Source organism: Gasterosteus aculeatus, chromosome 15, assembly GCF_964276395.1.
Source record: "Gasterosteus aculeatus chromosome 15, fGasAcu3.hap1.1, whole genome shotgun sequence".
NCBI lineage: Eukaryota > Metazoa > Chordata > Actinopteri > Perciformes > Gasterosteidae > Gasterosteus > Gasterosteus aculeatus.
The window spans coordinates 11,039,238-11,177,117 of record NC_135703.1 but is presented as its reverse complement, the minus strand read 5'-3'; the positions used below and the strand labels follow the sequence as shown (position 1 = coordinate 11,177,117).

General features: G+C 45.1%; 13 protein-coding genes, 1 long non-coding RNA gene and 1 gene segment (V, D, J or C); 6 read left to right on the top strand and 9 right to left on the bottom strand.

Annotated features, from left to right (window-relative positions):
- The first annotated feature begins 408 nt into the window (after positions 1-408).
- Positions 409-4,797, top strand: nceh1a (neutral cholesterol ester hydrolase 1a). The gene is made up of 5 exons (XM_040200047.2): positions 409-656; positions 1,800-2,055; positions 2,414-2,483; positions 2,707-2,878; positions 2,951-4,797. Exons 1-5 carry the CDS (start codon positions 516-518, stop codon positions 3,569-3,571), a joined length of 1,260 nt encoding a protein of 419 aa, XP_040055981.1. The 5' UTR covers positions 409-515; the 3' UTR covers positions 3,572-4,797.
- A 3,093-nt stretch (positions 4,798-7,890) lies between these two features.
- LOC120832843 (tumor necrosis factor ligand superfamily member 10) lies at positions 7,891-12,320 on the top strand. Its single transcript, XM_040199472.2, has 6 exons — positions 7,891-8,208; positions 9,040-9,180; positions 9,899-9,944; positions 10,055-10,171; positions 11,002-11,225; positions 11,479-12,320. Exons 1-6 carry the CDS (start codon positions 8,095-8,097, stop codon positions 11,686-11,688), a joined length of 852 nt encoding a protein of 283 aa, XP_040055406.2. The 5' UTR covers positions 7,891-8,094; the 3' UTR covers positions 11,689-12,320.
- Positions 12,321-12,369: 49 nt separating this feature from the next.
- On the bottom strand, positions 12,370-18,138 carry msl2a (MSL complex subunit 2a). Of its 2 annotated transcripts, XM_040199468.2 has the most exons (4): positions 17,303-17,888; positions 16,797-16,983; positions 14,567-15,978; positions 12,370-14,287 (listed from the first exon to the last, which is right to left on the bottom strand). In XM_040199468.2, the coding sequence occupies exons 2-4, from the start codon at positions 16,936-16,938 to the stop codon at positions 14,003-14,005; spliced, it is 1,839 nt and encodes a 612-aa protein (XP_040055402.2). In that variant the 5' UTR covers positions 16,939-16,983; positions 17,303-17,888; the 3' UTR covers positions 12,370-14,002. The 2 variants fall into 2 exon arrangements, with proteins under 2 accessions (XP_040055402.2, XP_077945759.1); XM_078089633.1 differs by having other exon boundaries at positions 16,797-18,138.
- A 127-nt stretch (positions 18,139-18,265) lies between these two features.
- Positions 18,266-23,732, top strand: pccb (propionyl-CoA carboxylase subunit beta). Its single transcript, XM_040199471.2, has 15 exons — positions 18,266-19,681; positions 20,229-20,348; positions 20,449-20,517; positions 20,633-20,689; positions 20,786-20,899; positions 21,002-21,112; positions 21,240-21,348; positions 21,465-21,585; positions 21,659-21,740; positions 21,830-21,953; positions 22,083-22,190; positions 22,438-22,538; positions 22,744-22,842; positions 22,983-23,082; positions 23,167-23,732. Exons 1-15 carry the CDS (start codon positions 19,451-19,453, stop codon positions 23,286-23,288), a joined length of 1,668 nt encoding a protein of 555 aa, XP_040055405.1. The 5' UTR covers positions 18,266-19,450; the 3' UTR covers positions 23,289-23,732.
- A 350-nt stretch (positions 23,733-24,082) lies between these two features.
- Positions 24,083-52,466, bottom strand: stag1a (STAG1 cohesin complex component a). Of its 2 annotated transcripts, none has more exons than XM_040198789.2 (32): positions 52,256-52,466; positions 36,516-36,726; positions 36,228-36,348; positions 35,976-36,131; positions 35,747-35,843; positions 35,586-35,662; positions 34,643-34,847; positions 34,294-34,445; positions 33,828-33,901; positions 33,493-33,616; positions 33,244-33,342; positions 33,062-33,141; positions 32,823-32,930; positions 32,506-32,620; positions 32,158-32,275; positions 31,800-31,903; positions 31,249-31,341; positions 30,753-31,046; positions 30,529-30,599; positions 30,138-30,306; positions 29,660-29,752; positions 29,235-29,409; positions 28,972-29,111; positions 28,368-28,469; positions 28,009-28,157; positions 27,571-27,699; positions 27,286-27,488; positions 27,030-27,201; positions 26,287-26,403; positions 26,073-26,187; positions 25,707-25,787; positions 24,083-25,541 (listed from the first exon to the last, which is right to left on the bottom strand). In XM_040198789.2, the coding sequence occupies exons 2-32, from the start codon at positions 36,542-36,544 to the stop codon at positions 25,518-25,520; spliced, it is 3,786 nt and encodes a 1,261-aa protein (XP_040054723.1). In that variant the 5' UTR covers positions 36,545-36,726; positions 52,256-52,466; the 3' UTR covers positions 24,083-25,517. The 2 variants fall into 2 exon arrangements, with proteins under 2 accessions (XP_040054723.1, XP_077945758.1); XM_078089632.1 differs by having other exon boundaries at positions 27,030-27,198.
- A 6,193-nt stretch (positions 52,467-58,659) lies between these two features.
- On the top strand, positions 58,660-63,044 carry slc35g2a (solute carrier family 35 member G2a). Its single transcript, XM_040198792.2, has 2 exons — positions 58,660-59,082; positions 61,443-63,044. Exon 2 carries the CDS (start codon positions 61,469-61,471, stop codon positions 62,828-62,830), a length of 1,362 nt encoding a protein of 453 aa, XP_040054726.1. The 5' UTR covers positions 58,660-59,082; positions 61,443-61,468; the 3' UTR covers positions 62,831-63,044.
- Positions 63,045-64,454: 1,410 nt separating this feature from the next.
- Positions 64,455-66,273, bottom strand: LOC120832498 (pentraxin-related protein PTX3-like). The gene is made up of 2 exons (XM_040198793.2): positions 65,995-66,273; positions 64,455-65,212 (listed from the first exon to the last, which is right to left on the bottom strand). The coding sequence occupies exons 1-2, from the start codon at positions 66,119-66,121 to the stop codon at positions 64,596-64,598; spliced, it is 744 nt and encodes a 247-aa protein (XP_040054727.2). The 5' UTR covers positions 66,122-66,273; the 3' UTR covers positions 64,455-64,595.
- Positions 66,274-68,239: 1,966 nt separating this feature from the next.
- Positions 68,240-73,300, bottom strand: LOC120832496 (endophilin-B1). Its single transcript, XM_040198791.2, has 11 exons — positions 73,063-73,300; positions 72,379-72,499; positions 72,114-72,255; positions 71,059-71,187; positions 70,832-70,965; positions 70,600-70,692; positions 70,425-70,508; positions 70,296-70,319; positions 69,801-69,890; positions 69,501-69,601; positions 68,240-69,233 (listed from the first exon to the last, which is right to left on the bottom strand). Exons 2-11 carry the CDS (start codon positions 72,433-72,435, stop codon positions 68,651-68,653), a joined length of 1,437 nt encoding a protein of 478 aa, XP_040054725.2. The 5' UTR covers positions 72,436-72,499; positions 73,063-73,300; the 3' UTR covers positions 68,240-68,650.
- A 1,405-nt stretch (positions 73,301-74,705) lies between these two features.
- atr (ATR checkpoint kinase) lies at positions 74,706-92,361 on the bottom strand. The gene is made up of 48 exons (XM_040198788.2): positions 92,091-92,361; positions 91,836-91,927; positions 91,192-91,344; positions 90,187-91,094; positions 89,964-90,106; positions 89,612-89,782; positions 89,315-89,478; positions 88,985-89,137; positions 88,632-88,830; positions 88,252-88,508; positions 87,918-88,114; positions 87,589-87,689; positions 87,273-87,444; positions 87,012-87,167; positions 86,668-86,862; positions 86,262-86,357; positions 86,072-86,161; positions 85,697-85,792; positions 85,368-85,498; positions 85,089-85,232; positions 84,743-84,836; positions 84,486-84,611; positions 84,143-84,349; positions 83,923-84,036; positions 83,609-83,724; positions 83,360-83,480; positions 83,080-83,217; positions 82,835-83,006; positions 82,334-82,500; positions 81,650-81,814; positions 81,123-81,214; positions 80,863-80,954; positions 80,571-80,748; positions 80,304-80,489; positions 79,775-79,934; positions 79,410-79,589; positions 79,006-79,148; positions 78,785-78,882; positions 78,326-78,555; positions 77,952-78,086; positions 77,510-77,710; positions 77,240-77,383; positions 76,493-76,643; positions 76,236-76,392; positions 75,857-76,010; positions 75,538-75,689; positions 75,243-75,348; positions 74,706-75,133 (listed from the first exon to the last, which is right to left on the bottom strand). The coding sequence occupies exons 1-48, from the start codon at positions 92,141-92,143 to the stop codon at positions 74,960-74,962; spliced, it is 7,824 nt and encodes a 2,607-aa protein (XP_040054722.2). The 5' UTR covers positions 92,144-92,361; the 3' UTR covers positions 74,706-74,959.
- An 809-nt stretch (positions 92,362-93,170) lies between these two features.
- pls1 (plastin 1 (I isoform)) lies at positions 93,171-100,170 on the bottom strand. Its single transcript, XM_040199617.2, has 17 exons — positions 99,828-100,170; positions 99,064-99,271; positions 98,621-98,712; positions 97,611-97,771; positions 97,394-97,523; positions 97,141-97,273; positions 96,969-97,050; positions 96,314-96,476; positions 96,093-96,235; positions 95,911-96,006; positions 95,543-95,738; positions 95,115-95,193; positions 94,475-94,589; positions 94,260-94,393; positions 94,047-94,173; positions 93,819-93,952; positions 93,171-93,716 (listed from the first exon to the last, which is right to left on the bottom strand). The coding sequence occupies exons 3-17, from the start codon at positions 98,688-98,690 to the stop codon at positions 93,578-93,580; spliced, it is 1,902 nt and encodes a 633-aa protein (XP_040055551.1). The 5' UTR covers positions 98,691-98,712; positions 99,064-99,271; positions 99,828-100,170; the 3' UTR covers positions 93,171-93,577.
- Positions 100,171-101,139: 969 nt separating this feature from the next.
- On the top strand, positions 101,140-108,217 carry gyg1a (glycogenin 1a). 2 transcript variants are annotated; one of them, XM_040199625.2, is made up of 7 exons: positions 101,140-101,380; positions 103,437-103,572; positions 103,693-103,867; positions 103,940-104,102; positions 104,486-104,612; positions 105,201-105,438; positions 106,584-108,217. In XM_040199625.2, the coding sequence occupies exons 1-7, from the start codon at positions 101,251-101,253 to the stop codon at positions 106,752-106,754; spliced, it is 1,140 nt and encodes a 379-aa protein (XP_040055559.2). In that variant the 5' UTR covers positions 101,140-101,250; the 3' UTR covers positions 106,755-108,217. The 2 variants fall into 2 exon arrangements, with proteins under 2 accessions (XP_040055559.2, XP_040055558.2); XM_040199624.2 differs by having other exon boundaries at positions 103,434-103,572.
- A 3-nt stretch (positions 108,218-108,220) lies between these two features.
- hltf (helicase-like transcription factor) lies at positions 108,221-116,997 on the bottom strand. Of its 4 annotated transcripts, none has more exons than XM_078089624.1 (25): positions 116,863-116,997; positions 116,281-116,492; positions 115,993-116,159; positions 115,756-115,898; positions 115,549-115,625; positions 115,268-115,339; positions 114,752-114,943; positions 114,375-114,449; positions 114,222-114,282; positions 114,065-114,131; positions 113,634-113,692; positions 113,461-113,508; positions 113,154-113,252; positions 112,960-113,057; positions 112,283-112,426; positions 111,970-112,102; positions 111,578-111,713; positions 111,168-111,347; positions 110,594-110,709; positions 110,263-110,444; positions 110,005-110,127; positions 109,742-109,854; positions 109,395-109,575; positions 109,126-109,206; positions 108,221-108,840 (listed from the first exon to the last, which is right to left on the bottom strand). In XM_078089624.1, the coding sequence occupies exons 2-25, from the start codon at positions 116,476-116,478 to the stop codon at positions 108,697-108,699; spliced, it is 2,889 nt and encodes a 962-aa protein (XP_077945750.1). In that variant the 5' UTR covers positions 116,479-116,492; positions 116,863-116,997; the 3' UTR covers positions 108,221-108,696. The 4 variants fall into 4 exon arrangements, with proteins under 4 accessions (XP_077945750.1, XP_040055550.2, XP_077945749.1 ...); XM_040199616.2 differs by having other exon boundaries at positions 116,698-116,990; XM_078089623.1 differs by having other exon boundaries at positions 114,363-114,449; positions 116,863-116,990.
- A 256-nt stretch (positions 116,998-117,253) lies between these two features.
- LOC120832922 (serine/threonine-protein kinase PAK 2) lies at positions 117,254-128,218 on the top strand. Of its 5 annotated transcripts, none has more exons than XM_078089625.1 (15): positions 117,254-117,415; positions 121,851-122,044; positions 122,123-122,229; positions 122,561-122,708; positions 122,799-122,815; positions 122,928-123,041; positions 123,233-123,356; positions 123,472-123,535; positions 123,649-123,697; positions 124,282-124,394; positions 124,478-124,595; positions 124,794-124,893; positions 124,979-125,175; positions 125,676-125,813; positions 126,422-128,218. In XM_078089625.1, exons 2-15 carry the CDS (start codon positions 121,867-121,869, stop codon positions 126,506-126,508), a joined length of 1,554 nt encoding a protein of 517 aa, XP_077945751.1. In that variant the 5' UTR covers positions 117,254-117,415; positions 121,851-121,866; the 3' UTR covers positions 126,509-128,218. The 5 variants fall into 5 exon arrangements, with proteins under 5 accessions (XP_077945751.1, XP_077945752.1, XP_077945756.1 ...); XM_078089626.1 differs by having other exon boundaries at positions 117,254-117,580; XM_078089630.1 differs by lacking the exon at positions 117,254-117,415 and adding an exon at positions 119,866-120,143.
- A 2,797-nt stretch (positions 128,219-131,015) lies between these two features.
- Positions 131,016-132,370, bottom strand: LOC120833200 (uncharacterized). Its single transcript, XR_013452785.1, has 3 exons — positions 132,230-132,370; positions 131,795-131,899; positions 131,016-131,051 (listed from the first exon to the last, which is right to left on the bottom strand). It is a non-coding gene; the product is annotated as an uncharacterized LOC120833200 (long non-coding RNA).
- Positions 132,371-136,201: 3,831 nt separating this feature from the next.
- LOC120813959 (immunoglobulin lambda constant 1-like) lies at positions 136,202-136,916 on the bottom strand. The segment is given in 2 exon segments: positions 136,202-136,524; positions 136,886-136,916. Coding segments are annotated over 2 exon segments (354 nt in total).
- Between the last annotated feature and the right edge of the window lie 964 nt (positions 136,917-137,880).

Here is a 137,880-nt window from a genome sequence, read left to right as displayed (position 1 = left end):
TATTATGTATACATGTAGTATATGTGTAGTACTATTTATGCTATTCACATATATATGTGTATATATATATGTATATATATATACATATATATATATAGACATATATATGTGAATAGCATAAATAGGCAGGATGTAGCAAATTTTAGCAAATCTAGCAAATTGTATATATATATATATATATATATATATATATATATATATATATATATATATATATATATATATATATAAAGTTATATATAATAACTGTAATATAACTGTAACTGTAACGTTATTGAATCCGAACGTGTCGAAATGTATCGAGTGATTTAGTCTCCTGCCATCATGCTCAGCGTAGATGTCAATAAAGGTTTTATTTTAAAGACTTCCAGCGGAAGCAGTCTGAACGCATTTGCCTCCCTCCCGCCCCTCCTCCCTCCCCCACTTCACCCCCCACAACCCCAGAGAGACCCGGTGCAGCCCGCAGAGCCCGTGCGATCGCTGTCCGCTCCCCCTGCCAGTCGGAGAGGCACGAGATGAGGCTGCTTCCCGCTGCTGTCACGCTGTCACTGGCGGTGGCCCTCGCGTACTACGTGTACGTCCCGATGCCCGATGCCATCCAGGAGCCCTGGAAGCTCATGCTGATGGATGCAGGATTCCGAGCCACGATGCAACTGGTGAGAGGGCAGATGTTTTAGTCACTGGGGGTGTGTGCGTGGTGGTAGGATGTGCTGCAGGTGGAAGGGTGCAGGTGCACAAGCAGAGGCTAATATGTGCAGGGGACTTGTTTTCCACATGAAAAGGGGCAGGTGGCAGGTACTGCATGCCAAAGTAATACCCGATGTAATAGTGGGAAGGACACAACACTGTGACACAAAGGTTGGACTTTGATCCTACACACCTAAGCCATGTTTTGAATAATCTACATCATGCTATGACATGATTAACACTGTGTTCTGTTACGGATGAGAGTGTCTACAGTGCTTCTCTTTATTGGAAGCCGTTTTCTAACAGCAGACTGAAATGTAGAAACTTTGTGAACAGCTTTATTGTGAAACCGCCATGCCGTTTTCTCACAGATTTAACCGGACTAATCTGTTGCAATGTAGCCACCATGGCGTTGGGTTGTGGGTTGGTGCAAGGACAACCACGTCCTCCCCCTCACCTTTGCTCTATTTTGAACTTGGCACTGCAGGTGAAGGGAAGTGATACGGGTTGTTGCTGTCCGGGTGAGAGATTGCACATGAATGTTCTACTTGTCTTTCCTTTCGAAATATGAAGTGAAGAAACCCCATTGCGAGAAGACTAAATAAACTCTTACCGGTTGTCATTTTTATTTGTGTTCTTTTATAAGATTTACTGTGTGAAGAAGAAGCTCAAATTGTTTTACACTACACTGTAATAAAAAAGTATTTTCCTGCCTCTCGCGCTGTGACGTTTTTTAGAGAAATGTTTGTTGGTCCCGACCTGAGGTGAACTTTTCAATTCAGACTTCTATCCGAAAAACCAACATTTCAGCCTTAGAAATTGATTGCAGCAATGATGTTGTGGAACGTTGTGGAGGTCGTGACTTGGTGTAGCTGACCGGTGCTGAAACTCCCCCCCCTCCCCCCCCTTGTCAGGCCAGCTGTGTCTGCTGGCCTCGGTTGAACCAGACTCTTGAGACAGTCTGGGAGGTTAGTGGGGAGGAGGGCAGACATCCTGAGACACAGTAGGATACAGTGCAGAAGGACAGAGGGGACTAGGCGAGACGAAGGGTTTCACAAGTTTGCTTCCACTCTTCGCCCTAAATGTGTCTCCGATGTCTCCTCTGTCTGCAGGCCTCCGTGAAGGCTTGGCTGGGCATCGACCATTACATCGGCTCAATCCGCCGGTCCACGGCGGGTTTTGAAGGCATGATGGAGGGGCTGCTGGGTCCCGAGCAAGGCGGCGGCGTCATGCCCGGGGTCAAAGTCAGCGACATCACTTTCGCCGGCGTCCCGGTCCGCGTGTACGAGCCGCCAGCCGGAGGGGAGGGTCACCTGAGGAGAGGGCTGATGTTTATCCACGGCGGAGGCTGGGCCCTCGGCACTGGAAGTGCGTACGGACGTTGCTGCTGTTTTTAAATGCAAATAGAAGGAATTAAGTCTTGAAATGAACGCAAAGTAAATGGTCAAAAATTGAGAACATATAGAAGCATTTGTCACATAAGTGTTTTTCACTAGAGGAGCAAACAGTTTGCAGATAAGTGTCGACATTATTTCTCTCTATATTCAACGCTTGCTCGTAGCCCTGTATTCATTTGGAAGCTTTGTTAACCGGCTCTTCATTTTGTATTCTAAAAGTACAACTAAAAACGGAACATCAAGACCTTAAATCTGTCCTTTTGAAATGGGCTGAAAATTGCGAAATATTTCATGTTAACTTTTCCACGCTCCACCTCTCACTTCCTCAGAAAGGGGGTCGTATGATACGATCGGCCGGATGCTGTCCGACGAGCTCAACACTGTCGTGGTCTCTGTTGAGTAAGTTTCCCCGCGCCAACTAACTACTGCTACGTGGATCTGCACGTGGAGACAAAAACACACTATCGACAGCTTTCTTCAGAGCCTCAGATGATTCATACGAGTTTTTTTCATTTGTTCTTCTGCAGAAAAGCAAATTCATCTTCATGCGTCAACTGCTTACAGTCACGTTCTCCAAAGTGGTCTTGATTCTGCGCTGAATGTTCATCTGATGTCTGTGTAGGTACCGCCTGTATCCAGAGGTGCACTTTCCAGTGCCGTATTTAGACTGCCTCGCTGCTGCCAAGCACTTCCTGTCCCCGGAGGTCCGGGCCAGGTACGCCATCGACCCCGAGCGCGTGGCTGTGTCAGGTGACAGTGCTGGAGGAAACCTGGCCGCTGCCGTTGCTCAAGAGGTAAATACCCACCAGTCTCCCCGTGGGATCAGAAGATGAAGGGCTCACGTGTCTTATTTTTTATTTCGCCAGATTTCCACAGATGAGACCATGAGTGCGAAATTCAGCGTTCAGGCGTTGATCTACCCGGTGCTCCAGGCTCTGGACTTCAACACGCCCTCCTACCTGCAGAACCAAAACATACCCATCCTCCACCGGCCGCTCATGGTGCACTTCTGGCTGCAGTACCTCGGCGCTGACCTCTCCCTCCTGTCCCAGGCGCTGGCCAACAACCACAGCGCCTTGGAAAACTCCAACATCACCCCGGAGCTCAGGGCGCGTCTAGACTGGACCGCCCTCCTGCCCCCGAAACACAAGCGGGACCACAAGCCTCTGATTCCGAAGAAGGGTTTCCAGGGGACGTGGAAGGAGGTGCCGGGGCTGCTGGACGTGAGGGCGTCGCCTCTGTTAGCGGGCCCAGAGGTTTTGGCGAAGTGCCCCCGAGCGTACGTGCTGACGTGCGAGCACGACGTGCTGAGGGACGAGGGCCTGATGTACGCACGGCGCCTACAGGACGCGGGCGTCTCGGTGACCAGCGACCACTACGAGGACGGCTTCCACGGATGCTTGAGCTTCATAACCTGGCCGCTGGAATTTGATGTGGGGAAGAGAGCACTGAGGGGTTACCTCGACTGGCTGCAGGACAACTTGTAGGAGCGTGTGGGAGTGAGCGAGCGGGCGGAAGGGTCTTTGTGGTTGCATGCATTGTGTTTGTTTCACTGCTTTATCAAACAGAGACTTGTTAAGGGCTACATGTCATCTTTGTTTAAAAAGAAAAGCTCAGGGCCCTCATGTTCTTGCAGATAGACACACACACACACACGTGACATATGAAGGTCTGCTAGCCGTGAAACATCTGCCTGCAGTGCAGAGGGGCAAAACGTAACATGGCTTACATTGTGACCAGCTTATAAAAATACCTTTAAAAAATGTCACAAGCTTTGCACTAGTGTAATGGATGAATAATTAATCTGCTTCCACTGCGGAAACACGTACGTTCACTGATTTTTATTCCCACAAACACATCAGCAATATTTTTCACATGTAATTGCTTTTATACTTAACTTTTAGAACGAAGCCAACAAAAATAAAAGCCAGCAGTTAACTGTCTGTTGCACTTAGGAAAAATATGTGAAAAGGTTTGGTCTGAAATGTCAACATTGGATTTATTGTCGTGTTTTCAGTCCTAATGACAGGGGTGACCTCCCCAACTGAATTTTGTGATTTTCAGTTAAATATTTTTGTAACTATCACATTGGCTATATATTCACGTGTAATTACCTTTTTCATCCATTAACTTTGAAATATCTTGTCGGAATTGCAATTTTCTTACTCAGAAAAACACCTGCTCATATCAGCCTTTGCAGTACTTTTCGCCAATTATTAAATGTGAGCATGGTGAAAAGTATCTGCTTAGCAGCAGCACAATTGCTGTCATTGAGGGCATGTTAGCATGCTAGCATTAGCATTGAGCTCAGCAGCCACGCTGCTTGCTGCCTGTAGACTCGTGTTGTAGTGAGGAAGAACAAAGTCCACTTGACACAGATAACGTGTGTAAATGAAATATTCTTCAGGAGGACGTTCACTCCGCTTCTTGTGGGCTTTTTTGTGTGTTCAACCAGTTGTGGTACACAGCCATGCTTGATAATCACTATAGTGTTAATCACGTTGTGTTCTATTTAATGGATGTTGTATGTACCTAATAATGTCCATGTTTTGCCCTAAACTGATTTAAAGTAACATGCAGGTGCAAAATGAATTCTAATTGCAATTGTCACATCTTTTAAACATTTCATGCGGGACACAAGTACTTCCCGTTTCTGCTGCTTGCTGTTGTGCTTTTTGAACAAACTGATGAATAAAAGAGTCATTCTTACAAATTGTTATCTGCTTGTTATTTTCTCCTTCAGGTACGTTATGCAATTTATTATTAAATTTGAACGTGGAGTTGAAGTAGACAAATAACATTTCTTTCAGGGCATATTGATTAATCACACTGATATGATGTGCCAACTATAGCCTATTATGTTAATTGCTATTTCCAAACAGGCCGATTCTAATCAGTAAAAAGCCAACAAAGGAAAGTTCCCTCCCTGTCTGACCTAAACACACACACACACACACACTAAAAAAAACAGACATTTCTTTACAGCAAAGGGTGGTTCTTTTACCAGCTCTCTATGTTCAAGATAAGACATATTGTTTCTTTTATACTGTTTTCTGTTGTCCTCCTTTTCTGTTTTTTATATTTTCTTGTTCATTTGTAAACCCGTGCCAGAGTTAAAGCTGATTCTAATTTACCTAGGTGCATTTTGGGGGTCACTAAAACCAGCAGGAGGTATAATCAGTGCAACACCCCACTCTACTGGACTGACACGAACATGCACCTTCCACGCTCTCAATCCGACACACTCGGTAATCACAGGTTCTGAGTGAGGCGCCTAAAGCTCTTTGCCTTTTGTCTGTATATTTTCTATTGGCTGTATAGTTGTAAAAAGAAAATTCTGTCTGGTTTTGTGTTGTAGCTTTGTTGCCACTTTCAAACTCATCGAGTACTTTCTCTACACAGCCTTTTAACTACTGTATTTACTTGCTCTATTTATTGAATTGCTGGTTTGTTCAGCTGTCTTCATTCATTCGATCATGTGGAACGGCTGCATGTGGGCCACGTTCACGTCCTACCGGGGACACGGCCTTCCACTGAGGCAATGGTGTGCGTGCATTGTGCCGCTGTGGCATTTTTTTGGCACGTTGGTCTGTGTTTTACAAACGAGACAATGAGCAGCTGTAGTGCTAAATGTGGAATTTAGGGAGATTCCATGACTTTACCGAGAGGAACGTGGGGAGGAGAATCCTCAGGGGAGGGAAAGGGAGTGGAGAACAGAGGAGGGTGGATGGTGTGTGTGTGTGTGTGTGTGTGTTCTGTCCTTTAAATCCATTACACCGTAAGCCTAAATATGTCTTCTGGGTCTTACTCAAGCTTTTTTTTTCTTCAGGGGGAAACTGCTTTCTTTTCCAGAGACGCAGCTACTTACTTCATGCTTTCCTGTTTCCAATTGTTTTTGTAACCGATTTCTGATTTAGGGTTTGGAAACTGGTTTCACTGGAGTCACAGAGTTCAACGTCTTGCTGATTCCTCACAGAGAGACGGCGGCTTTTGAGGATGTTGGTGACGACCAACAATTTTTCCAGCTTTTTTTTTTCCAGGGCAGCAATTGCTATGCAATGCGTTTACGTTTTATAATTAGCGTTGGTGTAGTTGTCATTGCAGTGATTGATTTGAACCCCCGGAGGGATTCACGGGAAAGAATGCAGCGTTACTTTTTGGTAATCTCATCTCATTGAGATTATCTGGACTGAAGCCTGTCAGGAACAGCTGAGGTGACTGAGGTCAAAGGCAGATCGGATCCAAGAGGAAGAAATAACAATGACGTGATAAAAAAAAAAAAATGTTTGCCACAGTTTTCACGGAGTGTACATGTGTGCCTCTGTGTCTCTCTTTGTCTGTTTGGCCATGTGACGGCAGACAGGCATGTCTCTCAGGGTGTCGTCTTCCCCGCCCGGGGGCCAGGCGGTCTTCAGGTAACACTCATCTCCGCTACTTCGCTCTGACAAGCCTGGGAATTGACGCACCCAAGGCGACACAGGAACCTCTTATCGCGTCTCTTCAAGTTTTTCAAATCAGTAGAGGAAACAAACTAAGATATTGAATCCTTCTCCATCACCGTTGTCCTCGCTTTACACGCCCCCACCCTCCATTTCCTGTGCAGTCTGGTGGAGCTCCACCTTCCTGGATCCATGCTACGCCGGCATGTGTGGAGGTGTGAAGGTGTCACGCGTGCTCCAACGCAGGTCCGTTTGATTGTCGGCGGGGGCGGTGCACATCCAGGAGCCCAGAATTCCTCCGGCTCCACTCTCGCTTCCCCCACACGGACAATGGGGCGGGGGTGAGAGGTGGAGGAATGAAAGTAAAGGAACCCGCGTGAATCACTGAAGGTTAAGCTCTGCAGATTGAATGACTCCCCTGGGACAAGTGCTACTTGGGCCTGCACATAGGAATACACAATGGCAGGTCATCTGGCGCTGTAATCGAATGGCATTCACTGAGCTCGCTACACAATTGCAGGAAAGAGAGGGGGGGAAAAAAATGCCTTTTTTTTTTCTCTTCTCACTGTTCAGATGCTGATTATGTGCTTTCTACACTCGAGTGCTGGAGGCCAAATGACAACATGCCATTGGTTCGTTTTTTTTAGGAGCAGCCACTCATAAGGGCAAAATTGTTAGGAATAAAAACGTTAAAGGAACCAGCCACAACACGCCAAGTATCTTCATAAAAACACAAACATTCTTAGCACTGATTGCTTCCAGAGCTTCCCGGCTCGCAGCGAAACGCCTCAGTCAACAGAGACGGTTAAAGCCAGTCTTCAGTGGTCTTCAGTGGCTCAGCAGTCTTGAAGTCGTAAAAAGAATTAGCACTGCATTGATGTCCTTTTCGGCGGAAAGTAATCCAATATAGTATTAATGAGCCTCGTTACAAATTGGAAAAGATGTTGGGATTGAAGTGGAATGAAGAAACTTTCAAGCAGAGAAGAGTAAACGTTGTTCAATAGTGTCTCGTTTAACGAGCATCTGCTGCACACAACTGGGCCTGCAGGATCCTACACGCCATCAGAAAAAGAACACAAATCGCCTTATTCTCTACTCCAACATCAGTCACATGTATTATTCAGATTTGATCAATTATTAGAGACTTGTTATTTCAAAGAGTACTTAGAATGAACTTTAAACCTCAACTATTGAACAAACATTAACATGTATATATAAATCTATATTTTGTCACGATACAAGATACTTTTTAAACCTCTAAGTAACATACTTTAACTATATCAATACTATCAAAAATTCGTTCAGGTTAGAAATTAGCACCGAACTCAAAAGGTGTCCGCATTTCCGACGGCACCTGAAAGCCTCACGGAGTTGCACTTGCAACAGTGCGCTCGCGGCTCACTTCACTGTAACAGCGGCGACGTCTCGAGGCTGTTCATTCATCCTCCCTCCCCCCCCCTCCCACCCGTGCGGAGCAGGGCTGCAGCGGAGCTTGATCCGACTTGTCCTCCCCGCTGGAAGCGTCTCTCGCTCCTCGGAACTTTCTTTTGGGCGCCGCGCTGTGAAATGAAATGGCCGTTTCTCTGTCCCTCCAGAGTCTGGGGCTCGTCTTGCTCGCAGCGATCCTGCTGCAGACCATCGCGGTGGCCGTCAGCTTCGTGTACTTCAACCGGGTCCTGAGCACGGTAAAGCACGAGTTAACGGGTTGAAGCATTACGGTGGACGGCTGTTTTAGAGGAGAAAGGGGATAATGGGCAAAGTTGCAATGGTGACAAGTTAACCTTAGTAACTGCACAGCTGTATGCTGATGTGAGGTTAGACGGATACACAGCAGTACGAGTAAAAAGTTGAAATTATGAACTAGGCTGTCGCTGTGTGACGTTCAGTGACGTTGGCAGGCTCGTTGTAGTCTTGTTCAGTTTAATCGGAAATTGTCATGAAGTGTTCGTTGTCAAATAATCTGCTGGAGAGGAGACATTTTGGAGAGCACATAACTTAAAACAACGGCAGGGATTCGTTTTTTTTGTTTTTGTGACACCTAAAGGCAACATATTCCAGCTCTGACACTACGAGAAGGTGGCTGCTCCGGTGCTGAGCTCTGATTGGCTCAGTCACAGCAAAACGCCCACCTCAACCAGCACGCACACCTTTGACCACTTTGAGTTAATTGCGTGCACCAATTGGCATCCACCTGTATCACTGCTGTGCATTCTGCTTAATAACTAAGCGACTTTATTAATATGCATTGGAAATGTGCGTTTACACTAGAAGGATTTGGCCGCCATCACATTGATCTTTGTACAGATGCACAAAAACTTTACTGCAGGTGTGATACTATGCAAACAATAAATCAATTAACAATTGAATTGGTTGCTTAATGTTTGCATATGCTGTTTTGACGTCCCAAATGTAAATAGTAGAAAAACTATTTCTGGATTTAATCCAGGAAATAATGAATATGTAAAAATAATGGCAGATTTTGAAATGTGTGTCTTGCCTACTTAATGTGTTGACAGATGCAGGAGACTTTCTCCCGCAGCAGCGTGTCCTGTCTAATAAACGCAAATCTGCGCTCTGACGTTGAAAATTCATTGGAGGAAAAGAAGGGCGATCCCTGCTGGCAAGTTACGCAGCAGCTCCACCACCACCTGGAAAAGGTTTTTTTGATTTCATACATTTTTTGGTCTCATTTGTTTTGTTTTGATTTGTGATCCCTGATTGCAATATTGTATGTGCAAATTTATTTTGTCATAATTAAAGGTGCGGTGTGTGTGTATAATTTGGTGGCATCTATAACTTCAAGCGAGGCAAAAACACATTTTCTGATGATTATACACCAATGAAATACCTACTTATTGATATTATATCCCATGCTGACAGTAGATCCCTCTTCAATCCTTTCACTCTGTTCCTTTTCAAGACACCAGTGGCCATTCTGCATAGGAAAGTCCACACTACATATTAAATTCCTGTCTAAATCACGTGTACGGTGATCTCTTCTAAATAGCGTTGACCGATCTGATTGAAGCACGTGACGACCTGCTCGGAGCCCAGTTCTCCTCGAGGTTCCCTCCCCTCAGATACCTTTCCAGCTGCTCTTTATGAGAAGTGTCTGCTGTGATTTGGCGCTTTATAAATAAAATCTGACATGACTCACCCAAAAGGGAACATTGTTATTACAGGTCAACAGATGACGTATTTGTTAGAACGGAGGGAGGACTGCATGAGTAATGGGGCTGACAAGACCTCTGCTGAATGTTTATGATCTAAAGATACCGAAAAATGCATTCAAATGGAAGAGGTCAAGATACACTGACCTCCATTCACTCTTTTTCCCTGCTTTCTTTTTCTTTCTGATTCTTGTTTTTCTTTCAGACGATGGCTGACAGATTCCAGAAGGAGATATCTACTGCTATGAGAAGTAAGAACAATGCCTCCACTGATTATCAGTTACTTCTAATCTGGTAACCCTCCGGCTTTTTACAGCAAAAATCCCCCATTTGTGTTGCTTATCTGCCGGTGGTTTCACAGATGAAATGACAGGAGCGGAGCCTTCCCGGACGTCCGGGGTCCGAGGGGTCCCTCTTCCTAAAGTTGCCGCCCATGTGACCGGCGTCGTCTCGTCCACTGAGCCTCCGACTGCGGACGGTAATGATCCTTTAATCTAGGTGGGGGGGGTGGTGGTAACATCCAGTGCGTGCACCTGCCGGAGTCCTGGACAGCAGAGGACTGGGTTTTTGTGTGTCCTCCTCAGCCTGAGAAGACTGTGTTGCTTCGCCAAAAACTTTCACAGGCCAGAGGTTAGGAATGTGATTCAAGGCTTCTCCCAGATTCAGCAACGTCTTTTTGTTTGTCAGGACCTGCAGATGTGCAGCTGCCTGTGCCTTCCACAATGCCCCGTGGTTACTGTCCAAGGTCTCAATTATCGCTGGGTCCGGATGTTGCGGGTGCGGTATCTTCAGAATAGTATTGGCCCGTCCCAAATACAATTAGCGAGCATTGGTGTTTTAGTACAACTACTTGGGGACCCAACAGTCAGTCTCTTTTCAGCTCTACACGTTTTGACAGTGAACTGACAAGTTTCTTCATTATAATAAAAATGGCATAGTGGTTTATTTTTGCAGTCTTTCCTACGTACGATGTTCACGTGAATTCTGATTGGAGAACCAAATGTGTATTAATTGCACTTGATCAAAGGACCTGGACGGTAAAACAAATTTCTTTTTAGCAAAAACTAGTCTGAAATTGGTTCAAAATGTCAAATAAATTAAAAGACCGTCCAACACATTGTTGGTTTTGTTATTTTAATGGCATTTGTAGACAATAAGAAAAGACTGGTCAACTTTCTATGTTTTTTTTCTTCTTTTCTTTGAATGTCAGTGATATGATACTGCATCATCGTGAATGGCCTTAATAGCTGGGAAATGATTTATATATTGTACAGTTGTGACTCTGGGTGTGTGTCCTTGCTGTTGCAGTCCCGCGCAGCAGCAGGGGCTACCTGGGGGAGCGAATCCGGGAGTGGGAGGGCCACAGAGGTCTGTCCTTCCTGGAGAACATGGAGCTGCGGGGAGGAGAACTGCTGGTGCCCCGAGCAGGCCTCTACTACATCTACGGCCAGACCTACTTCAGACTGCCCTCCTCGGGGGAGGCGGAGGGGGGGGAAGAAGAAGCCCAGCTTGTCCAGTACATCTACAAGAAGGTTCGGCTGTGTGCATCTACTACCACTTCTGTGCCAACTGAAGGACAAACGTACCACAAAATATGCCTAGAAAATAGTTTATATTTGAGTATAAGATATCAGTTTGGACAACATAAATGTCGGAGTGACCTTGACTGCGCCAGAAAGATGTAGCCGGTGTGACTCCTCTCTCTGCCAGTACAGTGAGTACAGAGTTAATGTGATAATATGTTTAGGAACGTTCTGATGTTGTTTTTGTGGTCATGACCCACAGATGAGTTCCTACACGGTGCCCATCCTGCTGATGAAATCCTCCCGGAGCGCCTGCTGGCCTCGGGGTCCGGAGCCCGGCCTCTTCTCCCTGCATCAGGCCGGTACCGCCTTCCTGCAGCCGGCGGACCGCCTCTTCGTCACCGTCAGCAACGTCAGCGCCATGGAGATGGACGGCAGGGCGAGCTACTTTGGGGCCTTCCTTGTGGGCTAAAGGGAGAAAACCCTGCCGGGTAAAAAATGTCCTGGACTAGGATGGCTCGATACAGAAGTGACTGAAAACGTCTGCTCGGTCATCCGAGCGGCTGTTTGGAACGGGATTGGCGAGGGAGACTTCTTTTTCAGGGACTGTAAGGATGTGATGAAATGACTCATCCACAAAATGGCAAGGAAGAAGAGCCATTCACTGTGTATTTACGCCAGCTGACGCAGGATTTACATTCTGTTTAATAGGATTACGCGATGCATTCAGATGACTCTGCTTTTGGTCGAGGACACGTTCTGCATCGTGGACTGTAGATGCAGATCAAATGCTGTACTCTCTTGTGTTAAGGACTTCTAACCGATTGCGTTGTCTTCAACGTGAAATGTTGTCGGACGTGTGACAATTCATTTATTTCAAAATTCCACAAGATGCTGAATGTTCAGTGGTATAAGTGAGGCTGCCCTCTGGCTACTTTTGAATTTCTTCTTGGAACTATGTGGTGACGTAGCTCGTGTTGTCCTGTGGCTTCAAAGAGTGCGAATGGACTGACGCGTTTACACTGCTATATCCAATGGATACCTTCAAAGTGGGATAAATATTTTATAATTATTCAGATTAATAAATCTACTTTTTCAATGTGATTGGTTAATGTGGAGAGTTAAACATGTCCTACACACAAAGACGCAAAACTGAAAAAGTAAAAAACTATCATTTAATCCATGTTGTAATACATTTCCATATTATGGCAGTGAATGTTTCAGCAATAAGAGTCACTCCTCAAACAAGAGTTTTGTACATAAGGGAAAAAAAACAATACTCAAAACTAACTAGGGTTCAAGTAATGCCCAAAAACAAAACAACATACACACACAGGAAGATGGATCATATTTGCTGCTGATCACACTGTAATCCCCCCGGCTACTTCCTGGTCTATGAGCTGAGAACCACGGTGTGTGTTTGGTCGGCCTGAGTCCTCCCAATCTCTCCTTCAGTCTCTTTTTGGTCACCACGACTGGACTGACAAACATGTTGTAGTTACAGTAAACACAAACAGGGACAATACGCAGCCTCTCAAGTTATAGGAGGGCTTCAAGGTGCTTCAAATAAAACAACAAAAAGACAGTGGTACCAAATCTCAAACACCTGGTATCAAAAATAGTCTCTCAGTCTCTAATCATCCGGGACACTACAACTCGGTGGGGAAAATGCACACACAGAAGATATTTTGTCTCGTCAATGACAATCTATGGCTTCGGTTTATCTAAACACTCAAGTCATGAACAATCCCATAAAGGTGTGATATTTTAGAAGACAGTTGTTATAGTCCGTATACATGGCAATACTGTAAACAACTGTGTGTGTGTGTGTGTGCGCACGAGAGCTGGGAGGCTCCTTGTTGGTGCTCCTATTGCTATGGTAACCAAGAATGGTTTTAGTTGTGATTTCAAGAAGTGCTTGCAACCCAACATCCAACTCCCCGCTGAATTTCAGCAAAGCTCAGCGGGCCCATTTACACGCACTCAAACACACCCACACGCACGCATGCACAGAAACTGTGGAGCCAGCCAAGTGCTTCGACATTATCTTGCTGCCTGTACAACGCCTGCATCAGTCCAAGTTCATTAAGACAAATTCGTTACCAGCCCGACAGTACTCTGATTGAGTGAGTTAATGAGATAGAAAAGGCATAGAGTCTTGTGTGGGACATAACTTCTCCATAGATTAGTCACAAGATTCATTCACAATTAAGGTGTGAACACATACAGGCTTAAGGGTTAGTAAGGGCCGTCCTGATACCAATTATGCATTTCTTGAATACACATGGAGTAATACTCGAACACGGAAAATGCTGTGTCCCGTGACGAGATATCATGATGCTGTTTTTTTTATCATTACGAACCAACAAAAAATAAAAAAAAATCGCATATGCGCACACTGAAATCTAAGATGGTGCGCACACACCAACAAACACAAAATCTGGTCTGGTTCCTATTGCCTCTAACAGTATGTCTGTGGACTATAAACAAAAAAAGCACCTGTGGAATACAGAACAGCCTTGGAACCGAGTATAAGTGTTTAACTACAGACAGGTAACAACACACACACAGGCACAAAACAGGAGGCTTTGGCACACCCATGCTAGTCTGACTAGTCAGCATTTTCCAACACAGAAGGAGAGCGGGTTACAGAACAGGACAGACCCATAGCTGCCTCGTGGCCTCCCCTCTGGTCATGGGGAGGTACAGGTTGTCTGACAGATACAATAATCAGCCGTCACATTCAATGAGCATGGAGCGGTCTGTTTTTTTGGAGTCCCAGCCTCTCATCCAATCAGCAGCTCCAGGCTGTCCTCGTAGCTGGGCTCTCGCGGGGGGCTGGGGGACAGAAAGCTTGCAGACACGGGGCTCCCAGTCGCCGTGGCGACGTTGAGGAGGGTGTTAGTGCGGATGCTGGTGGTTGCCGGGTTGCGGATGCTGGTGAGGTTGATGCCGAGGGTGAGCCGCGTCTGCTCCAAGGCTTTCTCTGGCACGGCGAAGGCCTCCAGCTTCTTCTCCCCGTTGGCCATGTAGGAGTTCTGGCAACCTCGACAGATACAATCCAAGCACGCCTGAGGGTGAAGACCAAGTTCATTAGTTCATTGAAATGATTAAACCGTATTTTTACATCTCATAAAACACAGGTGCTAGTTTTTGTTTCCCGATCGTGGCCATCAAGAAATCCAAATAACTTTTTTTCAGCAAAATAACAAACTATGGGCTACTAATTTGAATTCCCATTAGCTATGCTCTTGAACCAATCACACAATAGTGCTAGTGCAGTTCTGATGAAATAGACAAATGTAGCTTGCAGTTAGTGAAATCCAATGAAAATGTATTTTTAAAAATACCTTTCGGTTTGAATAGCAGGGACAGCGTTGGCCCCTGCATGTCAGTACAGATGGATTCTGGGTGGCCCTGCCACACTTGCAGCCCTTCTTCTCCGCAGGCTTCTTGTATGGGGGCCGAACAGGAGCCGGTGGCACGATGCAGCCCGCCATCAACCGCTGGTCCTTACTTCCGTCCTTGGTCTTGGGGCCTCCGCTGCTGCGTGCCTTCGCATGGGGCTTCTTAAGGGCCGCGTCAACATGCTTCCTGCCGCCTTTATTGTGGTTGGCCGCAGGCCGACTGAGCTTCGGGGGCACCCCGTTAGGAAGGGACGAATATGTGTGTGCTGGTACAGTTAAGGAGGGTGTAGGCGGTTGCATGTACAGTGTCTGGGAAGGGTTTGGAGTGTGTGAATGTGAGGAAGGGCCCTGTAGGATGGAGGCGATAGGCAGGGGTTTTACCTTTTCCCTATCGCTCTCTGAACGGGAACGTTTCCGTTTAAGGCGGACTGGCGGGGGCTTGGAGGTTGGAGGGGGATCCAAAGAAGACGCGTGGATGTGAGCACCGTGGTTCCCCACCGTGTTAGTCCTGTCTGTTTGGATATGTGTGTAGGTGTGAGCTCCGTCTAGCTGTATGTACATGGGAGCGTGTGCTCGGTCCGCGGCTATGTGTGCGTGAGTGTGCATGCGTTCCGGCTGCGTATAAGGAGAATCGCGACCAGGTTGAAGGGGATCCAAAGTCTGTAACACCTCCTCCACACTGAGAAGCAACACCTCCCCCTCTTCCAGCTCCCTGCTTCCAGATTCCCCATCCCTGAGTGAGCACACAGTGCCTGGAGTTGGGGTTAAAGGTCCAGTGGTCAGACTCACTTCCAGACCACCGCAGCCAGTACTGGACACAGACAGGTCGACCTGTGGCTGCTCCTCTACCAGCTCGCATACTTCCAGCTCCGGAGAAGAAGGATCGAGGTCCTCCAGCGCTTCCCCGTTGCATTCCTGTGGTCCGTTGGGACGAGGAGGGTCCGAGGAGGAGCTCTGGGGTACAGCTGACAGCTCTGCGGGAGCAGGTGGCGCCTCTGTCGGGGTGAGGGACTTCGGGGCCGATGGATTCACATTTTCTTGTGCTACGCTTGGGTCTTCTGTCTCCATTTCATCTTCATGTGACATTAGCACCTCCTCTAGCAGCGCCATAACCTCTGGGGAACCCCCCACGTGGCTGCTGATCGATTGCAGCAGCGGCGAATGGGTTACGTAGAGACAGAGCTTCCTGTAGCATTGCACGAGCAAAGAGAGTCGTTGGTTCTCCTGGAAGCAGGAAAAATCCTTACAGCGGCTACATGGCGGCCTTATCTGCATCTTCTGGCCTTTACAGCCCAAGCAGACGTAATGCTGACACTCTGCATGTGATGGGGAGATGGGATCCTGGAGCAGTTTGCCTGAGACAAAAACAAGAGTGAGCCGTCAGTCCTTACGCTTACCAATTGAATAAGCCATTGTTAACCTAAATTGTTTCAGTACCGACTCATGCATTCCAAGCAGATCAAGGAAATCACTGAGTTTGATAACAATACGTGACTAATCTGGGATTTAAATATATCTTATCTATATTTTACCTATACATCTTAAATGTCGGTGTTCCGTTTTTAGTGAAATAAACTCACAATGCTCACATGAATTATTTGTTCTGCTTACACCACCAAATTTATAGTTTGTATTAAATATTGAATGAATGCACCAATTACCATAACAAAAACACCGTTATGTAATAATCAAAGGCCAGTCACTTTTTGTCATTCTGTCAATCACCATTGCCTATTTCCCCCTGCAAGCTGCGATGGGATTTATGTTAAACTAGCAAAGCGAAGGGAGTAAATAGAGCATGAATAGGAAACACATGGCTCTGCAGCAGACACAACAACGGAGTAGTCATCTGTCTCCCAGGAGGAGATGACTGGGGCTCAGCCTCGGTTGCTAAGGAGACCATCGAGAGCACGACGAATCCTGTCGACTAATGCGAACGCACGCACGCACGCACGCGCAGACACAGACACACACACACCTCCGTCAATATGAATAGTGAGGTGAACACTCATTCATTTGAGCAAAATTAAAAGTATTTAGCAAAAAAAAGATCACAGTGCCGCCTGGTTAGACAAAAACAACGTTTTCCGCGACCCGGGATGTGCATTGCCATTATACTGTCATATATATATATATACATATATAAAGTGTGATATAGTAATAGAATGCTTACCACAGACGAGGCATGCAATGGACTGTCGGAAGAAGGGCAGTAGCTTGTACATCTCTGCGAAGGTGTGAGGCTGCCGCGGGTCACACTGCAGCACGGCCCGGCTGGCGGACACGTACAGAGCGGTTGCATTTACGGGGTTCATAGCAATGTCCTCCGCAGACTCGGGGAAGGAAAATCCAGCCAGTCACTGCAACGGAGGCCAAAGATAGCCACGTCTCGGGGTGAACAGAGGGAAATATAAGGTGGCCTGGTGGTGCAACAATCGGCCACTCCGGTGCGTCAGTGCAGGCACATGAATATTTTATAAAACAGAAACAGACAACGAATATGCTCAAGCGGTTCTCAATAAACGCGCTCAACGTTAGCTAGCTCTGCGGGAGGCTAACGTGAGCTAATGTTAGCTTCACCGGTTCGTGGTGGTTACTATTCACGAACCAGATCTTTCAGATCACAGTTGAGGTTCCTGTTAATTAGGACCAATGAGACCCTTGGTTAGAATTACTCACATTCTCCCCAACGACGTCTACCGGCTAACAGTGAATCAAATGACCACACCGTCCATAATCAAAGGGTTAGCATTATGCAGCTAGCATTAGCTTACGACATCAGCCACACCAATTAAACGAGAGATTCTCAATGTTAGCCATAGAGACCGTTTACTATCTATCACGGTCTCCTGGTCGATGCCTAACGAAACGAAACGCTGCTCCTAAGATCACACATTTGTTTGGTTAGCAGTAAGCTATCATATCCCAAGCGCGCACTTGATGTAAACAAAGCTAACCAGTTCGCGTTAGCATAGCAAGCGAAATTAGCTAGAGGAAATTAAACCGAATCATTAACCCCTATGTCCGCTTTATGCCTCACGTGTCTGTGGGAAATGCAAGCTATGAATCGAAATCCTACGATTCTGATACGTTGTACTATAATACTTGGCGAGCAGCGACCGAAACATAGCTAGCTAGCCGCTTTGCAAATGTAGCAATCATTCGATTTTCCACTTTTCCTCGCATCAACCCCTCTCGACAGCCATGATCATCGCGCGAGAGTTCTCCCCGTTACCCTGGTAACCGCAGTGATCTTCTATGAATGTAGATTGTCTTTATTATGCAAACAAAATGCAATTGCAAATTTATTGCATTGCAAAAAAAGAAAATATGTGAGTAAAAATATTATGTACTGAAAAAACAACAAAATGAATATGAACTGAGAAAAAAATATTTGTTAGTTTTTGCTTGTTAAACTAGAATTTTTCGCTGCTAAACAAAAACTTTTGCTCTCAAAAAAATAAACTTTTGCTCTCAAAAAAAAGATTTGATCTAAAAAAAAAAAAAAATCTCTGTTCTTGGAAGAAAAAATGTTGCGATCCGAGTTTGCACGTAGTGGGCGGCGCTTACGCCGCTGAATGAACCATGAGTTTTTATTGGTGGATCGACTGGGGCTCGACGTCTGCTTCCACCACTGACGATAGGCCACTGTCACGAGTGATATTTGCAGAACCCAGAATTCCTGCGGTCTCAGACGGTAGTGCACCGGGTTGAGGGGACCGAGGCTGTTTGAAATGTTACTACACAGGTTTTGTATAGTAACGATTCACCGCAGTGGCTGAGCGTCTTTGTATTATTTTTCCCACTTTCTAGCGACAACCAATGTCAAGCTAGTGGTTGTTTTTTAATTATAAATTCGGTTTTGCTATCTTAACTTAAAAATCTGCAATTCCTATTTATTTGCATAGCCGTCTCTCGATGTTTGCTTTGTCTCTTTGTCCTTACTCTCTCTTCAATGACTGTATTCCTGTTGTATGTATCGTTAATGAAGTAAGGTTGAGCATCATGACATGCAGATCTCCATCAGACTTTCTCACTAAACAAAAAGGTTAAAGTTCAAGATCAGAAGTTTAGTTGATAATAAATACAGAGGTTTGAGTCAATATTAAAATATAATACCAGGTGAGAACAAATATCAACGGTCTGTTCTGCAAAAGAATAACAGAAACCCTTCACAAAATATAGAGTTGCTTCTCTTAAATGAAAAGTGTGACATTTTCAGAAATATACTAATTGGTTTTCAAAGGCGGCCGGTGGAAAATCGTTAATGTTTAATGGTGAAAAATATGTTGCACGTTTTCGCACGACCAGGTTCTTTACTGAGATCCATTTGTAATTGCATCTCACTTAGAAACACATTAAGTGAAGATTGTTTGCTTTGCTTTGTGAATTGCAAAACAACAAACTGCGTCTCCCTCTGAAAAACAGAGTTTCAATTAAGGACTCAATGTAGAACGAATTTGATCGAGGATGTAACATATTAGCATCTAATGGTGACTTACCCAAAGGGTCCAATGTCTCCCAACGTCACCTCGTAAATAGTTGAGTGTGAGAGTTTGTAATGGCTCGAAGTGTTGTAAATGTCAATATCAAAATATGATTTACAATTGCAGGTATTTATTTTTAATCTCTGATTTGAACGTCTACGGCGGATGTAGCGGGAGCGGGCGAGTGTTCAAAGATTCTTATTGGCTGAAACAGTTCGTCCCACCACCGACGCCCCCTTGCTGCTGCCGCCTGCTCTCCACCAATCCCTGACGGCGTAGAGCGTAGTCCCGCCCCCCGAGATCTCACTCACTCACACACACACACACATGTCAGGCAAAGATGGCGGCCTTCACTGTGGCCCGCAGAAGCGGCGGGCTGTTGAGCGGGTTAAGGACGTCTTTCAGGAGTCTGGCGCCCGTGAAATATGCCGCGCTGCAGCCGACGAACCAGCCGGGGGCCCGCCGCTGGAGCTCCGCCGGGGCCCTGAGCGTTAAGCAGCGGATTGACGAGAAACGGAAGATGGCGCTGTGCGGGGGAGGTCAGAACAGAATAGACGCACAACACAAAAAGGTAATGAGTGTGTGCTGTTCGTTCTGGCCGACGTCTAACGTCGAGAAAGCGTGTTTGCGCCTCGCGAGTCGAAGTGTCAGAACCGCACAGGAGCGAGTTGTTGACGCGTTAAACGGCTCAAAGTCACTGCTCGTCGCTCGAGTTCCTTCCCTCCTCAAACACATACATGACCTTTAAAAATAAACCTTCTTCCCTTGCTTTGGTTAACTGTTGCATTAGCTGCTCTGCGGTGTCCTATCTGTGCTACGTGAGGACAGACAATGATGATAATAATAATACCAATTGATCGCGATCAATCGATGGCGTCCGTCAATGTAATAGTCCTAAAGATGGCGCTCCGTTTTACTCGCATGTACAAGGAACTGTTTATGTATAGAACATATTATTATGATTATTTATAAAAAACAATTCAGCTGATAATTGTATTTGACCAATCAGAGTGGTAAGATCCCATTCCATACAGGCCTCTGAATGAAAAGCGGCAGTGTCAAGCCCCTTCTGTACAGGGTCCTGGTGTTTGTTGTAACCTGCACGCTGTGTGCTGCAGGGCAAGTTGACGGCCAGGGAGCGAGTGGAGCTGCTGCTGGACCCCGAGTCCTTCGTGGAGTCGGACATGTTCGTGGAGCATCGCTGCTCCGACTTCGGCATGGAGCAGGACGGGAACAAGGTGCCGGCCCTCGCCGACGTCTCGCTTCGCCCGCCTGAAAACTCAAGATACACCTCGAGATGTGGAACGTCGTAATGTCTTATGTCTCTTTCTGTCATAGTTCCCGGGAGACAGCGTGGTGACCGGCCGGGGCCGGATCAATGGGAGGCTGGTTTATGTGTTCAGTCAGGTGTGTGACCTTTACTTCTACTCAAGGGATCATTTATTGAAGCACAACAGTGTTCAATTTAATAACAAATGTGACAAACTTTAATATTCTTCCCACACTTTCGGTTTTCCCTCAGGACTTCACGGTGTTCGGAGGAAGTCTGTCCGGAGCTCATGCACAGAAGATTTGTAAGGTAACGGCAACGACGGGGGGGGAATTTGCTTCAGAGAACAACTCCCTGTGAAATATCAGAGTGTGCATGAACAACATTTAAATGTCCTGCGCTCAGATTATGGACCAGGCCATGACGGTCGGAGCCCCCGTCATCGGGTTGAACGATTCCGGAGGAGCTCGCATCCAGGAGGGAGTGGAGTCTCTGGCTGGATATGCAGATATATTCCTGGTGTGGTCACTCGTTTTGTGTCTCACTACTCGTTGACTCAAATCACACAATGACGCTTGCAACGGGTTATAGATGGAAAAACAAGACTCTCTCCCTTTCCAGAGGAATGTGTTGGCTTCAGGAGTCGTACCTCAGATCTCCCTCATCATGGGTCCCTGTGCCGGAGGAGCCGTCTACTCGCCGGCCCTGACGGATTTTACCTTCATGGTTAAGGTAGAGAGAACACGCAGCCGTCCACAATCAAGTATTTTAGCGTTGTGCTCCTTTTTAAGCTAGTTGTAGCAGTATGTTGCTACATAATGAATCATGTAGTTGTGTGTGTGTGTGTGTGTGTGTGTAGGACACATCATACCTGTTCATCACAGGACCCGATGTCGTGAAGTCGGTCACCAACGAAGATGTGACTCAAGAGGAGCTCGGTGGAGCCAAGACACACACCACCGTGTCCGGTTAGTCTGCTTCTTCTTTTTTTTTTTTTTTTTGAATCACCAGTTGCGAATATTTCAACCCAAGTTGTATTCGCGGGCCTCTGGGGTCTAAAAAGCGCCCGGTGTCTCGTTCTCAGGAGTGGCGCACCATGCTTTCGAAGACGACGTCGAAGCCTTGCTCAACGTGCGGGAGTTCTTCAACTTCCTGCCGCTGAGCAACCAGGACCCGGCTCCCATCCGAGAGTGCCACGACAGCAGGTGACCGTCCAGCCGGCAGCTGTCCTCCTTTTTGTCCCTTACGCTCGTGTTTGACGTGTCTCCCCTTCGCCAGCGACCGCCCGGTACACTCTTTGGACACCATCGTGCCGTTGGAGACGACTAAAGCCTACGACATGTTGGACATCGTTCGAGCCGTTAGTGCCACGCGCTGCAACACGTGCTTCCACCTGCTGTCGAATGCCTGCGAGTGACCATGGTTTCCTCTCTCCGTGCGTCTGTTCAGATAGTAGATGAGAGCGACTTCTTCGAGATCATGCCCAACTACGCCAAGAACATCGTGGTGGGCTTCGCCCGCATGAACGGACGCACCGTAGGCATTGTGGGTAACCAGCCCAAAGTGGCTTCTGGTGAGTAAAAGGGTTGAGGGGCCAAAAGTAAGAGGCGATCAGAAGGGATAGACCCGTTCTGTCGGTATGTCCCTCTAAATAAAAGTCCTTTTTACTTAACAAATGGCGTGTTTCTGTCTTGTTCACCAGGTTGTTTGGACATCAACTCCTCAGTGAAGGGAGCCCGCTTTGTGCGCTTCTGTGACGCTTTCAATATTCCCATCATCACCTTTGTGGACGTGCCAGGCTTCCTGCCAGGTATTCTTTGAGAATCTCCGTGCTTGTGCAGGACACATGTTCAAGAGCTTGCTGCAAGCTGGAGGAGAGTTACACATGTAGTCGTAGTAAATGCACGCAGCGGTGACACGGCCAGGTATCCGTCTCGCAAATAAGGAACCGCGCCGTGTCACATTTGATAAACTCAAGCCAGAAGCGGTCTTCCTCGACCCCTCATTGAGATGTAGCCAGCGTCACCTAATAAAACTGCTGCGATGGTCGTCCACAGGTACCGCTCAGGAGTACGGAGGCATCATCAGACACGGAGCCAAGCTGCTCTACGCCTTCGCAGAGGCCACGGTCCCCAAAATAACCGTCATCACCAGAAAGGTGTGTGATGAGGAAGACTCATCATAAGCCCCTGTAGCTCTTTACCGGAGCAATGAAAAATAAACTTTCTCCAATGACTGGCACTTCCTGCAGACGGCACACAGTAAAATACATTACAAATCTCTTGACTGGAAGACCGTGCAGATGCTGTACTAAGCTTGGCGGTCAGTCTTGATGTCTCTGTCTCTGTGTGCGTGTGTCACAGGCCTACGGAGGAGCCTATGACGTGATGAGCTCCAAACACTTGAGAGGAGATGTGAACTACGCCTGGCCCACCGCCGAGGTCGCGGTCATGGGCGCCAAGGTAACGGCACACTAGTTCTCTCTGCGTCTCTCTTAATAGGAAGGACTGTCTTAAAACGGAGCGGCGGGTTTACGCGAGGGCGACGCGCTTTGAGTGATTGCTAACGCTAACGCGCGGCCCGTCTCTTGTCTTTCTCTCAGGGGGCCGTGCAGATCATTTTCAGAGGGAAGGAGAACCAGGCGGAAGCAGAGGCCGAATACGTGGAGAAGTTCGCCAACCCTTTCCCGGCTGCTCTCAGAGGTGGCCGCCTCCTTCGTGGCATTAAAAAACAAAAGTGATGCGCACCGCGCCTCTTTTTCTGACAGGCCAACTTGTGTGTTTCAGGGTTTGTGGATGACATCATCGAGCCTTCGACCACCCGCAAGAGGATCTGCAGAGACCTGGAGGTGCTGGCAAGCAAGAAGCAGCTGAATCCCTGGAAGAAACACGCCAACATTCCGCTGTGAAACACACCACCACCTACACCCGCAGTGGGGTCTTTTTCAGACAAATGAACTGCAGAGTAATGACAACTTGGGTCCCCAGGTGTCCCTTCCAGCTCTGATGTGTTTTGAACTATAAACTTTGTTAAAAAAAAACAGCACATTTCTCTGTACAACTGGTATGCAAACATTTTACAGTTCATGAGGTGGAGACACACATTGAAGGTCATGTCAGTTGTGGCCATATTGGTCACTTTGAGAATAAGGTTGAATCTCAAAGGGTAGATTACCGTGTTAGTGGAAATGCAAACATGTTGTACACGTGTAGGGTTTCTAAAGTTGTATGCAGTGTATTTAGTCCAGGTTTCTGCTGTGTACATTAGTGACCACTTTCAGGTGAACTCCCCGTAATCAATGTCATCCGGACACTGTGCCTTTCCTCTTGTAAAATAAATCATGGACTCCAAACCAGGTGTTGGCTCACTTCCTAATGAAATGCTACCAATGCCACACTTAGTTTTTTTTTTTCTACTTCCCATACGTTCGAATGAAAGTTTTGTTGCAAATTTGCAGACCTTAATGTCTTCACAGTAGCTGAATGCATTTTTACCATTTAAACGAAGATGAGCTCGGTGACATGAGGAACAATCCGAGTCAACAGTTCAAAACACTTTCATCCAATTGAGACAACCATCTGCGGGGGAGGATCACGTGAGGACACCAGCAGCTGCAGAACATGTGGACCTGGAGTTCAACTTTTAACACTGTAAAAGGTTTAAAATTACCTTTCAAGTGCAACACAAACACAGGTCCATCAATCGATTACAGATTTTATTTTATTAAAAAGACTTTGTGGTTCAAGGGAGAAAAAAAAAAAAAAACAGGCCTTTAGAGCATTTTAGGGCAACTGATGTCAACTGCACTGCAGAAAAGATCTAATTGTCTCTTGATATTTACAGGATCACTGGAAAGGGAAGTGATTGATCCACCGACGGAGGGTGAACAACAACATGGCGGGAAACATTCAAAACACATTCAAACAAATCTGTCAGACATAAAAATCCACCACTGCACTGGATTTGAACAATAACAACAAATCTTAAACTTCTTGGATGAGTTAACACTGAAGGCAGGTGTAAGAATCCCACTTGGTTTGACCTGCAGAGAGAAGAAACCTAAAATATTCTGCTGTAATACTGAACTGTGTGACCATTACAATCAGACCTGACAGCGCTTTAAAAAAACCTGGTATCCCACAGCAACAATCTGAGCGCGGTAACCATTAGATACGAGTTACAGGTGTGAGGGCCGGGCTGGGATATACTCTAAGTATGTAGGCCACAATTTGGCAACAAACAAGATACATATTCAAGAAAAAGCTGTACAAACATCAGACAAACAAAAACACTTGATTTAAAACTTTAGTACTAAAGCTACAGAATTAAAAATATGTTTTTTAAATGTTTCAACTTCAAAACTTACTCAATGGGACGTTGGTGTGTGTGCAGAACGATTTGTGAGGGAGGGGGCGGGGGGGCGGGGGGGGGGCTTGAGGATGCGACTTTGGTGTCCAATGATGACACTCGCCTTTACTTTGACACGCACACACACACACGCACTCACTCACATACACGCACTCACTCACACACACTAGCACCACATACGAGGACTCAGATGGAGAGAGAGAGGGGGGAGGAGTCAGTGTTGATAAGAGCAAAGATATAGAACACTTAGTATTGAGATCCTGTATGTTGGATTTAACAAGACGGATCAAAGTGCGACACCCAAAGAGGGGGGAAAGTGGGGGGACGTGGGGGAGGAGGACTGGGGGGGCTGTACAGAGTGTTACGTTGCTCTGTGCTGCTGAACTGTACATCTGTGTGACGGCGAACCGTAAAAACTGCGCATACTCGTCGGCCGGCAGCAGGAGTCCTTCGCCAGAGCGCCATCAGAGCCGCCGCTAACAAGAGCCTCACCAACAGGCCGGAGAGGAGCAGGAGGAAGAAGATTTAGAGCAACAAGAAGCTCTTCTAGATTCTGGAGAACATACTGGAGCCTCGTTTCACGCTTCCCGGTGAGTTCCAGCCGATGCGGGATGCACCCACTCCTCCTTCCATCCCGTCTTGGAAAGAGAAAAGTACTTCAACAACCTTTTTTCTTCTTCTTCGTAAGAGTTTAATTCGCAGGTTCCTCTGGGTCAGGCGTCCCAAAGCCTCCTTCTGTGCACTCCTGGTCGTGATGTATGAGCCCAGATTAGAACATGGGCATGCTGAATCCCTGGAGAAGAGAGCGACTGTCAGGCAACGATGGACAGGAAATAGCATCGCTTCAAAAAGAAAGTATGTTTTTTAGAGACTGAAAATAATAATAATATCTCATTTAGTCTAGACTGGCTCATCATTTGATCGAATAATAGTTTCAGAAGTAAAACGGTTTACATACCGACTCGTCCTCAATCATCGCCGCAGAGTCAAAGAAGTCTGGTCTTAATTCTGCTCTTTCCCGTCTGTTTCTCGATGGTGGCTGCGACGGACAGAAGCACAAATTAAGAAGCGTAATTAAAGGTGTAAGTGCTTTATAAATACTGGGAAAGTATCCAAATGGAGAAATGGACAGACACACACACACATTTCCAGTTCCAGTTAGTGAAAGACATCAAGAAGTAAACAAAGAACTAGACATTTTGTTGAAAAACAAAGTAGAATAAGTCAATTCAAGAGAAATAAAGCTGTTTCGTGCATTAAAATTCTTATTATCCTTTGTAATTGAGAATTTTAAAAATCAATGACAGAAATGGGCATCACTTACCAAGTCGATGACCATTGTGTCTTCAAACTCCTCATTCATGTCCTCTAATTGGCCCCGCGATGACATCATCACGTCCTCGAAGATGGGCTCTGCGTCGTCCTCCATCAACCCTCGCCTGATGGAAAAGCGTCATTATGAGAATGATCAGGTATATACTCATGAAACATGCTGGAGGCCCGAAGCCGAGCTGCTTTAAAAATGTAAACACACTTACACAGTCTGCCGGACGCCCTGGTTGCTGCGTGCTTTGATGTAGTTCAAGCCCGTCCGGTCCTTCCTGTTCACCTCCTCCATCTTCTGCTGCCCGAGCCACGACATCTGCATCTGAGGACTGAAGACAGAAATGAGCCTGTTTTCAAAGAAAGATTCACATGAAGGTGGTTGCTGTGTCTGCCCTCGAAATGAAAAACCCATCGCTGTCATGGTTTTATTGTTTCCTGGGGAAAAGAGTTATTAGCAATCTAGAACAAAAATATACACATCATTATGCATAGACTTAAAACAAAAAAAGTACATTAAATAATAAATAAAGAAAATCAAATTCAATATTCTTCATTTATCACAGAGCAGTATGTATGCTGGTGTTGTCATTCAACGAGACAATACGACATATACGGTCACTAGTTTGGGTGCAGAAGAGCACATCTGCACACTGACCGAGCAGTCATTTTTTTTTTTTTTTTAAACATGAAAGCAGGATTAAGAAGTGTGTGTGTGTGTGTGTGTGTGTGTGTGTGTGTGTGTGTGTGTGTGTGTGTGTGTACGCTTTATAACTAGTAACTAGAGTGCACAAGGCCCCGTCATAATACCTCTTTGGTCAACATACAGGGTATAAAATACTTCAGTAATGAACAGCTTTACTTAAAATAGAATACTAATAATCTTTCACATCGTTAAATGATGAAGAAAAACCATCTGAAGGAAATACATTTCATCAAACATTTATTTCATACTCACTTGTGCACGAAGTCGTTCTCCGACCCGGGCTCTGAGTCCGGGTCGGGCATGTGTTGGTCTGCTGGTCTGTTCTCTCGGAGGACGGTGGAGGTCAGCTGAGGAGTCTGCAGAGCTCCCGGCGTCTGAAGAGTGTCGTTACGCAACATCCACGAGCTCTCAACGCTGCTCTCTTCTGAAAGTGAACACACACACGCCGTCGGTCACACGACCATCTGCACCCACCCCCGTTCTGCGCTCCGCCCTCGCGCTGCCTCACCTTCGATGCGCTTCTTGTGGACCGGCGGTCGGCCTTTCTTGCTGCGGACCGAGCCGGCCTTGCTGCTGGAGCCCGACGTGACTGACATGTGGTCCTCGTCTCCTCCCGTCAGCAGGCTGTTCCTGTAGGAGATCAGCGGCAGCCACACGTCCTCCCGGCGCTCCGACATCGACTCCGACATGAACTTCTCCAGGTACGAGTGGCTAAAGACACGCGCGGCGTTTTAGCGGCGTCCACAAGCATTTGCTTCGCGCTAGGACAAAAGGAGAGCGGGAGAGTACTTACACCGTTTTCTTGTCTTGGCGGATTAGTTTGGAAGAAAACTCGCTCAGAACCTCGAGGAAGGCCAGGTTGATGGGAGGAAGCTCTGGTCCTCGAGGATTCTGGTACTTGAATGCAAACTCGATTCCATCCCTGATACACGAGAGAGAGAAAAACGAAAGACAGTAAAAAAGAAGGAAGAGCGACACTAAATGAGATTCAGAGACACCAAAGGGGACATAAAACAAATAACTATTATTTCCTAAATGTTCCCACATTTCCGGAGTGAGCGACAGAATCTCACAAAGCCAACAGCTGGTCTCAAGTCACCAAGGCGCAGTGCATTGTGGGGGAGCTGTGCTGGGAGCTGTGCAGTGAGTCTCACGCATTTCTCATGCATGCAAAATCTACACGCACAACTTCCTGGCGGAACAGCGCGACAACACACAGCCGTAGTCTTACTTGTGCAGTGTGGCCACCGCCTCCCGGGTCTTGATCTGATCCAGGCCAAAGGTGAGGGCGAAGCGGCGGGCCAGCTCCTTGATGCCGCTGACGTGGGAAGACGTGCGGTCCAGGTTGGGCCCCTGGTCCTGCAGCAGCTCGTTGAACAGCTGCAACACACACACACACACACACACACACACACACACACACACACACACACACACACACACACACACACACACACACACACACACACACACACACACACACACACACACACGAGTTGACGATTTGTTTGTGGGTGCAAACTCCACCGGCTCCACAGATCGGATCGCTTCATTGGAGGCGGGGAGCAGCGTGTTTAGTTTGCGTCTCACCTGCTGCAGACTGAGGATGAGCGTCTTGGCACAAAGAATCTTGTCCGTCTGTCTGGTTTTACTCAGAGTCTCCTTGATGATGTCGCCGTAATCATTGTAATACTGAAGCAGAAAGGCAACACAGTTTTATTCACACTGTGCTGACATGATCGACTTTTTGTCAGCAGTCAGAATTTACGTGGAGCAATTTTGACATCACAACTACTACTACATTTTAATAGAAAAAAGCCCCTTGTTACTTTTAAATTTCCATTTTCATGTTTCCATTTCTGCACTTATTTACATCTGTGCTTCATCTCGCAGCAAAATGATTACCAAAATAAATCTTATACATATTACTGCAGTCGCGTTCCCATGTAAGACCACAAACTTGAAAACACTCCATTAATAGAGATTGCTATAAAATCTGTTCTGCAATCTAGACTCAAGCATAGGGAGCGTCAACATTTAAATCACCTCTTTAGATACACTATTAGTTACAGTCTGAATTTAATGTGTTTTCTCATCTTCTTCTTTGACATCTAATCTGCATCAGTTTCATGTTGTCTCTTAATTTCACGTTTCAATAAGCCAACGTTGTCCACAAGTAAAGGCAAACGGTCACCTTCATGTAGTGTTTGAAGATGTCGGCAGCAGCGGGCATGTCTACGATGTCGTAAATGATGAGCTTGCAGAAAGCCGCAAGCAGGTTTCTCCTTTTGTGGAGGGCCTCAATCTTGTTGGCCTCGTCTTCTTCGTCTCCCTCTGCACGTGGACGGAAGGAGGAATGAGGAGAAGGAGGAGGGGGAAAAAGTGGAAAGGTTAAATATCAAATGAACGGGGGGCATTTGGTTTTCAATCCTGAAACTACACGTAGGGAGTTCTCACCCATGCTCTGATTCTCGTCGTCCTGGTCGATGAAGACGTGGTCCAGGACAAAGTTGAGCAGCTCGTTCTGCAGAGTGCTCTCTGGGTTGAAGACGAGGGGCTGGAGGCCCTCTCTGCCGCCGGAGACCAGCTGGTGACTGAAGATCATCAGCAGGTCGCAGAGAAGCATGAACGCCTGCACAACGGGCACAGGTGACGAGTTATGACCAGCTGAAAAGGTTTTGTCTGTTCATCGACGACCACAAAAGAAGACTGACTGACCTCAAACCTGCTTGTTTTCTTAAAATAAATATACTTTTCTTTATAGGTCAACAAAAGACATTTCAACCTATATGTCTAACGTCTCTCCTCGGACTAAACAGCATTTAATGACTTTAGATCTTAAGCTGTGGCGTGTGAAGGTGTGAGCAGGTGTGTGTCCTTACCTGTTCTTTGACAGGTGTGTTGACGTTTGACAGGCACTGCTGGCACACAGCCAAGAAAGACTTCACCACTCTCCTGAGAGCCACCAGGTCATCCTACGCACACACACGCGCGCAGACACACCATTAGTGTCACAAATTATGAACACTTTCAGAAATCGATATTAAAAGGCACTGACAGTCAGGCTACATTATCTTCATAACGCACCAGTGAAGTCATCAAACCTGAATGATTTCATTGAATCATCGGGGCGGAGAGAAATCTATACACTATGTGGCAACACATCTTAGAGAGCACTAAAGATAATCGCCTATTTTATACCAAATTTCTACTTTTATTTTTGGAGAAATGTAATTATTTTAAAATACCAAAGTATTTGTCAAACTCAAATATTAATCAGGAGAAAGTAATATTTGGTGGAGATCTAGGTAATGGTGAAGAATAAGTGACACATAATGGGAAATCTATGTGCGGCCGCACCTTGCTGGGATTCCCCTCTGTGATCTTAACCAGCTGCCACAGGACAGAGTAGTGGGAGCACTGCAGGGCCTGGACGGCTATCTGCTCCGGCATGGAGCCCTGCTCGATGCCGGCCTTCAGCAGCCGGTAGCAGTTCCCAAACAAATCCCACCGCGTCAAGTCGTGCGCACTGAGCCGGGAAACAAGAGACGACGACAGGTTTAGGTATCTTTATGCAGGTGTGCACCACACACACACACGCGCGCACACACACACACACACACACACACACACACACACACACACACACACACACACACACACACACACACACACACACACACACACACACACACACACACACACACACACACACACACACAGTGAGTGAGATGTAAAGAGGGCGTTTTACTTGTGGAAGGCTGTGAGTCTTTTGAGCGTGGATAGAACGTTGTAGATATCGTCATCATCGGCCTCCTCCGCCTGCGGAAAAACAAACTGTTGTGAGCTGTGAGTGCACAAATGTGGATCTCCATCTTTACCCCCTCAAAACTCCATGTTAATATTCCTCCTCAAACACGCTCCCCTCACAGACACTACAGACCACACATGCAGTTATTTTTGCAGCGCTCGCACCTCCTGAAGAAGCTCTTCGACGGAGTGCGCAAAGCGATCCGTCATCTCGTCGATGAGCTGCGAGCGGGCGATGTCCACGCGGTTCATGATGGTGTACTCTTCGGAGCAGAGGATGCTGTAGGTCTTGCTGCAGGCCTCCAGCACATCCACCTCGATGTGCTTCTCCACCACCAGCCGAATCTGCTTCAGCAGGGCGTCCAGGTGCTTCTCCATGCGCCCGGCGCTGTACACGTCCAGGTCAAAGAACTGAGGGATCTGCAGCAAGTTGGCGACCTTCTCCGAGTCGGCCTGGTACTGCGTTCGAGGAGTAGGAGAGTTGGGGATTGCATAAACAAGACACAAGCACACATGCAGCGGCAGGATATAATTGGTTTCCCAGTCGGTAGAATGGTACTTTCCAGCGAACTTAAAACCTGACGATAAAACGAACACAGCCGTCAATGACTTTGAAAAACAGTGACCCGGTCCAATCTCTGGTTCTTTAGGAAGGTCTCACCTTGGACAGAAGCATGGGCAGAGCCATGATGAAGTGCTCGGTCAGTTTGTTCTTATCGTCTATCTGCGTCTTCCTCTCCTTTGCTGTCAGCACCTTGACAAGCAGACACAAAGCTCCAGGTCAAATGTGGTAGGTTTGAAAAAGAAAAAAAAGGCAGAAGAAAAGGCCATGAAACAGAGCTTTGGTGTGAGATGAGTTGGATAGTTTTTCATGTGTAGTTCCGCTACGACTGCCCCCAACCCATAAATTCCCTGTACTTGTAACAGTCATTAATCTCATAGCATCTTTTAATTAATCTATTTCACGCATCACCAAGCTCACAGCAAACTCGTCAACTAGTTTTCTTGTATCAAAGGGAGGTTTGTCAGAGCAACGTCATATAAAAAGCTATTGATTGAAATCACAGCTCACAACTAATTATCTCTCTACACAAAGCTAATAGGCTCCACCTGCTCTCTCATCAAATCAACCCCACCAAGTTTACAAAACACTACATGTAAATTACAAAGTAAATCCTGAAAGTATTGTGAGTGTGTGTGTACTTGGCCTACCCGTTTGCCGGTACCTCTGCCAACAGGTGGGTGCGCCTCTGCTGCCTGTCGGATGGTGCACACCATCAGCTCAATCAGAGCGCTCTCCTGTCTGTCTGACAACACTGGAGAAAGAGGCCAATACAAAGAGCGGCGAAGGGAGCAAACACGGAGACAGAAAGGGGAAGCAGATCGTGAACACGGTCAGAATCAAAGATTAAAAAAGATGCAAAGCAAACCAAGAGGGAGTTTCAATGAACAAAGATTAAATCATCTGTTCTAGCTTGTTTTTGGCTACGTTGTTGTGCGGGACGTGGTGTAACGGCGCGCCGTTTCTCAGGCTCAGAGAGCGGAATCAGGACGAGTGTTGGCGTCTTACCCTCCTCCCCCTGCACAGCTTCCTCCGTCAGAAGTTCGGTCATACACTCCCAGTCTTTCAGCAGCTCCTGGGAGCTTTCCCACAAGGAGTCCACCAGGTAGGCCGCGTGCTCGTGTAGCTGCGCACACAGAAAGAACAGACTTCAAACCTCTGAAATCCACTACTTTCAATCAACCGCAGATATGGTAATATATGAGCAGAGTGTAAATATTGAGTAAACATTTTTTCTGTATTGTCGTTGTCAATTGCTCACCAAAGAATCAATTATTTCAGCAGAAGACTTTGTATCTGAAGTACCTCTGTGCGTACTTAGTATGTATCATTTGACACGTGTGAATCATGTCTTACCTCACTCTCCAGAAAGAAGAGCACCAGCATGCGAATTAGATTTCCGTTGGGACTGCTCCTCCCTCGCCGCTTCGCCAGCGCCTCCTCTGCCAGTGGGTCATGACGACTAAACAATCTGATGGAACGAGAAGGTCAGAACAATGTGGAAATGGTGGAAAGACAGAAGCCCAGAGGGAAAAAGAACCCAAATCAGGGAGAGAGGCCAATACATGATGTTCAAAACAACTGACAAATAAGATCAGAGTGAAAGTAAAAGGTTAACACAATTCCCAGGACTGACTGAAGATGAAGTTGGGAAACCCTCGGGGTGGACTCACTTTCTGTGCAGGAACTCTCCCGCAGCAACGGCCACGGGTCGGTGGGCCGAGTAGACCAGGTGGTAAACGTTCTCACAGTCCTCATTGGACAAGGCGTCTTCACTGCCCCTGCAACGGAAAAGCAAAAGCCGGTTACACTCAACACACAGTAGAAAACTGCTTAGACCTCCTCTGAATCTATTGAAAATGGTACAATACAAAAGAAAAAAATGGAATGCAAAAGCGTGGAAGTTACTCACTGCAGGATGAGAGTGACCAGTCTGATGGCCTCCACAGCCACATCGTACTCCTTATCCAGCGTCATGGATACAATACGGTCCTGTCAAAACAGGGGGAAAGAGCTGGCATGAGTAAGTGAGCAAGTGCTGTTGAGCATCTCAAAAGCCGTCCCGATTGAGGGGTTCACTCCTGCTGGTGTTACCTTGAAGCGGTTGGTGAACAGCTCCAGCTTTGGGAAGAGTTCTCGGTTTGTGTACAGGTTCTGCAGCGCCTTCAGGCACTTCAGACGCACCTCTCCTTGCTGAAAGGGAGAGGGACAGAGTTTAAAACTGATCCTGGTGGGCTAAAGGTTTGTGTAAGCATCTTTAGACGCATTAAGTATCAGCTGTGGGGCACCAAAATATAAAAAATCAAATGAGCCTTGAAGGAACAACAACACCAGCGTGCTTACCCGGTCGTGTAGTGTCCAGCCAACATATTTCAGGTAACTATCATTAAGAAAAGCATCGCTGTACATCTTCATCCACACGCCGATCTCCTCAATACAGATGGCTCGAATTTCAGCAATGGCGTCCCTAGAATATGGAACTCTTATTTTAGAATCTGTACTTTTTTAACACTGATTACATTAATAAAGCCGTTTCCTCTTCTGGTGTAATACCTTATTGTCTTACATGTATGATGGTTTTGCTTTGAAGCACACATGCGTATGCATGTTGTATACAATGTGCTGTACAAACAAACTTTTTTTAAAGTGATATGACCACATCTACACGCACAGTGTACCTGTAGCGATGCACAAAGATTCCCTTGAAGATGGAATTCATCATATTCTCGATTTCATCTTGGTTTTCCTGAAGCTGCAAAGACAAAAAAAAAAAGAAGAAAAAGTTATAGGGTGGACAGGACATTTTACTAGGGCTGTTAATAGATAGAATAGAAAAACAACTAATTAGTCTCACATTTTGAAATTCATTAATCTAGATTAATCACAATTTATTTATTTTTAAATACATATTTAACAATTTTTATAGTTACATATTTTCTTCTAAAGACTAAATCGTATAAATAACAAGAAATTACTTTGCAAAGTGTCTATTTTACACACTGTTGTTTCATTGTATTTCTTCAAACACAAAACCACACATTTGAGTTGAGAAACAACATCAGTTCTGCGCATCAAAGACCTGCTTTGAAAAGCTTTCTGATATTTGACATGAAATCTGAAAGGTCACATTCAACGGCCGCCCACCTCCTTCCTCTTCTGTAGCAGCAGCTCCAGCTTGTCGTTGGCGCGCTTGCCGGCTATCTTGTTCCTCTCGGCCTCGTACTGCCTCTGCGTGTTGTCCTGGTGAATGCTCAGGTTCAGCGCCACGTTCACCAGCGCCGTCATCAGCTTCATGGCTGCGCACGCACAACAGCGCACATTACAGGCCCAGCAATAAGTAAACATTCACATGCATACACGGGACGTCAAAAGCGAGACAATCCGATTGCAAAGCTTGCCGTCTCGTACTTTGAAATACGTTTCCGGATATCACTTTACTTTGCGTCTTTACGGCAGTGACGCAGGGGGGGGGCCACGGAGCCGGCGGCGTTACCTGCTAGCGTGGACGTGTGTCTGAAGGCGCGCACTTGAGAGTCCGACAGCCCGGTGAGGAGGGAGATCACCGTGTCCATCATGTACTCGTCGTAGATGATGCTGTACTGACACTGGCGGATCAGCACGCTGATGAACTCGCAGAAGTTGTAGCGGAACTTCTTCCACAGGGGCCCCGGCATGGTGAGAGGGTAATCCCCGCTGTCCTGCCGGGACAGAAGCGCAGGTGGTCAGACGCACATCCGATTCTCGGGGCCACCTGAGGGGTTTGAGCGCCCGTGCTGACCAAGATAATCCCGTTGATCACTTCAGAGCGGCCTTGGTGAAATGTTGCCTCTCTTATGCTCAGAGACAGCGAGATAACTCTGTACGGCTCGCTGACCAAAACAGGCTTACAATTCCCCAGAGTAAAGATCAGTTGGGCCATTAAAATGGCGCGTTGTCATAGATGTGAGAGGTGGACTCCTCGGCTCAATCTGGGTGCTGAGAAGATTCTGACCACAACCTCTTTCGTTTGTTCAAACTTTTTGCTTGTTTGTTTTTGGCTCTCAAAAATAAAAAGTGCAACCTGATGAGACAGGTTGACGTTCAATTTTCGTCTTTCTTTGTACCTTTTCAAACCCATTGCACCTCCGTATAAACAGCTTTTTACTTACCTGCACATTTTTTACGTGTGCGTACCATTATTGTTCTTAGTATTTATTTTTAAACACTGTGACCTTTGCACTCGTTTATTTTATTTTAATTTCATTTTAATCTTATTGTCATTTTTATTATTATCATGATACTGTTGCTCTTGTTTTTGTTACAATGACTAATAAAGGAACATCTTATCTTATACTGTGGAAGTTCATTCCTGCTACAACTGGAACCCCTTTCGACAGGACACGTGTTCACCGGCATTACATCTGCATTTCAACTCCACTCCAATGGCAGGCGGTTACCTCGTCGAACTCCTCGGTCATCTTGCGGATGATCTCTGCGTTCTGCATGTTCCTGAACATCTCAATCCTCACAGTGCCTGGTTACAGAACAATGGGGACGGGGTTTGCAATCAGATCGGATCCGGATTAAGCAATCGGTGCGGAGGTCTCACTCGTCTCACCTTTGCATCCTGAGCACTGGATGAAAAAGTTGATAAGATCCAGCAGCGCCAAGTCTCTGTCCTGTTTGTACGACTCGATCCACTCGTCCACCACAGACTGCGGGCACATGCGCAAAACACAAACAAACAATCCCAGGTATCAGCAAACACAATTCAATATATTTGGTTGAATAATGCATATTACAAAGCGTGTATATCTTGAATGTAAGGACACGCAGCAATCACCCACCTGCATGGCGCTCTTGCCCAGTTTGACCACCTCGAACAGAGTGACGGGGTCGCCGCCGTCTCCATTGTGTTGGGCCACGCCGTTGGCTTTCCCGCGCCCTCTCGCTACGCCCGCCGCCTTTTCCGCCGGTGCTTTCCTCGGCTTCTTATTGGATGCCTGAGGGGACGGGGACATGGAGGAGAGAGCTCAAAAGGCACGCACACACACACTCAGGCCTTTGTTGACACACACTCCGCTGACACCGACTCGTACCGGTGCTTGTTTTCCAGGTCTGCCTCTCTTCTTCTTGCCTTTCACCTCTGGATCTTCGATCTCGCCGATGCTCATACTCAAAGCCACGGCGTCCGTTGCCCCAGACTCATTGGAAGTGTCCCTGAGGAAAACACACGAGACAAATCATTAGATTCTTCCACAAAGCAGAGGACGGCTAACACTCACCACAAAGGGGTTCAAAAGCATAAAAGTATTGTACAGCTTTTTAAACGGTGCAGCAAATGCATCCACGTGTTGGAATTGTTTTCACTGGTGTGTTTAGCTTACTGCAGGACAGGGAGCTCCGAGGTGATCATCCTGTTTAGTGCGGCCGGATGTGAGGTGTGCAACTGTTCCTGTGGCTCCTCCAAAATGAGTGTGTTTGAGGTCCAAAGACAGAAGCTCAGTGTGGGGGACAAGTTCTGCGAGGAGAGGGAGGAGAGGCACCACACCAGGACGGACTGAGTTCAACCTGCTGGCACTTAACTCTCTTCAGCTCCTGGAGAAACACATCAAAGAGAGGAGACTGTTAATAAAGCATGGCTGTAACCAAAATACAACAACACATTGATCATACAGGTGTCGCATAAATACACTCTGTGCACAGAAACGCAAGGTTTACATCTTAAAAAAGGGAAGGTATCGATGTATTCACCTAAAATGATGGTTTACTAACTGAAACTGTAATAAATAAATGCTTTACATGGTATCAAACGATAGTTAAACAGCACTTTACACGAAGGGTCAAAGTGTCTCCATAGTGGGAGTGTCTCTGAAAGCGGGACGGATGGATGACTCAAGCTGTCACTCAGGATGTGGAAACGGGGAGAGGAGGACACCAACTGGACACGTTGAGAACTACAACAGCTAAATATTGTGGGATTGTTAGGATTTGAACACGGAGGTGTTGATAAACATTTCCAAAAACCCCACAAAAAAATGACCATTATTCATTAACCAAATCATATTTTACTAAATAAAAGCCTAAGTATGATGGACTGTGGCATTAGACCTCTTTGTGAAAGGTGTTTTAGGCAGAAGGTAGAAAGGTGCTATGTCTAGGCCTTATTCCCTCTAGAAAATAAAAAGTGAAAGTCATTTTTTAGACACAAGCCAGTAATAAATATGACTTTTAGAAATCGTTTCCAGGGTTGTGACATGTCCTAGGTGCCAACAAAACAATCCAAAAAGGCCTTTCAGCCAGAGTGAAGAGTCACAGTCAGAAGACTTGGAGGAAAATTAGTTCTAACATTAGTTTTGGACCATTTACTAAAAGGGCCAAAGAGGAGAGGCGGAGCAATGCCGCTCTTGGCCACAAGAGGCAGTATAATCCACAAAGTCCTCTGGCCAAAGTTCGTCTACAAACTGCTTAATTGAGCTTTAACTGGGAAAAGTGGGTCAAGAAAAATCACCCAACACTCATTAGCCTCACAGCTCAGTGCCGGTCCAATTGTGTTCACCTCCAAAGTGCTTTAAGAGCGGATTTCCCCCAGAGAATGTGTGAGTGTATACGTGTGTGTGTTCAAAGTAGGTCTGGGTAACAGTAGGGGGCAGGCTAAGAGAGTGTGTATTTAAATACGATCTTCAACTGTGTTCCTACTGAGGGCGCACACACACACACACACCTCTGACCCTCTCACACAAACAGGCTTGTTGAGTAAATTACTTTAATTGTTACAAACACGATTAGTATGACGTTTTGTTGGTGTTATTAATATTTAATTAAATCAGAAGCTGCCCTACTTCATAGGCTGGGATTTGACCTGCTTGCATTAATAAATAAATAAATATATGGGCCTGTAATTGATTTTGACACTTGATATGACTGCTGCTCAGACATTAAACCTACAAAAGGACGTAACCGCATTGCACTGCTGACATGGCTGCACATGAACGGTGATGATGATGATGATGCTGGGCGTCATTCTAATCCCTGTGACGGATAAAGCTGAAATGTTATGTAATGCCACAATATAGACCCACCCGCTTCTTAAACATCTATATGCATGGGTCGATGGTGGCGCATAGAGTAGAGAGGATGTGCCTAACCGCCGGGAACCGCAAGGTTGGCTTAGTGTCCCTGAGCCAGACACCTAAACCCCTAATTGCTCCCCGGGCAAAAGTGTAAAAGCCATGGGTTAAACATGCAATGTAAGTCGCTTTGGATAAAAGCGTCAGCTAAATGACCTGTAATGTAACATGCAACCTAACGTTGTTGCATCCATGAACTCTGACACAGCCGCTTGTTTGTTTCACGCCGACATTCCCACTTCATTATCACGTTGTCCCGTCCGAGGGGACAGAAGCCGACCTTGTTTGAATCACATTTGCCTGACCCGTCATCGACCGGCAACTACATAATCCTCAACGCACGTTGGCTCTCATCATGTTCTCGAGGTGCCGGCAGACTGTGTGGCGCGCGCGCGCACACACACACACACACACACACACACACACACACACACACACACACACACACACACACACACACACACACACACACACACACACACACACACACACACACACACACACACACACACACACACACACACACACACACACACACACACACTGTAGCAGCCTCAACAGGAGGCTATGAATAATTTGCAGTCTCTTGATCTGTTCTTCAATTTTAGAGGACAGCACAGAAATTGTCGACTTAACCCAACGCGTTAGAGGAAGGAGGGCCACTCCCCCGCTGAGAGGGGGAGTTGAAATGGCACCCAGAGCAAACGTGAACTCAATTAGCAGTTCTGGGGTCTAAATTGGCTGAATTGGATCCTTTTAGCCACAAGGACTCAAATACATTGGTATCTTTAAAAATGAGAAAATAAGCAGAAAACAATAACATGAAGGCATTAGAAACATTCATATTCTACACAGAAAGTACAGTTGGCAGAATACCGGCTAAGCTGATAGTGTTGTCCCTGTTAACTGACCCACAGATTTAGAGATAACACACCAAAAGGATTTACATCTACTCTCACAGAAGAGTCAAGCGAATGCAAATATCATTCCAGTACAATGTATCTGACACCTTTTGGGTTAAAGCAAACAACACATTTCCAGAGTACAGTTGCTTCACTTGTATTAATCCACCAAATGCAGTAAAGTTTAATACTTAAATACTTTTTGAAAATTCTTTTAGTAAGAAGACCGATTTAAATAATGCATTTGAGAGAAGAAGAAAATAAACTTCAGAAATAGAGTTTAAATGTGGCAGTGGGGGTGCAGACTGTGGCACTGCTTGGTGAGCAGCTTCTCCTTTTCAAGCTTTTCAAAAACATTTGGCCTGAGTCAATTCAGTGTCAGTGTTTCTTTTCATCCCCCTCAAAGGGTTTTAAAATAGAACATGATTTTGAAGAAAACAGTTTTCACCTGGGCTGCACTGAAACATTCTTAAATATATTGAATGAATTAACAGCCTAGTTAGCTTTAATAAAACGCTAAAAAAAGACGGAAATGATGTCCCGTTTTATGGCGGACATTAAGAACTAGTAGCTATACAAACTGTAACGACGACTCCCACAAATGCTGTTTGGAGTAAAAATACGAAATACTCCGAACACCAGGTAAACCAAACGTACACACACACACACACACACACACACACACACACACACACACACACACACACACACACACACACACACACACACACACACGTTCAGCACTTATGCTGGACTCTGATTCCACACACAGAAGCCGAATGTAACAAATTAATTTAATAACTCAAGTTTACAGTTGTGTTAACTATCAGTGTGTGTGTGTGTGTGTGTGTGTGCGCGTCTACTTAAGAGGGAGGCGGAGACAACGAGCGATCATCTGAGAACCACTTAACATGCATGACAAGCTCTCTAGGAGGCAGGCCTTCGTTGCTATAGCGACGGGTGTGGGTCATACGCCCGGCGGAGGCACATTTGATTGGCTGGGTGGAGACAGGAGGGGCCGCGGGAGAGAGGGTAAAAGTTGTTTTTTCACTTCCTAAAACAACTCTGTCGATGACCTCATATGGTCGTCCCATTGCTAGTTAAAAGCGACGTCATCCGGGGAAGAGTAAACATGTTGGCGTGCAATTATTATTATTATTATGAGTCACTGATTTCTCAGACAAATAAAGAGATCGCAGCGTTAAACAGTTAAACCTGCCCGTCGTGATGTCATCCATCGAGGACCTTTATGGGCCAATCAAAGACAGACAATAGCACATTCCTATGAGATTCTTATGCTCCATTCATAAAAATACACTAACTCGATTTCATTCCAACAGCGTCCAGAAAAGCGTTTTGTTTGTCAATAAAACATGCGTATAAAATGATGGTTCTAGTATCACCGTGTCAGTGAGCTCAATATAAAGTGTAGATTGACGGACGCTGAGTGTAGTCAATGTGTGACACAACCTGATATTGTATCAACTGTATTAAATGTCAATTAACTAGCTGAATGCATATTGTATTCAACTGTGAAAAGATTTGTTTTCTTTGGCTGAAAGGGGAGGAGAATAATCGTATAGAATAGTGTCCCTGACTCAGAGCAAAACGACAGCAATACCACACCAAGTAGCACAAGTTACTGTCATTAACAGCAACGGCTACACCATTATGGGAACAATGAAAATGGAACAAAATGCAATATTTACCATGAATTATTAAAGCTTTTAAAGCGCTACAAATGCGATTTCAAAAAGCTGGTGAATACAAAAAGGTGAGGACGGCTTTCACTTGCATTGCAATAGAAAGATCAGGCCAGGCGCATATTATTTCCCACGAAACACAGACGACACAGGTAGAAGACACCTTTCTGCTGACAAATAGAACCTGAACTGCTTCTGCTATAATTGGCCATCGTCTCCAGCGACGGCGTGGAAGTGAGCCGGTTTCACACAACCGCGCAGCGTTTCAGACGGAGAAACACGAGGCTGGGTCCAACCCTGATAACGTCAGGAGGGAAAGAGAAAACGCATCGGTTGCTCAGATACTATACATGTGCTTCTGTTTGTGGTGCCATCAATAGAGACTCCCGTGCTATTTCCGTCCCGACACTCAATGTTTCCGATAAGAGATACTGCGAGCTGGTGCTTGGAGTCAACACTTCCCACTGGGGACACCGAGGAGAGGAATATGTGAATGTATAGAAAGGGGATGAGGACACAGCAAACGGGCAAAACACACACACACACACACACGCACCCTCGCACAATATCAACAATTATGGACACAAGGAAATCCTTTTATAATATTTTGTCTTTGATATGCAAATACAAACAACTCAAGACACCCGGCAGACGAATAAAATCCGTGAAGTAAGATGAGCGGGATGCACTGCGCTGCTGTGTAAAAGCCACACACACACACACACACAAACACACTCGCAGTGTGCCTGAGACAAGTACATGACTATTGTCTTGCATTCACATCGCCTCGGGTGCGTAGTGTAGAATAAATAGGTATTGTGAGAGTAATAAGAAAAACTCAGCAGATAAGGAAGCTTAGACGAGGAATAAGAGGGGAACTAACCAGTAAGGACATAGTGCTCATAGGAACAAGGAAGCATCAGTGGACATAGTGACAGAAACTAGTCCTCATGGTAATACCGGAGGAGATGTAGCAGGACAATGAAGGAGGAGCTGAGCAATAGAGGAGCGGCCCTGCAGACGGCCAGTAGAATACATGCAGGGATGTTGAGGACAAATGCCCGATATACTAAAATGTAAATGTAATCCCCCGCTTGGAAACAGTTCTGGAAAAACATCTTGATCCCTAATTTAAATGAAATGCATCCCAAGATTCAAAGCGGCTGGGTGAACGTGGGCATCTCAAATGCCAAACGGCCATTAATGATCATTTTAAAAATGGGTTAAGCGTCTCCTTGGCAGCAGAGTCTTAGAGGTGAAAAGCAACATTTACTCAACCCTGTGAGTCTCTAACAGAAAGCGCCTCCTGTCGTACCTTTAGTCTCCACATTTATTCATTTAAGACTTTACCAGATTCATGGGCAGTGCATGGAAAACAATTAAAGGGTTTCCCCTTCATGCATCATCGACTCTACTACTCAACTTTAGAGCAAAGCTCCACACTGATAAGAACCCGGGTGCAGAACACAGGTACCGAGCCCCGTATATCCACCTCGGCTCTTCAGACGGACGGGGAAAAGGGTCAATGGGCCCCCGATGAGGGGATTTAAGGGGACGACCTCGGACAAGCGCTCCGATTTTAAGCAAAATTAACGCACTGGAAGGAAACACGCAAAGACTAAATCCAACTGGAAGCCACTGGGGAGGTTACATTTTACTGCCATCAGCTCGGCGCCTCTTCACTCGACAGACACGAGGTGAAGCTGCTTAACTTTGCCTCTGCGCGCTGTAGCTGCTGCTAGGCGGAGATCAGGCTGAAGCGGATTAACTGTCATCCCTCTCTCAAAAATGCACACTAACCCTTAATCCGTAGCAACATCCCCAGTACACATCAAAGATGAAACTAATTCTTTGCCCAACGGCCGTTTAAATGAATTGAATCATTTCATTGACCGCTGGAGCGTTTGAACCACAAGTGTCATCAGTAACTGTAAACCACTCAGACTGTGGTCTGCTCGGTGTACTTTTACCACCACGTTTTATCACCGCGATTAGACCTTGCAACGGCGGAGGGAGGCGTCGCTGCTCTTCACTCATCTGTGACCAGCCAGCCGGTTTAACCCGGGTGGACTCGGGCCGAGTGGTGATTTGAATCTTTGTGGACCTGCTGGCGTCTGGGATCATCTCATGACTGGATTTAACCACAGGTCAAAGTGTCCGAGTCCCTAAAGCAAAGAGAATCTCCTACTCGTCCGTTGACCCCTTTCACTGTATCTCGTGTTGAGTTAGTAGGAAAAGCAGTTCATGAGCAGAGAGTGCATTAAACAGCATGGGGGGGGGGGGGGGGATCTATAAAGAATCCTTGAATTGAGTGATGAGACGTGGCAGAGATGAATTAACTGTTTCCTACAAAGGCCAGAAGGGGGAAATCCTTGAAGAGAAAGTACGTAAAATGAATAAAGCAGCAGACGCGATCGTCCGTTGGGAAGGACATCAAAGACCACGTCAGACAGCCGACGTGGTCTTATGAGCCCAAAAGAACTATTCAGGAAAAGACAGTTTTCTCACACAAGTGAAACAAGTGTCATAAGTTAAAAGAGGCAATTATAAGGTAATAATAAGATTCTGGTTAATAATAAGATTTCTGGTTATCCTTCTTTGTGCTGTGAAAAAATCTGATTAGCGTTGGATTAGATGTTCTGAGAAAAATATTCCAGTTTGATATTTTGTGATGCTTTCATTGTTTTGGTTGCAAAAAATGAATGATGTCCAAAATGAATGAAACGGCATAATGACACAGCCAAGGTCGTATGCATTATTTACGTTATGCAAGACTGAGAAGCAGTGCGCTGCAACACTAATATGATTAAAGGAGAAGTACTGACAGCAAAAGGCAACCCGAGCTTGTAGCAGAGCTTGTGACATATACTTATATTATTTAATTACAAAACATCATAAAGAAGAACAGATAGAGATGGTGGAGATAAAACAAAGAAAAAGGTCTGCTAGTCAGAGTAAAACGTGAGGGGCAAAATGCAGTGAGGGACGAATTACTGAGACAAGTAGAAACAAAACGCTTGACAGACTATTTCTAAATGAAAATATGAAATGTTTTCTTTCTACTTTGTTGTTGCCATGTAAAGCGTTCATTTGCATTCAAATCAATTGCAGTTTATTTGGGAAAAAAAGAGTTTATAATGACACAATTGACCTTTGCCAAATACTTATTTTGGCAATGGGTTGAGATGTTGCTTCCAAAGCAGCTTAGAGCACCTTAAATAACCCCCCTCCCCTTGGATTCCAAGGGGTGTTTCTTGTGTTTAATTTATTGAAGACCAAGCAGTTACTTGAGACCGTAATCAACAAATCAACTAAAAATTAAAACAATAACTTGCAGCTTTAGCGAGTAAAACGTTCCATCCTTTTTATGAACTGAGGTCAGAGAAAAAGCTTCCCCGCTCTGGATTATTTATATAGTTTCATTCCAAAGTATGTTTGGAACCTTGTGTCCTGACTTAAAACCAAAGGCAAAACAAAAAGCAGGTATGTCGCCGCATCTTCAAGAATAGAGAGAATCAGCAACGAAGGCCAACCAGACCGTCACTCCATCGCGCTGCCAGCCTCCGTACACACAGAGGAGCCTCAAGGCCGACCGGTTCAACCAGATTGTGATTATGTCACGCGGGAGGTTACTTGTCCGACAGAGAATCAAACACTCCTGTGTGTGTGTGTGCTCCTGCACACACACACATCTGTTATTGCTAAAACTACTGGATGCTAAAATGCTGCAGCACACAAAGCCTGATTTCAGCACAGAGGAGAAGGCGGTGGTGGGGGTGGGGGTGGGGGTTTTCTGTTATCCAGATATGTGTTGATAAATAGAGTTCCCCTTCCTAATCTCTTGAGATCTACCTGTGTGTATAAAGGACAACGGGATCGTGAGTATGAGGCAGCCAACCAGCGACTGCTCTCTGTGCAATGGCCGCCTGCTCGGCTGCAGCTGGCGCAAAATGGAGCCGCAAGGAGAGGTGGTGCAGGTGGTGGTGGATGGAGAGATGGGAGTGGAGGGAGGGGTGGGGAGAGGGGTAGGAGGTGTGACAGCAGCACAGAGGGGGGAGAGCAGCAGCAGAGGGAGTGGGGTATGTGTCTGGGCTCCCCCTCTCTCAACCCAGCCATTTTCAGTCTGCCTCATATTCACTTCTAATAGAGGAGGTGGGGGGGGCGGGGGGGGCACTCAAGGACTGACACACACTCATACGCACACTCACACCTCTTGCTCCTAACACCCATTATTACTTCCTAATGGTCTTGCGGCGTGTCAACGCTTTCCACAGCAAGCGAGCGAGAGACGCGTGCTAATCTGAGCGGGCAGACGTCGGAGCAAAGACAAAGTGGTGCTCCGGAGCAATGATTTACGGGACCGTTGGGGGGGGGGGTGCAGAAGGGGGTTGCAGGGGGGGGAATAATCACCGTAGAGACACTGAGGCCGAGGGAATCAGAAGCTGTGCTTCAAGGTGCTCGTGTGAGGAACTCCCAGCCAGGTGCCAGATGCAAACGGCACGATGGAAGCGTGTAGGGACCCGGTTATCCGTCTATTTATCTTCAACAGACCAAATGAATAATCAATAACGAAATGGCACCGGGCCACATTAACGGTGGTACCGAGAGGGTCTGCGACGAGTTGTTACGCGAGGGATTTCGTTTTATGATATTTAGGTAGAATTCATAACCCAGTCGTCGTTGTTGCAGAATGCAGTGCAGGCGAATGAATTGAACCAGCAATCTTATTTGTATTGTTGAATAGAAACAGCGTGCGGGCTACTCGTGCCATCAATCATTAGAGTGTTCACCATAAACTGGCGGGACAAGAAAGCGTAGCAGTCTTCCAGTTTTCATCATTTGGGGTGAATAATATGTTTGAGGATGAAACGCATCCGCTCACGGATGTCGACGCGCTCAGAAGGTTGCTGGAACCTTGAGTCGGGACGCCAAAGGTCTGAGGAAGCTGTGAGGCGCCTGATTGACTGTGCTGGACTGGATAACGCTGCCAGGATGATGCGCAGCCAGCAGGGAATAAGGATCGAGGTTTACGGGTAAATAATCTGAAGCCGTCCAGCTAAGGGGGGAAACCCCTTAATCCCCTGCACACAGGCCAAAAGAGCAGATGTGTTGTGAGTGCTACACACCCGCCGATCTGGCCACATCTGCCCTCACCTTGGATACGGAGCACACGAGACGGCACAGTTTTGTGAGACTTTGTCCTGGTTGAGTTCTTTTTGTGCCCCAAAAAGACCTGTACTTTTACGCAGCGAGTACTTTCTGCGTCTATCAACCGTTTTGTCTGGTTGCAATGAAATTAAAATGTTTCCAAATCAGGATCACGTGTGTAGCAGCTCACTTCCATCAAGCGTTTGAGGAATTTTTCTGCAAAGCACTTCACTTCCACTCGGCACAGCTGCAGAATTTACTTGGCACAGGCCAGCGGATCAATATTAAGTCAAAGTGTGTACAAACAACGCTGACCGCCGACACACACACACACACACACACACACACACACACACACACACACACACAGCCGATGTTCAGGAAGGTCTCTCTGCGGTTGCTTGAAGATGGTTAACCTCGCCCGTGTAGATTACTCTGTGGGGACAGGCGGGCCAGTCCAGGGCCAGATTTAGATCTGGCTGCCCTCAACGTACGTAAATCCTAAAACAACGAGTGAAAACCATCCAAAGAAGAAGCCGGGATTTAATTAAGACACCGACCGTTGGAGGCTCCACGAGCAGGATATTAACCTCGGCAACTCTTCACTGCCCTCCGAAAGAGATCAATGTCTCATAACCTCTCATTTCCATCCATTAAAAAAAACAGGACCGCACTCCTCAGCAGGGAGATAACCCTCGATTGAGATATGAACTGGTTATGCAAATGCAGTATGTTCACTGCACTGCTGCAACAAAAAAAAAAAAAGAGATTCATTCCGTCTGGGAGTTTTTTATTCTCCGAGTTACAGGATGGGAAAGCAGCAGAAAGTGTTGACATTTTTAAATGAAAAAGTAAAAGCTAGACCTTTAGCTTTTGACTAAAATGTTTTTATTAAAGCACAGTGTTGATCAGCAACTGAAAGATGTTCTTGTTTAGTTTGGAATTCCCTTAAAATAAAAGGCTTTTCTGTTGCATTTCTAAAACGTCTTTTGGATAGAAAAACTGGCTCAATGCGAGTGAAACCCCCAGTGTTGGTGGTTTCTTGGAGCCGTCTGTCTAAAGCCCAGTTTTTAATAAGGTGTTCCAGTCTACAAAGCTCCACTTTACAGCGCTGATAGAAAAAAGAAGAAAAAAAGGAAGAGCTGCTGTCAGCAGAGAATACCGTCCCACACTTCCTCACGGTCCTAAAAGGCCGCTTCCAATCACTGCGATACCCATTCTGTTCATTCTTTTCCTCACACATTCCTCACACAGTAGGCGTTTAATGTTAATGAAACTGTTTCCGTGTAGATCTCCAGAAATAACCCCAATCGTGTTTTCATTTCAAACTGGATTGTAAAATGAAAAGTATGCTTTAGATGTCTTTAACTGAAAGGTGAGCCTAGGTAGTATAATGTAGGTTATTATTTTGGATAAGTGCAGTTTGATTATTATTGTTATTATTATTATCTATGGAAAAGACGGCAGAAGGCCAGCGCCTCAGCAACCGGGAGTAAGAAAAGATGGGACAAAGCATCAGGCAGAGATACAGAAACTCTCTGAGCTGATGTCCAGGGGAGCAATCGGCAGCCGAGTACCAATGAGCTGCAGGTTGAGTACCAGAGGAAATGAATCAGACGGAGGAACGGACCAGCCAGAAGGACATGAAAACTCTGGATCTCATTAAAAAGGACAGTCCCTCTGAGCATCAACGTGCCTGCCTCTCTGGTTAAATATAGACCGCGCTTGGAAACGGCAAAAACGACAATTCATACAAAATTAAAGTGGCTGAAAGTGGGTTCAGAGCAAGAGGCCACAAGAGGTTTTAGGTCCACGTGTGACACGTGTGCCTCACACCTTTTGCACATCTATGTCAAACATGTAAAATGTTTGTAGGAGGCAGTATTGAGCCAGCTTGGGTTTCTTTTGAGCATTTTTATCCCCTCAGAAAAACCTGCGTTGCTCGGGCAAAGAATGCGTCGCCGCAGCGACGGAACACCGAAGTCGCCATCCGTATGAACGTTTGTTTATTTATTACTATGTAGGCTTTCCTGCAGAAGTCAAGAGAGTGCGAGAGTTGCACTTGCATGAAGTTGCCGATGGACCCTCATCTACCTGCATTCACGTCCTTTATTATTGTGTCTAACCGATCCATTGATACCATACTAACGCTGCTGCTTTAGGTAAGATTTAATTGGCTATATTGAGAGAAGGTCTCCTTTTACGTAGATATTTACCAGAACAGTAATCCACTCAAGTACTGCGCAACTAGAGGGCTTTTTCCAGTGTAAAACATTTATGTCTTTGCTTTTCCTCAGAGGGGAACACAGGGAAATGGGTTTACAGGGCACATGTGTAAGCTGCGGCAGACAAAAAGGCATTTAGTTGGACTCCACATCTATTCAGCTCGATCAAGATACACTGGCTAAACACACATTCTCAGGGCAGAGAAGTCAGATCAGCCCCAGGCTTTGTTTTGATTTTTTAAACACAGCAACAGACTTGATTAGGGTTTAATTTTGCAGTATTATTAATGTATCAAAACTGGACATATTGCCAATAAGTAACCGTATGTTTTTGTTTTTATGTAGGCAATGGGCTGAAAAAGAAGCGTCTTCAGAAAACAAACTATTAAGTCTCGTCCAGTCGGTGGCTTGGTGGTTGTGTCAGCGAACAGGTAAGACGACAAACCCACCGAGCCGCGTGGAGAGAGATCACACACCTCTGCAACAGACACCAACAACGCGACGCACCTCGTCGCCGCTCGACCTGACGGCTGATTACTTCAGATTCAGAACTAGAATTAGAAAACCGTGGCAACACCGTAACAAATCATACTCCAGTGTGCGCACTCCTCGTAGTTAATCAAAGTTTTCCAGGAACAGCAGCTCCTGGCATTTCTGCATCGCTTCCCAACGATCAATATGAAACTCAATGGCGCCTGATTTGATGTGTGAGAGTAATGGATTCAGAAAGGTCAGAATCGATGGGTGACATTGGTGTAGTGTCTGTGTAGTCAGGTTGCAATGAAATAATGGTGCAGGCGTGTTGCCAATTTATCTGCAAGTAACACTATAAAACTGTGAACAACAATGTCAACTATTTCATCTCTCCAGCTTTCAAACGTGCCATTTTCCAGAATTCTATGCATGTAAGGAGTTTTCCTTGTTGTGTGGTTTTTCTCTATGATGCCGTGTGAGTCGTCTTGGTACACAGACTCAACGGCTTACATTATTATTTATTTTTATAGAAAGATAAAATGCTTCAACCCATGTTGCCGGACCTTATCTCAGCGGTCAACCAAGTTCAGCAATCGTTTTCCTGACTGGACCCGAGTTTCCTCGCGGCAAACCAAAAGTCACAGACAACAAGTCCAACACCAGCAATGCCACTAATGACACGCCAGGAAAACACATCACAAGGGAAGTCTTCAGCACACGGGGAACAAAACTGTTTTAGAAAGCGTTTGCATATTGACACGAGCAGTAAACACACTACTGCAGCACAGTCGTTACATTACATTAAGGTGCTAAATGCATACGCCTCAGTAATTGAGTGTTTTTTAACCATCATAATAATAAATCACAGCGAGGCCGCTGGGATTGCAGCTCTGTCTCAATACATCGATTACTTAATCTTCTCAAATCGCTCTGCGGCTCCTGAGATTAGCTTATGCTCAATATTTCATTCAACAGAAAAGTAAACAGCCCAATAAGAGCAGACGACAGCCACGGATGTTTCTTCTTCGACGTTCCTCTGACTGAGCTGAAAACCGCCAACATCTCGACTCAGAGTCGCCACTCGCCATGCAATGGGCTCCGACAAATGTCGAGTGCTTGACATAATCTCCTGAGCCGTGTCATCACAAGCACACGGCTCTCTGACGAAAAGCCCGCCGCGCTCGAGCCTCGAGCTCAGTGACCGCTAAGGCACAACTCACACGTACAGGCCCGCTTTTAGAGTCTTAAACAATACTACTTCAAAGCTGCATGTTGTTTGAAAGAATTATGACATTAAGACAAGAGCCTGCTGTCATTAGGATTTGTTCAATTTGTTTTTCTTTGCAACCATTTGCTCTTCTTAAGAAAAAAATACCATATTATTATTTAAAATGACAACAAGCTCCTGTTTATGGTACTAATAGGGACCACTGTGTAGTTCTTAAGAGCCACGGCAAAGAGCGAAACTATTCAGGGATAGAGGAAGGAGGAGGCCGTATTCACCATTTCTGATAAGCCTCAATGTTATTTAAAAGGTTTGCCCGATCACATTTTCCTCAGCCAACCTTGAAAAGCAAGGCCACCGTACGGCAGCCTCCACCCGCTTGACTCCCAGGGCGAGGGCGGCCTGTTGTACAACGGAATTCTTATCAAATAGAAAGTGGGTATATTTTAGAAGCACTGTGGTTTTCTTTTTCAAGGATAAAGCCTGAAAAAGAAAAAGGGCCGTGTCCAAATAGTTATTCTTTCAACACAAGTCAAAACACAGAGCATTTTGGTTCATAAGTCCCTTTTAATGTGGAATTATCAACAACAACCAAATGAACTGTTGTGTTTTCTAGTTTTAAAGTTTTCTTTAATGGTGGATGTCTATAATATAACGGCGCTCTGATAAAACCAAGAGGGACAAAGGTCACTCAGACTGTGTGTGTATTTGTGATCACACTAAGGGATGGCAACAATGCATGTTAATGTAAATCCATGTTTTACTGACAACTTATCTGGGGAGGTCTGTTCAAACAGGAACTGTATCCAAATCTAACGTCTGACTTTACCTCTCAAGCGTGTTTCAAAAAATCAACAGCGTTAGTTGGGTTTCCATTTAAAAGTTAAAATATTATTCTTACACGGGGCGCTTATGGAAATATTACATTTGTAAAAATCGTTAGTTACTATTTTAGCTTTCTGCTTGTGCATCAATTCAAAATTCATATTTTGTGTTTCACGATATATAATTATGCAATTATTAAATTAGATATACGATCATATACACAAGTATATCATGCAACTGGTCATTCTTTACAGTTACAAACACTTTACATTCAGAATATGGTTGTGGAAATGTTTGCAAATTCAAAAAGCAAAATCGATTCAAAGATTTTATTTGGCAGATAACGGTCTTGCTATTTGTCAGCGGCTCAAAGTCTTCACACAGAGTCATAGACACATGCACGTGCAACTCTCGCAATGTATTCCTTGACTTCTGCAGGAAAACAGAACAAACAAAACATGGCCTGTGCAGTTACGCGCACAGAAAACTGCGTGATAGCGGAAAGAGGGCTGCAGATAGCGACCCATTCACGAGTAAAGGAAATCACATGGCTGACTAATGCAGCACCAGCAGGCCCTCTGACCCACTACCAGCTATCCGAGCTGTACTCGGGTCAGTGTGGGAGAGGGGGGGGGGGGGGGGGGGGGGGGGCGACTGGAGCCTCCCTCCCCACTAATGTGACTCACGTTTCCCCGCTCAGTGTTGCCTGCTTTCCGCACAGAAGGGGGGGCGGAAGGGGAAAGAAGCGCCACAATTGCACTGTTTTAACGTGCCCGCAGACACACTTCAGAAAGAATAAAAAGACAAAAAACAGCGTCCTCGTGCAGCAACGCGTTCATTGAGAAGAGCGTGAAAGGTCTCTGAAAACTTGAAGGCGATAAAAAGCAGAAATTAAGAGGGGGGGGAGCAAAAGTAGACACTTGAGTGCATGTCTCCTTATTGTGCGTCTCATTCGGTGTGCGAAAACAACAACAACAACAAGGCCAGGTTGGTGACAAAGTCAACAACGTGGCAACGTTTGGCGCTGATGACAAACGTGAGCGGCGCGCGGGGGAGAGGCGCGATGTCACAACGCGGCTGTGCGCTCCGGAGGAGGTGATGCTCCCGAAAACGCGTCACACGCGCGCGCGCGGATATTTCGTTTGTTGACAAGCCGAGCTCGAGGGAGCCGGCCGGAGGTTGAATGGGGCTCCAGAAAAAAACGGCGACCACCAACTTGCCGTCCACCACCCCCTCTCCGCCCCCCTTCTAGCCAGCGGTCTTGTCCCTAAATGTCGGGGCTAGCTTCGCGAGCTAGCAGCCCCGCTAGGCTACATGTAACTGAGGAGGGGAGAGAGGGAGAGAGAGAGAGAGAGAGAAAGCACACTGGCCTCCGCTAGCCGCTAACGCCCATCCCCCCACCAGCCAGTGTTCCCTGTCTGCGGCCACCATCTTTAATCTGTGCTCCGTCTCCCTCCCCGCTGCACGAAACGGGACAAAAACACAAGGCACTCACCTTTAGCGGGCATCGCCGAATCGATTATCACCTCCCCGAAATATTAAATCGATTATCGTGTTAATACCGTGCGTGTTTTAATATTGAGAATTGGCCGTGCGAGCGGTACCGCGCCTCGAGAGAAGAGCAGCAATCCTAAACCGCCATCTGGTGGTATTTCCCTCTCTGTGATGCAGCAGGAGCGGCGCAGCCTCAGACCGAGACACAGCTGCCCCCTGGCGGACACACTCGGGCCGGGGCGGACACGCGCCTGCAGGGGGAGGGCGGGGGGGCGGACACGCGCCTCTAACCGCAAGACCCCGCCAGCAGAACACTGGCGGGGACGCGCGCAGCAGCACAGAACACTCCCGCCCATCTCTCTCAGCTCAATTATTAATTTGTCAGGACGGGATGTCTAATAAAGAGCATGTGTTTTTAAAGCACTATAGAGGTTTTGGATTCTCATAATAATACACGAAATACTTGTGATTAGATGATGGAATATTGTTCTATTCCGGCTATTAGACCAGGACATTCAGATGCAATGAATCCACCACAGTTTAACAACAAAGAGATTAGAAAGTAAGCCTGTGATATATTTTAACATGTATTATTTTGCACAGCTTGTATTTGTGTACAATTAACAGAAACACGTTGGTTTCACTTTCTACATACCGTATATATATTTTCACAGGACTACAGTTATCTTACATGTATACATAATAGTTGAATGTCTATTTTTATTTGTTTGGTTCAGCTGTATTATTCTTGTCACTTGTCTTTTCCTCTAAATTCCTCTTGGAATTGTGAACATTTATAGCAACATAAATTCTTTGATTGTGTACAAATACTTACATACTAATAAATTGGACACTGATTGATATAGTTTAGTGTGAACTGACTTTAGCCATTGCAACAACACGTCTCACCCATAAAAACCTCAGCCAGAATCCCGTCAGGGTTATTTCACAAACATAAATACATAAACACAAATAGACACGCACATTCATTCAATTATTATTCTCAGATTTTTGGGTTATCGAAGCCACAGATGCCAAAAAACATTGTGTTTGCAATTATGGACAAACAATTAACATATTCACACATGATGTCCTGCTGTGGGGATCCAAACTGGTTGAATGATTCACATTTACATTTACATTGTGGATTCCAATAATAATTTTAAAAGTGGTCAAAGGTCAGCGGTAGAAAATCATCTCCGGATCGACTGCATTGCGTTTGTTTATCTACAGATCAATTGAGCCGTGCAGAGGCTTGCCAACACGGTGGGCGAGCTGCTTGCAGGTAGCCTGTTCCATCTTATTGCATTGTTTATTTGTCAGGTTATGTCTATCTATATCTATATCTTAAAGCTGTGCTCAAAAATTAAGAACAAAAAACAACAATTTGGTGGTTCTGTTGAGAAATTACCTGGGAACAATTTACATTGTCGTTGTCTTCAAAATCAAAAGACTGTCCATTCTCAGTTCTTTAATTACCAGCATTTCACAAAGTAAGAAACTGGGTCTGAACAGCAGCATGCTGAGATTAGCATTGTGTTTTGTCTACAAAAAGTATACCAATAAATCACATCAGTGCCAAATGAGTTTGAAAAGGCAGGAGGAGGATTTGGTGCCTGAGATTGTCATTGAAGGAACAGAAACATATCTCTTCTTCTTTGTATCGTCTGTCTTCTGCAGCAATCTTCTGAACACAATCAGGATGTATTAGTTACCATATTGTCACTGCTGAAAACTCATTTGCAACATTTGTTTCTGACAGGTAAAACATTGTATCAAAACTACGAGAATTTATTACTTTTGAGCCATGGTTTTCTATTTTTGTCACTTTGTCACGTTTATGCATTTATTACTTACCTTCTTTTCTAAATGTAGGACCTCATGTCTGCCAATGCTCTCATAAACCCCAATAGACTCACAGTAGGCATGTTCTCTTATCATTTAGAGTTTTAAACAGGCACACATGAGATGAATACAGGCTGTTTGTCCTATACTTTTATTTTACAGTGTTCAGACTCAGACCAAATACGTGTGTCCGTGCAGGCGTTGCATCATATTGCAGTATTCTGCTGTGGATTTGAAGCTTCTCTCGTTTCTTTTAGGCCAAAATCTTCTGTAGAGGCCAAGGCTAATCTGTCCTAACAACACCCCCCCCCAGGTTTTGAGATCACGAAGCCATTTCATACAGACTACACCTGACTTTTGCAGTATGGTGCAGTGATGAGTTACATAACTAGTGGACCTAATTGCTGCCTGCATCGAGACGTCGGAATCTATATTAGTGATTGGCCCAGTTTTGGAAATGTTGCTGCAGATTTCGTGAAACCTTGGTACACATAATGCAATCAAAAACGGCATCCATCGTTATCTAAAAACTTTTCCAGTGAGCGGTAACCATGGCAACAGAGACTGCACGGCGCTCCATCAGCAGAGCGAAACCTTTTAGACTGTCAAATGTAATCGCAGGTTATCACTCAAATAGTCAAGAGCAGTGACAAACATTTACATCTGTGGGAAAACACATCACGGACGTCAAGGGTTCTCTGATGACGGCTCATTTCAAACCATGTCTCGTGTTTTTTTCAGGTCTAAATGCACCCATTTGACGTATTGGGTGTTATGCAATGACGGTCTGTTTCATTGTTTGTTTCATCTCTGGGGCTGTTGACTAACAGAGAGGCCTTACGTTATTCTGTCTGTTCTATTTTTACTTCTCCACGACCTTCCTCGCAGCGTGTTCACACCCGGGGCTTTTTTCTTCCTCTTCTTTTCGATCACAATCTCTCTGACACCCTGTTGGTACTCTCTCTTTGCTTGTCTCTCTTGCCTCTCCCCCATACTGCTTCCTGCCCCCTCTGCTCCTTTCTACAACTGTGGTAACGAGACGTCCAGTGCTTTACAAGCTGGTGAACAAAAAGAAAAGTGTCTAACGCAGCCGTATTTGTGAGCTGTCTTCGTCTGTCACATCCCTCACTGGAACACACACGCAGATGGCAGCAGACGTAGGCACGGTGTATCACACACCACCTGCCCAGCATCCAAATGTTCCGTAGAGGTTCCTCGTCTTATCCCTGTCTTCATCTCTACAGTGTTTTTTTCCGACTCCCTTCTTCCTCCCATCCACTGCAGAGGCCCGGTAAAGAATGTGTCTCTGTCTGTGGTTACGGTTCACTTATTTCTGCTCTCATCAGCTCCGGCTGTAATGAGAACACATGCTCAGACATCCAAGGACCCAAGCTTTGAATAATGAAATCCTGTTTAGTGTTTATTAACACTGACTACCCAAAAGAGAGCTCTACAATAAGCCTGCGACAGTGCAAGGAGTATTCATGAATAGATACAGACAATGTCGTAAAGAAGTTAAACTGTTCAAATCTAAGGTCACCTTCCATGAATGGTGACAGACTGAGACTCATGAGGCCTTCCTGTGTTAAACAAGTGTGACATTGGCAGAGAAAGTACCCAGCCTACATGCTGCTAATATGTGTGAGCATAAGGGAGAAACAGAAATAAATGGAGTATGTTTGAGAGGAGGCAGAAGGAGGAAGAAAGAAAGAAGTGTAAAAAAGGAAAAAAAAAACAAGTTCAGCTGCGGCTCTTTGCAATATTCTATAATTCATTTGATCCTGGCTGGAGATGGAGCGAGGGCGGCACAAAAAGCTCCTTTACTCAGGTTCTCACAACTCATCAAAAACCTCTCTGCGTCTCCCGCGTTCTCATCCCTCCATCGTCGCCCTCTTCTCTCCACTACACCACTCTCACCCCCCCGTTTGCCCCCCCTCCCTCTCCCCAATTGCTCCCCGCGGTCAGCTCGTCTCTGCCTTCTTTGACTTATTGTTATCACAGCCGAGTCACCTGCTCCTCCCCGGAGGCCCTTTCTGTCTGCATATGATGAACCTATAAGGCCGGCCGGCAGAGTAGACGATGGAATTTAAACAATGCCCCAAACAGCTTCGCCCGATGTATTCTTACTCAGTGTAACCATGGAAACAGCTATTCCTCCTCATCCTCAGAGGAAAAGCCTAAAGCAATAGTGAGATAGAGAAATAAATAAAGCAATGTAGTCAGCGAAATGATCGACCACTATGCATCTCTCCGTAGGACCGGCTTTATTAATTGCCCCGAGAGCAGAGCATGAGGAAATTAACAGTTTTTGTTATCAGTGGTCATGTATTTGTCCATAATGATCGACCACTATGCATCTCTCCGTAGGACCGGCTTTATTAATTGCCCCGAGAGCAGAGCATGAGGAAATTAACAGTTTTTGTTATCAGTGGTCATGTATTTGTCCATATCAAACTTATTTAGAAGAACCAATTTTGACAGCATTGCTCAGCTAATTATGTGAAAACATCCCACCAGTTGTGTTAAATGAAGAAACAGTACAAGTTTAGAGTCTGGCGTCCCATCAATTTTAAGAACAGGGCTCCTGAGAGTAGGATGAAACAATGTCTTCCGAATGAGATGCAGCAGGGTGATCTGTATCTTAAAAATATGCGAAACTGAACATCCAGAATCGTTTTCCTAATTGCTCCAACCAGAACTGCCTGCTGTATGGCAATACATTGGCCTCCGTAAACGACTTGAAATGTTTGACTCAATTTATTCGACAGGTTTTTGCAGTAACTGTCTTCCATTGAGGAGCAAATCTGTGCAGTGCAGACGTGCGTTTCTTCAGCAACTTAAAGCTGCACTCAATGTTTTATATTAATGATGGCTCAAATATGTGGAAAATAGACTATGCCTTTCTCTCGGGATGTTTTTGGTTTATTGACTAACAGGTTTGCTACTTTTGGTTCAAACTCATTCATTTTTTTATGTTGTTTTCAGCAGGTTTTAGGGCAACATTTTAAATAACTGAAAGAAATCACATTAACTGCTCAGCAACAAATGAAAGACACTAAGTGAGGATTTGTTAACACGGTGGAGACTTTAACAGTCTCAATAGGTAAAAGGGGATTCATTACATTTTAAAAACATGAATCCAAATGAATCCCCAATTACAACAATAGTTTATACTATACGATAATAGTCTACAGCAAAAATGATCAATAATTGTGTGCAAATACACAATTACTCTGTTGACATTGATTTGTTATGTGATGAAGCCCAACGGGCTAATTAGACATCACCAAGTGTAATTGCTTAGCAAGGAAACCTGACAACTCTATAATTTCAACGCTAGATATATAAAAAGAAAAACATGCCCTACAGAGACGAGAGTGGTTGTTGCTAATGATCTTTGGCTGTTCATTTAATCATCTCCATAATCCAAATATCTGGGCCATTTTGTGAACACGAAGAGAGATCTTTCATCTCCTCCTTGGTAAAAGTCAGTCTTATTAAACAGTATGCAAGTCCAACCCAACATCAGCGAAGCCAGACGCATTCTGCAAAGGTTAATACGGCTCGAGATGGAGCAGAGCAGTGTTGTGTCAGCAAAATGTCAAAGCAATTACTATCAGCTTGCAAAAAAAGATGAAAGAGTGCGAGATTGTGCTTGTAAGCCCAACAGAGAAGAGAAACGTCACTCATCTGCCTCCTCTTTATTCAATCTCAGCATTCAAACCCCTGCTGTGATTGTCATTATGACTCAAATGCCCACCTCTTCTTGGAAGACCTTGGAACCTGGCAGCAGATATCGTCTCCTATTAAGCCACAAGAGCGTCAGTGAGCTCAGTCATTGGCGTTGATGACGATGGCGTCTGACTCGCAGTCGTCGTCCCACTTGCTCCTTCTGTTCAAGTGAACACACCAAACTGGCAAGAACATGTCTACATGCACCATGCAGGAAACAGGAAACAGCTTTATCTGAGTGGGAATCTTTCTACTGTCTTAAATACGATGGTTTGGTGTAGCATCGACATTTATTGTAATTGAAAATAAAGAACATGGCTACAATACAGGAATAAACATGGACCAATAGCACAGAATATATGTGATAATATAGTTATCTTCAAATAAATCAAAGATTTACATCCTGAGTAAACAAAATAATATGGACCATAAAGGTGTCGGAGCCAGTTTCAGAGGGATAATTTGCCAACAAAGCACCATCTCTGTTGCGATGTGGGTGATGTGTGCAAATAAACAACCTTCAGCTTCCCTCCATGTCGCGCTGCACTCATTTGACCATGAAGCGTCTCCGTTTGTGTCAGCGCCAGAAAGTTGAGAGGTCAATTCGCACGTGCCGCCTATTGCTGATCCAATGGCAGAATGAAGATAGTGAAAAGTGTTTGGTACGAGCCCGTAGCTGATGAGATTATGATGAAGTACAAGTACAAAACCTGAATAAAGACATTTTATATGTGTGCTTATTCCCATATTTCCAAGTCCCAGATAATTGAGTTGCCATCTTTTGGTGGCCTCGGTTGTTGTAACAGACACCATACAATTATAATACAGTGCTGATGTTCAATGGTCGTCACGCATGCTCAGACGTTATGATTACTTCTCCTTCACCCCCCCTCCCCCTGTCTCCCTCTTCCCCTCTCTCCCTCTCTCTCTCTCTGTATCTCTATGGGCAGGCTGCGGAGGCGCATCTGTATCAGACCTCGGAGAGGAGTGGACGGGCAGCAGGTCGCCACAGAACGCGCTTTGTCCTCCCGCAGAGGGAAGCGAGGCGACCGCAGCGCGTTTGTCCTTGAGGAGACTATTGGCCGTGGCAGGACACAGAGGCGGAGGAGGAGGACAGGGTGCGGGCAAAAAGGACGGGGAAGAACAAATGGCCAAGGAGGGAGATGATGAATCCTTGAGGATGCTCGGTAAATGACTGTGGCTGACCGAGTGTCAGGTTCAACCCGAGATCCGCTGTTTGCAGGAAAGCAGGTGAGTTGGGGCGGAGGAGTTTTTTTTTCTGTCCCCTTAACGATAAGCTCTAAATAGCCAACCCGGTGGTCCGTTGATTGCGCCTCGGCGTGCCAGTGTGCGGGTGCACGCATAAGTGTGCGTGCATAGTGTGCACGCACACACACACACTTATGCGCCCGAACCCTGAGCCATGACGACGCATGCCGTATGGAGGAAGCCAAACCAAACGCCTCACCGCGTGCCGGAGGCGGGTATCGAACCGGCGTCACTGTAGGTGCGGGTCTTGTACAATGTCTGGACCAGCCGATCAATGATGCGTTATTATGTAATAACACTATTCAATTGGACTCAAAGGCAACAACACGTGGAGCACGTCCCTGACGTTTTGCGCGCGTGCGTGCGTGTGTGTGTGTGTGTGTGCCAACACACTGGGGTCACCGGTGCGCGTCACCGTAGAACCTTGATAACCTTGAAACCTTGATAACATCTTCCCTCTGCAGACGCTCACTTAAATACTAACATACACATAAGCAAAACGTGGATCTGCATACCGCCAAAGTAAAGAACACAGTATGGACATAATTGTGCGTATATGTATACCTATATATTCATTCTGTTAATTACCATACCATTCATAAAGGGTTTAGCCTACTCTTAGTCCATATCAGAGATACATTTGCATTAAAAAATGGAAGATGCTTGTAATTACAGTCTAAAGAGCATCCTCAGAAGATCTTTGTGCCTTGTTTCACAATATGCAGGTTCGATGCTGCCTAGAGGCGGCTCATTTTAGGTGGTGTAAGGGGTGGAACAGGCTCTTGAGAGCAGCAGCATTGCAGAGGCAGGCTGCATCATTAAGATCAGAAAATACTAAAGACTGAGAAGGGAACAGTCTGGAAAATCACAATCCCTCCATGCTTTTTGTTTTTCACCGAACGGAACGTCTGGTTCCATTTGGCTTGCAGGGGGTGAAGTAAATGTCAAATCAAATGTCACCGGTGCAACCTGATACTTGAGGTTTTATTTTTTTCTTCATTATGTTTTACTGCAGGTTCAGCGACCTGTGAGGTTGTGAAATCTTGAATGTTTCATTTTACCCAAAGAAATGCTTAATTATTTTAGTCCAGCTCGTGTTTTATTGATAAGGAATAAAGTATTAGTATTATTTTGATTTCTCTGATAGATGCACCAAGCAAGACCCTTCAAGCTGTCATAACTGTCATAAAAGCCACGGATCCACCCCCAAATTCCTAGTATAAGCAAACTAAAAAGTAAATGCTGGTCAAAATACCTGAAATAAGCACGTTAGCCTCGTCATTGAAAGCATGTTATCAAGCTGACGGCAGCGTTCAGCTCAAAGCATCGCTGTGCTTAAGCACAGCCTCACACAAACACTGTTTTGACTGTAGACGTTCTAACTGCACATCTTGTAATGAATGCGTTGCCACTCAGAGTGTGTGTGTGTGTGTGTGTGAACGTACTGTATTCCAATGAGTCAATGAGTTCACCTGCTGTTTTTAGCCAAGTAATACCCAGCAATCGTGACTATAACTGAGCATTATAGGCTCCACATGCCTTACATGACTGAATATTATGTAAAAGTATTCTCCAGAAACCACTGGACTGCAGAGTGTTTTACAACCACAATGCAGCAGTGGGTATGTACCGTCCATCACCTGCACGGCCATATTTTTCTGCTGCAGAGAGCTATTACTACCGCAGGTACAAGTTAGTCAGCCGTGGAGCAGCATCTGAAAGGGGAAAAGTTAAAGCGATGGAGAGATGAAATGAGGAAGGGAGGGAGACGGTAGAGATGGAGGTAATAAATCCGACGTTAGATTTGAGACTCATATCTGTTTTTATGCAAAAGCTGACACATCCGATGTTTTGCCAGGATGAACAATAGTTCTGTTTCATTTTTAGACGCTTGGATATAAAACGTGAGAGAAGAAGAGATATAAAAAAACAAATGAGGCATGACGCGCCTGCTTGCGTAAGCGTCCTTGGCAACCATCTCTAACACCCCTTGAAGGTCGCGTTATCCGAGATGTCTAAAAGGCCCGACAATAGAGTTGTTAATCTGCCATTACGGTGCTTTGTGGTTCCACTAATATGAACTCAATGTGAACTCTCCTCAAAAAAACACCAATTAAACCAGTGACTGCTCAGACAGCCAGAGCTTCATTCCCTGCCAAACGCGAGGGGCACACGGAAAGAGTCACAGCTATTATTATCTCTGATATAAAAAATACATGAGATATCAAGCGGCATCCTAGCGAGGGACAGCGTGAGGGAAAAAAATCAGAACGAGGATTTTGCAGGAGCGCGTGTGTTCACCATATCCTGTATTTGGTTCTAAAGTGTCCTCTCCTTCGCAGGTGTCTGTCACCAACGACGTTTTAAAATGGAGTCCACTCACCTCCTGAGCAGCTCCAAGAAGAGGGTAAAGATCCACCCTCACACCGTCACCGCCAAATACACCAAGCACACCCCCTACTCCCCTCAACCCGGAGTACACACACACTTCCCACAGCCGGGGGACGAGGGCTACGATGACGCTCCGTCTTTCGAGGACTTTGGCTCCTTCCTGGAGGAGACGTCAGACAAGAAACAGCTGACGGAGGGCAAGAAGTGGCCTCTGACTCTGTTTGGCGCCAAAGACAAAGACACGAATAAAAAGCCTCAAGCGGCGGGGGCGGGAGATGGCGGCGGCGGCGAGGGGGGAGCCAAAGCAGCGAAGGGGTCTGGGAAAGGAGTCGGGGAGCAGCTGGCCAGTTTCGGGGAGGCGTCGGTGTCTGCGTCTCGGCTCACCTGGGTGGGTCTGTTGGGCGCGGCGCTGGCGCACGGCTGTTTGATCGTTTTGACCCGCCTGGCCTCTGAACGTTTCAGCCTGGGCCCCCTGTTCCTGCTCTTGGTTCGGTCCATCGTGCAGCTCCTTTCTGTGGTCGTACCACTGCACAGAGGGGAGAACCTTTTTGGACCGCCGGGCTACCGCCTACGTCTGCTCTGCTACGGCGTCGCCTACGCTCTCTCCCTCTGCTGCGCCTACGCCTCGCTAACCTTCGTCTCTCCCGGAAACGCCACGACAACCTGGCGCCTGGCGACCACGGCGTTGTCGGCGACCCTGGCCTTCCTGCTCCTGGAGGAGAGGCTGGGATTGGCCGATGGGATCACCGTGGCGGCAGGGCTGTGTGGCTTGGGGCTCGTTTTACTCCCCACACCAGACGAGAGCAACTCAGACTCACCGACCGACCCGGTTGCTTTCTGGAGGCGTGCGTTTGGTTGGTCTCTTTCAGCTCTCGCTGGGCTGTGGATGGCCTTGGCGCTAGTTGGGTATCGTTCCCTGAAGGAAAGGGTGGGGGTGGGCACAGCCTTGTTCACGGTCAGCTGGACGGGCTGCCTGCTCGCCCCGGCCTCGTTGGCTCTGCTCCAGGAGGGCTGGTCCTGGCCCTCGAGTGCCCCCGCCTGGGGCCTGGTCCTGGGCCTGGTTGCATGCTCGGCAGCAGCCTTTCTGGGGATGACGCACGCCCTCAGCCGACTCCACCCCGCTCTCGTCTCCGCCTCTCAGAGCCTGGAGGTGCCCGTCGCCATGCTGCTGCATCTGGCGGTGCTGCCGTTGGCTCCCACTGCGCCGGAGGTCGTTGGCAGCGTGATGGTCATACTGAGCGTCGGTTGGCTTGTGGCGACAAAGCTGCTACCGGCCCGTGGGGGGGGGAGGCGCCAAAGGGAAGAGTACGAGGAGATCCTGGACTCGCCTATCAAATAGGCATCTCTTCTTTCCGCTTCCCACCTCCTCCATATCGTCCCCTCAACCCCTCCTTCATACGATTGGTTACGGTGCACATAAGAGACTGCTAAATGTTTATTGGAGCTCTATCAATTTTTGTATCGTCCTCTATGCTTTTGAGAAGGGTCCAATATCGTGGTGTCTGTTGTCGTGACTATTAGATGTGACATTAAAATCTCTGTGTTGAACACAATGCTTTCCTTCTTATCAGTCTATCTCGTCTCCTTCAGTGTGTGTGTGTGAGCGAGAGAGTGTAATGGCTGCATTTTACAGGAGTCTAATGTCAGTTATTTTTACCAGCCAGCTGATGGTTTGCCAAGGATTGACGCCACCTACTTGGTTGCTGGCAAACCAGCAAGAAAACAGAAATCGGTCGGCGCGAGACAGGAGCCAGACACAATGAGAGAAAGATAAATGCAGCGGGAGAGAAGATGATTGGATTGGCATACAGATAAGAGAGAGAGAGATGGCAGATGACGAAACAGAGGCAAACAGAGAAGAAAGTGAGGCGGACAGTTGGTACATTGTGCTTTCTATCTGGCGGGCTGGTGGATTGTGACACAGTTCTCTCTATTTACCTCATTTACAAACTGATAATAATTTTTTCCTGAGCCTCTCCCCTATTTTCCTCTACATTCTTTTCTCTTCTTTGTCTCTTCCTCTCCGTGTTAAAAAGGAACAAACATGAGCCGATATGACGAAGCTTCCGTTCACTAAATTCATTCACTGCACAGATGGAGACTTAACACAACCGTGTGTGTGTGTGTGTGTGTGTGTGTGTGTATCTGTGCATGTGTTTCCATGCATGCAGGATACTATAATGAGATAAGATAATCCTTTATTAGTTCATTAAAATTCATAGGATTTACAGCAGCGTAGTTTAAGTTAAACAAAAGAAATTTTGTGGTCAACAGCGCTGAGCTGGTTTGTTTGTTTCAAATGTTATTTGTCACTGTTTTATTTAGTGTTGGAATGCAACATTGTATATTTAGTCAAGCACAATCTCCTTTTACTTAATTCAATTCTCCTCCATATAACCTGCTATACTTAAGAACAAGATATTGTTCAAGATATATGTGATATTGTTTTCACCTTCTCTGCTTGTTTTCCTTTTATCTCATTCTCTAAATTTCCCACCATAAATGGATGGAAACTCCACAATAAATGTATAAAACTGGAGAAAACAAATGAAGAGGTGTTCTGGGACCAAATACCATCACACATAAACTGTAAAATACACAAAAAGTCAACAACAGCCTTTGTGTGATTTATAACAATGAATGTGTGTGTGTTCTTGCAGGAGGGACCGGCAGGCGGCACTTTAATAGCTCTCGTGGGTTTTCATTCATCATAAACACTGCGCATTGTAAGTTGTGGCCTCTTTGCATCCAGACACTCTTAAAGCATCTAACGTGATGGAGAGACCTGCCCAGAATTGAACACAGTCCAAGTCTCTGAGACACGTCCTTGTGGTTGTCGGCATTTGCAGACACCACCACAACTACACAAACATTGAGGTAGTGCATTGAAATGCTGAAAATAGGTTGATTACTGTATGGGAGGAGGGAGGGTGCCATTCCATGAGGCTGATGAGGTCAACTCATTTGTTTTTTATTCATTACCGAAATCCCTGAACTTAATGGTACATTTAAATTCATCCTCCCCAGACATAAACATGCTCGCAAATAAAAACAGAGTATGTGGAATATCAACTTCTACTGGAAAGTCCTCGATGGATCTGACATTATTTTTTGCCTCTTGGCAACTCAAGCATCACCGCCGTCCTTCCTGCCTGCTCCATCACTCTGCTCAGCTGCAGGTGAACCTTCTCTAGCTCCGTTGCCATGGCAACCAGGGCCTTTTCCATTAAGGCCATGTCCAGCGGTGAAGTAACTTCCTGCTCCTCCAAGCCAGATGTGAATGGCTTCATTCCCAGGCCGAATGCCGCCCCTGAACCTTCGGGCCTCCGTGTTGGTTGGTGCCCCGTCCCACCGCCTGCCTCTAGCCGCTTCAGCCGGGAATTCATCTCATGGCCACTGTGCAGAAGCTGGTGCAAAGTAGCGTTCAACCTGCTCTCCCTCTCTGCTTCCTCCTCCCGGAGCTCCAGCAAGCCTTGTTGCAGCCTGACGTTCACCTGCTCCACCCGCGCCCTGCAAGCGGACTCCAGGCTGGTTACACACGGCTGGCACGGCGTCTTGGCCAGCACATCAAACTGGGTCCTGAGAGAGACCATTCCTCTGCTACATTGCTCCAAAGACTCCAGCAGCATGTTCTGCCTCATGTGGGAGTCCTCCAGAGCGATAAAAAGCTTGTCCCAGCGGGAGAGATCTGCAGCCTGGCATGATGTGGTTGGAGTTTCTCCTGTAGACAACCACCATAAGGATACATCAGTTGCATACTCCCAGAGTTGTACAAATATGTAAAGATTGATCATAAAGGGACAAAGTAAAGAAAAACAAAAATAAAGTTAGGGAAATTTAAAAACACTTATTTACACCGTTATTTTCTGCAAAAAGTAATTACTGTGTGTACTGTTTGTTTTTCTTATGGCAGTTATTAGGTAAAGTAGTTTCCCTTACAGCAAAGCTGGTGTCTATCTGACAAAAACAGCAAGCTACCAGCTGAAGTTTACTTAAACACTATAGTGATTCCACGTTGAAGAAAAACAGTTACATGCAGCATCCAAAATAGTCTATTTTTAGTGTAATCTTTTCATATTCAAAATATTTTGCTTTCAAAACATTCATTTTTTTATTTTGCTTAGTATTTAAAACCGGAGCTGAATATAAAATGACCTGTGACCTGAAATTTTATTTAATTTATTTTGGGAATGCTGATGTACAATATCAGCCTTAAGAAGGTATCTTCTGCATAAAATATATATTTACACCGAATCGTAGAGAGGTTTTTATTCAAGTATATAGTTTATAGGAGTGGACCAAGGACAGACCCCTGAAGGACACCTTCGCGTATCCTTCAAAAGTAATAAATCAAAGTGTGATGATGAATCCTTAATCAAAGCAAATAAGATGTATCTGATTGGCTTTTGGAAATCAAGCATGACGAATTCTTTCCAAAGAGCCGTCTGTGCAAACAAGCAGGAAATAAAAGAGACAAAGAGGCAATAAACAATAAACGCTCACCCTCCTGCTGGTCCTGAGAGATCTCGTTATCGTAGTTGTCTGCGTAGTTCCCTCCATACTCAAGCTCATTCACACACAAGGATGCACCCACAAAGCAAAGCACACGCCAGATCATGAACATGTGCATGGGGACACTGAATGGGTTCCTTTTTAAAATATCGCAAAAGTTTTGTGTTCTTCGCCCAGTTTCTCAGCTGCTCAACCGTCACTATATTTAAAGTCCTTCACACTGAGCCAACTGTTGCGGGTGCTGCCTCATAAACTCCGCACAAGGGAAGCAGGAGGGCAGTTTGCGGAGGGTGGGACGGAGGTGGGGTGCTGTGGAGGCTCGGTGAGTAATGCTCTAGTGGAGGTAATCTGTCAAAAGTCAAACTGAGTGGGACATTATGAGGAAAAGAACGGGAGAGTTATAAGGGGCATGGGGGGGAAAGCTGAAGTGAAGAAAAATAAAAGTGTTTGAGTTTCTTAAAAGAAGGAAAACTTGTGGAAGCAAAACGATCTTGCTAATGTAGTCCTATACTTATAGGAGCTTATTATGCCTAATGTAATATATTACTGTAAAACAGATATTGTATGATCTGATTATTGTAGAACTGACGCACTTGGCTGTTGGCTGACTCACCCATTCTCTCCAGGTCCGTCCGTCTTTTCAACATTTTACTGATGAGTCACTCGATGCTTCAACACAAAATGCCACGACCACGTTTCAGATTATATATTTAAGCATGCAATCACTATGTTTTTACCATCTGAAATTAAATTGTGTTTCTAAGCAACAGCAGAATTCCCTTTATCTTGACCTCATTCTCATAGGCTGGGGTCAACAGGTCTTGGGGTTATGCAGCAGAAGCAGGACAAATGAAGGTCGGAGGAAAATCCTTGACCTTTAGAATCTCTGCAGACCTCCAGACTGAGCTTCCTTGCAGATGTCAGCAAGCCTGCTAAAAACTATGTTTGATTTTCTCTGGTTGGCAGCTTGTAAGAGCAGAGGGACTAATTGGAGAGGAAGCTGGCATGTTTATCTCAGGAAAAGAGAGAAGCTGCAGAGGAAGCGGTAGAGAGAGAAAGGAAAGTTGGAGGGAGAAGGACATTTAGACCAAAAATAGCTGACTTGCTGAGTGAGTGTCTTCATTTCCTGACCCACTACGATAAAATTCAACAGCTATGATCCCCTCTAAAGTGTTGAATGGCCACAGTTCAAACTGACTCATTAAAACAGAGTGCCGTTCTCGGCCCACATTTATTTTTGACAAACTACCATTATTTTACAGTCATGCAAAGTTAAATTGAAAGGGAAGACAAGAGTCTGTCCTGGTTATAATAAACGTGGAGCTTGAATAGTGTTGCGAGTTAAGTGAATACGGTGTTAGTGAGCCGTGGGCCTTCTGACTGCTCAGTGTCACATGACATTTGATTAAACTATCTCATGAAGCAGAAGATGTGTCACGGTGTGGGTTCTTTTCCCGGTTTTATTTCTGCGCCGCCTCAGACTGCAAAACGTATGAGACACACAGACTTTCGTTAGTATTTTGAATTCTCCTGTTTATACAATTAAACATGCTGCAGTCAGTGAAGCAAGACAAGCGTCACAGTGTGTCAGCGCGGCTTTAAATATTAGTGGACTTGACAACCAGAAAACAGCTTAACAGGAGAACACTTGATATGAATAGACATGACATCCCTGTTTGCATATTTATATTTCAACCTTTTCACAAACATCAAACCTCTAACATTAGCTCACTAATGAATTAGCTATTAGCTATGCACACAAACACACACCTCTACATACTTAAGGATGGTTGGTGGTTACATGACATGGTTCAGTACTAATGTGTGTGTGAGTGGACTCACACCACAGCAGAGCAGGGCTGCCCTCACGAAGAACATCAACAACATCTGGACTTCGACCGAGACCCGTTTCACCTGGCAGCGGTAACGGGCTACAAAAGGTCAAAGTGAGTATGTGATTTGACCGTGCAGGGGGGGAAACACCCAGTGCCTGTATGAGGATTTCATACCGTGCGGCAGCATAAAGGTTCTGTTCAGCCTCGCTGGACTCCCAAACACATGCGAATAACATGTTTCATGTGGAAAATGATGTCAACTTGCAGCAAAGCGTGTCAATAGGTGGCAGTGACATACATATGCGCGCACACAAACCTCTTTCAAGGGGTAACAGGTTTGGTCAGGCTGTAAACACAAGCGACAGTGTGCACACAAACACAGATGAACAATCACACACACATACACTTGGCACAAAGCTTTATTAGTTCTCTCACTTAACAAAGAAAAACTTACTTTCCCGGACGGAAAATCTACTTTTCACAGTCACACATTGCAAATGTAACCATTGCCACAAAAGGGGACTGATACACAACAGTTATCACCCAACAAGAGGAATTCATTAATATTCTAGGCTAAAGGCTAGACTGAGTTATCACTTAGAAAAATAAGCACTTTTACAACCACTTTACCATATTTTAAAGTTGATTAATTAAAGTTGACTTGACAGAACAACATGTTATAATGATTGTGTACCTGTTCCTTTATAATTCTTCGCTCTACGGTGATAACTACTGCTGCTCTAAATCAGCTGAAGCGCCCGTAAAGCCGGCCGACATGATATTGGTGTCATATCCCACATTGACTGTCCTGCTCATGGTGACTCCCACACATCATTTCTGTCAGCAGCGGGCACCTCGCCCCTGGTTTCAGTACTTGTCTCGATAGCGATGTTTTCGGTGGGTACGGCGTCACCAGCTGCTGCATTTTCTGTCTGAGACTCATTTCCACTGATGTCAGAAGGCGGGGAAGTTGTTGTCGTCTGACTACCGGCACCATTGCTTCTTCCAGCAGCGGCTGCATTGGTTTGTGCGCTTGCTGTTCTGCCGAGGGTTGAAATCTGACTCAAATTTGATGTACAGACATGATCAAGTCCTAGATTGACCACTGACCAGTGGCTGGTAGCTTGCTCATCAGAGGACAAAGAGTTGTTGTTGTTATTGTTGTTGTTATTTGGTTGTGTGGTTACAGACAAATCTTTTTTTGCCTCGGTTGCTGTGGGTGGATTGGTCCATGAGTCCTGGTCAAAGTCGAGAATTTGGTGGACAACTTTGGGAATCGGGACGACCCCGTTTAACCCAACGTGCTCATTGGCTACATGGCCGTTGGTTGATGGCTGAGTAACTTCGGCACTAATTGCTGACTGCCAGTTGTTGGAGCAGAAGACTGCTGGAATGCTGCAAGGAGGACAAATCATATCCCAGTTATAAATCATATTTACTCAAAATCCAAACCATTTCACAATTGTAACTGATCCCCCCCCCATCTCTGATTATTTCCTATTGCAGTGCAAAGCGTATAGAAATCTATCTCATCTATCTACAGGCACCTGTTTGGTTTTGATTGAGTGAGTTTCTTTTTGTTTATGCTTATATTTTTTCCTGAATCTCCAATGAGGTTATTTTGTTGCATGGCTTCTTTTGCACTAACCCCGGCATACAGACCTGGCCAGCTGCCTCTTGAGTTCCTGAGCGTGTTGGTTGCACTGGTCGAAGTAACAAGCCTGACCTTCCACAAACTCTGTCAGGCTTCGCATGTGGTTGGTCTGAAAAAACAAAAACAACGAGACACACAAAAGACAAGGCAGATGAAGCAACATAAACGGCCTATATTACAAAAAAAAGGAACACAATTGAATATGGTGAGGATTTTGGAAAAAATCCACATATTGGCTTCACCAAGAGAGCCATGACTGAGTGTTATACTCTTCGTGTGTGTGTGTGTGTGTTAATGTGTGCACATACGTGAGTACTGTTGATTCCTTCCACAACTCGTCTTGTATTTTCAGACTGTCGATCAAACAGACTCTGATAGATTCTCTGCTCCGTCTCTGCCTACACACACACAAATAAATACTCTAAGTAGAAAGACAGAAAGCCTATGCAGCTTTGGACAAAAACCTCTACCGACAATACCTGGACTACGTAGCACTTAATTAACACTTACGGTGGCACTTAAAGCAGTTTATAATTTGGCTTTATTGGAAATTGTACTTGCTTGATCTTGTTGTTCAGGGTCTGTAACCTCAAGATAGAATGCACTTAATGTAAGTTGCTTCAGATGAAAGCATCAGCTAAATGATAAATGTATTATGTCCAAGACAAAAGACAAATCTCACGAGTCAGGATGAGCTCGGGGCCAAACGCAATAGGACAACTGGCAGCATTGCACCCTTAATTACAGCATGAAGATTTTTTACATAAGATCCTGTGTCTATTTAAGGATGAACACTCACTTACCTGAGAGATTTCCTGAGCCCACATCTGATTAGATGAGAAAGACAGAGGAGGACAAGGGACTTACTCATTGACCAAACAAGGACGCTCGGTTGTGTGTGTCAATATTGATAAACCTCCAACGTCACTGACCTTCAGCCATTTAACACGCAGGAAGCTGAACATGTAAGACACGTGAGACAAGTAGTCCTCTTCCAGCGGGTTGGCATTCAGGTTCTGACAAAGTGTTTTCAGAACGAGCCCACGTGAAAACTTATATTTATTTTAAATGTCTTTGTACACGTAAAGATCAGACAACGTGACTCACTCTGCCCTCTCGGTCGGCTTCATGCGCTTTCCTCAGCCTGGTTTTAGCTATGTCCAAATCCAAACGCTTATTCACCAGCATCTTGCGCTCAGCCTACGGACAAACAAACAACACACACCTTTGAATAGCATTGTTACGCATACAAATCATTTATAAACCGCACATGCACAAAAGAACACAGAAAGGGAAGCAATAAGCCGTGCCACTTTGATGATGGGTGTGTGTGTGTTACCTGCATGGCCCCGTATTCCCCCTCAGTGAAGCTCCTCAGAGGGCTGAGAAAGTGGATGTTAGTGCTCTGGACAAATTTCCTCTCTGCCTCGCCAAGCTGCTTCTGGGCATCGCCACACCTGAGCAGTGCAGTTCCTGAACAGAAAACCTACTTACCATCGTATTTTTTGTACACTCTGAAAAGTATTGACTGATGTGATGTGAACAATATTAAGTATGCATGCTCACCATAGGGTGTGTTGGACCCCATCTCCAGCCCGGCCTGGGTCATTTGGTCTCCCAGTACCTCGTGTGCACGAGGCCGGGGAGGGACGCTCCAATCCAGATGCTCATACAGCCGGTCCTCTAACCGCGCTCCTGTGCACCAGGGTTCAGAAAGCTCACAATTCAGCTTCAAGGCTTGTCTTTGACTAGGAATTGTGGTGTTTTGTATTTGCTCGGAAGATTCTATTGGTCTTCTGCAAACGACTGTGTAATGTCGAACGAGAACACAAATCAATACCTCGCTAAAATCGTCGTGGAGGGTAAATTTGGTGTCAAAAACAAGTGTCGGGATGCTGCAACGGGACATTTAATAGTCAAAGCATGCCATACACCTGCCAGTAAATGGGCTACCTAAACTTCTGCACATATTCAATAATTTTATTGTACTCAAAACAAGAATCGGAAACAGATAATGTGAAACAAAACACACAAAGGCCTCTGCTTACATAATGCTGCTTCTTGCCATTAGCCCGTACGGTAAACAAAGAGGATTCTAAACTAAAAGCCCTCGATCAAAAGATGATCTGCAAATAAAGCCTTGGTGTCATATGAATGAACATATGAGATTATTATTTCTGGCAGCTGCACGGACACATTACCTATACAGACCACAACCACTTACAATCCCATTAGCTATTCATCCGAATGGGCCAATTTGCCATCAAAGCAAACAGGAGATGTATAGTAGACTACTTTGTATTGTAGGACGGGATCAGAGGTCACTCACATAGAGGTAAAGAGCTATAGTTATCATTTAGGGGTTTTATGTAGAGCTGTGAGCTGTGGGTGGATGTAAATGTGAAGATGGTGCGCTTATCAGGACAACATGTTTATGATGTTAATGACATACACTTTCAATTAATGTCATAAATACTGGTAGATAAGCCTCTACAGTAAAACTGCCTTTTGATAATAACTTGTATCAGGGGTGTTCAACGAATATTGTCTATTTGCTAAAGGCCAGTGCAGGGACTTGATAACTTAACAGCTAAATAATAAAAATAAATAAATCTTCTCACCGGAATTGGGTTGCAGTAAAACCTCAGTCTGGGAGATGATCTGGTCCGTCCATCTCTTGGTTGCGTCCACCCGGGCAAAGAGCTCGTCCAGCCCGGGGTCCACCTCCGTCTTCTCCGCTTGACCGAGACTCTCCTCCGTGTACTGGGGGCGGAACCATCGCTCTTTACACCCGCCATTTATGTTGACACGAACGACTCGTAGCACCTCAATATAACACCCAAGTCACAACGATCGGCTCAAGTTAATCCACGTTTGTTTACTAACCTGAACGGCCCGGTTGATGAACTGACCGGCGTCCACCGCCAGCCGCGTCAGGTCCATGTCGACGCCCCACAAGGTCGCGCACCGCGTCCCCGGCGGTCCACGTTAGCGGGGCGGCTGTCCGCTATAAAGAGAAATATCCCGGAGACCAACGGAGGCGAACGTCAGACGCCAGATGACGGTCCGCTAACGGCGGCCGAGCCCCGCCGCATGAAGGCGGGAGACGCCGCGAGGTCAAGAGCCCGCGCGGGGCAGTTTTTGCCCGTTTCCCCTGAAGCCGCCGCGCTTTCTGTGGTCTTCAGCCGAGAGCCGCTTACACCGACGGTTAATTGGCCCGTTCGCGGCGTAACGTTGTTTATGTGAACCGTTATCTAATTAATAGGATTTTCGATTTGTTGTCGTAACTGCAGCGTGTAACGTTGCGTTTGAAGTGTTTCAAATGCAGGTTAATTTAACAGCAAACGAGTGGCGGGTATTTGGCCTTTATGGTTTTCTTTAAACTGGTTTAAAATAATGACAATTTTATAAGAGATAAGTGACCGGGGCGTCCGGGTACGATTTTCAGAATAAAAGCATAATCTCTACAACGCAACGTTACTCAGCGGTTGAATATACATGAACACAAGCAATTTATCTGCAAAACGCTGTAATATATGACGTTGTCTTAATGTAAAAAAGACACACAACCTTAAAAATGGTCCACATCCACCGCCGGTTTGGAATCCTCTTAATTTAAAACCATCAATAAAGACTTCTATCCAACAGACGTCTGAAAGAACAGCCAGGCATTGACAAAAACGAGAAAAGTAAAGATAAAAAACACAGTGATATTTTGCGTGTTCGAACTCATGACTAGACTACACTAAGCTGGCTCACTTAGAGATATTCCACACCACTCACTTAGCCTACTGTCCTCACCCAGTCTTCTTAAGGCTCTCCAGAGACAACACTTGGCTCCAATTGGTGCTCCCATTTGAAAAGGTCAGCTGATTCAACCAGTGGGTTTGTGCAAGAGGGGATTAAAACAATCGGACTGTTAAAGAGTCTAAACGAGGGTTAATAGATTAGCAACGATTCCTGAACGTTTTAGGCCACTACATCCACACTTCTATTTATAGCTGCATTCAAATCGGACCAATAACAGAACAGTTTGCTCACGTGTGGTTGTTTACAATATTTAGTCCGCTGTTAAATGTTGCAGTGTGAACACAGACCGAACAAAGGGGCAACTGCAACATTGTATCATATTAATTCTGAATCCGGACAAAGCAAAACAACTACATAAATACTCACTGCAACACGGTTTCAATAAATTCCAGTTACGTGTCTTTAAAAGACCAATAAGAAGGACAAGGACACACGTACAAGTTCAGAGGCAGATTGCATCATATTCCATGTACAATTAACCACACACAGCAGATACATTATTTAAAATTCAAAATGCAAAATTACACATCACGACTGATCATCAGAGGTAGGGGAATTTGAAATGACGTATACACAGTAACCCACATAAAAAACAAATTGTGGGTCTCAGAAACAGATATGAATAAAAAGGGTCCATCTGAGGATTTCACAGCAGCACAGGGGGCTCAGGCTCGGATTCCTCCATCTCTCTCCGTCCGTCTCTCGCGACTTCAGATGTCCACTTGACAGTTTCCCCATTTCAGCCAGTTCAGCAGGTTTTATGTTGCTGAATGAAGTTAGCTGTTAGCTGACGTCAGCTACTGTGTTAGTAAAAGTCCTCCATGCTGAAGTGCATTTACTTATTAAACTGTACATTTTTAATTTTTAGATTTTGATCAAACTTTTTTTTATAATTCATGTCTCTATTTTGGGGCGGCACGGTGGCGTGGTGGTTAGCACTGTCGCCTCACAGCAAGAAGGTCCTGGGTTCGATTCCGCCCAGTGGCCTTTCTGTGTGGAGTCTGCATGTTCTCCCCGTGTCTGCGTGGGTTCTCTCCGGGTTCTCCGGCTTCCTCCCACAGTCCAAAGACATGCTCTGGGGATCAGGTTAATTGGGGACTTTAAATTGCCCGTAGATGTGTGAATGTGAGTGTGAATGGTTGTGTGTCTCTGTGTTGCCCTGCGATTGGCTGGCGACCAATCCAGGGTGTACCCTGTCTATCGCCCGAAGTTGGCTGGGATGGACTCCAGCGACCCTGTGTGCAGGATAAGCGGTCTGACAATGGATGGATGGATGGATGGATGTCTCTATTTTGTGTAAAAACCCTATTGATTTTTTTTTTTTACAAATTATACCCCCAGGAGGCCACTCACCCCACCCCGGATTAGAAGACACACTTGCATACACATTTACCTACAAAATCAAATCTGCAAAAACATTTTTATTGCAAGAGATTGTACAGAAATGTAACAAATATATTTGGTCTCCAGAAAACCGGACTTCCCAATGATGAAAGTACAAAAACAAACAAACGGAACGATGAAGAGCTCGTCACCAAACGGTAGTGAATTATTTTGTTTCTTCATAACATAATGTATGTGCAAGTATTTGATAACAGGAAAGCTTCTTTACATACATTTAGTAAACTTAGGTGCGTTCTACAGGTAAAGGTGTGTTCTACAGGTAGGGCCCCCAGCCCAGATACATCTGACAGAGCAGTTTGTCGTCTGTTGCTTCCTGTATGAGGTAGTGGACGTGTCCCTCTATGGACAGAGGTAGACCCAGCACTTTGTTCCTGCTCTTTATGACTCCCTGCAGACGCTGGTCGATGTCACACACGAGGGTTTTCGCCTGGAAGAGAAAGAAGAGGTAAAGACATATTTGTATTTGACATGCACACTGGTCTTAATGCACGTACAAAAAGTTCACTAAACAAAATCCACCTCCAAAATTCACACACCTTTTCATTGACGATCTCTCCCGTCTCATTGGCCTGAGCTTTTGAAAGTCCTTTGGCTTGTTTGCTCCACTCCACCAGGGGGTCATGAAGGAAGGTCTTCAGCACACTTAGAAAGAAAATTAAAAAAGCAATATTTCAATTTGGAACAGAGAGTATTTTAGAAATCAATTGATTTTCAAACAGTCTGTATGTATGGTACACGTACACTAACCCCTTTACTTAAAAAAACGTGAATTATGCACTTCATTGAAACAAGGTTTTAAAGAACATTTGATGATCATATTTTCTTGTGTACCTCATGAGCGGTTCCCTTTGGTCCCGCATTAGTCTCAAGGTGACCTCACAGGCCTGCCTGAAGAGGCCCTCGATGCCCATGGGGCCCATAGCGTGGACCATGTTCTGGGTCAGACGGAAGGGAACCACTTCTGGCACATCGAAGGTCTCCCCCTAGTGGAGAGGAAAATATGCGCCTCAGGGAAAAGAGGCAAAAGGCAACAGAACAAATTTCTACTGACAGATTTATTCATATATAATAACAATAGCAAACCAATCTGTTTATGATGTATGTACATTTTTAATATCCAAAGACAATTTAAGACGAAAAAAACCCAAACCTTGTTAAACAGGCAGTTGAAGTCGACATGAACACATTCCCCAGTGAAAGAGTCAAAGAGGATGTTTTCCCCGTGGCGATCGCCCAGACCCAGGATGTAGCCCACCATGGACATCACGGCAGTGGAGCGGCAGTACGCGGAGCGACTGCTGTACCTGTAAACACAATGAGAATGAGTGAGATTACTCAGGAAGATCTCATCTCCCAATTTACCCACAACTTAAAAATCGATCAACTCCTCTCCCCCTCCCTAAAACTATTCAAGAAGCTCTACATTTGAAAATCCAGAATGGTAAAATTGAAAAATAAGAATAGATTATTATTATTATTATTGGACCTGCTTTCTGAAAAAGTGGTATAGGGTGGAGGTAGGGTCGTACCATGATGTAGGGTCGGGGAAGGTCCGGAGGAACCACTCGTGGAATATAGGAAGGTGTCGAACGCAAAGCACCTCCTTGTGGATTCGTAGCTTCTCCTCAAAGGGGGCCGTCTTCGGAAGAATAAGCTTCCGGAGCTCTTTACCTGATAAGTAGATGCCTACGGCGCACAGAAAAAGGACGGCCAAATCAAATGTCACTACATTCAACAAACTGAATGTCGGTTTGTTGTTACTTTCAGGTTTCGTGTGGGCGTATACCTCTCTCTTTATACAGCTTGGTGAGTATGTGTCGAAGTCCAGCGGTGTTGTTGACCCATTCGATGATGCCGCACTCCTCATTGAGAGGAATCACAGCGTAGGTGCGGATGTGCAGCTCCCTCCGCCGTGACTCAGCATCTTTACGTAGGCACTGACACAGAGACACTGAGTCATTAGGTGCAATCGAATACCTGCTCCAAAATTCTATGTGGATTTTTATCATTTCAGTTTCTGGTCATACTGTGAAGGAGAAGCGGCGACTGAACTCAAAACCACAAATTGTAGCAAAACATATAAATCACACAACTTAATTAACTTAATTGACGTACAATTGACTTTACTGAATTTAGAATACTCATAAATTATGTCGAAGGGAAATTAGAATAATGCCAATAATGAAATGTTCCAAACGTCAGAAAATAAGATTAATTTACTGTATTATTTGTGTAAAAATAATGTATATTTAAAGTAAGCATGCAGGGAATTACGTGTCTATATACATTTAGAGATATGATTTTTTCCTTTTTTATATCCTTAGTTGATCATAGAAACTTACTATGCATTCATGAACTTGTTTATCTATACAATGTATATCAATACATTTTAGTCCCTGTTCAGAGTTAAGAATCTCTTTACATTAGACGATACAATAGTGAAAGGTTGTTACTAATTGGTGCTACCTCCATCTGGGGACAGATGATCAATACTTCTCCATAATATCAACATAAGTAAACAAATAGCTCATACCTTGTTTATGAGGCAGTTGAACTCCATGAGTCTGCAGTCCTTCCTCAGGTCATCTTTAGGTTTACACATCATGGTGTAGCTCCGCCCATCTGAACCCTTCAGGCTTATCTTCTTAGGCTTCTGTAAGGAGGCCAAGATCTCCACCTTCACACAAACAAAACACACACAGTTTAGAGTTATGATGCGTCAACAGTTTAAGATGATTTCCGTGATAATAAAATAGCAATGACATCTACTAAAACATCTATGACATCAGTCTCTTTCTCGTACATTGTCATCAAACCCGCTCAGGTAGGCCCAGTGTCCGGGGAAAGCGTCGTGCTGCGTGTTTGCCCCGCCGGTAGACGGCAGCGTTGGGATGAGGACCGACTGCAGTGGGATCAGGATCTGGCTGAAGGTCGGCTCCTCCACCAGACGTTTTAGCTGCTTGAAGTGAACACTCATGCTGAGGGTGCTGCTGCTTCCATCCACCTGAGCGACACATTCACATCAGTCAGTGTTGGTCCATATCATACCTCATATAAAACAGTGAAACATGGTATGAAAGTAATATAATGATATTAAGCCGTACGATAATAAAACCTATTTCATTTTGAGGTAAAAAAATAATGTTTTTAAGATTAAGAATTTACAAACTATATGTTAGCCAACCTTCAAGGCTAAAACGGCTTAATGTTGATGTACTTGTATGTGTGTGTGTGTGTGTGTGTACCGGCTTGTTGCAGAGCTCCAGCAGCTTGTCGGTCAACCTGTTGGCATCTCCAATGAATTTCTCCAGAGACTGTTTAAGACTAATTGCTTTCTTAAGGATCTGATTACAACGGTTCATACGCATCGGATAGGAAGACTGAAAGAAAAAAAAACAGCCAGGAGTGAATGTGAAGTAATTAGTTTACAGTGAAGCAATTAGTAGACTTGCAAATGTATTATTTAAATCATTCAATCAAATCAAACAAGAATGGGGGATTTTATCATTTTTGCAATGGGAACTGATTTGTTTAACGACTAAAACTATAAAACGATTATAGATTATTCAACTTCCTCATTCAAAACAACACACACACACACACACACACACACACCTACCTTGGAGACAGCGGCCATTAGCCACATGGCCTGTTGTGGGTACGCCAGGAAGACTTTGGCCACGATTTTCATGAGGACGTTGAAGACCTCGTCGCTGGAATGGCAGACCCTGGAGATGAGCTGGGAGAAGGCGGTCAGGAACTGGTACGGCGCCAAGTTGGCACAGTGCTCGCTCATCACCGTGTTGATTTTTCCCAGCTCCTGTCGCATCGGTCTATCTGCTCGCCCCGCTGTGTCGGAGGGATGTGTGGACAGCGTTTGTCTCAGCTCACCATAGAACAACATAGCGGCATAAGCTGCGAGCGGGACACTGGTAGTATCTCACTGCCCTGTGTGTGTGTGTATATATAATATACACATATATATATATATATATATATATATATATATATATATATATATATATATATATATATATATATATATATGTAAGCCTTACAGTTACTATCGCCCACCCACCTTTCTCACACTCACACACTTTGGCTCCAAAATCCAGCCAGAGAGACAGCATGCGAGGCATGGCCTGGTAGATGTACTGGTTTCCAAACTGCAAGGCTCTGGGAGGGGGAAAAACCCCAAATAAACGCATGGTAAAGAAACTAATCCGTATATGGCGGAATATAAAGACACTTTGATCATGGACGGAAAGGCTGGGCATCACAAGTCAGAACATTACTTACTTTCCAAAGTATGTTACGATATATCGGATGAGGTTCCCCTGTTTCTCCAGCTTGTTATCAGTCACCATTGGCATCACTTTGTCGTAATACTTGGCCAGGTAGAAGTTTCCATCCTCCCACTCAGGCAGAAGGTTGGTAACATCCTAAGAAACATCACAAGCTCACTTTGAAGGACGGCTGCAACCGACAATCTACTCTTTCTGTATGGCGGCAAATCACTGTCAAAATTCGACAGTGATTTGCCGCCATACATCTGACAAATATTTTCTTATAATAATAACCATTCAGTCGGTCATAGAAAATTCACTATGTTGTCAAGATACTTAAGGACGTTCTCTTAACTGTCAAAAATTACATTGTAGCATCTGCTGTATTGCCTCCGTGAAACTCGGCCGTACTGTTACCTTGTACGCCTTCATGATGGCGTTGGACTCAAAGTTGGCCGTCTCCTCCATGAAGCGTCCCACCAGCAGCATGGCCTTGCTCTTGGTCTGCAGGCTGCGAGGCTCTGTGAGCGGCTGGTCGTGGGGGAAACACTGGGCCACGCCCTTCTGCAGGACGATGAGGGCCTCGTGCACGTCGCCCTGACGACACACCAACATTTCATTGGTGTCGTTTGTTTTGTGTGTGTGAGTGTAAATTGTTTATGACTATCATGCATTCATTTGATCAAAACAACTGAATTGTAAATAGGAAAGCAAATGTGATACAATTAATAAGTGTTAGCTGTAAAGCAGGTGCGAAACATTGTGAAAAGGGTTGCTTATACCTTGGACCAAAGCCACTTGGCCTTCTCGGTCACCAGCTCGGCCAGGTGTGTGTGCTCTGCGTTCAGTAGTGCATTGAAGGCAGTCTGGTGGTGTCCTGCCTTTCTGGCCACACGGGCGCTTTGCAGCCAGCACTCGCCGACCAGCGCTTTGCTCTTTTGCCTGCAGAGAACACAAAAAGCATGATTTGTGATCTGGCATTGACACGGGATTTCTTCCTTCCGGTTTGCATCTTAGTCCGAGAGTTTAGCGTAGATGCTACAATACCATTAGTTACATCAAAACTGGAAAGTTTTAGTTAAAGAAAAGCAGTACCGAAAGGTTATCCCGATAGAAAATATGTTTTTGCTCTCCTCCCAATTCGCCTCGACTACAGTTTGATTGACGAATGGCTCATCCCAAATCACCTTTTCCAGGGGGCGTCTTCTCAAATGGTTTAGTGTGAACAAACCATCTGGCATAATGCTCATGCAGCCTAAATGCTTGAGGGTGAATAGTGACAGCTTTACACAAATACTTCGACATCCTTACTGTGGTCCCAGGCTGAGCAGGGAACGGCGGAGGGCCAGGACCGGTTCCTTGGCCCTGAAGGAATTTTGGGTCATCTCCAGGCGATCGGACCAATGAGGAGGCAGGTGAGTGGGGCCGGGGGTGGAGCATTCCCTCTGTTTCTGCAGCTCAGTAAAACTGTGTTCCAACTCGCTGAGCATGTGGAGCCTAACCGGATTCACAAGTTATTGATACGGATACTTGCATGCAAAGCGTGGCCATTGCAGGAAAACACTGGCACACACGGACCTGACGATGTACTCGTATCCTCTCTGGTAGGTGCCACACTCATAACTGGCTGCAGACAGAGGGACAATCTGTTCCTTCCTCACCAGCTTCAGCCTGTCATAGAAAGTCTCGGCATCCTGCTTCTTAGCGGACAGCAGTAACTGGCCAAGTCGCACCCCCCAGGTATTGGACTGGGGGTCTGGGGACACAATGGCAGAGCAAAACAGTCATTGACTTCTATGTTTCACTAAATATCTCAATACACAGTTCAATATGATACAGGTTTTCGAGGATCATTAGTGGGTTTTATTACCTGAACTCAAATACTCTTCGAGCAGGTCCCATTTTCCGAGCTTCCAGGCGGCCTCCACTCTGTAGGTGTTCAGCTCCGACTTCCACTGATGCCTTAATATGGGGCACAAAGCTATATTCAGTGGATCTTTACTTGCATACGTGTACATGTTATCCAAGTAAAGAATACAATCATCCATTAGTTAAGACATCATCCAGACCGTTTCCACCTAGAGTCATACTTCAATTCAAATTAAACTTCTTTTTTAATGTGTGTCTCACTTGCTGGCCAGTACTCCATTGACCTGAGTGATGACAGTTGACAGTTGTCCCAGGCCGAGCATAGAGGTCATCACCCCGTGATAGTGACCGATCTATTCACAAAAAGGACGATGAGGAAATAATTATAGGAATATACAACAGCGTAAAAAAAAAATAATAATTATCTTTTACCTTAAAAATATACAGAGGCCACTTCCCTTTATGCTGTTTTTTAATATACTATAGCTCTTAACCATACACTACTGCCGCTTGCTATTTTAAACTGAGAACTGAAAATTATTGTAATTTGGCCACATTTTATACGGCAAATTTTTAACGAATCAATTAAATATGACCTGGAGGACCAAGGGGTCGACTAATTTAACCAAATCTACAGGGTGCAGTGTAGACAATTTGCTAGTTAAGACATAGACTGTACTGCAGCAGAGACATCTTAGTGGATTGTTACACCACAAAAGAAAAGTGAAGACCGAAAAGCAGAAACAAGGAAATGAAACATGGTACTGTGTGTGTGTGTGTGTGTGTACCTGGTCCGACTCCAGCTGAATGGCCCGGTCATAGCAGGCGGTTGCGTCTCGCAGCAGGCCGATGCTCTCATGCTCCAGTATCTGCTCACGTAGCGACGGCTCCTCCCTCCTCAATGCGTTGACCCCCCTCACTCCATCGGGCTCATGCATGGCGGCATAGAGAGTCTGCGACGACAGCCATTTGTACCAAATATTTCAGAGCTACAACTTCCACTTCACAGGGACCGACTCAACATGATTGTTTATCGACTTCTAGCAGCACGTTGTCATATGATTTTTAGGAATTTATTGTTCTGCAAACTTCTGTTGTTCTTTTGTCGTTAATGGGGTGTTAAAGTGTATCATCATCATCTATAAAGATGTGTAATAGCTCAACATGTGTTCCTCTACACTCTTAAACAGGATTTTTTTCTAGTGTTAGACATGATAGACATAAACTGTTAGACTGCACTTAATCAGTTACTTTAGGTACAAACACTTAAACTCATGACGTTGGATAATGGATTTCAGATTCCTGTCCACAACACATTGTAGGATCGTAAAACAAAAGATTTTGTTTTGCCGATTTTTGCTGAAATATTCTTTCAAATATTCAACACTCTTCTAAATAGCCAGTTGCATGCCACCAGTATAAAAGCAGAGGAAATGAGCACACAGTTGATCAGAGAAATACATTAAACTGACCTGCAAGAAGGTGAGATGGTCCTGGATGTCCTCTTTGTTTTCTAAGATGTATGCTTCAAAGTGCATGAGGGCGCGAGTGAACGCGTTGGATCGCAGAGAAGCCTTGGCCAGGACGTCCTGTGGAATACCCTTGAGGAAGGCCACCACCCGCTGGTAGTCGCCGCTCTCTGCAATAAAACCTCTTTAGCTTCATAATTCCTGAGTTAGTTAATCATACGGGTCAGCGAACCAAAGAGCAATGTTTGTGATTACATTCAGTTCAGTGAAACTAAGGGATAAATATTACTGCACTAATCATAAACTATAATTATCCTGTAAATAATGATCTGTTCTGTTGTCACTGACCTCAGCAACACACATGATTTAACCTAAAGCCCAAAGTACAAACCTGCAAACAAATGTGGTCAATAACTTTAAGTTCTTTTCCTGGAACTGATGTGTGTTTTATCGCCGTGGTTACAAACCCAGACGCCAGAGATTTATGCCCTGGGTGTGACTCACCGCTGTGTTTGGGTTTGGAGTAGAGGAAGTGGCGGCTACACTGTGTGAGGTGAGAAAACATGCTGAAGACGGTTTGAGTGCTGAGCTGTGACAGGCTGGAGGCCGTCTCCTGACCGGGCCCGCCTCCTCGACCGTCCTCCGCTGTCAGCACGGCCAGCATCTCCTCCGTTACCTGGAGGGAGGCGTTCAATTAATGCCAAAATAAAACAAACCCCAAAACCCTGGATCAGAAACACAGTTCTCACCTCCTGTTGCTCTGCAGGTGTGCAGCCCAGCAGCATGTAGAGCAGAATATGAGGCAGCAGGTAGATTGTGACCTTGTAGTCGTGTTTGATGATGAAGCTGCAGCAGGTGAACACTTTGCTGGCCAGCTCGTGTCTCACCTAAAACACATCAAACGTGTTTTGGTCTCAAGCTTGTTGCCTGTATTCAGTCAAATTCCTTGTATCCTTATATTTTGGTAATAAATGTTCAGATTCCAGAATTGTAAGGGGTGTCTGTTCAGCTTAAGATAAACTAGCAAACCTTGCTGATGAGGTATCCGGCCCAGGTGGCTGACCAATCAGAGAATTTGCTGCCTCTCTTGCTTAAGTACACCGGCTTCTTCAGCTTGGACCAGTTTACCTCCTTTTGACTGCTCTTATACCTGAAGATACGGGTAAGAAGAAGCACAAAAAAGAAATAATTCAACCCCTGAATCACTTGTGAGATAACTAAACCACAGGATCAGAACGTGTGTGTGCTACAAGTCCACGTGTGTATAAACATGAGTACCTGCTGTTGAGGTGTGGTTCCAATATTTCTTGAATCTGCTCTGGGAATCTTCTCCACAGCCGGCGCCCTGCTGTGTCTAATCGACCCTCACGACACTCAAAGATGGACAGCAGCTCCTACAGGACATTGACACAAAGACATTTTACAGACAAGACATTACATCCAATTGAAGCAGCCTCTGTTTGTTTATCAACTTCACGCGGATATATTCCCGAGGGACCCGAGGATTTGCAGATTTACAGGAGATCTCGTTTTTTTTTCGTACCGACAGAAAATCACCTTCACATTAAAGTGCAAATTGAGTGTTTGCGTACCTGGATTGCATAGGCAGAAGAGTCCTGTGCTCTCACATCATCAGCGTAAGCCAGGAACGTTCTGGTCAGTTCATTAAGCAGGTCGTAGGCAAAGTTGGGATCATCGACTCCACTCTGCAGAAAAAAGTACTGTCGCTAAATGCCGACTTCCACTTAAGTATGTTAAAGCATATTGCCACAGTTATAAGCTGTGTAACCTCGGTATTTATTTTATACTTACCACAAAGGTGTTGCGGTCGCCATGCGTTTGAGTGTGTGACAGATCCAGACGTCCAGGATCTACGGCCCCCAGCTCCCCGAGACACTCCCCGCAGAGAAGCCTGGCCTCCGGGGACGAGTCCTGGCAGCCCTTCAGCAGCACCGACACCAAGCTGGAGATGACCGGCTCCACCGCTTCACTCGCACAGACCTGACGCAGCAGCCACTTCTGCAATCCACAGCATTGACAAAATACACTGAAAAAATACTGTTCTATAGTATTTTATAAGTAATAAAAAAGTTGGACTCTTTCAGAGGTATTAATCTAACAATCTGTGTGTGTTTCTGTGTGTTTGTTTGTGTACCTGCTTGCTGTGCATCATGTTCCTGAGGCTGGTCAGCGCATGAACCCTGACGTCAACGTTTTCGTGTTGCACCGCCCTCATGGAGAGCTGCAGCGCCGCAGCCAAGTCGCTGCTGCTGGCTGTCAGCTGGATGGAGTCACACACACATTAACAAACATTAAGAGGATATTTTCATCTTTAACCACAGATGTTTCGATAAATACACTCGCTGCCGTCTGCATTCACTTCGTCACGATCATCCCCTTGTCCGTACTGACCTTCTTGTAGTTCTGCAGAACCGTGTGGATGTCTTTCAGCTCTGGGTGGTCTGGCAGAAAGTAAATCTCATGAAGGTAGTCGTTGACTTCCTCCCTGGGAGGAAATAAGACCAAACTAGATCACTAACATCATAAGTCTGTCTAAACCTTTTTGGGGCCTTTATTTCCAGTGAGTGTAGGAATAAGCCCCGCCCACTTAGTTTATGAGTTTGTAAAACCTTTTTTTACATGTGAATTGAAGCAGGAATGAGATGAAATTTAGTTTGTTTTTTCACTTCGAAAGGTTCTTATGTGCAACCTTTGGCACACGACCAGTTTGGTCATTATTTGTTCATATGTGTGTTACCTGTTTTCCAGTATTAGGAAGCGGATGATGGCAGCAGTTTCTTTGGGCTGCAGCGGGATGAGAGGCAGGAGGGCAACAATAACATGACTCAGTAGAGGTCCCAGGTGGGCCGTCTCCACGCTCCTCACAAAACAATCCCACGTCCTGTCCACAAGAAGAACCAGGTATTTACACACAAAAAAATATCTCAGATATCTCAAGCAACTCAATAACGGAACACGATTGTACAGATAGGCAATTTCCTTGGGACTTAAACAACATGTGGGTTTGTGTACTGACTGGCAGCAGAGCAGAGGGAAGTCCTCTCTGTATCGGAGACCCGTGCGGAGCGTCGTCATCATCTTTACCCGCACCGAGCTGATGTGTTTGGAGCCCATGAGTCTCATTAGAGCCATCACACTGGTCAGAGCCTACGCACAAACACAGGGGGACGTTGTCTTTTCACACAATGCAGGATGAGCAGAAGCACAGTGGACAAACAACAGTGTTTACAGACTAATGCGGTGAGCGATATTGACCTCAATTGACAGCTCTGATGACACTCCTACTTAAACACTATGTTTTCAAATAAAATATATCAAAGTAGTGGCCAGTCGAGCATCACGCACCAACTTTTTGCGGTCCTTCTCTCCCGCGCCGGAGCTGAGCAGCTGCATGTTGAAGAAGGCAAGAATTCCCAGCAGCTTCGGCTGCAGGTAGTCCGCCTGTCACACAACAACCAGAGGAAAGAATCCCATTAGGCAAGAGATTGATTACTAAATACGTAATATATGTCATAATATACAGTAAAAACAACAAAAGTATATACGTATGTACAATCATTTACCAAAATTCTGTTTAAAAATCATGTGCAAGTAAAGGTTACAGGAGTGTTTGAAATGAAGAATAAAAAATAGTTTGTTTTAAAAGCTTTTGGTCTGTTATAATTCCACAACATGTGTATTACTATTGCTTTGCTAACAGCACATTAAAGTGACCCGTACCATTCGTTCTGGAGAGGTGATGTCTCGGGGACCCTGGTACGGGTCATCATTGGTTGCAAAGGACGCCAGGATAGCGAGCCCATTAAACACCTACATAGAAACGCACAAAAACACATGTAAACAGGAGCCAGTTTCAAACCACTAAAGTGAATTAATTCATGTGCATGAGCATTCATGTGTGTGTGTGGACCTGTTGGTAGTGCTCTCCCAAGCGCAGCAGCAGCTCGTTGTGAAGACCCTGGAAGTCCTGCCTGAGCAGAGAGCCCAGTTCGATCTCTGTCTCACTCTGAGGGAATATCAGGAAAAACAATGCAATGGTAATCAAATTGTTTAAGATGAAAAACAAAATTATTCATTTCTTTATTGGCAAACATATTTTAGCCACCATTCACAGAAAAACGGCAAGGATGAGAAGGAGAACGGTGGGAGAGTTGTGTAGGTAGGATTGAAAACATTGACTGTACATAAATATATAGATAACTACCAAATCTGTGTAACAATCCCTTTAATATACATTTGTTAGTAGTTTTCTTTTGTACCCGTGGGTCGACTCGTTACATGATCACAATGCAAGAAGAAGGTAGGACAGAATTTACCTGCAGGTAGTGGAAGGCCCTCTCTAGCTCTTCCTTAGTGCAGGAACACACCAGGTGGCTAAAGATGTATTTGAAGTTGTTGATCAGGATCTCTCTCCTGTTTGCCTTCAGCTCATTGGCCAGGGTGCGGATGAGGGCGGAGCCTGTCGAGCTCGCTTTCGCTGCCAGGTAGGGCAAGAGCACCTGCAGGGTCCTCTGCATAGACAAGTATCATGCATAAAAACATACACGCTCAGAAACACACATGTACATATACATAATATAGTCTCAATGTACTATCGCAACATACGGTAGAATGCAGAAAATGTGGGCTTCTGTGTAGTTAAAGCACGTGTATGACATACAGTGAGGAAGCGGTGGAGGTCTGGGAAATCAAAAGCGTGTGCGATCTGAGCCAGGATGTCCAGAGCAAGCTCTCTCTGATTGGCCGATTCTTTGCCCTGATCCGGCGTGCCTCGCAGGGCCGACCCGTGACGAGAATGCAGCGACTCCACCAGGAACTAAGCGCACGGGAGAAGGAAAGAACAAATTAAAGCTGGCGCGCACTGCTCGTAGCATCGGCCTCCAGCTTCACATTTATTCAAGCGACATTAAAGATTTCATACCTGGCAAATTGGGTTCTTGTACTGACTGAAGAGGGTTTGCAGTTTAAGACCTTTGGCGGTGGCCAGAGCTCGGATCTGAGCGTAAGCAGCTACGGACACCGGGGACGACTTGGACAGCAGACAGTGGAGCAGCCGCAGCAGAGAGAACGACACCAGACTTCCCTGAGACGCTCTGACGGGAGACGAGAGAGATGAACAACTTTCACCAAAGCAAGTCTTTTTTTCTATCAATTTTTTGTGGGAATTTTGAATATCTTTGCGAACCAAACTTTCCGTGACAACAAAAGATGGAAGACAATAGTTGAAAATACCGTACCTGCCGATCTCCCCGGTGGTGAGGATCAGAGTGTTGCGCAGGTCGTCGTCCCTTTTGAGTTTAGCGCTGTTGAACGCCTCTTTAAGACGGGTGACCAGGAGCTTAGACGGCAAGAAACACACATCATTTTCAGAATGAAAAAAAGAAAAAAAGGTAATTATACAAATCATCTACAAAAGGCCAGTTTGAAAAACACGAGAATGATTTTAAGGTGGCATATTAAACATTCATTTGCAATATTCATAATATATTAACAATCAATATTTTGTGCTCCTTCGTTTGTTTTTAGGATGTTTAGACATTTGAGCCTTGAAGCTGGAACTGCTCACCTCGCTCAGAGAGCCGTGCTCGGAGTTCCTGGTGGTCTCCGACAGCAGGAAACGCACCGATTGGCTGAAGCGCGTTCTGACCACTGCGTCCGAGTCTTCCATGAGACCAATGAGAGCACAGAGAACCGCCTGAGAGTCGCCGTCGTCACCCACCAGTTTCACATGCTGGCAGAGATGAGGCAGAGCTTCTAGGAACGCTAAGAAAGGGAGATAAATGAGATAATACCGGATGAGATAATATCACAGCAATTTGTTCCAAAGATAAGTAATGCTGAATCTTTTAGACTTTCTGTATTTGTAAAAGCTCAGTATTGAATACCACATCACACAATACCTTGTTTACCGCTGCTCGGAGCTTGCTGCTCAAGCAGCGGCAGGAAGGGTCTGACAACAGTCGCCCTGAGGGAAGGAAAAGTCTTCCCAGAATGCTCCGCTGCAAGGCTGAGCCGGTGGCAGAGGATCTCAGGAGTGCGAGCGGACACTGTGTGGCTGGCGCTGAGCTGGGAGACCTCCGATTGGATGCAGCTCAGCTGACCGACTATCCTGGCAAGCTCCTTCTTCACCCGCTCCGAGCCGTCCTCCATCCTGGGACTGCAAACGGTAGGAATGCACAGCGTGAACATCACGGGGAACCAAATAACAACGGAATGCCAAAACAATTCCACTTAAGCAAACATTGTTTTGCCGATCGTTGGTACTTGTAAGTGTGCGTACAGCAGGGAAGTGGCGATGAGGTTGTGGTGCGAGTTTCCAAGGTGGTGAAGCAGAAGAGGGAAGGCCTTGACCGCCGCCGCTCTCACCGCCTCGTCTTGGCACAGCAACGTCTTGGAGAACACGCACACGCGCCACGTCTCGCACACGCCGCGGCGCTGAAGGGCCAGCAGCGACACGCACTCGGCCCGGAACTCCGGCGCTGGAAAGACGCAAATAAGTCCGACGTCACTTCAAATTGTCAGAGCGGAAACGGCCTGGTAAAATCATAGCAATTAACAAAGAGTCGTCAACATGTTCAGCAATCTCACAAATCCCCTGTTGCTGAGATGTTTTATGCAGAATAAAACCCTCACAGTAACAGAAGCCGAGTCTTTTAGCCAAGGCGGGCAGCCAGGCGGGGAATCCTGAACCCTTGAAGGCTGAGACGGACTTGCTCTCACACACCCACGGAAGAGACAGCAGAGCACACACACGCCGCTGGAGCCCGTCCTCGCCGTCGCTGTTTACTACACAAACACATGCACACACAAAACAACACACGCACAGATGAAAACAGATGCCGGACAAATAACCCTGTGCTTTGTACTGTCATTCGTAGAGGATGATGGTAAAAATAAGATTCTTTGGAGGTGACGAGCAATAGTAGAGAAACGACGTACGAGCGAGAGGATTTATACGCTTACTGTTCAGGTAGAGGATGGAGTCCAGGACTCTAACTGTGGTCCCTAAAGCAGAGTGAAAGTAGCCGCGGTTTGAGTCGGGAACAGGACCTCCTTCTAAAACTGACTGGCAGCTCTTCAGCGCCCTTCCCAAAGTCTCAGTGGGCACCCAGAGAAGAGGAGACGGTCTGTCAACAACGAGATAGAGAAGCAACAAAAACACCCGATAGTTATTACCCAAGTTACATAGTAATGTATTGGATATATAAGACATTATATATAGAACTTCAGTGACAGCGGCCATAAATGCCCGTGAGGTACCTGGTGGGAGAGGAGCACCGAGCTGCCAGGTGGAGGACGAGGGCCAGACCCTCCAGAGCACACAGAGTCCGTTGGGTTTCCGGGCCGTCGGAGTTCAAAAAAGTCAGCAGTTCCTCCAGACGAGTGTTCGCCACAGCCCAAACCTCGCTGCCAACGCGCATGTCCACCTCGCTTAAGACACCGAGAAACAAGATCAATTATTAAGGGGTGATGTCTGAATTGATCTACTGTCAACGAAAACAAATACTTGAATGAAAGAAAGGAAGAAAGTAACTGTTCAGTACAGTAGTTTAAACACATATTCGTAACAGTGAAAGGAGAAATGAACAGCTGTGAATGTTTATGAACTTACTCAGCTGCTGTTTTTGTTGTTTTGCTGACCGACTTGGTGGCAGAGTTGCAGGGTCTCTTTGCAGCGGTCTCTCCATCTCCAGACTTCTGCATCACCACAGCGGTCTCAGCCCTCAGTGCGGCTTGAAGAAACCCCTCGGCGCACTGTGAAGCACGAGCGGCACGGATACATGTAATGGGGGCGATAAGACAACGAGAGAGAGAGACAATGAACAGAATCTTACTTCAGCCTGAGCTTCTGTTCCAACGGTGCGTGCCAGCGTCCTGCAGACCTCTGTGACTCGCTGCCTCCTTAACAAGGCGGCGCTTTCATAAACCGTGGCCACCGACAGCAAGAAGCTGAACAGCAGGCAGAGGGATTCGGTGACCTCAGAGCCCAATTTGACGTCGGAGCCTCCGAGGGCGCAGACGCACTCGAACATCTGCGAGAGGTGGACGGGCTCAAAGTGAGAGACACCGGACGACTGGAACACGCAGCGGGTCAGGCGCAGCAGCTCTCCGTCGTACGGCTGTTTCTCATCCACGTTCGCGTCCGTAGTGCGCGCGTAAGCGTGCGTTCCCAGCAGGTGAAGGTAGGCTGCGAAGAACTCGTGGCCCTGCGTCTCGGGGAAGCCTCCCAGCTCCACGAGTCTGCTCAGCATCGCCATGGAGCGCTTCCTCAACCTGCTGTTGCCATTGGCCAGGAAGGAGCACGCCGTCTCCCAGGCCGCGCTGACGTCCCGACGGGAGACGACTCCCCGCAGCGCGTCGGTGACGACGCCGATTGTCACGGCGCTCAGCGACTCCAGGTCGGCCGGCGAGGAGAGGACGAGCGGAGACGGGGTGAGGTACGAGGAGGCGCAGCGGCGGGAGATAATGAAACGCTCGAGAGGCGCGGGCCACCGGGTCGATGGTCGGATGTCCAAAGTGTGTCCACTTCCTGCCAGCGTGGTAACATGGGTGTGCAGGATGCCGCTGAGGTCCCGGCCCAAATGAATCAGCTCCTGAACGAGGAGGCTGAAGATGAACGAGGCCCTGGCTCTCAGAGTGTGAAGCAAAGAGCACAGCACAGCGGCGACCCGCCCGTGGACGACGTCACAGTCCGGAGCGGCCGCCACGCGAAGCAAACGGACAGCGACCCACTTACTGAAGTCTAGATCCAGGGAGAAAGGAGGGGACATACATACGCATAAATAATACATACGGAAAACGGTTTCGACATGTGCAAATGTTTGGAGAGCATCGCGTACCAGCACAGCTCTGCGTGGCGTCCGGGTACTGGGCGGGCTGGCAGGCAGGGTTGGCGAACATCAGCGACGAGGATTTGATTATATGTTGCACAAAGTCCAGCAGCATCACACAGGCCGGCTCCGAACTGGACTTCTTATTCAGCCCTAGAGCGACTGGAGGAACACAGATGGATGAAAAAAAACTGGTTCACAACCTGGGAAACAAGAAGGTCCTCCGACCCGACACACCATCAATCTGAGTGAGATGGTGACCAGGAGCCAGGAGCTCATACTGACGCTACAGTAATGGAACTTTTGTTGTGTGAAATGCTGCATTTTATTTTGTTTCCTCTTTCATTGCCAAATATAGAGGCCGGCTTCTCGGAGAGAGCACAGGCCAAAAAAAAAAAAAAACACACACAACAGACAAACAAACCAAACAGCTCTGATTGGTCGGGATTAGGATACAAAACAACTTTGGTAACTAAAAAGAAATTATAAAGTCGCATATATACTAAGTGGTAACAGCATACAACTGAGTTATGACCCAATTTGAAAAGTCCTAGAAGCAGTAACATGCAACACAAAGACAATAACACCCGCATTAATGAGTGTCAGGTGTGTTTCCATCACTGTGCGTGGGGGACACTTCTCCAAAGACTCACCAGCATCCACATCCGTCAGGATCCTGTCGATGAACTGACAGAGGATCTGTCGCGGTTTCTGCACCGCCTGGTCGTACTCAGCCGCGCAGGCGCTGCGGACACCGACACAAGCGATGCGTTATGAAGTTATAAAGTGGAGCTTTGTGTCCCTAAAACACAACATCAACGGCACCACGTGGCCTCGCAACTCGGTTCCATCGCAGGTCTTAGCGACGTGCTTGTAGCCGGTTAGCTTAGCTCACTCCTGTCACTCACCTCGCTAGCTCCTGGAGAGCCGGTATCATCGCAGACATCTCCAGTCCTTCCATTGTTACAGTCGCTCGGTGTGTTGCTGCCTAAACAATGTTGTATAAATGCGGCGAGGTGACGCTGCTGCCGTTACGTGAGCTGTGCATCCTGTCAGGTGTTTCGAAAACTTTCGCTCCAAAAACGGGTCGTGTGTTTTGGTACGGAAGCCGTCGGGGGTCAATTCCTCCGCATTTGCTCTCCAAGTGCAAAACTGCTTCCCTTGTAGAGTGAATAGAATATGTAAACATACAGGCGTTGAAGATACACAGAACCTTTACTTATGGAGAGGAAACGGTATTCACTACAGAACGGTCATATTCAGGTAATATTCTCTCATTGATAGCGATTGCTTATTTATTTATTTTATTTTAACAATAATAATAATAGTGCATTTCATTTGAATATCGCTTTTCCAAATGCTCAAAGTCACTTTGCAGAAAACTTTCTGCAGCAGATGTGAAGTGATGGGCGGATATGTTTTTTAGGTGGAAAAAGGCAGCTCTAGTGATTTGTTTGACGCGGTGCTCGAAGGAGAGGTTGCTGTCAAAGATGACTCTGAGGTTGCAGGATGTGTTGTGAGGGGGACAGAGTAGAGTTGTGTGTTTGTTTTGGTGAGAGAATTTGGACCAATGAGGATCATGTCGGATTTATCACAGTTGAGTTTGAGAAAATTGATTTGTACCCATAATTTAATGTCAGTGAGGCAGTCAACTTTTTGTTGCAGTTGGTAAATCCAGTGTAGTGAACATATATCGAAGAAGGCGGAAAAAATCAAGTAAAGTACATTAACTCAAAATAGTACACTTTACATCACCATATAGGCCATTTTTTGCTCACGATGTGTTTGTTTGTTCTGCAGATATACTGATCCAGACAACAAAGAGGAGTGATTTGTGCCCTTTAGAACATAATTCCCTTTTCACTATCCAATATATCCAACGCTCCCCTTCATGTTGTCCTAAAAGGTAGCTCAGTGTCTCTTAATCCACAGGAGTATAATGATGTCCTTCTTTATTTAAGCAGACACAACAAACACAAGGTTGTCCATTAAATTTAATAGATTATCTTTAATAATTAAATAGCAATATTCAATGCACAACATTTACAGGTACACAGTGTGTATATGATTCCACTTTTTGCTTCTGCAGTATCTCCTTTTCTTTTCGCATAGCAGTAAACGAAATAATTCAACATCAAATATGTTACAGAAAGAAGTATTCAGAGCTTGTTCTATAAGATTACAGACAACAAACAAATGCAAATGCTGATGAACAATTATTTCCAACTTTAGGTAAGCTCGTTGTTCGCAAAGAGAAACTGAGAATAACACAGCGTCTTGCTCTGATCACAGAAAGGTTAGATGAGAAAATCATGTGGGGAAAGGAAAAGAAAAAGACCACAGAAATAAAATGTGTGCGGGTTGTTGGTCTCTAGGTGGCGCGGCCCCGTCTGTTTCAGCGCCTGGCCTTTTTCAAACCGTGGCCCATGAGGGAGGCAAACAGCGTCATCACCATCTTGGGGTTCACTTTCACCAAATCCTCCGGCTGCGCGTAAACACGGGCACCGATCTTGCGGGCCAGTGAGATCGCGTACCTGGGGGATAAAACAGAAAGAGGGATGAGACGATGATCTAGTGACAAATACAAAGGTGCAGGGATGGGGCCCCAAAAAACGGTTAAGATTTTGTCTCTTTACTTTGCGTTGTTCAGTTTATCGGCTTCCTTCAGCACTCCCCTCTGTGCCCTCTTCACCATGTCCCACTTGACGGTACCGGGGGCGATGGCGTCAATCAGGTCAATCACCGGCAGACTGGTGCTGATCAGTTTGTCCTGCAGGAACATGGAAACGTTTTCAAATGCAAATGCGTTTCACTCACATACACCGTGTATTCACACACAGAAAGACACACACACACACACACACCTTGAAGCTGCTAATCTGTGTGTCCTTCCGTTTTTGGCTCAAGGTTTTGTTGACCCAGTCAAGGATGACCTGATCTTCGACTTTCTCGCCGCCTTGACCCTGATCGGACAGAACCGACACGGTGTACCTGGAGGGTGACAAGCAGGGTACTCAATCTGGTACAAAGAGACCATCGTCCAGCCAAACTACCGCATTTGCTGCATGTGCACGTACCTCCTCATCAGCTGCCAGACCAGCGCCAGGGTGTGCATTCGGCTCCCCTCGTTCAGGTTTTCCCCTCCGATGCCGACGAGAGAGAAGTGAGCTACGTCCCTGCCCAGCTTCACTGCATAATTGCAGTTCTCCAGCTGAGACGCAAGAGGAAATACAATATTACTTTCCTTTTATTTTACCGTTAAGATGTTTTTCTATTTCTTTAATGCGGATACCTTCTTCATATTGGCCCCCAGAACAGGATACGGTGGGTTGTTGACTTTCTTCCAGTCCACAGGCACATTGACCTTCTCATAAAGCTGCATGATGATCAAACCATCACACAGGTCCCTTAAGTCAATACACAAAGGACAGTGAGGTATATATGGTATCTCTTCTGCAGCAGTTAGCTTTTTAGTTAGCAAATAAAAAATCAATCATTGAATTAAATAGATGAGAAGAAATGTAAGACAACAATTTATGACATATGTAAATTGATAATCAGGCTGGGAAAATGTGTGTGTGCAGAAAGTAATGCATTAATATTTCAGTTAATATTTCATAACCTTTGAGCAAGGTACCAGTCTGCTACCATAAAACTTTTTACTGTGCTAATAACAATAATACGACATTTTATTTAAATGGAAACTTAAAAGTGCCTAAGAGCAAATAAAATAATTAACATACTCAGAGTTTAAAAGCACCAGAGAATATGTTAGTAAAATAAATACAAGGTAACTTAAGTAAAGGCCGATTTGTAAATGTTAGTTGTTCTCTGTTTCCTAGAGGCCCAATGACAAATACCCTGCTGGCCCACCTACAGTCATTTCTGGTTTTACTGGGGAAGCCCATATGAATGTGTAACTGTTAACATACCAGTACAGGTGGTTGACATGTGGAGAGACGCCCAGAGAGTTCATCCAGTTTCTAAATGTTTTCTCTTCATTGGTTTCAGCTGGAAAGACATGAAGACATTAATGACGTCCACAGTTACTGTCACCTTGTAAGAATGTTATAAGTTCAGCTGTAGCTTATGCAAGATATGTATGGTTTATGGCTGCCATATCTAACAATGAAATATTAACTTATGAGGAATTTTTATTGGGTTCATGGCCTGTGGGTATTTCTTTACAGTATTCTGCACATGCACATGCATATACGTGCATATTGTTTGCAACTTGGCATGAGTGTGCACCGTGTTTTATGACTGAATTTTAGATTAGGGTTAATTAAAAAGCAATAAGCCGCCACAAAACCGTGGTACGATGCAGCGTGATAGTAATAAAACAAAGTTGGTTTCTCACGCTCTATGGTTCCTATGCTGCTGCCGCCATTGATCTGCTTCAGAGCACCATGATGCATGTTGTACAGGTTGGCCACAAAAGCCATGTTGAGTTTGCTGTTCCCAGATGTGACGTCATGAGGAGACACAAACTGTCTACAGTCCAGGCGGGCCGCCTGCTGCAGCATCAGCTCGGCCCTTTGGTCCAAATCCCGCACCTTCACATAAAACAGACAGAGGTGCATGACGGTCCGTACAACATTATCCTCGAATCCAATTGGATTGTAGCTGTGTTTCATGTAACTTACATCTGTAGTAAAATAGAACATAAATATTTTACATGTTCCAATTATCAGCTTTTCTTGGTGATTATAAAACAAAGTGACTCACACTAAGGCCGCTCATGTCGATCTTTACTCTCAATTTGTGTTCTTGCTTTTCTTGGAGAGCGATCTGTTCCAGCAGGTGGAAGTATGCTCGCGAGTCCTACAACGGAACAGTACAGCAAGGGGTTACGCACCTTTCTTCCTGTAAATGTGTGTGTGTATCTGTGCACGTATTCTGAAGAGGACCTTAATATCTTCGCTGAAGTTGCTGATGGTGTTCGTCCCTGCGTTGCGTAGATGGCGGTTGACCCAGCGGAGCAGCAGCTCCTCAGGGGAGAGAGACATCAGCTCGTCCATATTCTCCTCATCCGTCAGAAGGCCAATCAGACCTGAAAACACACATGCAATTAGTGTTATTGTTTTTTTTTTGTGATATACTACGTGTGCTTTCGTGCGCGTGAACTGACCTTCGTTCTTCATTTCTATATCGGCAAAGAGGCCGACCTTGATAACCTGCCAGAGCAGGCCAAGGACCAGATGGGGTTTCCCAGCCATCAGATCATGGGCGTCGATACTCACCACCGTGCAACCGATGGCCGAAGCTGAGTTCAGAGCCAAAACCAGATTCTCCTACAAATAAATTGTATCAACGTTTTCGTTTTCAAGTCACCAGAAATGGTGTTGACAACTCAGCAAAACAAAAGGCTCTGGCCCAAACCCTTCAAATAATAACTAACTTATTACACATCATCAAGTTATAAAAAAAGGTAAATATGTGACTGTTCTTTTCCACGGAGAACAGATATAATAAAGAAAATATAAGAAGTTAATATATTACAAGATGGGATTCCACATTGCAACATTGCTGAAAGACCCGTCTATTATCTCGATACATTGTCTTCTTCTCTTCTTCTTCTGGAGCCGTCACTGCTTGACAGTAAGTAGTCAACAAATTCTGGTAATTGTCACCCTTGTACAGAAGATGTTTTTTTTTACACCGAACTAAGCTTACTGGATTCAATGAGAAAGGTTACTAACTATTGAGCTTGTCAATAAACTCTCCGGAAGAACACAAAGCACAACACAGCCCTTAGTATCAAGCGTTATAGAGTTACTACTCACCGTCATTGTGAAAGTGGCAAGTTTCTTAGTGTTGATGACTCTTTCGTCAATCGTGTCAGGCTGAGAATGGTTGATCATTTTGCTGACGGAGAACAAGGCGTGTGAGTGAGGAAGCAACTTGCCTCAATTCATTTCAGATGTGCGTAATCTCAGATTTGTCCTTTTGTGTTACCATAAGAGGATGCCATCGCGCACAGAGGTGAAGAGACTTTCGTCGTCGGGGTTCATGGGCAGCAGGTGTTGGCAGTCCTTGTCTTTTGCCAGGGCTTTGTTGATCCAGTTGACAAATGCCACCTTCTCCTCATCTACACACACATGATATGTTCACAGTGAGCGTCATTTGAGATCACGATGAGGAAGAGCAACGTAAAGCAAGATGCACACGCACACAACCAACCACACACACAACGCATACTCTCTCACACCAGAGTAGGAGTGCTGCGTTCCCTCGCTGGAGTTTCCTGATGTTCCTCCGAAAGAACGGATCCCATCTCTCCTCTTGACACTTTTCCTAAAGGTCTCACTGAGCTCCTTGCTTTTAAGTTCTTGAAAGATCTGAACACGGACAGGCGGCGTTACTCCACGCAAGATGTCTGACGAATAAGTTCAATTTCTTTGCTCACAAACCGCATTTAAACTTACAGAAACAAATTCCTCAAAGCTGATCTTCTCGTCCTTGTTGGTGTCTCCAGCGATGAAGATCTCGACAATCTCTCGCACTTTGTAGCCCGGTATGCTGAAGCTCGCCTCTCTGAACAGCTCCTGCAGCTCAAAGTCGCTCACGAAGCCGCTGTTATCAACATCTGAACACAAATAGATACAGAGAAGAACGCACACACAAGTGTATGTAATAAGACAATTTGCTGTACAAATATTCATCTTAAAATCATGAGCATAATATTTATTTAGAAATAAAACACACATATAATAAAGGCAAGGACAAATAATGGACAGGTAATACTTTAATAAGTTTCCTAATAGTTTAGTTCATTAAGCGTTTAAAGTGAAAGTAATTAAAGGAAGGATATATTTATTAAATATATTAAATATTTGTGCATTGAACGTTGTTCATATCAAATTGCACGGTTGCCTTCAGCTAACTGTTGTCCACTGAACAGGGTTTTTGGCTGGTGATTCCCCAAAATGAGACAAACTCCAGTTTTTATATCTGCATCAACATGCTTGGTAAAGAACAACAACTGATTTCACAGCAGCTTGCACACAAAATTGGAATTAATTAATTAAATTATTTCAACTGAGGACTACATTTCTTTTGAGGACTTGACTTGACTATACAGTTACATGTCAGGTCATGAAAACAGTTTAAATCTGTGTAACCGTCATGACTTGTTTTATCTGTTGTGCCTTTAAACTTAAAACCATAAAGGAATGTGATATTCCTTTTCCTGGCTCTCACTATTATCAGCATTTTTTGGCAATCATGTAGTCACGATAATACTGATAAAATCTGGCCACGCCTCATTATTACATCTGCAAATGCTTTAAAAACAAAGTACAAATACCGATCAAACTAAGCAATAAAATCTTGCATAAGAGTCATGTTTTATTGTCAGCTGTAAATGTCCTACAACCAGTATTCCTTTCAACATAATCGTTGGGTCAAGTCAAGTGTGCATGAGTATGAAACTGACCAATTTTATTGAAGGCGTCCCTCAGATCGTCCAGGTCATCTCTGGAAATCTGTGTGATGTGATTCTCCATAGTTGCTTTTCCTTTATTTTACCTGAAACACACACACACACACACACACACACACACACACACATACAGTTCTGGATCACACCCCAAGAAGGACCAAAAGAAGGAGCTTTTTGATTTTGCCTAGAACTAACTAGAAATAGAACTAACAAAAGCTGTGTTTAACTATAGAGGTGGAATAAACATAGAAGAATTAGTCAGGTTGTTTTCTTGAATCGTTCCCAGCGAAGCCTCTCACCGACATTCCTCTTTACGACTTTCACCCACACAAGCAAGATTTATGGTTTTTCATAAACCCACGAAGGTAGTAGCAGGCTACCGTGAAGTATAATGGTATAAGTATGAGACAGAGTAACCCCAAGACAGAGACAAGTACCTTCATAAGAGTTTCCTGTTAGTAATCCTGTCTTCTGGTTGAAGGTCCCGCTGAACTGGCCGCAGTCGGGGTCGAGTCCTGCAGAGCTCTGCGGGGCTTCGGGCAGAGCGGAAGCTGGATCCCGGAGAGGTTCGAGAGCGTATTATCTCTCCTAGGAGGAGCCACTGAGGAGAGGCACGGCGGAATGGACCTTTGGCCTCTCTGGACCCTGTGACAGGCGTGGACAGTTAACAGTTAACACCTCAGCTGTGTCAGCATATTAACATTTTCACCTGTTTGTCTCCTCCGGGAAAATCAGGTTGCATTTAAACTATTCAACTGCAATGAGCCTAGAAAGCATGAAAAGGGTAACACGAGAACGTGTTTGTTTCGCAGCAGGAACAGAGGGTAAAAAAGATACCAAACACAGTAAATAAAAACACAGGCAAGGTATATTTTTACAATATGTTTGCCACATACACGCACTTTCTTGCACTTAGATAAACTCCATTCGTTGAATACAGCCGCATATTCTTTGAGATTACAGTCAAACATGTTTAAAACTTGAGGTCTCAGTTTGCCTGCATATCTTGCCACGCAAAGCCTTGTAACCTGAAGCCCACGGACACACTGCAGATTAAGCTGCACAACAACACAGCAACACTGCCACTTGTCTCTCTTCGTCCTGAATAAAAAACAGCAGATCAGACATTGTTAATGTTGTTGCTCTGTATTGTAGAAAAGTGCCACTGTAATGTAAGGAACCGTGGCAGTAAGGAGCTTACATTGAGTCCGGGACACGCTGCGGGGCTTAGAGTCCAGTCCAAGGCAGAAACTCAGCTTGCTGCACGGTTTGGGGCCCCTCTCTTTTACTCCGCTCTGCCACTTTGCCTCCCTTCCTTTTCTCCTTGTTCGCACCTGTCAACCTCTCCTGTCACTTCCTCCTCCACTGGAAGAAGCACACACAGTCCCAAGAGCAGCCGAAACCGAGACACGAGACGGTGGATCGGGCAAACGCGCTGAAGACATGTCTGCACCCATTCACCACGAACCGTTACAGTCTATGTTTTTGCCTCTAAATCCGCAGAGACTCCATCTTTCTATCTCCCCCTCAGGCCTCTCTTCCTCAGACATTTGATCAGGCCGATTCCACGGGGCGACTCAGAGGTGCGCTCCGGTTACCCGCTCATCACCAATGCAGTCGTTGATGCAGCAGCAACAGCTTTAGCTGGTGGAGTCAAAAATGTAACTGCCGGCCTTAAGAGTTCCTCTTAAGCTCCCTGCATTATTGACTGGGACCTGGTCACACACACAGGAGGGAGAATGGGCTGAAAACCACACAAGCGTGCATGCACACAATAATGCTGCACATATTTCTTCTCTAGCACCGATCGTAGAGATAGTAAATGTGAATTCCATTTTGGAGTTTATAGCGTAAAGGATTGCTGGCATAGACGCATCATCTGGTCGGTTGACCCTATCTCGCTGCCCCCCCCTTTCTGTCTCCTAGCGCCCACACACACACACACACACACACACACACACACACTCCTGAGACCTGTGTCCCACTGCTAGTTTCCCTACACTATCTCTTCCTGAGCCTCTGCAATCCTCAGTGTGCCACAGACTCTTCTGTTTGTATCTCTACAACCTTGCATGCTTGGAGTCTTATTATGTCTTATTAAGCCTAAGTGTGCCGCCATCTAGCTTCCCCTCTCCCACCGTCGAGCTGTAGATTATTTATCTACCTCGATAAAGAATGTACTGTCTTGTGTCATTTACTGTCATTTAGCTGTCATGCGAAGCCTCCACCACACAGAGGCAGTGCTGATGAAGTAAAGCTCAACCGGTTCCTCTTTAAAGACTCGTACAGGCTAGATGGTCATCCTGCAGCACGTCGCCATACAGCCTTCTTCTTAAACTGAAGCAGGGCAAATATTATGTTCAGTGTTTTCTGAACACTTGAATGTTAGAAATACAATTATTTAAAAAAAATGCAGATTAAAATCAAACATCGCTTTTTTTTGTACATTTTATTCCAGTACATTCATCTCACAGTTATGATTGGGCCAGTTGTTGTGCCGATTCTGTATTCAATGCACACTATATGAAGCTTACACGACCTATAAATTGTTTTCATCACTGCGCCATTTAAAGGGTCCACGCGAGGGGGGCGTGTGCCCTGTCACTGGTCACGTGACCCGGAACATGTCGGGCTTAATTCCTGCGTTGGATTGCTCTCAGCTGCTGAACCTCTGCGCTGCGCAGTGCAAACCCTCCGCCCGACACGTCACGACCCCCGCGCCGCAGGTGGACTCCCCTCGCCGCACCATGTCGGGTAAGAAGCCCCGCGGAACTCACACCGGAACGCGGCCACCGAGTACCGGGGGGACCGGGGCGCCGCGACCTGCCGTCTTCCGTCGAAATACCGAGAATTTGTTGATAAACGCTGCAGAAAAACGTCCGCTGCGACGCTCGCAGACGTCAGTGAGGCGAAGCGATTTGTGGCCGTTTCAAGGTTGTCGGTTATGTGCGTTTTGATTCGGTAGAAGATGCCGCGGTTGGAATCAAAGTAAAGCTGTTGATGATCAGAAGGAGAACATCCGGTTACTAATCTTCAAAGTCAACGTTTGAATCCAACCGAAGGAGAGTTTCAAAGACAAATGCTACATTTCCTAAAGAATAATGTATATTAAATTCTTTTTTTTGCCATTTTTGACTTCACTATCCATAATAATAAGATAATATTGGTGGATGTTGTTTTATGACTATTAGTCCATTGTACATATGTTTTGTACATTAGTTTGGTACATATATGTACACTTTTGTGTGTCTTTGAAGTTTGCCATCTGAATTCACAGACAGTCTTGAGGCCTCTTTGTTGAAAGAGCCATCAAATTAAATCTTCATTGAAGAATTTTATCACGGTTGTTTAATTTGATATTTTATTTACCAAAACCGAACTTTAAACGTTAAGCTAATTGGAACTATAGTCGTAAAATAAATCTGCGAATTTGATAGCTTTTAAGTCATTATTTCAAATAAAAGTGCCAAGCAATAACTAGTCAAATGTGTTTTCTGGTTTCACTGTTGGCGGAAAAATAAATTCAAATACCTTTTGTATAGGAAAGTACAAAAGTCCCCCTTCACAATTTACCAGACCAAGCGATTCAATATGAAAAGTATTTTATAGTATTTTAATTTCATTAAACTTTGTTCAAGGGCTTATGTATACTTTTATTTTTGTTTAAAGTAGACACTAATAACTTCCTGCGTAAATTTATCGAAATTGACTAACTCGACATTGCGGACGTGCAACTCAGTGTGAGGCCTTAAAGTTTTTGTTTTTTCTACGGCCTGCAGCATATAGACCTTTACGTGCAACCGCTACTCATTTTATTGGCTTTGAACAATACATTTGTGGTGTCCTACACATTTGACATAAGAATATTCTCTAGTCTATGTATACATGTTTTTGCATATATTATTCATCATAAATGTACTTACTATATTTAAAAACTGATGTACTTGTGCCAGGTTACATTTCAAAAGCGCTTTCGCTCGTGACTAAGTGTCATGAAACGTGTAGAAAGAGGTGGTGTGGCTTAATGAGGCTTCAGATATCTCTGTGGGAACCCAGCACATACTTCCTGTATGCTCGCACAGGCGAGACGGGTTAAACACTCTTCAGTGCAAGTTTAAAGTTCCTCGGAGCAGCCCCCGGCAACCAAACCCCCAACCCCCCTCACCCGCTGCCTCTCTGATGAGGCTCCACAGAATCCCCCAAACAACGCACACATTCAGCTGGATGAATACTATCTGCTGGCTCCGGGCCAACTCTCTCTCGGGCAGAAACGCGGTCAACACGGTGCGGTTGTCCTGACGTGTCCTCGGGGGAGCCAGCAGACTCCGAGCTTCACACAAGCGGCTCGTAGACAAACCGGACAGGTTGTAGTGGGTTTCACACACCGAGGGCGAGACGGGACGCAGGATGTGATGGTTTATTGTGTAGAGGAAAAACCATTGAGACAAGGGTTAGTTTGGAAAGTATAGTTTGTTGTTCTAATTTGAGCTACGTGTGAACATTTAGTTTCTGTATTTATATCTTATTGCCTTAAGAGGACAATAAGTGTTTCACTCTCATTTATTGGGTATGATGCTTTTTCCACATTCTAAATAACTTTGTGTTATTTATTGGCTGTGAGGCATTGCACACATTTTCAGCCCATCTCATATTTTACAGATTACTCCAGTTTCTTACTTACTCTTTTTTCAACACCTTTTTTCAGAGTGCTAATAAAATGCATTTTTATAACCAACGTTTTTGGGGACAAACTCCGATTTGTCCCCCCTACGTGATGCCAGCAACCACTTTCGTGTGTTTCTCCCAGCAGACGAAGCTTTCGTGACACTTGCCACAAATGACAGCTACGCCAAGGGAGCGATGGTTCTCGGCCAGTCGTTGCTGAACCACAGAACCACAAGGAAACTGGTCGTGCTCGTGGGACCTCACGTTGCTGAACCCTGCAGGTAAAAATAGTCGATGATCAATATGCAGCAAACGCGCACACACACACACACACACACACACACACACACACACACACACACGCGCACTGACTGACGCACATCCTGCTCTCTGCGTTGTAGAGACGCCCTTCGCTCCATCTTCGATGAGGTGCTGGTGGTGGACGTTATGGACTCGGGCGATGCAGCTCATCTGTCTCTGATGAAGCGCCCGGACCTGGGAGTGACATTCACCAAGCTGCACTGCTGGAGTCTCACGCAGTACAGCAAGTGCGTGTTCATGGACGCCGACGCACTGGTGAGACAAGCGGCAAGGAGACCGTCTAACTGCTAATATACCGGCGAGTAACACTTGCGTTGATGTATTCAGGTGCTGTCGAATATAGATGAACTCTTTGAGCGAGAGGAACTGTCTGCCGCGCCGGATCCTGGTTGGCCGGACTGTTTCAACTCCGGCGTGTTCGTCTTCAGACCGTCCAATGAGACGCACGAGAAGCTGCTCGCGTTCTGCAGTGAGAACGGCAGCTTTGATGGTAAGACCCGAATCTTTATGGCCTCTTTTTTATTTTTCAAGAACAGTAAGAAACAAAGCAAGGTCAATATTCTTTTTTTCTTGACCAAAACAACCGTAAAGCTCTGCAGATATGAGTTAATGCCAACACTCAAGACAGTCTTTTTGGAATGTGTGGTGTTGACCATGCAGGTATGTAATCGTGTGTGTGTGATGGATTACTGCAGCCAGAAAAAGCTGTCAGATATGATAAATATTACTGGAAGGGAAAAAGACGTTTTCTTTTTTTCATGTCTTTGAATCACTGCTTTCCTTTGCAGAGTCTCTCACATTGTTTGCTCTACTTGAGCCCAAATTCATGTCCACAAATGTCCAACGTATGTTTTTGTATCCACGTCTCTGCAGGTGGAGATCAGGGGGTTCTCAACACTTTCTTTAACACCTGGGCGACGGCAGATATTTCCAAACACCTTCCATTCATCTACAACCTCAGCAGCATCGCCATCTACTCCTACCTGCCAGCATTCAAACAGTACGCACACGCACACGCGCACACACACACACAGTGTACGTACATGTGTAGCCGAACTATTGCCCTGACTCAGTGGCTGTCCTTGTGAAATGCTTGTCTGTAGGGAGCCGTAAAGTTCAAAGGTCGTGCATTTGTGTGTCTTAACACATGTTCTGCCTCTAAGCAGGACGTGTTACCACAGATATACTTTTCTTTTACTGTGTTATTTGAATCTGCGTTCGTTTTATTTATATATATATATATATATATATATATACACATTTTTTTTAATCATGTGTCACCACAAACCAGTCCGATGAGGCCAGAGTACCACAAAGCCGGGTAGTAATCGGTTACAAGCTGCGACCATTTCATGGGTTGACTTTGATTCAGATCGTCCGGGCTTCCGTTACTTAGTTACTCACATAGTTCTTCTGTATGTTTTGGTGCACCCATTTTCAAACTGACCTATACAGGACGTGTTTTTAGATCATCCGGCTGAACTCCATTCCATTTTTTTCCCGAGAGTGCTTTTCAAGCGCCGCAGACTCTCCGTCGCGCTCCCGCTCTTTCCCGCCTTCCGACCGTAATGTGCCGCGCCGTTCGCAGGTACGGCCGCGACGCCAAGGTGGTGCATTTCCTCGGAAAGATGAAGCCATGGAACTACTCCTACGACGCTCAGACGGGCGAGGTCAAAGGTCACTGCCTGTCCCCCGACCAGTGCCACCTGCATCCCGACTACCTACTCATGTGGTGGCGGCTGTACGCCCAGTCAGTGCAGCCTCTGCTGCAGCAGACGTACGGCGACGCTCCGTTCGACAGCGGCTTCGCCGACGCCAGCGCGGAGGTACGTTTGGCCGCTGTGGTCTTCAAAGTGTGCGTCGCGTTGTTTCTGGTGGAAATGTTCAGACACAAGCAAAGAGGTGTGATAATAGGTCGCGTCCTTAAAACTAATTACAAAAGGAAATTCTACTGTGGTGAAAGCTTTTTTTTTTTGATTTAGAGTACTGTCTGTCAAGAAAGTGTCAATTTGTTCACCATTCTTAAGCAACAATCTGTCGACTGCATGAATAGCTTCTCTCAGAGCAGCAGGAAGTGGCCATGCTGTCTGTCGTAAGAGGGCAGCATTGAAATAATCCTTTGTCTAAAAGGAAAGCTGCAAATTTGCCTTAAGCTGTGCCATCGTGTTTACGCAAGTATTTTAGTCATTCTGCCGGCTCGGGCGGAAGTTTGAAAGAAATCCTTTTTACCAAGTGAATCTTGAAATGATTTTTACTGGAAGTGACACAATACGGTTACTTAACAGTGGACAAGGACTGCTGGTTGAATTGCCCTAATTTCACCGAAGTCTCAGTTGCCCTAAATGCATCATTATGCAAGTTGAAAATTGGTAAACTTAATCATACAGCTTCATACAACACTTGTGTTGCTGGTCACAACATGCCAGGTTGGAGTTGAGCTTTAAAGAATCCCTCCACTCAAGTGTGTTTTGCACATTGTTGGCAGTAATCAGTGAGTTGATTTGGTGAAGCCAGGGATTCATCACACAGAGGCAGTTATACTTGAGAGAACTATTTTGTTCTCTCAAGTATTAGTAACCTGGCCAGGATTAGATATTAAAGTATGTACATGCAGCTGTACTGGACTTCTCAGTGAGGTATGAGACAGCTCGTGTCCATCAGTTCAACTTTTGAGACTATATATACGAGAAACACCTGATGTAAAAAAAAAAAAAAAAAAAAAACTTTTGCATGGATTTATTGAGCGTACTTCTACATTAGAAATCTATATACTCAACTATTATCTGCAGCAAGTGTGATGCAAAATGTCCCGCTTGTACTTTGACTCCCGTGATGAAATCCCTGCACGCAGTGATTGTGTCTAGAAAAAAGCGTGCGGCCGAGCGTGGCTGAATGTGGTGAAACCAGTCCTTATAAAGTGTCGCTCCCGTCCCATGTTATGATCCACTCATCATCCGTCTCCATCAAGCAGGGCTTCAAGCTTCACGAGGATTCGAAGGAGAACCAGGCCCCCTTTGCTCCGCCCCCACAGAAGGTTTCATCGGAGGAGAGAAAGCTGCGCTGGGAAGCGGGCCAGATCGACTACATGGGGGACGACTCCTTCGACAACATCGCACGAAAGCTTGACTCATTCCTAAAGTAGCCGGCTGGCGGGGCGGCGTGAGTGTGCGCTGTGTGGGCGGAGATTTCAAGCACTGCTCAGCCAATCACAGGGGCTTGACGAAGGCCTCTGTGCAACGTTAAGCCTCACTCTCTGCGTTCTATCGTGTGTGTGTGAGAGGGGGGAGGGGGGGGGGGTGACAGTTCCCACGCACTCCCACCCTTCAATTCTCCCCCTCAAAGGATGAGTTTGATATTTAAGGAAATACACTTTAACTTTCTCGCTCAGCAGCTAGTTAGCTTAGCATTAAGACGTCTCACTCAGTTTGTGACCTCAAGACAAAAAAAAATCCCAATCCTACAGATGTTTATATCTCTCCTGAAAGATAAGATCTGCCATGGAAAATTCTATATATACACCGACTGCTCTTCTTTTGGCTAAGCGGTTAAAGATAACGATGAGTGGATGCTCTTCCCGTCCGCTGCTAAACAGGTTGCTTAAAGGATGTAGTGTTGGTTCAAAGAATGTTTTGACCCAGCAGACATTTTATAAATACCTACAGACCGTAAACGTTTGTGTAAATTCAACCATTATCTAATGTCACGGTCCCTGTCCATGAATGCCAAACGGGTAACATGACGATGTTTAACACATACAATCTCATCAGATCCCAAGCAAAGTGTACTCCCAAATTGTCAGACTCGGTCTTAGTGTTCTTGTGCATTTGATGGCAATAGGAAGACTCAGGACTGTGAATCTAACTGTGGAAACTTCCAGCAACAAAAACAGATAAAAATCATTAAGTTTAAAAGTTGTTTTTGGATTTTGGCACAACTCCCTTCTTGCAATAAGTATTTAAACTGCTTCAAAGCAGATCTGCGGCACTGGCTCATCTCCCTCTCATAGTCCCTGCCAGGTGTGTCGATCTCCCTTTAGAAGGCTCCCCTGTCTGAGTTCATTTGTGTCATTTCTGGTCTCAGAGACACAGGCTGGTTATGTTTGTCTGGCAGAAAAAAAAAAGTTGGTCACTAATGAAGTACTTCCACCCACATCCTGAGGCGCTGTTGGTAGTCTTGTGTGTGTATTGGTGGGATTTGTGCGCTCCACAGGCATCTGTACCTGCATGTTATGCAACGTCCCTCCCAGACGCACGTCGGTACGTCTTTGACGTCACTTCCTTTCCGTTGGGTTACCAGCTGCCTTATTGCCGCTCACTGTTTACAGAACCCCACTTACTGTAACCGCTGCTCGTAGCACAACACGTCCCTCCTTTACTTAACTCCAGCTGTTAGAAGTATAATTTATAGCTAAGAATGAAAGCACACTCCAATACGGAGCTGGAAAGGTCGAGAGAAAGGTTCATGTGGTTTTTTTTTTTGTGATCTTTCCAGCCAGCTTGATCCTGAATATGCATGAGTGTGGAAGATCAGTTACTTTAGATCGGTCCTGTCACCTGTTAACTGTACATCCCTGTATAAGTGCTAATAAAAGAACTGAAGAACAACCCGTTATCCATCACTTTTGTAGTTTATTTTCTATGAAATATTGATTCATCAAATCAATTAATTGTGACAAATGGCAAAAACGTCCGTCAGACTTGTAACATTAAAACAGAAAATGCTAGTTTGGATTTAGTAAACAGATGAGTTCTGAAAGGTGCTTGTTTACAATAGAATTTCTCCAATCCAGAGACCACAAAATGAAAAAGAAAACATTGGAATTGTTACGGATTAACTCGTTTGTAAATGGACCATTCAAGCTGTCAGAACCGGTGGGCTTTTTGTCCATTTTCTACTAAATCCTTATTAGTTTTAGCACAGCTTTGACGTTTTATGATCTCGATCACAACAAAGGCCAAGTCTTTTGTCCTCTCAATGAATCAGTAGCAAAACGCGAATTGACTGTACAAAAGGATTCCTGCAGCCGTCCTGCTGGACCCAACAAGAACTCTGGCAACTGATGTATCCACATTGGAGCAATACTTCTACATCTCCATCAGCGCTTTGATCTCCTCCATACGAGACGTTTTCCTATCCGGGTTTTTGGAACCAAAAGCCTTCTCCACCAGGTCCTGCTTCTGCCTCTGGATCTTCACCATGTTCTCCTCCACTGAACTTTTCACAATGAACTGTGGCCATAAAAACATACCAAATATAAATAAACATGCCAAAATGTTTGTCTGATTTTTGTTATTTACCTATGAATGGCATAATGGCTTTCTGTCTAATAGATAATTAAAACATCTTGGATCTTAAAAATCATTTTGACTGTCAGGTACCTAAACACCGGTCTTGCAGTGTAAACCTGCCAAGGAACATGTGATGTATTCCCACCAACGAAAAATCCAGTTAGCTTTCACTGCAGACCTCGATATAAAAGCCCAAAACAGACCTTTTAGTAATGGATTACTGACCTTTGTGACAAAAACGTTCCTAGTCTGTCCCAGACGGTGGCAGCGGTCGATGCACTGTTCCTCTGTAGCAGGATTCCATGCCTAAACCCGGGCACAAGGAAGCAGACACGCAGTTGAGAACTCCCTTCTCCCTGAATCCACTAGCAGGTTTCTTGTGATGTGAAAATGTTCACAATGCCATCTATACTATGTGTCTCTGCTTCTACAATATTATGTTTTATTTTCATTAACGTGTTAAAAAACACTTTGTGGCCCAAATCTGCACTTACAGGGTCCATGAAGAACACGTGCGAGGCGGCAGTCAAGTTAAGCCCCACCCCTCCAGCTTTGAGTGACAGAAGCATGATGGCAGGGCTGTCGGCTGCAGCGCTCTGAAACTCCTGGATGACCCGAGTCCTCTTCTTTTGGCTCATGGTGCCATCTAAACGCACAAAACTGAACCCATGCTTTCTGGTGAAGAGAAAAGAGGACAACGTCACAGAGTTTAAATAATTCAATAAATGAATAAATAAATCAATTCTATTAAAGATAAAAAGATAAAACCATAGCAGCAATAATTAATTTATAGACCTCTAAGAAGCCCCTCCTGAACCTCTACTGTGAATGTTTGTTTTACCTGAGCGGAGTCTCCAGTATGGTGAGGAAGCGTGTGAACTGTGAGACGATCAAAGACTTGATGCTGCCGTCTTCACATCGCAGCCTGAGCAAGTTTCCCATCAGCGCCTGCACCTGCAATGAAGAAAAAGCAACAGTCACTTCAGGGGAGGAAAAACTGGGCTGCAATGAAGCCGATTTTTAACACTGCCACAATGCTCAAAAAGAATGTCTCCTGAGTAAATCAACCGATTTTAACTGCATTCTCAGTATTTGCAGCTGTACCTTTGAACTTGTCCTCCACTTATCAGCGTTTGTACTTTTCTCTTCTTCCATTTCCTCCTGTGGAAACTCCACTAGTTCACTAGCCTTGATCTCACTTCGACAGAGAGGACAGCGCGCTGCTTCCTATGTACACACACACACACACACAGCATAGAGAACACATAGGTCCGTTCATGATTAGCAGCTCTACAATTGAGAGAGAGGGGAAAACTCAACAACTCAATTAGAAACTAGTTTCTGCTAAAGGCGGCGCGTTACCTGCTCACTGCTGATCACCTGGGCAATGCAGGGCCGGCAGTACACGTGGGCGCAGTGTGTAATGACTGGCAGGTGCACCGAATCCAGACAGACCGAGCACTCCTCGTCAGAGCCGCTGGCCAACACAAGCCGCAGCTTCTCTATCAGACGCTCCCGCATCTCCGCCGGTGTGGCTGCAGCGCCTACAGGCAAAATACTTGATACATTTTACATGTCAAAATAAACATATTGATGCAATAAGGACTGCATCTGCAGTTGAGCACACAGTGCAAGGCTCATGCACTGACTGTTCAGTCAGTGCATGAGCCTTACATCCCTCTGCAGGTCTTACCCAGGTCGGAGGAGGCTTTTGCCAGCAGATCAGGGTGGCAGCAGTGCTGTCGAAGCCTCATCAGGATGGCCAATACGTCAGCATAGTTCCTCAAGACTGTCCCCTCAGTCACGTATCTACACACGCACACGCAAACACACATACACTTAAAGACGATGCAGCAATACGCAGTTGTTTACTGGTAGCAACTTAACATCGCTGTAACAAATAACAGACATTTATCAACAGGCGCTAGAGAGTGACAACAAATCTGTAGAAGTGCGCACTTCAGAAACAAAGTCACACAGTCTTACAGAGAGTGATCAAGAGGGATGCGTGCTGACCCATCATTCCTCAAGTTGTTTCAGTAAAATAAGTGCTTTTAACAACAGATAGATATATAAATTGTCCGTAAAGAAGTGTGCATACTAGTGCTAGTTGTTTGGCAGCAAGAACAACAGGATATGTGTGCACGCTGTCAGCTGCTGTGTGATCCCCAAGTTAAACAAGGTAAACTTACTTATAAAACAGCTTACTTAGAATATAAAACACATATAGGAATATACAATTTCCATTAGGACAGGCATACATGTACCTGGCGATGGTATTCCTTCCCTCGTTGCGAGCCAGCTCGTACTCCTCTCTCTCCGACTGGCTCAGCTCCACCTGCTCCACACATACGGTCTTCTCAGGCAGAGACACCAGAGGGCGCCCGTTGACCTCGCTGCCCTTGGTCCGCCGCAGGGTGATGCACTTCACCAGGGTCTGAAGGTTCCTTTTAATAGACGGCATCAATCGTTAATATTGGATTACCACTCCAGTTCTGAGTTTGTTAGCGCATCTAGCTACCTCAGAAAATAGCAAACCGTTACAACATGATAAATCGAGTTTTTTGGAATATCGTTGGGTGTGTCACAACTAAGATGCTTGATGCACTGATTGCACTCAGAAGGACGACGTGTTACTACATCGCAGCAGCGTGATTTAACATTTGTGAGCACGCACTGCAGGCCGGCTCTGTCTCCTTGAGTGACGGGTCTCTGGATCACTCTGTTCCACCACTCTCTGGTATCGAAGGGCTTCAGGCGCAGGAAGGCCAGCAGCATCCACAGGTCCTTCACACTGTTCTGGATAGGAGTACCTGTTGGGAGGGCATAATTAACACACACACACGTAAATATTTGGTTATTCCCTTATTATTGACGCTGTTAAATTTGTTTGCCCTTTGTTAAGTCGTTGAAATAATCAGTATTTGTGGTGGAGACTATTAAGTACTGTGATAATATCTCACTGACTTGACATAATTGTGTGGAGCGAAGACAGGAGCACTAATAATTGAGCTCACAGATTGTGTTTTCATACTTTGGACTGTCTTTGCGTGTGCGTTATAAGTATACCTGACAGAACCCAGCGCCGCTGAGCTTTCAGGTCGAGCACAGCCTTACTCATCTGTGCATTAGGGTTTCGTACGACGTGTCCTTCGTCCAGCACGACCCTCAGCCATTTGATCCCATGGAGGGGACTCTTGTTCTGAGAAGTAAACATACCATTATATTTAAAAAAAGATAAGCAAATGCTTGCCAAAGAGAATATTGACCATTTATGAGGAGTATAGAATGGTTCCATTCAACACCTTCACATGAAGCAAAGTTTTCCTTTCTGAGTGAAGCCTTACAGGTACAGATATGCGTGTGACCGGTCTGCACTCACCCCAAAATCGGCAGAGAGGACGTTGTAGGTTGTGATCACCACATCCTGAGAGGACAGAAAGGTCTTGCTCCTGTTACGCTCTGCGCCGTAATACAGATACACGTTTAGCTTTACGTCAGCACGCACGTGCTGCTCAAACTGGTCCTGCACACACACACAGACAAAGACTGTTTTAAATTGTTTGATTCCATGAGAAATGTAGTTAATGCTGCTTCTGTAACACTGCTTATATGAATAGCGTACTTAACAGCAAGTACTTTTATTTTGTGAAAAAGGGGAAGTAGCATGACGTGTCTTCACTTGATGTAAACTATAACATGTGAACCTGTATCGAGAGCGCGTTCTGCACACTGTTTTAGACAGTAAAAAGGTTACCGTTCAATACAAGATGTGTTTGGGTGATTATTAGAAGCTGCACTTCACAACAAAGACTTCACAAAGGAGGATACATGGCTGACTTCGGGGAGGGAAAACTAGCATTGAACAGAGCAAATAGAAGCATTGGCAAACCACAGAATTATGTTTGCCAACTTCTAGTGACAAGCAGCATAGATATAAACATAAAAGCATAGTAAGAACTGGATTTCAGAGAAATTCCAAGCACTGTGGCCCCGCAGACGCCCGTGATTTGCAGTGATGGAAGTTACGGTAATGGAGATGTGATGCTGTATTCCTACCAGCCAGTTGCTGATCACGGACAGGGGGCAGATGATGAGAGTTGTTCTTGCTGATAAGTCATCTGCACTTTCGGCGATAGAAAAGTCCACACCAGCACCTTCAAAAAAAAAAAAAAGGTACACATTCGTCTCCAATACAACAACTTTTCCCTTTTTCTCTCCAAAAAAATGGTATGTAGACTGATGGAACTCACTCGGTGTCACGGCGGCAGATTTCTTCTTCTTTAGGCTTGTATTGGCTGTGCCACCGAGTGCTGCAGCAAAGTCCAGATCCTCAATAAATGCAGAGGCCTCTGCACATGAATCACACATTTAGAAGTGTAGTCCACAGGAAATGGTGATGACGATTTTATGTTAAATAACAGCAGCATTGAGTTATGTCCCCACCTAACAAAATCAAAATTCACACACCGATACACACATCGTTTCTAGAGGATTCCCCTGCACATGCAGATATTATATGAACGGTTCACAGATCTAAAGACTTTACTGGGCTGCTACCTGTAACAGGCTTTCGCTTGGTGGCTTTCTTCTTTCCTTTGCCGGTACCTGTAAGTGGAGAAGTCAGGGGAAAATGTATGTAAGCCAAGAGCCATGTCAGACAACAAAACACAAGCACAGAGCTTGAAAACACCTAAAAGGTGGTGGACATGGAGATGAAAGTCAGTTCTTACTCTTCTCCGACTTGTTCCCTACGTCTGCTGAATCAGCACAGATAACATCCACCTGAGAACTGGTCCAGAAGCAAATGCATCAGTACACAGGCACAAAATAAGAATACATTTTACAAAATAGGTGCACACTTGTGACATGTAGTCCCACTGAATGTATGGAAATATGTCCAGTTAGTCATTTGCATTCTTACCTTTAAACATGAATACGTGAAAATGTTTTTCTAGGTTAATTTGTTTATTAGCGCTTATTTGATCTTATTATTCATCTCTTGAGCACGTGCAAGAAATGCAGGTTAGATTGGAATCTAGCCGGCTGCATTAAGCACTCGGGTGCTACCTGGGACCCACCTTTACACATGATCAAATCATGCAGCTGGAATTTAGATAAACGATAAAATGATCAGCGACAAACTGAGTTAGACCACACGTACAGGGTCGAGGGCGTAGAACAAGCCGCTGCATCACTAGAGCCGGATCCACCGCCTGCACCGATGCTTCCTGAAACAAAAACGATGTCCACGAAAGGGAATATGAAAAGAAAGAGGAAGAAGAAAAAAAAAAAAAGAACTAAGTGAAAACTAATATTACCTTGTAGTTTGGAGGCAATCTCAGGTTTAGTTTTGGCTTTGAAAGGTGAAGGCTGCTCATCCTGCACACATGTCAACAAACACTCTATGATGGCCGAGAACGAGGTCAACCAGACTGATTGAGAATAGCACATTGACGCACAGCTTCACGTACACATTTCTCCACAGGCAGAGGCTTTCCTTTGTGAAAGTTGGTGAGAATCAGAGCAATGGTTGTCAGAGTTTTTCCCTGGAAAACACAAACAAGGGTTTGGTATTGATTCATGTCTGCTTCGATATCAGCAGTGTGAAACCTTTTACTTTGGTAAAAGAATAATAATAAGCTTTGATGAGTGATCTTTGAAATATCATCTTATCCTTCCTTTTCAACACAAGTTTAAAAACACAATTGTCGCTAATATTCATGGTAACCAGCAACTGACCCTACATCCCATCCAGCCATAACGTACAAAATATATACTTGTAATTCACCAATAGGTATATTCGTATTAATAATAATAATGACGTCATATAACAGTGCAGGTTTCTCACCAGCCCCATGTCATCGGCCAGAATCCCCCCCCGGATTCTCTCTGGTATTTCTTTGGCAGAGAAACACGTGAGGCGGTTGTAGTAGAGCTCGCCCTTCCTCTCCCAGAAGGGTGGCAGCGCAGACTTGTTTTCCCGCGCACACATCCAGGACAGCGCCTGCTTCTGGTGAGGCAGGAGAGGAGTTCCCACAGACTGCAGGCAAAGATAGACGCATGTTCATCATGAAGCTGAACCAAGACACTGAAAAAAACTATTTCAGAGTGCAGGAGGGAGGCAACCCGGAGTTTTTCTCAAGAGGAGGTAAGACGGGTTACATTCAGGTCTGAGGGATGCTCGGCTTGCTGACATATCCCAGACCAGGTTACCAAAAATGTGTTCAATATTAGATTAAGTTTCATAACAAGAATAATAACAATGACGAAGTGACGTAATAAGATGTTAAATATTAGACAAAACTCTGATGACATAAGATATTTGCACAAAAAATAAAGATGGATGAACAAGGCGAATACGCACCTCAGCAGCTTGCTTCTCTCCGTCTTCACTCTGCATCAAGTCTTCAAAAAGGTTGTCAAATGCATTCTTCAGCTGGAAGACAGAATCAATGATTAGAGATAACTGCAAACATATATTGATTGAATACCATTAAAATAATTATGATAATGAATTCTGTAAGTGCTAAAAAGTCCCAACGATAATGACTTTGTAAACCTGCCATGCAGACCAAAACAAATGCAAACTAGCTTAATTTTGTTCCAGACAAGTTTATATTACATTTGCTAAATTCAAGTAATTACCTCCGCTGCAGTTAGTGGGATGGTCAAGCCTTTTTTAGATGACAATGCAGAAGCACCATGACTATTCGGATTTGCACCTGAAACCACACACAGAATAAAGGACACAAGTAGATGAAAAAACCTGAAAACCTTCAGCTTAGTTGTGGATGAATGCGGAGACATCGGCTCGGAGGCGAGTGAGATGGGACGGTCGCGTTGTCGATGTACCTGTTGCTTTGCCTCCTCCCGTGTTCAGCTTGTATCCGCGACGGGCCATGCTCTCCATCACTGCCTTCTTGTTTTCCTCTTGCCCCCAGAAGGACAGCATCAGTGGCATGTTGAAGGAGTTTTTCGTACCCGAGTGCACCACTCTGACACAGAAAACAAAGAATGAGATGATGAGAATAATAACCATATTGTGAGAGCAGGAAATTACATTGCAACGCCAATAACAAATCGACTCACCCCTCAACTTTAGCCAAATTGTTATCCATAACATGGGCCATAGCTGCTGCCAGCTCCCGCTTGATGTGACCCACTTGGTTGCCATAAATGTTGGCGACCATCACTGCATTGCGGTCGTATTGATTCTGGGGCTGTCTCACCAAACCCACCATTTCACCTCGATTCACCTGCAAAGAGAGGAAAACGCAGATGATGGTGAGGTTTCACCGCCTCTGTCTCCCTGCACTGCGTGGCAGTTCTGATGTTTATTTGATCGTTTTACTGAATGAGTAGGTGAGGGATCCTCACCAGCCCTGTGTAATGTCGAAGGCCGACCACCGTGCCCTGCAGGTGACCGAACAGCACGCTGCCGTCGGCGTCCGGCTCCTCGGAAGCGGCGGCCCTGATGGCCTGAGAGAGGGTCTCCGCACCGGGGTCACTGCGGTCCGCGAAGAGGTCCACCTCGCTGTGCCTGTCCCAGCCGAACCGCCACCCACGGGACGACATCCCCGCTCCCCCTCCTGCAGCACGCGCAGAGACGCGCACGGAGGAAGACAGACGATGCGTTAGAAGGATTCAGAAAAGTTGTGTTGTTACAACTGACGAAAACGCCCCGTCAACCCCCCGGACGTGGAGCTGCAGGTAGCCAACACCTCCACACTAACACACTGCCCATTGCATATCTACGTTGAATGTGACGTTCAATGAATAGCAAAGCTAACTAACCAAGCGCCTCAGTGTGTCCCCAAGTCCCCAAAAGACGCCAACGTCCAATGCAAGCTACGGCTAGCTAACGTGAATGTGTAGCGTTAGCGTTAGCTAGTTATGTTGATATTGCTAACTGCGGGTTTGAGTTATTGAATGGTCGTAGTAGTTGTTGGATGGTCGTACGCTCTGTATTTTCTCCTCGACGACAGTCAACTTTTAGAGAGCGGATAGTTTGGTGTTTCTGACGCGCTGCTGTCGCCGATGTGCGTGCTAACGATTTGTTTGTGTCAAGTCAACAGCCGTTTATGTGTAACTTCCGGTTTTGACTTTGAGAATGATTTCTGATATTTTGATGTAACCATCTGGCTATGCCTTGGGAATTGACCATTATTGTGATGACAGAAATGCTGAGGAATTCCTATTCAGAAGGCTCCCTTAAATCTCTTTACTTCGGTGTACTTTGGGTGTATGCAATTTTTTGCAGCTGCGCGTTTTATTCTGAAATCAATGTTACCATGTTTCCGGTGTTGTGTCCATCTGCTTTTGCAGTCCGACTATCACTTCTTACCAACTGCACTTTACGCGCCCTTTGCGTTTAGCCCAATGAGCACTACGGCAGCCGCGAGGTTCAGATTCCCCGGTTCGTTTTCTACGACGTTCCGCTTCCTTTCCAAGTTCCTCCCGGGCCAAACAAGGAGCCACTCCGAGGGTACTTGGGGAGATACACGGGAACCAAGTGAGTGAGATTAAAGTCGATATAGCTTTTTTTCACAACTTCTGGGAATTTAGTTTTAATCTCAGCGGGAACCGGGGCCTTAACGGAGTGAAAATCTTCGGCGACGGGGCGGACTTTTGTGTGCTTTTGGCCGGTTGATTTCTTTCTTGCGGTTGACAGCAACCGGTGAGTGTTACATTTGGTCCTCTATCACAGCCCGACGAGTCGGTTCACACATGCGAGTCGCCTATTCGGTAACAGTTTGGATACTGTTAACTTTATCTATGCACACAGAGAGCGATCAGACCGAATGGCTGCTTCTTCCACAATTGCTATGGAGAGACCCCCCCCCCCCCCCCCCCTCTTCTAAGAGCCGTAAAGCAAAACGAACTAACGTGAAAGGAGACGCGCGATCAATAACCTCACAGCGGTGGAGTTTATGGCACGCAAGTTAAACCAAAGTGCCGCTGTAGTGAAGTAATAAAACGTGTGGTTAACACAACGCGTGTGTCACAGACTAGTTCCCTGGCGTGGGCCTCTGAGCTGCTCGAAAGTGGGTTTGATGACCGGTTGTTGAATAAAGCAGAAGTCTCTGTCACTTCAAGTTGTCTCGCACAGACCTATAATTAGGCAATAGGTGGAACAAACATACGGTTGAATGTGTGTAAAGCCACAAAAGAACACCAGCTAAATGCTTCCTTCTGCCCAGGCTTTAAATATGAAAATTGCTAACCCATCAGCGTGTAAACCAGTGACTGTGATTCCTCAGTCAAGACGGGTACTGAAACCAGCCATTCACGCAACCAACAGACTTTTCACTGTGAGCCCTGGTCCAGAATGTCTCCGACAGCGTCCTGGGACCTCGGGTTGCCAGGTTGGGTGATTTGTGTCATGGGGATTGTTGACCCAGGGCCGAGGCAGCTGTTTGAATAACAGGATAAGGTGTTAGAGAGTGGGTGTGCAGCTGGCCTGTGTGTTTATTCGCTGCCAGACCCATAATCAGTGAGCTGACTGTAGAGGGAGTCCGTGTGCACGTATACACGCACATGTGTGCGTTCTTTTCTTTTCTTTTTTTTTTTTTCCAGCCGGCCTGTCTGCCACCACACTTCTGTGTGAGTGAATGAAAGGGGTTAGAGTTTGTTTGTGTGTGTGTGTGTGTGTGTGTGTGTGTGTGTCGGCTTCATCACTCCTTCCAGGAAGTCCTCCGCACAATTTCCTTTTATAGAAGCCGAACACAAAAGGCCCGCTGTCCACTTCCTGTAAACAGCTCGGTGGGCCGAGTCTGCCGCGTTCTGGTTGGGCGGCCCGATTCCCGTGACCCTGTAGCGCTCGGGGAGTTCCAGGATGAGGAAGTGGGCTTCCCTTGATGGCCGCCCGCCACGGGGAATAGAAAGTGCTCCGATGTAGCGAGGGAGCACAGAATGCGGAATAGAAATGATGAAGAGCAGAGAGGCGTGACTGGCTCCGAGGAGCAGAGATGATGATGATGATGATGATGAAAAGGCCGCTTCTGTGAATAGAGAGCGGATGAGAAATGCCACAAGACGCCGTCTGGGGACTGAAATAGTCTGCGTGCAAAGCAAGCGCCCAAGGGCCGAGGGAATGAATCGGGGAAAAGAAATTAAGAGCACAGAGACGGGAATGCGAAGGAAAGTGAAAATACAACACAGCCACAACGAAAGAGCTCAAACGATGAGTGTGTTAATCGACTGTTCAGTTGAGAGGAAGTTGGAACAACACATTTTAGAATCTGTTAATCGTTTTGAGTAAAATAAATGGCCAAACAGGCCAGAACTGGCTGATTTTCTCTGTATTACAAATGCAACGTCTTTGTGTTTGTTGGACAAAAAACGCTTTATTTGCTTGTGTTCCCTTTTAACTTACGTGCATGTCAGATGTTAAGAAGCTCTGAGCTGTGAGAAGTTCACGGTTGATTTGCCTCCAATTAATTCAACGACTTGTTTAATCTTTTTAAATGCCAGGACCATAACTGGGACAAATGGTTTGGTGCCTCACCTTTCGTAAGAATGCAGAATTGCTCTTTTTAGTTCCTCTTTCAGCTAAATGTCTGGGTTGATCTCCTGCTTCTACCCCCAGCGGCATATTTGCCCCCGAGACATGAGAGCAGAATCAGTCGCCGCGCATAACTCTGTGAAAGTGTCGGCCTACTTCCCCCGAATGGCAAACTTTAAGATGATCGAAATGTGAACAAACTGGCTGATTAATCCTTTCATCATAAAAGTGCCGCTAGGGCGTGTGCACCAATACAAACACACAAGTATGTAGCCCGCGGGGCCGTTGGTTGGCCCCTTTTTTGTCTTCACTTCGGAGTCGTTAAAGGTTTTCTGCTGCGCTCGCGGCTTCATAAAAGATGTTCGAGTGCTGACAATGGAGTCCCTGTTGGCCAGGGGAGTGTGTGCGCGTTTAGGGCAGGGAACGAGGAGGAGCCCTGTTGGCGTGAGTGGGAGAGAGATAAACAGTAGATCTGGCCCAACCCCTGCAGCTGTGGAATTCCTACTGAGAGACAACGTGCCTCAGCCTGGCCCCCATCCAATATTCAGTCCAACACACACACACACACACACACACACACACACACACACACTCTGATACTGACTTTGAAAGTGCACATCGAGCCTGGACTGGGTCTAATTTTACCCCGTCGGAACAGGAATACACTTGTCCCATCTGCGATGGCAGCGGAATGAAGCGGCCTGCTAAGACTTGCCCTCAGATGAGCGGCAGAGAGGTGAGGAAGCGGTGGAGCTTAGTAGATAAAGTAGAGTAGATAAATGAGCACTCGAGTAAGCGGAGCAGAACACTCGCCGGCTGAAAACAACGGTTTGCATTGGCTACGTGGTCTTCTGTAAGACGCAGGAGAGGCAACAAACAGGTGAGTTCTTATGAACGGCTCGAAATGAAAGCGGCGAGCGGCATCGAAAAGACGCTTTGAGCGCGAAAGGCCGCGGGAGCAACGTGTCGTTCTGTGTCCGGAGCAGCGGATGAGGTCGTGTTTTTACCTGGACGTGAAGTTTCTGATCAGATGACGTGATCTACTGTGTGGGAAAACGGGGAGGGTGATGATTTAACCTTGAGACAAGTTAGGGCCTCCGTCCTGAAGACGCTCAGCTTGTGGGAAATGGCCTTTTAAAATGACCTTAACGGCCTCGTGTGTGTGTGCGTGTTGAACAGTTCATGTGTTAAGGACAGGTATCTCTGTCAGGATATCGCCACGGATTCAAGGTTCATTAACCCGCATTGTACAACACAGGGTTGCACAACGAAGGGAAGCTTCGCTCCCTTAATGCTGCATGGAAACCTCCTGCGTGCTCGTAGTGCGTTTAGGTTTTATTTAATTGTCCGGGTGCAACACGCCGATCGAAGGCGGAGCCGGGTCTCTTTTAAGATGTGGACAAAACATTCTTCTTTTTTTTTTTTTTTTTTTTCCCTGACTCTGTTTGTTGTGTGTCCAAGGTTAGCAGAGCGGGAGGAGGCTCTATGTGTGTCGAAAGGGGTCGTGGGCGTCCCGCTGCCCCTGAGCCGCGTCTGCTCGCCGGGTTTCATGTTATGTTGCGTGTCAGTGAGGAGGAGGAAGTGAGGAAACCTGTGTTTGCTTCCTTTTTCCTGTCTGTGACGTCCACAAGAATGCAGACTGCAGCACACCCGACTAAACTGCTTGCTCTGCAACGCTTGGAGCAGTTTCTTTGGTTGCTGTGTGCGCTTGTGTGTGTGTGTGTCACCATATTAGGGTAATGGATCACACCGAGCATGTCCGTGTGGGGAGAAACACTCGTATCAGGAACCATCACAACCGCGTTAAAATACTCCATTGTTACGAAAAAAACAAGGCAAAAGGACCAAACCACTGGTTTGAGACGCAACAGTGCATCTCGTGTTTCACATGTAGCAGAGTGGTATTAAGAGATGGAAATACCCGAGTTAAATACAAGTACTTCACTGCTGCACATGAGCAGAGATTGTTGTCTACATCATCGTTTCACACCAGCCGCTTCATCTTTAGGCAGTTCCTCACTCGCTTCCTTCAGCCCCAGTTGCCATTACATTGTTAGTGTCTCTGCCTCTGTTTGTGTCTCTCTCTCTCTCTCTGTCTGTCTGTCTGTCTCTCGCTCCTTCTGTCTCTTTTCCTTCCTCATTCACGTTACCATGAACGAGACTCAACACGTCACTTTGCTCATTCAGTCTCGCTTCCTCTTCACACTCTGTTCCTTCGCTCCGACACTCGGCACCGACCCGCACATCGCTGCACGGATGGGTTAGCTGGCTCTGTGTGACTGTTTCCTACCGGTATGTGTTTAGTTAGTGACTTCTCTGCGACGGAGTCTCGGCTGTGCGTGATTTACAGCTGTTTGTGAGAAGCGTTTTGGGCTGTCGCGTGTAGCTTTTCTGTTCGGTTCTTTACGCGCGGTAATTTGTGCGTCTCATCCCGCCTGTGCAGGTGTACCTGTGTGTAGATGTGTGACAGCGGAGTGTGTGAGGACAAGCCCCCCGCCCCCCCTGTCAGGATGAGCAGCCAAGGAGGAGGAGCCAAGGACCCCCAGTCAGCCAATCACAGCTCTCGGCCCCTGCCGTCTGTGCCCGAGGAGAGAAAGTCCAGAAATAAGATCATCTCCATGTTTGCCTCTGAGAAAGGTACGAGACGTAGACGCATATAAAATCACACACTGCCATGGATGGCCACGACATTGACCCTTGACCTTTTACCTGCAGGAGGCAGGAAGAAGGACCGGGACAAGGACCGACCCGAGATCTCCTCCCCTTCAGACTTTGAACACACCATCCATGTGGGCTTTGATTCAGTCACTGGCGAGTTCACTGTAAGTATTAATATTTTAAAGAGCAGAAATAACTGATTTATTCTATTGGATTGTACCATTTAAAACAACGTTTACCATTTCGAACATCTAACAGTTCGACAAATAGCCTGGTAATGTGTAAGTTGCTGCTTGTTAACATCTAGAAATCTGTCATATTGGGAAAAAATCAAATATTCAAACCAAAAGTCATGTTTGCAGTTATCTTTCACAGGCTGTGAGATAACTGACTACAGGAGCTCCCCCGCCTGCAACCTTAATACTTTTGGTCTCTTTGTGGGTAGATCTCTGTATGTGTTTGACTGTGTGTGTGTGTGTGTGTGTGTGTGTCCAGGGCATGCCGGAGCAGTGGGCCCGTCTCCTTCAAACCTCCAACATCAGTAAATCGGAGCAGAAACAGAATCCTCAGGCCGTTCTCGACATCCTCAAGTTTTACGACTCCACCAGTGGAAAACAGAAATACCTCAGTTTTTCCGCCTCCGGTTAGTTTTTTCTTTTGCGCAACATATAAAATAAAAGTCCAATGTTGTAACGCCGCGGACTAATCTGTCCTTACGCTTTATCTCTTTCAGATAAAGACTCTCAGTCGGTGAGGAGATCGGTTTCTAACCCCGGCTTCCATTCATAACATCACATGGAATATATTTCTACGTATAGTCTGAATGTCACTCCATTCGATCGCCTTATGTTTGGTTTTGCAGCCAGGCAAGCAGGGCACAGCGGCCTCACAATCGGGTGGCAAAGACGGAGACGATGACGATGATGACGACACACCACCTCCAGTGGTGGCGCCGCGGCCAGAACACACAAAATCAGTGAGTAGAAAGATGATGATGTCATTGTTTCTAGAAGAAACCTTCACTGTGCTAAATGCTAAATAAATACTTAATTATTTAGTGAGCTGAATTCCAAATTAAAACCATTTGCAAGCAGATAAATACAAGAATGCCAGTTTCGCCAAAGGTCAGTGTTCCTGAAATGTTTCCCCCCCCTCATGTTGTGTCAGGTATACACCAGGTCGGTGATAGACCCGCTCCCGGCGTCAGAGGTAGACGGCGCCTCAAAGGCGGCCGACAGACAGAAGAAAAAGGGAGGCAAGATGACCGACGAGGAGATCATGGAGAAGCTTCGTATGTAAAACACACACACACAAGGATTCACGCCGGAGATGGCGCATTAAAGGCGGAGCCACATACTATTTTTGTCTGCGGTAGAGCTGACCTATTTCTTTTTAACGATTCCTAGGAACTATTGTCAGCATTGGAGATCCTAAGAAGAAATACACTCGCTATGAGAAGATCGGCCAGGGGTGAGTCCCAGTTCAGCACAATGTGAATATTGACAATCAGCAGGGATTTGATGGAAGCTTTTGCTGCTTGTTGGGGAGATTGTTAAAGGTTATTCCACCTCTTACTGTCTCAGGGCCTCTGGCACAGTTTATACAGCCATAGATGTCGCCACAGGACAAGAGGTAAGGTTACTTCCCCTTTTGTATCTGCCAGTTGTTCCCTAGCAACACAGTTCTGTGAACAAATTGAGTAAATACTCAGGGTAAATACAGGCGTGTGCGGACATATGAGAAGTATGAAAAGGTCTTTGAACATTTTCTTTGAGCTATAGACACGCTCTAGTAAAAAAAATGTATATGAACTTGGAAATGAGCACAATATGTCTCCTTTTTAATGTTACAGCTGTATTGAAAAAAGATAAAGTTGAGAGGAACTGAAGGTATTCTTTAACAATAACTGAATCTAACTGGCTGAAATCACTGTAGATATAGTGCTGATTTTATGATATTATTGTAATCACAGCAATTTAATGTTAGCTTATTCAATATAGGATTTCCTTTCTTGGAAAGAAAGTTATCTTTCAAGAATATTTCCATTCAAATTACATACAAAAATGCATTTGGCTCTCTGTTTTCACTTGGCAACTGGACACCTTCCAAATTTGACTGTCCAGATTTGCATAAGTTAAAAGTGTACCTCGGCATTACGCACATAGCTTGGGCCTGTAATAGGTGGTACCACTTTGACAGGACGTTGTGTTTTGCAGGTGGCCATCAAACAGATCAACTTGCAGAAGCAGCCGAAGAAGGAGCTGATAATCAATGAGATCCTGGTCATGAAGGAGATGAAGAATCCCAACATTGTCAACTTCGTAGATAGGTAACACACACAGGCCTGCGGCACACTTCCACAGCTCTCCGTTGACTGCTTTGTGGACATGACCCTGTGTGTATGTCGTTTAGTTTCCTCGTAGGAGACGAGCTGTTTGTGGTGATGGAGTATCTGGCTGGTGGCTCGCTAACCGATGTCGTGACGGAGACGTGTATGGACGAGGCTCAGATCGCTGCAGTCTGCAGAGAAGTAGGATTCTCTGTTTACTTGTTTACTATCATAAAATCCTTTTTCTTCCCCACTTTTTGTTGTGAAATTGCTGTTTTCTTTTTGTGCATTGGTGCCACCTGTAGGTCAGTGGAATATTGTGTATAAGAAAAGGATTGAAGAGGTCTCGCCTCCCACTTGCGTTTGGGAGTCCTAACCCGACTTCCTCTCTGCGTCCAGGTCCTTCAGGCTCTGGAGTTTCTTCACGCCAACCAGGTCATCCACCGAGACATCAAGAGTGACAACGTATTGCTGGGGATGGACGGATCAGTCAAACTCAGTGAGGGAGAGACTACGTGCACAGATCTACAGACGCGTGTTGCACTTATCTGATCTACAACCGCATTTTCTTTCTCTCTTCACAGCCGACTTCGGCTTCTGCGCCCAGATCACTCCGGAGCAGAGCAAACGCAGCACCATGGTGGGAACCCCGTACTGGATGGCTCCAGAGGTGGTGACCAGGAAAGCCTACGGGCCAAAAGTGGACATTTGGTCTCTGGGGATCATGGCCATAGAGATGGTGGAGGGAGAGCCTCCATATCTCAACGAGAACCCTCTCAGGGTGAGTGTGTGTTGGGAGAAACAATGGACGGCAGGCAGTTTTGTTTTTTTGTTTTTTCAATACCATTGTTTTTTTTTTAACTTTTTTAGTTTATAAAATATTTTAGTTTATAAAATATATGAAAAATGCCCTTCAGTATTCTCTTAACTTCCTGGCTTTCAAATAGCTTTTTTTGTCTGCTTAAACGGCAAAACCATAAATATATTTAATTTAAAATTTTGTTAAACACAGAAAAAAAAGCAGCACCTCCTCAAATCGGAGAGGAACTAGGAAATACTTTGCACTTTAGCTTTATAATGGAAAACCATACTTATTATTGAGCTTTATCGTTGTCTTTGGGGGGGTTTGATTTTGTTGGTGTGACAGAACCAGGCGTTTCCTGTTTCCAGTCATTTATCTGTGAAATCTCCTCATTCAAGTCAAGAAAGACACCACAGTGTTTCCTCTAACATGATTACGTAAAGATTGCTTTTCTCACCATGATATTATGCTCGTCTTAGGCCTTATATTTAATCGCCACCAATGGGACTCCTGAGCTGCAGAGTCCAGAGAAGCTGTCTCCTGTCTTCAGATCCTTCCTGTCCCGCTGTCTGGAGATGGATGTGGAGAAACGAGGATCAGGGAGAGAACTGCTGCAGGTAAAAGAGGAGAATACACACACGCTATGCATTCTTCTTAAAAGAGTAACACACGTTAGGGCTGCTGCTGAAGATTATTTTCATTATCAATTAATCTGCAGATTGTTTTGTCGTTAAATTGTTTTATTATTGTCTAAGAAACGTTATGGAAAATGTGAGAAATGCCCATTAAGATGGTCAGAAACAAATGTGCTCTCAATAATTGTGTTTTGTCGGACCAACATACCCAAAACAAACAAAAGCATTAAAGTATTTATAACGCAAAGAAAAGCGACACATCCTGGTCTACAAAATACTGGAAAATGTCCATTGTAATTTCCTTAAATCCAAGATAACCTTCAAAAAGTCCAAAGCATTAATTAACTTTGCACTCATAAGATAAGAGTCGCCGCAAGTCTCCAGATTAATGACGCTGGAGCCAGAGCATGTTTAGCCTTTTGTTCTTGTGAAAAACACTTGTGTTTAGAGCTCTACGGTTGTTTCCCTTGTGCTGTTTGTAGGTAACTGATATGAACTTGATTTTTCAACACATTATTCCATGTGTGTGTGTGTGTGTGTGTGTGTGTGTGTGTGTGTGTGTGTGACCTGTTTCGTCCGTCTGTCTGCAGCACCCGTTCCTGAAGCTGGCCAAGCCTCTGTCCAGCCTCACCCCGCTCATCCTGGCAGCCAAGGAGGCCATGAGGAGCAACCGTTAAATCCCAGTCACTCCGAACCACGAGACCCGATGCCACATAACCCCTCTGCCATGTTTCTGTGCCGATGCCAGATTTATCATTCCTATTTGTGCCTTGTTCTAAAGCCGCATACCGCCATAATGTGTATTGTATTTGCTGCAGCCAGAGCACGGGTGTGTGTTGTTGATGTTGACACTGGCTGGTTACTTACTACGGTATGCAAATAAGGAATGAGGCTTCACTGTTGCAAAGGTTCGAGATTGTTTACACATGGAGGGCCGTATCCACAAAGGATTTTATCAGTCGCAGGAGGCGTTTCACTATGAGCAAGAGATGCCAACAAAGCCCTTCAGGGCTGCAAACTGCATTCGTCTAATTAGTTGCAAATTGTGCAAACCATCATCTCGGAGTTAATTATCATAATATTTATATGCATTACCTGTAGCAGGTAAATAAGTCAATGCTCATTGGATTTGGCAATTAGTCTTTGATGAGGTTGCTTTTATTTTGAGCCTTTTTATTGGCTTTATTATCAGCAGCTTATTTTAGCCATTAGATGTTTATTACATTTTTATTTCTATCTGGTGTAATTTTCTGAAAACACCACTTAAGATATTTCCCAATATCACAAGAACTTTGGAGTGTGGGGAGACTGGAACCTTTGCAACTGGTTCCTGCTGCATCCTTGCCGGGTAAAAATAGCTTTAAAAGTAGCGTGGAAAGTGTCCCAATACTTTGATGTACTGCAGCCCACACCATCGGACAATGCAGCCTTTGTGCGGCGGGGAAAAGGTCAATCAGTATGTCCTTATTTGCCCTGAACGTCACTGGAAATGAAACCATTCCAGTGAAAGGAATGGGATTCAAGCTGTTGTACGTGAAACATTCAACTCTTTCTATAACAGTAGAGAACGAGGCAGCCGTTGCCAGGCACCCAAATACACTATCATAGATAAACTTGACTCGGTCCTCACACCTCTGCTGTCAAACTGTCCGTGCACGGTCCTCTGCACACTATGCAAACCCATCTGAACACTCACCTTTCTTCTAGATGTTTTGTTTGTCATTAGCTTTACCTTTTACAATAGATCCTTATAGAGCCTTACCGTTGGAGCGAGTTTCACGCAAAAACGGTGTGAAATTGTGTGTGAATGCGTTGAACTGGAGACTTTGACATTTTTTTATATTGTGTTTTGTTCTTTTTTTTTTTTTTTTTTTTTAACAGCTTTTAAAAAGTATGTTTTTCATTGTTGGATGTTTTGTAATTAACACAACAAAAGACATTTTCTTTGTGTACACAAATTTCTGTACCAATTCATCCTGAGTTCCCTGAGTTGTTTAATGATGGACTCAAAACCACAAAATGTGTTGATGAGCCTGAGACAATCGAGTCCAGCAGTGTTTGGAGGTTGTGTTTTGACCTGCTTTGAGTACTACATGAGACGGGTTTTTTACCTCTAATTCCAGTTTTAGAAAATTTGATTAAAAGCCTTTGAACTCAAACAGATGTTGGATGTAAAACCCACTCGTATGGTGCTCAACAGGTTGGACACAAACACACAAACGGACCTGTTGATACTTTCAACAGGCTGGAAAACATCTTCCAGTTACACGTTTGTGTGAGTGGTTGATTTCCAAAGGATTGTGTTGTTGTAAATCATGAAACCAACAACTTCTGGCTTTGAATATCATCCACACAGTATGTAAATTATTATTAAAGGTGGACTTAAGGCTTGTGTCTGGATCATTGAATGGGCCTAACAGGTTTAGGGATCCCAGCGGGCATAAAGTCAGACGGCTACAATGAGAAGTAAAATCCATTAAGAACAAACTGAGAACAAGCGACAAACCACCACCACACATTTGTAAAATGACACATCGATGCACAAAAAAGAAACGACTACAATAAGAAACAACCAAGACGAAACACAAACAAAAAAAGCCAAAAAGTCGTACAAAAAGACTACGAAGAGTCTGATGAAATTATTCCTAAAGAAGAATAGAGTTTTGTTTTGTTGGTCATAAATTGATAATCTTATAATCCATCTGCAATATAAATGATTCATATTCATTTTCCTTCCTCCATTCTGACCAAACAGGGCGGAATCCAGCAGAGACGAGTGTGTTCACCCACAGATGTTATAATTTGAGTATCTGTTAAGCTTCCCTGCCCACCGCAACACACACACACACACACACACACGTACACACACATAGACATATCAATGATGAAGATGTGATTGGTTTCCCTGCTGATGCTGGCAGGATACATTAAGACACACTAGTTTGAGTGTGTCTTAATGTATGTGTCTTCTAGTAGACACAATAATTTGAATGTTTTACAAACATTCAAATGGCTTTAATATTCAACTGTTCTCCTGTATCAAAGTCTGCTGGTGAAGGAGAGTTGATGATGATCTCAGTACCTGCAGGAACCAGAACAGCCTCCCAAACTGCTGCTTTAGTCGGATCAGAAACAGAACCTCTGATCAGTGGAGTCCAAGCTGAGAGTGCAGTAGATACTCTATAATAGAGTATGTGGTGATGTGCACACGGGGATCCAGAGTCAAACAAAAAAGACTCTCAGATGAGACTGCACACATGTTGCTTTGGTGAAGCTTCGCCCTGTTGCAGGAGACTCTGATGTGCACCACTGCTCACCTGAAGATCAGCACAGTCACCCAAAGCACAACCGTACAACACTCACTGAAATCCACCTCCAGTCAAATGCAGAGCGAAACTTAGATGTTCATGTCTCTGACATTCAGGTTTTCTTCCCTTTACAGATGTTCAATCATGTATACTGCCACTAAGTTGGAAATTACTTCTCTTTTGGTGTCCATGCAGTTGGAGAACCAGGAAAGGGAGGCTTCACATGTTAAAGAATTTAAAAGTAGTTAAAATGGAAAGAGCGTTAGCAAACAAGGGAACCGACACAGAGGTTTTGACTCCACACTCGAGGATGAACTGTCACTCCGCCTCATCTCGGCCTTTTCAGTTTCACAAGGGCAGCTGTGTGTTTGCCTTTGAAACCTCATTTTGCATGATTTCAATGCCTCACTGCTCCTCACTGTTTTAAGTTCTCCTGACACAGAAAGTCGCAACAGTTTTCATGAACGCACACTGAAAACTGCACCAGGATGATGTGGTCAATAATCCTCTTGTTGGCTGTTCTGTGCCACGGTGAGACATTTTGAAAACTATCTGACAGATGTTTTTGTCTTGTTACTATTATAATTTACCGCTGCTCTTTATTGTGAGACATGTGTCATTTCTTATCAATGTTTATATTTCATTTCTTATTTCAGACACTTCTGCAAACCAATTCCTGACTCAGACAGACCCTTCCAAGGCCGTCGGTCTCAGAGGGACTGTGACCATCAGCGCCAAGGGGAGTTCAGATATCGGTGCTGATCTCAGTTGGTACCTTCAGAAACCTGGACAGGCTCCAAAACTTCTCATTTACAAGTCATCAACTCGCTTCTCTGGAACTCCTCCTCGATTCAGTGGCAGTCGTTCTGGTTCTGACTACACTTTAACCATCAGTGGTGTTGAGGCTGAAGATGTTGGCAATTACTACTGTTTTGGTGATCATGGAAATTGGGTGTTCACACAGTGATTTAGAGCCGTACAAAAACCTCCTTCACTTTGATAGCAGTGAAATCGGCCTGCTGCAGGTGCAGAGGGTTGGTGGAGAGACTGTGGTGAGGAAATCATTGTCCAGTGAACACAACACGAGAGTCATCAAGCAGAACCACAATGAATCTAAATAAAACAGAAGCACACTCACAGGCACTCTACTATATGAACTAAAATTAAATGTCTTTTTTTGGCAGTTCAGTCAGTCTCTCTATGAATTATTAGGGGAGGTTAGTTTCTTGTTGGACCATAACTTCTAATGTATATATAAAGAAAATCTTCTCAATTGCTTATGAAACATTCCAAACAGAAATAAAATATATATTTTATTCCTTAGAATATATCAAAATGTGTTAAAATGGATACACAGACACTGAATAACTATAATCCACTTTTTTATTCATAGTTTTATCAAAACGTCACATTTTTGATGAATCAACGAATGATGATGGATGGAAAAACATTCTTTAATTCAGTTTAATTTTTAAAGTAATGAACAAAAAGAAGAATATCAGAAAGTAACAAACTCTGAGAGCTGAGAAACAGAGGAGATCTGTAGCTATGAAATCCACCAAAGAAGCTGCATCATTTCCACACAAGCTCTACTCGGAGCAGCGGTCAGGGTCCAGGGTTTGAGTGACAGGGCTCTGTCCATCCAGACCCGCCTCACAGCTCACTGAGCCCGCCTTCCTCCACTGGTCTGCAGTGAGGCTCAGGGTGCTGCTCCAGCTGTAGCGGCCGTCCCTCCCCAGGAACTCCTGGCTGTGTGACACCCCTGAGGAGGAGCTGCTGCCCCCCAGCTTCCAGCTCAGACTCCAGGCTGAGGGGAAGCCGCCGCTGGCCAGACACACCAGTGTGGCTGCGCCCTGCTGCAGCTCCTCTGTGGAGGGGGGGAGGACGGTCAGGGTGGGCCGCACCACACCCACTGGAGGAGAGAGAGGGGGGTGATAGAAAATACATTTTAAAATAAACAAAAAATAACTTCCTGTTGATTTCTTATATTTAATTAAGTTAAGTAAGTAAGTAAAAACAGAGTAGGTTATGTTCCAGTTGCAGTCTTAAATCACTCTGTATCAGACCACCGGCCACATGATTCAAGTGTAAATGTTACTAAAAAGGATTTTCAATAACAATCAATCATGTAGGTTTTCTAGTGGATAAATTGTGATTTTCCGTTAAAACTGACGGTTTAAAAGCACAAATACAACTAAAACCTTTGTCATCTGTCTCTTTCACTTCCTTTTCACTAAACGTAAAATCAATGAACCGTGAACACAAAGATAAGCTGCATTTACTGATAAAATCATATCTTTGTTGGACAAAAAATCCACTTCACATTTTAAATCATGAAAACATTTAATATTTTCTAATAATATTTAAATATTTTTAGAACAAAAAGTCTTGTTCGATCAAACTTTTTTAAAACAGTCAGAGAAAAAGGTTTTATGAGAAAGAGAAAATAATGTACAGAAATATAGTTATTTATCCTCTTTAAAATGAAATGACACACAAGACTGATTCACTTTAGATGTCTGAATCGTTCTCAGTTTGTAAGTTCAGATTGATGAAATAAGTAAATTATAATGAACAATCTATAAATACTGATACTGATCAGAGTTTAGTTACATTTTCTATATTTGTAATAAAATAAGAATCAGTGGTACTTACAATCAATGAAGAGTTTTGTTCCTCCACCAAACGTGAGCCACAGTGACACAAACCCATTGAGTGGCTGTACAAAAACCTCCTGCTCCGCCAACAAGCATCTATCCGCTGAAAAACTCAATACTGTTTGAAACAAAGTCTGCTTTCTTAAAAATAAAATGTTTCTCTGCTGATATAGACCTAAATAATCATTTAAATCAAATTCATTAATTTTATCTTTTCATTTACAAACCTGGTAAAGAAACGATTATGATCTCTTTGTAACAAAGTCAGCTTTTCACAGCTTTTTTTTTATATCACGTGATAATTGGTTAAGTTAATTAATAATGAATAATATCAATAATGATATTCGTGCTGAGCCGAATTTCAATATGCTATTCATTCACAGTTAACTCTGTCAGAAAACGAAAGGCAGACAAACACACACATGATACCAACCAAAGTGAACACAAATGTCCTTAAATCTTCATCTTCTGATATAACTGTTTCTTCTATTCTATTAAGACCATCGTGTTGAAGCGAGCAGTATTCCTTGGCTTGGTGTCCCACGTTGCCCTCACTCTTTGGACAGCAGTGAAATCATTTCCTTAGAGAGGAGGCTTTGCATCGTCAGCTGATCCTCCAGGGAACTGAGAAGGTTTATAGTCCTGTGACTTCAACGCTGCAGGACTCACATCTGTCAGTCAACACAAACACAAGCACCATGACTCTGATCACATCCTCATGTGGACGCTTGCCTGCTGCTGCTTTACAGGTTCATTCACTCAGCAACACGTCAAACATGCTGGGCTGCTCTTTCTCTCATGTATTTAAGTAATGATTTGTGTTTGTCTGCAGGATTCAGCGGTCAGGTGACTGTGACTCAGCTCTGCTCCAGGATCTACAGCCACTCTCACCTGCAAGACCAACAGAGATGTTGGAAACTGTAACCACGGTCAATGTATGTTCTGGTATCAACAGAAATCTGGACAGGAACCGAAGTTCCTTATAAAACACGTGAGCATCAAACATTCAGGAACAGCTGCTCGGTTTAGTGGCAGTGGAAGCGGCTCCGACATTACTTTGAGCATCAGTGGAGTTCAGACTGAAGATGCAGCAGTTTATTCAATTCATTGGGTTTTAAATCCCCCGAGGACAGCATCAAATTAAAGATATGAATAAAGATGATGGGGACGATCATTCTCATTGCTCAAGCATTGCTAGTAATAGAGTGCATTTAATCCGCTTCCCTCAAATAATTCCACCTCTACTACATTTTATTTTGAAACATTGTGGTTTTCACACATTTATGAGCTCATTACTTCACACTTAGATTTCCCGTATAAAATACTAAAGTAAGTTGAAAATATTTGCATCAAATATGCACAACACATTTTAGTAAAAAAAAACGAGAAAAACAAAACAAAACAGTATTGTGTGTATTTGATCAAGTTAATAGGCCACTTTGACTCTCAGGTTGTAGTAATTTTACTTTAATTCACAAGATGGCAGTGTAGATCAGATGTAAGATGCATTGAAAGTCTCATTCTCACAGTTTAGATCACACACCAGGTGATGAATCCACGTACAAGTCAGAGAATGAGCGATTAGAGAGGAAGAAGTTTTTTTTAATCCTTCAGTTAACGTGTCAACTGCTGTGGGAATGTAAGGCTTTAAACTGGCTTTAAACACAAGACATGTTCTTTGTGTACACAAATTTCTGTACCAATTCATCCTGAGTTCCCTGAGTTGTTTAATGATGGACTCAAAACCCCAAAATGTGTAGATGAGCCTGAGACAATCGAGTCCAGCAGTGTTTGGAGGTTGTGTTTGACCTGCTTTGAGTACTACATGAGACGGGTTTTTTACCTCTTTTTACTGTTTTAGAAAATTTGATTAAAAGCCTTTGAACTTAAACAGATGTTGGATGTAAAACCCACTCGTATGGTGCTCAACAGGTTGGGCGCAAACACACAAACAGACTGGTTGATACTTTCAACAGGCTGGAAAACATCTTCCAGTTACATGTTTGTGTAAGTGGTTGAGTTCTAAAGGATTGTGTTGTTGTAAATCATGAAACCAACAACTTCTGGCTTTGAATATCATCCACACAGTATGTAAATTATTATTAAAGGAGCACTTAAGGCTTGTGTCTGGATCATTGAATGGGCCTTTTAGGGATCCCAGCGGGCAGAAAGTCAGACGGCTACAATGACAATAAAATACATTAAGAACAAACTGAGAACAAGCGACAAACAACCACCACACATTTGTAAATCGGGAGACCGATGCAGAAAAAAGGATCGACTACAAAGAGAAACTTAACAACAATGATGAGACACTACGAAAAGTCTGAGGAAACTATTCCTGAAAAAGGAGAATAGGCTTTTGTTTTGTTGGTCACAGGTTGATAATCTTATTATCCATCTGCAATATGAACAATTCATATTTATTTTCCGTCTCCCGTTTTGACCAAAGAGGGTGGTGTACAGCAAAGGTCTAATATATTACAGAGTGCACATTGTTATTCTCTTGTAGGATCTGTAACTCTCCTGTATCAAAGTCTGCTGGTGAAGGAGAGTTGATGATGATCTCAGTACCTGCAGGAACCAGAACAGCCTCCCAAACTGCTGCTTTAGTGGGATCAGAAACAGAACCTCTGATCAGTGGAGTCCAAGCTGAGAGTGCAGTAGATACTCTATAATAGAGTATGTGGTGATGTGCACACGGGGATCCAGAGTCAAACAAAAAAGACTCTCAGATGAGACTGCACACATGTTGCTTTGGTGAAGCTTCGCCCTGTTGCAGGAGACTCTGATGTGCACCACTGCTCACCTGAAGATCAGCACAGTCACCCAAAGCACAACCGTACAACACTCACTGAAATCCACCTCCAGTCAAATGCAGAGTGAAACTTAGATGTTCATGTCTCTGACATTCAGGTTTTGTCCCCTTTACAGATGTTCATTCATGTATACTGCCACTAAGTTGGAAATTACTTCTGTTTTGGTGTCCATGCAGTTGGATAACCAGGAAAGGGAGGCTTCACATGTTAAAGAATTTAAAAGTAGTTAAAATGGAAAGAGCGTTAGCAAACAAGGGAACCGACACAGAGAGGTTTTGACTCCACACTCGAGGATGAACTGTCACTCCGCCTCATCTCGGCCTTTTCAGTTTCACAAGGGCAGCTGTGTGTTTGCCTTTGAAACCTCATTTTGCATGATTTCAATGCCTCACTGCTCCTCACTGTTTTAAGTTCTCCTGACACAGAAAGTCGTAACAGTTTTCATGAACGCACACTGAAAACTGCACCAGGATGATGTGGTCAATAATCCTCTTGTTGGCTGTTCTGTGCCACGGTGAGACATTTTGAAAACTATCTGACAGATGTTTTTGTCTTGTTACTATTATAATTTAAACCGCTGCTCTTTATTGTGAGACATGTGTCATTTCTTATCAATGTTTATATTTCATTTCTTATTTCAGACACTTCTGCAAACCAATTCCTGACTCAGACAGACCCTTCCAAGGCCGTCGGTCTCAGAGGGACTGTGACCATCAGCGCCAAGGGGAGTTCAGATATCGGTGCTGATCTCAGTTGGTACCTGCAGAAACCTGGACAGGCTCCAAAACTTCTCATTTACAAGTCATCAACTCGCTTCTCTGGAACTCCTCCTCGATTCAGTGGCAGTCGTTCTGGTTCTGACTACACTTTAACCATCAGCGGTGTGGAGGCTGAAGATGTTGGCGATTACTACTGTCTTGGTTACCATGGAGTTGGAGAGTTCACACAGTGATTTAGAGCCGTACAAAAACCTCCTTCACTTTGATAGCAGTGAAATCGGCCTGCTGCAGGTGCAGAGGGTTGGTGGAGAGACTGTGGTGAGGAAAACATGGTCCAGTGAACACAACACGAGAGTCATCAAGCAGAACCACAATGAATATGAATAAAACAGAAGCACACTCACAGACAATCTTATATATGAACTTAAATTAAATGTTTATTCTTGGCAGTTCAGTCAGTCTCTCTATGAATTATTAGGGGAGGGTAGTTTCTTGTTGGACCATAACTTCTAATGTATATATAAAAAAAATCTTCTCAATTGCTTATGAAACATTCCAAACAGAAATAAAATATATATTTTATTCCTTTGAATGTATCAAAATGTGTTAAAATGGATACACAGACACTGAATAACTATAATCCACTTTTTTATTCATAGTTTTATCAAAACGTCACATTTTTGATGAATCAACGAATGATGATGGATGGAAAAACATTCTTTAATTCAGTTTAATTTTTAAAGTAATGAACAAAAAGAAGAATATCAGAAAGTAACAGACTCTGAGAGCTGAGAAACAGGAGATCTGTAGCTATGAAATCCACCAAAGAAGCTGCATCATTTCCACACAGGACGTGTTGCTGAAGCTCTACTCTGAGCAGCGGTCAGGGTCCAGGGTTTGAGTGACAGGGCTCTGTCCATCCAGACCCGCCTCACAGCTCACTGAGCCCGCCTTCCTCCACTGGTCTGCAGTGAGGCTCAGGGTGCTGCTCCAGCTGTAGCGGCCGTCCCTCCCCAGGAACTCCTGGCTGTGTGACACCCCTGAGGAGGAGCTGCTGCCCCCCAGCTTCCAGCTCAGACTCCAGGCTGAGGGGAAGCCGCCGCTGGCCAGACACACCAGTGTGGCTGCGCCCTGCTGCAGCTCCTCTGTGGAGGGGGGGAGGACGGTCAGGGTGGGCCGCACCACACCCACTGGAGGAGAGAGAGGGGGGTGATAGAAAATACATTTTAAAATTAAACAAAAAATAACTTCCTGTTGACTTCTTATATTTAATTGAATAAAACAGAATAGGTTACGTTCCAGTTGCAGTCTTAAATCACTCTGTATCAGACCACCGGCCACATGATTCAAGTGTATTAATGATCAATGACAATCATTTAAATTTTTGGTAGATTTGATAGCTACAGATATCATCTGTTTCTCAGCTCTCCAGAGTTGATATACTGATGTAAAATCATGGATGCAACAGAAGTTTCTCAAACTCAACTGCAATAAATCTGAAATACTCATTATCGACCTTCTCTCTCAACATTGATGGGTCCATCGTCCCACCGTCCAGCCTGCTCTGCAACCTCGGTACCATCCTAGACCCCACCCTTTCTTGCCAACCACCAAGACTGCCTTCTTCCACCTCAGGAACATTGCACAGCTCAAACCCTCCCTCTCCTCTGCCACCACCCAAATTCTCATCCATGCCCTCATAACCTCCAGACTTGACTACTGCAACGGCATCTTCTACGACTCTCCCAACAAAATCCTCAACAAACTCCAATATGTCCGGAACTCTGCAGCTCGACTGCTCACTCCCCCCGCCGGACCAAGCACCGGACCTGGGGCGACAGGGCCTTCTGTGCTGCTGCACCTCCCCTCTGGAACGCCCTGCCCATCCAAATCCACCGGGCTCCCACCATATCCTCATTCAAACCAAACCCACCTCTTCAAATTCACTTTCAAATGCTCCTACATGACTCATTCTCCAGTACTATTTTTTTTTTATCTGTGTGTATCTGTACGTTTCTCTTACTTAGATTTACATTGTAAAGCGTCTCTGTCTAAAACTGACAGTTTCAAAACATACAACTAAAACCTTTGTCATCTGTCTCTTTCACTTCCTTTTCACTAAATGTAAATCAATGAACCGTGAACTCAAAGAAAAGCTGCATTTACTGATAAAATCATATCTTTGTGAAAAGAAATCCACACCTCATTTTAAATCATGAAAACATTTAATATTTTCCAATAATATTTAAATATTTTTAGAACGAAAAGTCTTGTTTGACCAAACTTGACTTTTTTAAAACAGTCAGAGAAAAAGGTTTTAATAAAAAGAGAGTATAATGTACAGAAATATAGTTATTCATCCTCTTTAAAATAAAATGACACACAAGACGGATTCACTTCAGATGTCCGAAAAGTTCTCAGTTTGTGAGGTCAGATTGATACAAAAAGAAATTATAATGAACAACCTACAAACACTGATACTAATCAGAGTTTCAAGTTACATTTTCTGTATTTGTAATAAAATAAGAATCAGTGGTACTTACAGT

Bases quoted from the DNA above. Each gene is read 5' to 3' on its own strand.
- nceh1a (XM_040200047.2), top strand. From the start codon at position 516: ATGAGGCTGCTTCCCGCTGCTGTCACGCTGTCACTGGCGGTGGCCCTC. The intron at 2,056-2,413 runs GTGCGTACGGAC...TCACTTCCTCAG, and splicing joins CTGGGCCCTCGGCACTGGAA to AAAGGGGGTCGTATGATACG. The intron at 2,879-2,950 runs GTAAATACCCAC...TTATTTCGCCAG, and splicing joins CCGCTGCCGTTGCTCAAGAG to ATTTCCACAGATGAGACCAT.
- LOC120832843 (XM_040199472.2), top strand. From the start codon at position 8,095: ATGGCCGTTTCTCTGTCCCTCCAGAGTCTGGGGCTCGTCTTGCTCGCA. The intron at 9,181-9,898 runs GTTTTTTTGATT...TTTTTCTTTCAG, and splicing joins TCCACCACCACCTGGAAAAG to ACGATGGCTGACAGATTCCA. The intron at 11,226-11,478 runs GTTCGGCTGTGT...CATGACCCACAG, and splicing joins TCCAGTACATCTACAAGAAG to ATGAGTTCCTACACGGTGCC.
- msl2a (XM_078089633.1), bottom strand. From the start codon at position 16,938: ATGAACCCCGTAAATGCAACCGCTCTGTACGTGTCCGCCAGCCGGGCC. The intron at 15,979-16,796 runs GTAAGCATTCTA...TTTTTGTCTCAG, and splicing joins CATTGCATGCCTCGTCTGTG to GCAAACTGCTCCAGGATCCC. The intron at 14,288-14,566 runs GTATTTTTAAAA...CTTCACCCTCAG, and splicing joins CCTGCTATTCAAACCGAAAG to GCGTGCTTGGATTGTATCTG.
- pccb (XM_040199471.2), top strand. From the start codon at position 19,451: ATGGCGGCCTTCACTGTGGCCCGCAGAAGCGGCGGGCTGTTGAGCGGG. The intron at 20,690-20,785 runs GTAACGGCAACG...TCCTGCGCTCAG, and splicing joins ATGCACAGAAGATTTGTAAG to ATTATGGACCAGGCCATGAC. The intron at 21,954-22,082 runs GTGAGTAAAAGG...CTTGTTCACCAG, and splicing joins CCAGCCCAAAGTGGCTTCTG to GTTGTTTGGACATCAACTCC.
- stag1a (XM_040198789.2), bottom strand. From the start codon at position 36,544: ATGATCACCTCGGAGCTCCCTGTCCTGCA. The intron at 28,470-28,971 runs GTGACCGTTTGC...TTTCTGCTTCAG, and splicing joins TCTTCAAACACTACATGAAG to TATTACAATGATTACGGCGA. The intron at 26,188-26,286 runs GTAAGTGTGTTT...CTTTTCCATCAG, and splicing joins CAGGGCGTCCGGCAGACTGT to GCGAGGGTTGATGGAGGACG.
- slc35g2a (XM_040198792.2), top strand. From the start codon at position 61,469: ATGGAGTCCACTCACCTCCTGAGCAGCTCCAAGAAGAGGGTAAAGATC.
- LOC120832498 (XM_040198793.2), bottom strand. From the start codon at position 66,121: ATGCACATGTTCATGATCTGGCGTGTGCTTTGCTTTGTGGGTGCATCC. The intron at 65,213-65,994 runs GTGAGCGTTTAT...GGTTGTCTACAG, and splicing joins CTCTCAGGACCAGCAGGAGG to GAGAAACTCCAACCACATCA.
- LOC120832496 (XM_040198791.2), bottom strand. From the start codon at position 72,435: ATGGACCTGACGCGGCTGGCGGTGGACGCCGGTCAGTTCATCAACCGG. The intron at 70,966-71,058 runs GTGAGCATGCAT...TTTTCTGTTCAG, and splicing joins GGGGTCCAACACACCCTATG to GAACTGCACTGCTCAGGTGT. The intron at 70,693-70,831 runs GTAACACACACA...GTTTGTCCGTAG, and splicing joins GGGAATACGGGGCCATGCAG to GCTGAGCGCAAGATGCTGGT.
- atr (XM_040198788.2), bottom strand. From the start codon at position 92,143: ATGGAAGGACTGGAGATGTCTGCGATGATACCGGCTCTCCAGGAGCTA. The intron at 91,095-91,191 runs GTACGCGATGCT...CCCTGGATCTAG, and splicing joins CGCCACGCAGAGCTGTGCTG to ACTTCAGTAAGTGGGTCGCT. The intron at 89,138-89,314 runs GTAAGCGTATAA...GTGTTTGTGTAG, and splicing joins CTCCATCCTCTACCTGAACA to TAAACAGCGACGGCGAGGAC.
- pls1 (XM_040199617.2), bottom strand. From the start codon at position 98,690: ATGGAGAATCACATCACACAGATTTCCAGAGATGACCTGGACGATCTG. The intron at 96,477-96,968 runs GTGAGTAGTAAC...ATTTATTTGTAG, and splicing joins TTGCCACTTTCACAATGACG to GAGAATCTGGTTTTGGCTCT. The intron at 96,236-96,313 runs GTCAGTTCACGC...GTGTGTTTTCAG, and splicing joins TATAGAAATGAAGAACGAAG to GTCTGATTGGCCTTCTGACG.
- gyg1a (XM_040199624.2), top strand. From the start codon at position 101,251: ATGTCGGGCTTAATTCCTGCGTTGGATTGCTCTCAGCTGCTGAACCTC. The intron at 103,573-103,692 runs GTAAAAATAGTC...TCTGCGTTGTAG, and splicing joins CACGTTGCTGAACCCTGCAG to AGACGCCCTTCGCTCCATCT. The intron at 103,868-103,939 runs GTGAGACAAGCG...TGATGTATTCAG, and splicing joins TCATGGACGCCGACGCACTG to GTGCTGTCGAATATAGATGA.
- hltf (XM_078089623.1), bottom strand. From the start codon at position 116,478: ATGTCGTCCCGTGGGTGGCGGTTCGGCTGGGACAGGCACAGCGAGGTG. The intron at 115,340-115,548 runs GTAATTACTTGA...TCTGTCTTCCAG, and splicing joins TCCCACTAACTGCAGCGGAG to CTGAAGAATGCATTTGACAA. The intron at 112,427-112,959 runs GTAGGAATACAG...GTGTGTGTGCAG, and splicing joins CCGTGATCAGCAACTGGCTG to GACCAGTTTGAGCAGCACGT.
- LOC120832922 (XM_078089625.1), top strand. From the start codon at position 121,867: ATGTGTGACAGCGGAGTGTGTGAGGACAAGCCCCCCGCCCCCCCTGTC. The intron at 123,042-123,232 runs GTGAGTAGAAAG...ATGTTGTGTCAG, and splicing joins GGCCAGAACACACAAAATCA to GTATACACCAGGTCGGTGAT. The intron at 124,596-124,793 runs GTAGGATTCTCT...CTCTGCGTCCAG, and splicing joins TCGCTGCAGTCTGCAGAGAA to GTCCTTCAGGCTCTGGAGTT.